The sequence below is a fragment of the Vicugna pacos genome, chromosome 5 (assembly GCF_048564905.1).
Source record: "Vicugna pacos chromosome 5, VicPac4, whole genome shotgun sequence".
NCBI classification, from domain to species: Eukaryota; Metazoa; Chordata; class Mammalia; order Artiodactyla; family Camelidae; genus Vicugna; species Vicugna pacos.
The window spans coordinates 68,156,431-68,261,666 of NC_132991.1; the positions used below are offsets into that span (position 1 = coordinate 68,156,431).

Consider the following 105,236-nt stretch of genomic DNA (forward strand, 5'->3'; position numbering starts at 1 on the left):
CCATTTTGTTAAGAAAAAGATGCATGGACACAAAATATGATAAAAACTACTTTTCCATAGACTTCTGAAGGTGCAAAAGACATTTACATTTTAATGTGAAAATAAGCTTTTTGGGTTTTTTTTGTTTTTTTTTTTTTACAAAAAAACCTCAAGGTTTAGCAAGGATCATTTATACACAGCTCGGCCCTATCAATTTTTTTTTGAAAGAATTGTGAAATTCTCAAGAAATACGAACAAAGGTCAGCATAAAATAAACTTAAGGTAATGAGCGTAATGCCTCCACTGAAGAACTGTTTGTAAGGCTCTCTCAAATAAGGCTGTGCTGCGCTCCTTCCAGTGCTGAAATACTGTTGTATTTTAGCTACGTACACCTTATGGAAAAAACCATTTGTACTGAGTGTAGGCTTTTTTTTTTTTAAGAAGGGTTAAAATGAAGATTACTTTCACTAGTAAAGGATGCACTTAATACACTCCTTCAAACAACACTTTGAATAGTATTTATCAAAACATACAGCACAATTAAGACAGTTGTAGAATTACCAGGCATTGGGTCAGGAATTCTGCTGTTAACTAGCTGTAACTGAAAAGACACATCTAACCTCATCAGTAAAATGAGATTGAACTAAAATTTCTGAAATCTCATCTAGCTCTAAAATTTCTGATTCTAAGTAAATAGTGTGAGAGAAATCACCTTAACACCAATCAGGAGTTTCTGGCCAAAGTTCAGAAGTGAACAGATGGTAAGTCATAGAGAGCCCCATTCTTTTTCTTTTCCAAGACTTGGCAGCCACCTGCTAATTGCTCCATCAAACCCTTTTCAAAGAGAGATGGCCTTCAGGACATGCCATGCATGGAAGAGAAAAGGCGGTTAAAAAAAAACAACAGTTCTTAATGGTGAAAGGTCACCTGCTAAAAGAAAATGGACACAGAAGGATAAAAGCAAACTGCTATCATTTTGATGCCTCAAATAGGAAAGGCTTCAGTAGTCACCTCCGATCGACATGAGACCGCTGAGGAGCGCGGCTGCGCTGCAGGGATCACCGTGAAGACGTGCCGCGCAGTCTGGCTGGGTGATCAGCAGCAGCAGGAGGGGAAAGGAAGGGAGGGATGAAAATATCTCACCCAGTGACTTTTAGGAACACAGCAAAAGGAGTGGGGCCATTGCCAACCCTAAGGTACAACTAGCAGGTACCCCTGAAGAAGACAAAGTAGCCAAATGATGGCAAATACTGAACAAGACATCTTAAAAGATTCACATGTATTCCAAACACAGGCTGAATCTCTCAAGTCTAGATTTTGACACATGGACACTTTCGGTTTTTAAGTTATTGCCTTGACCAAAAGGTCGACTACAAGAAGATGTATTTTCATCCACTGCTCTATGGCCTTTCAAATAGTAATACTTAAAGGGGGCAGAGGGGAATTGGGTGACTTAAGGGTTGAGTCTACTCCCCTTTTCCTTTAAAAAAATAAAGGAACAAGTCAAAAAGAAACACTCCAGGAGAGGGGAAAAAATCTCTCCCACTAGATTCCCTCTATCCTGATAAAGTGGTTGCTTTCTGGTCAGCAGATTTAGACCTAGATCATCTTTGCCACAAAATTACATAGGATGTAAGATTTCTGCATTCATTTGGAATTCCTATTACCAACCATCTTATAGTTTATAAAAAGATAAATGGGGGAAACTTACGATAAAACAAATATTACCCTCACAGACTATTAATAGCATGCAATCTATGAAATATTACATACATTAAAAGTCTCCAATGACTTTAGGCCTGGCCCATCATTACATAGCATCCTTCCAAAACAATATACAGAATTCAAAACTGTACAAAAATTTTAAATATGCAGAAAATCCAACAGGTTGTTGCTTTTAAAGCAAATCACACACATTAGTATTAAAACATGTAGGAAGAATCAGCTGACCTATGGATGCCCCCACTGCAGGTCTTCGGTAGGAAGGACTTCACTAATGTCCTCTCTGCTCCCCAATCCAGCAAGGGTCCAACAGGCAAGCTGACCACCAAACCTTTTTGCACAGTTGTCTTCTGGGCTTCTGTTGGTGTGAGCTGTGGGAACTATTTGTTGGATTTCAAAATACCCTCTGCCTTAGTAAGCAACTAAGCTTTCTCAGCCAAAAGCTATTTAAATAACTTTGAACATCTAGTTTCAAAACAGTTTTCCTAGTTCTACCCCAACACTAAGAAGAGTTGACCCTCTCCATGTGTGGTCTTGGTTGGGTCCATAATGAAGCTGAAGGCTCAGAGGACACTCGGGACCATTACTTTGAAGGAAGACGGAATAGAGTGTCAAGATAATCTAACAAAGCGTGAAGTGCCATGTGTCCTGGAGGCAAGATAATGAGAACTAAATTTAAAGTGTTGGAGAAATCTAAGCAAATTAGCTAACTTGCAGTGTGTGTGGGGAGGTGAGGGGGGAAACCTGCAACTTTAAAAGTCTTGATAAGGAAACGCTGTATCTTGAGTCTCAGTTAAATGGTGTGTTGGGATCACAGACTCCCAAGTGAAATACTAATGTCTGCCTACGTCATGGGAACTCCCTCACACCTACTACACCTGTTCGTTTCCTCCATCTGCACCACCTGTCCTGGGCCAGGCCCATGTCTGAGGTACGTGCAGCTACTGCTTCTCAGCTTTCGCCCACTGGGAAGTCACCTGGCAAAGGTGTCTCCTGGCCACGTCACTGGGACTGGGAAGAACCCATGGCGGCTCTGGCCTGTGAGCTGGCTCGTCACAATATTCACCTGCTGAGCAGCAAGGCCTCCTGGACTTTTTTCAGTATTTCTTATACTGAATACAGAAGAGATGACTAAAACCATCTGCCTTCCAAACTCCACTGGATTTGAAGCTATAATTGTGCAGATGGGGAAAAAAAAAACAAACTTGGATAAGTATTTGGCCTTATGCCACTTATCAACCACTATACTTAGTCAGAAATAAGGTTCAAATTTTTACCAAGAGCATCTACTTAAAAGGCCAATCATACAAAATCAGAAGAGTATTTATCTTCTAAGTTGTGAGTAAACAACTCGGCAGCGGCTGGTATTTGCCATTAATAACATTCAGAGAGCACAGTAGCAAGCCTTTTATTCCCAGTGACTCAAGAGATTTGAAAATAGCTATTTTCCCCAAAAAGAATGTTTTTCTAAATAGTGAAAGAAGTAAAGAAATAGTTGGTCTGACCTCTAAAATCCTCCTCAAAAGAGCACCTAAGGCAAGTGTTCAGGACGCCCCAAGCAGAGCGCTGCTGCAGCTCCATCTCCTCAGACCCCAGGCAGCCGCGTGTATGCCTTCACACGGCCGCCGCAGCCCGCGAAGCCAGGCCACGCACGTGGCGACACCGGCCATGGGTGGCAGTGCAGTCTCATGCAGCAGCAGCACATCAGAATCAAACCGGCAGGTGTTACCCAGCCTCAGAATGTCTGGAGACTCATTTCATCCTCCTCAATCTACAGACTGAGAAATATGAAGGGACGCAAGTCAACTCAGCATTAACTCACCTGGTGCACTCGAGTGCAAGAGAATGCAGGGTTTACAGTGTTGAAGAGGAAATAAGCCGTCTGAAACAACTATAAAAATGCTTATGTACGGTATTTAAATACTGGTTCCCTCCTCCTCAGACAAGTGGGAGAAAGTGTGGGGCTGGGGTACACACTAGGCCACGAGGCTAACCTTGCACACGGACGCTGAAGAACAGCCATTGCCACAGACTGCAGGAGGAGAAATCCCAAGAGTGTACAGTATTCCTGAGAAAAATCCCAGATTTTTTTTTTTCTGAAATCAGTCTTAACCTGATTTATTTTACATAGTTATGCTGTTATACCTCTGATACAGTCAGAAACGGTCACTTTATTTCAATCCAAACAGCTCAGGCATAGTAAAGTGATGGCAGAAAGATCCATTTGTTCAAACTCAGCTAGCTTATTTAATACTGAGGGATAAACCAAAAAAAAAAAAAAAGTAGGTTTTGTCCTTTGTATCCTTCATTCATTTCACTGGAGAGGAATCCCCAGGGCCTTTTGATAATCTGGGAAGACCTGGCTATTCCTGTGAGGGACACATGGCCCTGCTGAGCTTTACTCAGAATAATGCATGATGGACTCCACGTAATTGCCAGGAAAGAGCCCGGTCACTCCATTCATAACTCCCTCATACCAACCGTCGTCATTCTTCTTGATGACATAAATAATGGCTCCTTCCTGAAAGGACAGCTCATCTTCCTTGTCTTTTGTATAATCATAAATTGCCACAACTAGAGGGGGGAAAAAAAGGATATGAAAAAGAAGAATAACCTTCCTAGAAAGGCAGAACCAAATAAATGAATAGCCCTCTTTTCCTAACTTCCGCAGCACTTCAAACATAGTGATTTTCTAAACACAGACCAAAAACTAGTTTTTGTTTCTAATACCCAGTCCTCTATGATGGAGTCCCACCTTGGGGAGTTAGGTTCAAAACTGTATAAATGACGAAAAATCATATTTAGTTCAACTTACCCTTCCACAGTCAATGAAGAGATACACACAATTCCAGAATAGGGAAAGATGGCTAGTTCTTCAGTTGAGCTTGTGGTAAAGCACCATATTGTGCAAAAACACATATCTTTAAACATGAGAATTATACTAATGCAGTGTGATACACTAGGAGAGGCCAGTGAGAAAATGAGATAGACTAAGAATAGCAGAATTACATCTCCTTTCTCACACCTGCTAGAACCAGTGGCCAGTGCCTATTCACTAAGAATGGTGGCTGAATTCCCACAAGTTACATGTGTGAATGATGGTCTTTCAAAACACATCATGCATGATGCCTCCAATTTAACAAATCCACAATAACAGACTAAAAGTGGTAAGAAAACTGAGATACCTGTAAGCGCTCCTATGATTTTCATTACTTAAATAACTTGGTAACTGGGGGCCTTTCAATGATTTCTGGGACAATCTCTGGTTCCTAAGTTACTGCATCTTCCTCAACAGTTTGGTTAAATCGCGATACCCTTTAACTTGCTCAAATCCACTTGAAGATTTATCTTTTTTATAAAAAGATTCTCTGTACCTTTATTACACTGCTCAGAATTGATTATACCTTCATCTTCACATAAAATAAATAAACAGAAACCAAAACAGGGATTTTTGATATAATGCAACTTACTTTGTGTTTCTGGTCTGCTTTAATAAAAATTCAATGGCTTTCTTAAACTCTGAACACTTGCCATTCTAGTGATCTAGGATGCCAGAAAATACTTCAGAGAGACGTAGGAAGAATTTGGTGTATTTCTCAAAATATAACCAAACACTTAAACAAATATAATTGACATAAAAACTTAACTATAAATGTAAGAGAATACAAGATATGTAGAGTATTTCTAGTCAATCTAGTATTTTTTAGCTCATTTTTTGAACTGATAACATTCTTGATGCTTACAGAAATGCAAACCCACTGAAAAGTAATTTACAGGAAAACATTCCCAAGTCCTGTTAGTTCTACCTTCTAAATCTCTCAAATCCAAACACTTTTCCCCATCACCACAGTCACTGCCCTAATCAATGTAGCAGTCTTTATACTGGAATACACATTTTACTGGCTTACCTTAAGATTTTCTAAGCAGTATGAATGACATGATTTTTACAGAGTTTCCTTCTAGATCCTCAACTTGTATAAAGACTGCTTTCTAAATCTGACCTGCTTGTGATGATACCGTGAGTCATGCGCCAGTCATAAAAGTTCTCATTTCCTGTTTGTCCTTCACCTACTTAAGGATAGTACGCCACTGTATTTTTGTTAAGCACCAAACACCTTGGGTGCCAAGGGGACAATTCAAAACTGGTGTGGTATTAAGAAAGAGAATTACTCCACTGACTAACCCAACCATTCTGCAGGTTAGGTGGCTCCCATTTTTTTACTTTTAACAACAGTTAAAGTAGACTTTAATGGGGTTTCCAGATAACACATCATATAAAACATGATTTTTAAAGAAAGAACATTATTTGATTTTTGGCAAATAACTCTGAAAGAGTTAAAAGAACTGAGTGACAGTGCTTCATGAACAATACTTCTATTTGCCATCTACTTATTTATGTGAACAAGGTTTTCAGCACCACTGCCTCAGTTGAGGCCCTCATCTCTTTCTTAGAAAAACATCCAACCTGCTCTTTCCAACTCCTGTTTTTCTTTCGTTCTAAAGCATTCTACACTATTATCCAGTATCTTAACAAAATTAAAACGGTAAGTATGTGGGAACTTATCATTAACCTGTCCAAAATCTACAATTTCCCTCTACCACCATTTTTAAAAAAGAAAAACATTCCAAACACCTCAGCCTAGTATTCAAGACCTCCCATCATCATTTACAACGTCCTTCCCTTCCTGCTCTCCTAGCTCACCCACCCCTGCCTACAACCCCCACACCCCCCTGCACCCAACACCACTCACCATGCCCTTTCACTCAGGATCCCCTCTGCCTGGGTGACCCTTCCCAACTCTCTTCTCTGCTTGAGAAATTCATACTCATTCAAGGCACATCATACATGCCATGTCCTCCAAGCAGCCTTCTGGACTCCCCAGATAGTGCCCACAGTGAACGGCACTATCCATTTTTTGACAGTCATTAATGGAGCATCCATTCTGACTTTCAGAGGCAAAATGATGAGTCGGACAAGGCGCTGTCAGTCTTGTGAGGACAGAAATGCTATCTGATAAATTACCACACATTGTTTATACTTCTACCAAGAAGTTATGACACTGAGTTGAAGAACACAAGAACAGAATGTTTGATAGAAGGAAGGGATATAAAATGGGCACTGACAAGTAAGTCAGTGCTTGCCAGATCACTTAACGCTAGTAAACGGCAGAGCCAAGACTCAGTCCCAGGTTGGCCAGGGCTCAAGCTTAGGACAGTGTTAATAATGTGGGCTCGGGAGTTATGGCATCTAGTTCAAATCTCAGCTCTACCAATTATTAGTTTACAGAAGATACTTAACTTTCCTGAGCTGCTTTTCACTCAACTGTGTAATGGGAATTGTGATAGTGCTAGCACCTCAAAGTACTGTTATATTAAATAACACAACACAAATACACAGCCCAGGCCCCTGTATATGGCAGACATTCTATATAAATGTTAGCTTCTTTTCTTATCATTAATAACCATTGTGATACACTATCTTTCCTGTAACACAAACATTTTCTGTTATATTCTGTAACATAAATTATTTTGAACCTCAACTTCCTACTTTGCAAAATGGGAAGACTAACTGCCTTACATACATAGTAAGTCTTCTATTATGCCAGGCACATAATAAATAAATGAAAATATCTGTTCTCTACCCAAGTTAAATCAAAATATTTACACATACAGATTATCTCCACTTGACTAGTATGGGCAGTAATCAAGGGTTAAGATAAACTATCTGGTGGTTTTCAGCCTTGGAATTATCTGAGAAACTTTAAAGAATTCTGATGCCTGGGTCCCATGTCCACAGATTCTGATTTAAGAGGTCTCAAAGTGCAGACATATCAGATACTCCCTAGGTGACCCTAATATGTAAGCATGGTTGAGAACCATGTCCTAAGTCTAAGATAACAAAATAAGACACTAGGCTCTTGCCTTCACATTTATGCACATTGAAACAAAAAGCAATCATAAACTGAACACAGCTGGCTACTTTTGTTTTGCCAGAAGATTAAGGAGGAGCTTATGTGATTTTCAGGTTTTGAAAGATTTGAACTTAACAGAGATAAATCAAACTTTGAAACTATCTTAGGAAACAATTGAGGCACTTTGCTTTTAAATTTTAAAGAATTACTTGGACCAAAAACAAACTCTCTTACAAATCTTTCCAGATTTTTACAACATGTTCACTGAAGGGTAGACTTTTAACATGCAAATAAATCTTTTTTTGTGCTTTTTGCTTAAGGAATCACTGAGCTGGTTTTTTCAGCCCCTAAAAACTGTCATCATTTTGCCCAGGACAGTGTTACAATCAGCTAAGGAGTTTGTAAAACACGTCAATGCCCAAGGCCACACCCTAGTGTAGTACCCTGGGCTCTTTTCTTTTTCACCTTAAAAAAGAGCTTTATTAAGGTGTAATTTAGACACAAAACACAATCACAAATGTAGAATTCACCGAGTTTTGACAAATGCATGCACCTGTATACAGGCCAAATTAACTACCACCACAATCATTATATAGAACAATGCCTATCACCTCAAAGTCCCCTAGGGCCCTATGTAAATTCTCTCACCTGCCAGTATTCGTCCCCCAAAACCACTCATCTTCTGCAGTTCATTTAGATGGAATCATAAAGTATGAGTCTTTTGTGTCTGGATTCCTTCATTAGCATATGTTGGAAATCCCTCCGTACTACTGTTTACACCAGTAGTTTATTCCTTTTCATTGCTGAACAGTATTCCACTGAATGGATAGACAACCTACAATTAGCGTATCCATTCACCAGTTGAGACATGTGGGTTGTTTCTAGTTTTGGCTATTATGAATAAAGCAGCCATGAACAATCAAGTCTTTTTGTGAACATACACCTTCATTCCTCTTAAGTAAATGCATAGCAGCGCACTGCCAGATCAGGGGTAGGTGTATGTCTAACTTCATAAGAAACTGCCAACTGTTCTCCAAAGTGGCTGGAACATGCTGCATTCCTACCAGCAGTGCACCCTGGACCAGCTCCTGTTTCACCACTTTCTCCAACACTTAGTATTGTCAATGTTTTTAACTGTAGCCATTCCAGAGGGTGTTAGTGATATTTAGTTTGGTTCATGGTAACTTGAACATGGAAACTTGCATTTTCCTAATGACTAATAATGTTGAGCATCTTTTCATGTAATTATTTGCAATTCATGTATCTTTTTTGATGACATATATTCAAACTGTTTTTCTACAAGTTGTTTGTCTCCTGAGATACTTTGCAAATATTCTTCCCAAGCTACATGGCTTGCCTTGTCATTTTCTTAACACTGTTGTTAAAGAAGAAAAGTTTAATTTAATGAAATTCAATTTTTCAATTTTTTATTTTAAACTTCACGTTTTTTAATATGTGCTCTGTAAAAATTTTTTCCTAACCCCAAAACACAGATTTCCTATATTAGTTTTACATTCAGGTCTAAAATACATTTCGAGTCAATTTTTGTGAATGGTGAGGTAAGGGTAGAAGTTCATGTTTTGCATATGGATGTCCAGTTGTTAGAGCACTATCTGTTGAAAATACCATCTTTCCCCCATTGAATTACCTTGGCACTTTTGTCAAACAGTATGTGTGGATCATTTTCTGGACTCTATATTCCACTGATTCATATTTCCATAGTTTTACCACACTGTCCTGATTACTGGAACTTTACACTAGAACTGTGAAATCAGGTAGTTTAAATCCTCCAACATTAGTCTCCTTTTTCAAAATTGTTTTGACTACACTAGGTCTTTTGCATTTCCATATGACTTTTAGAATCCTCTTGTCAATTTCTGTGGGAATGACTGCTTGAATTTTTACTGAGATTGCCTTCAACGGAGATCAATTTGGGGAAAATAAATCTCTTAACAATAATGATCAAAGAACATAATATTTATTTATTTCAATTTGTTTAAGGCCTTTATTAATTTCTCTTTAATGTTTTATAGTTTTCATCATATAGGTCTTGCACATATTTTACTAAATTCATCCCTAAGTACCTCCTATTTTTGATGTTATTACAGAAGATTATTTTGTAAATTTCAACCTCCATTGTTTGATGCTAGTATATAAAAATGCATTTAACTTTGCACATCAACTTTGTAGCCTACCACCTTGCTAAGTTCACTTTTTCATTCTACCAGCTTTTTTGTAGACTCCTTAGGACTTTTTACATATAAGACAATACCTTCTGTGAATAAAGATTATTTAATATTGTCCCAAATATCTGTTGCTGTTTTTGGTTTTTTTTCTCTGTGCCTCGTTTTGGACAGTTTCTAATGTCGTACTGTCAAGGCTGCTGATCTTTACTTCTGAGTGTCACTTAAGATACTGTATCTTTCATTTCCAGAAATTCTATGTAAGTTTCTCTTTCTCCTTTTTAAAAAAATATCTTCTGCTTACCTCTCATGTTCTTGTTTTCCTTTACCTTCTCCGACATACGTGGCCCTTTTAATAGCTATACCCTTCTCTGGTAATTCCACCATCCTGGTCACTTCTGGGTTTGTTCCTCCTGACTGGCTTTTCTTTTAGTTACGGGCTATATTTTCCTACCTTTTTACATGCCTTGTAATTTCTGACTGGATGCTGGTCACTATGAATCTTACTTTTTAGTGCACTGGATTTTGTTGACTTCTTTGAACAGTGCTAGGTTTTATTCTGGAGCAACGTTAAGTTACTTAAAATCAGTTGGATGCTTTCAAAGCTTGCATTTAAGCGTTTGTTAGGGCAACCTTTGGTCTAGAGCTAATTTGGCCCTACAACTGAGGGAACACACTCTTGAGGCCTCTTCCCAATGCCTTGTGTATTACAAGGTCTTTCTACTGTCGCTGGTTGGGGAACATGAACTATTCCCAGGCCTGTTATTTCTAAGAATTCTTCTGCCTACTCTCTTCTGGTTCTTTCTCCAAACTCAGGTAGTTTCTTCACATACATGTACAGATCAGTACTCTGTCAAAGATTCAAGGGGACCCTCCCACAGACAGCCTGAACTCTGTCCTGTGTCTTCGTGTAGCTACCCATTCTCTGTGGCCTCCCAAAACTCTGGTCTCTATCTTCTCTACTTAGTGAGACCTCCAGGCTTATTTGGGTTCTACCTCCTTGCTCCGTGGCCTGGAAACTGCCTCTAGGTAGCAAGCAAGGACAATTAAAGGCTCACCTCGTTTGAGTTTCTTCTTTCTGGGGTCACAGTCCACCAATGCCTGTTATCCAATGTCTGAAAACCATTTTTTTTTATATTTTTTTCTGGTTCATTCCTAACTGTTTTAGGAGGGAGGGTGAATCTGATTACTGTTGCTTAAGCTTAGCCAGAAGTGGAAGGCACTATTTGTTAATGTAAGCTCTCCAGGTGATTCTAACGTGCAGTCAGTTTTGAAACCCAGTGAGTTTGTAGCTTCAACTTCCTCAACAGAAAACGTCCTTCAGGACAGCACACATTTTTTCTGAGCTGACTAGTCTTCATGACACTTGGAAGCCTGTGTCCCCAAAGTGCCATATCAGGGTAGCTAATATATTCAAAGAAACTTTCACCAAAAGAAATGCCAAATAACTACTTTGTAAAAAAAAAAAACCTGAGAGACCATTATTCTCTGGAAGAAAGTTTCATATGGAGATACTTAAACGGAAATATCTGATATAAGATGCCACAAAAGAATGCCTTAAAGCATGGGAACAGGAATAACATATTTTGGAAAAATCCTCCTCTTCCTGAGTCATTACAGGAAAACCCTATCTTTTTAAAATTTGTCCTACAGAAACCATTCATTAAAAAGCATGTTCAAATAGGAACAATAAACAATGAATAAAAATCACAGTCACAGAATTTTACTAGTGTGACTTTAAAAATCACGAACATTGTAAACAAAATTAATAAAAAATGTACAGGTTATATGGGCAAAACTTTACTGAATCAGTAAAAAATAAGTAAGATTCTCTTCAGTACCAGCAAGTGTCACGTCAATGGAGAGGTGCCTTCCCATCTCCCAGATCTCCCTCTGAAACCTACCCTTTTCCAAGTAAGACCTTGGAGCCCACGGTGGGTCCTCTTCAGCATAAGGATCACTATACTCAACCACGGCTGCTTCCTCCTCTTCATAATCTTCTGGGGGAGGCGGTGGTGGTGGGGATTCATCAAAGACTGGTTCTTCCACAGGTGGTGGTGGAGGTGGTGCATCTGAAACTAAGAATGTATCAAGCTGATAACAAAACTACACATTATGCAAAGTTCTGCATCTCCTATCCAAGTTTCTATGTTCGCAGAATATAAACCTAGACTTGAAAATAATAATCTTTCAAAAATTGAGTGAGCAAGAGAAATCTGCCCACCAACTATACTGTTCTGAATCTCCAAGCTTGGTCCAGTGCCAATGGATGCTGAATAAAGTTTAGCCAAAATGATTATTATTAACTGAGCCTCTGGACCCTGCTATACTGATACAAAACGCTTTTTCAAAGAAAGAGACTAATACAGTACAGTTTGGCTTCACATTATATCCGAGGAGGAGGGGTTATTAGAAATGTTAATAATTTGGACATTTATAACAAAATTTAATTTATAGCAAGTTAGAATGAGTTCCATGAATAGTCAAATTTTAATAATCTGCTATGTTCCTCTCAATGAATTTTTTAAAAATACTTTTTACCAAATTAGTGGGGTGGAAATCACAAACAACTCTGGGTAACTCATCAAGATATTTGTGTCTGTTTCATCTTTATATATACAGAATTTCAAGTAATTCAGACTAACTTTTGACCCAGAATTTCCTCAGGCTAAATATCCAAGAGTGATTTAAAATATTTAAACCATCTCCTTATAGAAATCTGCTTCCACAGTTCAGAGATCAGAATGTAGCAATGTCTAAAAGATCATCTCAAAAACTCAGGAAACTCCAAGCTTTCAAAATGCTTAGTAGTACCTATTTGAGCACAGCTCAACAAAGCAAACCGAATAAAGCTGCATTTATCAGTTGCCCAATTTTAATAAACAGCATTAATGCTTATTTATGGGGTATCAGTGCTGTTTCCACGAAGTTCTCTGAGCAATGCTGTTTATTTCCCTTTTTTTAAATCTAAGCCTACTGATTGAATCAAATGGATTTTAGAAGACTGCTGATGCCTGGTGAAGATCAGCCATATCAACATCATACTCTGCTGGTCTGGTGTTCCTCCCATCTGCCATGCCACTCTGTACTTACAACTTGTCTATTTTCTGAACCTCAAAATTTTATTTACTAAAAATAATTCTTTTATCCTAATAGGCTTTTTAATAAAGAAAAAATACAGATACGTGATTTTTGCATATACTTTATGACAAATTACATACGGTTGGGGTAAGAATCAATAATATATCCTATTTGCATTTATAAGGTAAGGAGATTAACTTTAAACAACTGCATAACAACAGAGATCCAAAAGAACTCTGTCTTTCAAAACAGTCACCTTGAGAAATTACACTACAAAATTACTCAAAGATGCTGCCATTGCTCTTTTTCACCTTTTCTTGTACCTACCTCAGAGGCAGTTTAGTAAGACTAACATAAGCTACTATTTTTTACCTAATACGTTCCAATTACGTGGCTAGCACTTTACAACACATTATTTCATTTAATCTTTACCTTTGGAGGTGGTGTTTTTAATCCTCATTTTATGGATGTGGGAACTGGCTTTCCAAGATTAAGTAGTCCTACAGTAAGTGGGAGAGCAGGAATCTGAACTCCAGTGTCTGTTATGTTAAAAGCTACACTATTATGGGATGAGATCAATTCAGTAACTTTAAAGTCATGTTTCATCATTCATTCAACAAACATCACCTGAAAGCCTACTAATGGCTAGTTACTACGCTCAGCACTGAGACTAGAGCAGTGAGCAAAAATCATGCAGACACAGAGAACCAGACTTTCATTTATAATTAAGTGCAGTAAGTGCTTTAAGTCATCATGGGAATCACAGCAGTAGACCAAATCTCCTCTGAGGGTCAGGAAAAAATTCCTGGAACTTGAAGGATGAGCAAGAGTTAATGGTCAGGGAAGCAGAATAGAGTGGGTGTAGATATTTCATGTCAGGTGTAAAGAAAAATAACAAACACAAAAGGTAAGAAAGCAGGGACCCTTCAAAGAGCTGACCGCAGTTCAGGAGAAAGAGGCATGAGGAAGCTGAAGAGTACTAAGCAGGAAGGGCCTTGCGACAGTCTGAACTCTTCCCAAAGAGCACTGGAGAGCCGGAGGGTTCAGAAGGATAACAGGATCAGAGCTGCACTGCTTAGCCCAGTGTAACTGGTTCCAGATAATTCCAGACTCTTCCAAACATCAAACTTAACAGAGTAAACATCTGCTACACAGAGTACCTTCAAAATAATGCACTTGAAAGTTATAAAGCTAATTGCAAAACATAGGTATATATCTTTCTAAGGTGAATGTTTCGAAAAAGACCACATTCACTTGAATGTATAAGTCCTGCTATGTCTGTAAAGTCAGCCACAGCTCACCTCATGTACAAAGTTTCTTATTTTCATACATTTTGTAGGTGAGAAAATGTATATGATCATGGAAAGAAATGAGAAAAGATCACCCTAAAAGGTAATCACACTGTGGCAAATACTGAAGGTGCTCATGGGGTACCTTCCAATAAACAGAAGCAAAATAGACTATTTTCAGAAATTAGCAAATAGAGATGCAAAGGCACCTGAAAGAGACACTGAGCCCTCAGGCCAGTAAGACTGGGTTATAACCAGTTACAACACAAGAAAGAAATGTGTTGATAAAAATGGGACATTTCAGTCAGCTATGGAAGCACAAAAAAGGAAGGACTGAAAGTGTCTGCTGTGTGTCAGATGCTTTTCTAAGTGCAGGGGAAACAGCCAGTGAACAAAACAAGCAAAACCCCCTGCTCTCACAGAGCTTACATTCTAGTATTGCCGATGCCCATTTCCAAAGAGGCAGGAGTCCTAACAACAGAGTGCAAATATTTCTATCCCCTTGGTGAGGCCGTCCCTGTTATGAGATGCGTGCATTGGGCTACTTCAGCCTGATGACATTTAAATTTTTCATTAACATTAACTCCCCTCGTTCAGATTTGACAGCCATCATGCAATCTCATGACTGTGCCAGGGATGCTATGTAGACTGCTCACAAGAAGAGAATTCATCTATCATACGATATGTTCACTGGTCTCTGTAACAGTAATTCCTCACTAAATACTGATACAGGCCTCCTGCTTTGTAGACATTAGTCTTTTGAGCTTTCTTAGTGCTTCCCTAGGGAAAAACTCAGTGTGTCAATAAAATTGGTCATCTGCTCCTGCATGGCTCAACACCAGACCACAGGCCAATGTAAATACACTGCCAATCTACAAGGCCTCCCGGGAGACAGACTGGCAATTTGTCCCAGAGGACGTACCATGGCATGGCCATTTTTATACCTCAAATCAGGACTAAAAGAAGATTCCCAGGACAGCCATAAAACCCTAAAACTCCAGTGACAGCCTACAAATTGTCTGAGCAATCCAGAGAAAAAGATGGGCTATCTGGTGATTAAAGAGCATCTCCTCAACTAGACGTACCCTTTCTTTTCACTTGTGCCTTATTTTGATACTCATTTGTCTTATCTTCACTATCGGATTTTAAGTTGTTTGAAAGCACAAAACTCCATCTTACTTATTTTATCATCCATACTAGCTGCTCATGTAGCCACCTGTTCATAATATTCAAATGTCTGAAGTATCAGTGAATGAATGACTATTCAGCCAATCATATATAAATGACATTTTATGCCTATAATCTGAACTACAGTGTAAAGAAGACATAAACTTACTATTTTCTTGGACTCTGGCCACAAATCCCATTAAAGGTAACTGAGGAGTTACCTGTAGGATGGAGGGAGGAGGAGGAGCAAGAGATACTGCAAAAACAAAAAAGTTGTGGAGGATAAGGGGTAAGGGCGAGTTACATTAAAGGAAAGGATAACACAATAAAACAAACATATAAGGAGGGAAACCACTATGCATAAACATTTTACAAGCTATTTAAGGATCATCTTTTGAGGGGTAACTCATTAACACACAAAACAAAGTATTAGGGGAGTTTCAAGGAAGTTCAAACAAATTACAACAGAAAGCATTCATTATATACAAATCTATTCTAATATATAATGACAAATAGATCTTTTTATATCAATAACATGTCTTCTCAAAGAAAGAATAACTTCAGATTACCATGAATAATTTGGTTTTCTGAATTTTACCTTGAAGGTTACAACTTTAAATGTCCACCAATACAAGGGAAAAAAACCCCATAACATGCCAACATTCTAATTTTACACTTTTCATCACTTCATTAAATGAGCAAAATTAATTGGTTCTTCAGTCATTAATTGAACAAATATTTACTGACTTCCCATTAAGTGGCAAGCTCTCTACTAGGGGACCAATATCAAAACAATTTTGAGAGTCAGGCCTGTGTCTTTACAGTTTTTCACAATCCTAATTCATACCACCAATGCCAGGTACATTTTCTCCCTCACCCTACAGAAAAATGCTGGCCTCATTCAAATCATCCTCCTCTCCCCCAAACGTGTCTTTCCATCTATCTCAAACACCTAGCACTAGTGAGCCTTCAACAAACGTTTATGTATGTAAATACACAAATAAGCCAGGTACATGCTAAACAACTTCCCAAGATTAATGCTACAGTGTTTCCTTCAGAATGGGTATACAGTACACAGTATGGTACGTAAAGAGAGAACACCTCTATTAGTTTCAAATCACAGCTAATTCTAATAAAACTACAAAGATGCCTCGAGATCACATTCTAGTTGAAACAGAAAACAAAATGATAACCTTAACCCAAGAATATTTGTAGCAATTCACTGCAGGTGGTGGTGGTGGTAGAAGGGGCGGGGTGATGGTATGGTGTCACGGTGATGGGGGAGAGGGGTTTAGGTTAGGATTGGAGTGGGGGCTACATAGAAATGACCTCTATGAGGTACTTGAAGAAAAGGAGGTCAACAAGCAGACAAGGGTTGAGAAAGACAAGTTGAGAACCAAGTGAGAGGCAAAGTATAACAATGTGTAACAGTTCACAGGACCAGAAATAGTTCCATACGGCTGGCATAAAATGCCCCTGAGAGAAAGTACAAAACCTGGGAAGGTGAGTGGGTGGATATGAAATAGGGAAGGAGCTTATATGTTAGGTGAAAGAGTGCTCAGTGGAAACATCTTGGACTTTAAAGCCATCTAGCATCAAATACCAGATTCACCATTTCCTTGCCATTGGAACAGCAAGTTATTTAACTTTTTCTGAGCCTAATCCATAAAAGTGATATGAAAGAGATTATACAACCTACTTTACAGGGAGACTGAAAATATTTTTTTTAACATATGCAGAAAGCATAACCCAGGGTCTGGCACACAAAAATGAAAGCACTAGAAACAAAAAGGAAAGGAGAGAACTTAGTAACAGTGTAGGAAAAAGAGTATCTGTAACTAAGGATTTAGCTAACATATGAGGGAGAAAACAGCTGAAGATATTCTTAGATTTCTGTCCCTCCTAACTATGAAGGTAGCAGTGCCATTAACCACCTTAACTTTGGTAGTATGGGGAATGAAATGGGCTGGTGAGTGGGAGAGTCAGAGAGAGATGATGACATGATAAATGAGATGTATAAAAGTGACTCAAGCATAAATGTGGGAGGCAGCTAGAAAGCTTGGGTTGAATCTGTGAGAAAAATCAAGTAGAGAGTAGTGATCAGCAGAGATAATGAGATAATAGTGGTGCCATGGGTAAGTGCAGGAAGAACAAACATACACAACATACAGACAAGAAAGAGGTCAACAGATAATCCTGAAGAATGTCTAAAATTTAAGGGACAGAGTCATAGAACCCTAGAAATTGGTACCTTCCTTTCAACGATATCTTTTGGTTAGGTTTTCCTGTAAAGTCATACTTCTCGGTAGTAAATCCTAAAACTGTGTGTCTGTCTCCCACACTCTCAGAGGCCTGGAACAACTGCTGATATGTTCACAATACCCTGTGTTTCCAAACTTGGGTTAAGAGGAAGACACAATGAACAGAGAAAGCAGCAGAGACAAAGCAGGTAAAACTGAGAAATAGCAGCAGACAGCAAAAGCACTTAGAAAAGTGGAGATGAGATATATGTTCGTATCTTATTAAGATGAAATGTTCCTCTTCTGTTAGCACCCATCCCAACCTCCTCTGTAATAGAAATAAAGGAAATTTCCCACTTCAGTCATTGTTTTCAATCCAAATTGAAAAAAAAGACCTCCTAGTATTCAGCTAAAACAGAAATGATTAGGTCCTTAACTTAAAAGTCTTTTTGTAGGTAGAGTTTATTACTTTTTAAATGAATATACAAGTTTTATTTCTTTTCTAGTTTTGAAAGTGAAAATCTGAAACCACAGTGGTTTTAAGAGGTTCACCAAGAGCAGCGCAGGTAAAAACCAATCCCGAATCTTTCTTAAACAGAATTACTTTATAACAAAACAAGCTAGATTATTCTCAAAGCCATTTCAAGGCATGTTCAAAAATTCAGTTCCAAATGGGGTTTACAAAGGCTGCCTCAAATTCTACATCTTTTGCCCAGGGCAAACTTTTAACTTGATGGTCCAAATTGATTTAGTTATCACAGAATTTTCTTTCTGGTCAGCAAGGTTTCATCAGAACTCCTGTGAACTAGAAGATTCTATTTTAGACTAGATTTATCATCCTTAGAGCTGAATTAAATGTGAACTATTTTAGGAGAATTTAAACAGGATTTTGACGTGACGAACTGTCTGCAATACTCAGTTCCAGTCCTACATATCTCATCAGAATACTGGTGTATAAAACAGGCAAGAGCAGAAAGTAACTCAACCTGTTTCCATCCCATTTAGCTAAGATAATTCCTCACATGACAGAAACTTTCCCTATAATCACCAAGGTCTCCCAACTTAGATTCAGTAACATTATGTTCACACTACACAATAATGAAGTTAATGTGAAGAGGGGATTCATTTATGTCCTGATCAAAGTGATCCTTCATTAATGTGTTTCTGAAATAATCTCATTAGAAATAATTATTGTGTCCCTAGGGCTTGGCACCAGACACCAGGTGTTCCGTATTTTAACTCCTATGTTAACAATGCCATTTCAAACTCAGACCCCACACACTAACAGTGCTGCCAGACTTAGATCTCACAGAAAACTCTGCTGAATTGACATTCACGTGGATCCCAGGCTGCTAGCTCACTTCTTCAAAAGCACAAATCCATGTTGAGCCTCCAATGGTAAAAATTATGCAAATAAAACACACATCTGGGATCATTTTGTATTAAATCAGGGAATTAGCAACTTGAGAAAGCACAACAAATTTTCTCATTTTAAATATGAAAAAAAGGGAACCATTTTAAGACCAGTGGGACTAATACAAGAGAGCTACATAATAATCTAAAGCAAATAAAATGAAGGTGCAATAGCCTTAAAATACTGGTTTATAAAACAGATCTTTTCAAAGAATGTAATTTGTTAAAAAAAATTTTTAGTTTAGAAAAAGCACTCTGATTATTAAGCTAACAAAGTTGTAGTCACTCTCTTTAATCAGTTACCAAATCTTGGAGAAAAAAGGCAGAACTTAATCAACAGAAGTACCTAAAAACAAACTAAATTGCCTCACACATTATGCTGATGGCTCAAAATTCTCAACTCATTTTATACCTCCCATAACTGTGAAAAACACTTTCATTAAAATCATTCCAAAGAGTAGACTGTTCTTCTACTTTAACATATACTTTCAAGTATGTTAAAATCAGATTTACAAAGTATTAAAATATGTATTTAAAATACATGTGCTTAAACAGCCTTCAGATAAATTCCACCAACAGGGTTCTCATAAGACCAATATTTTGTTATCTACATGTACACACACAGCATGAAATAGCTTTGTATATACTTTCTGAATATAATGTGCACTTGGTCCCAAGCTGTAACAATGAAGCATCATTTCAGCTCCACTATGTAATCAGTCCATGTTGGACACCATTCTTTCAAAACTCTATGCAAGGATGAGGAAGGGCATAAGGACCATAAGCAACAGCTATTTATAGATTTCCAAGAGGGTCGGGGGAGAGCTTATCTTCAGCAGAACTACAAAACAGGCCATATCTAACAAATTAAAATTTAAAAATGAATTACACATTTAGGTACAAAATAGCACCTGTACAAATATGGGTTTGGAACACCTGATTCAAAAGCAGAATGTACGAGAAGACATGTATATTTGTCAAAATGAAGCTCAAAATGATTTTAAAAGAATGGCACACTCCAAATCACTGTGATGAAAGACAGCAGAGAAAGAAGTATATTTCAGCTAAGGTAGACGGTAAGCACACTACAGTATACACTGGCTAGACTATAAATATGGCATTTAATTTACACGAAGGACCCGAAACAGTGAAGGCATCTGAGTAAAAGAACAAGGGATTCATTCCACATTCAGCAGTTACTGAGCACTATTCCCAGGACGTAACAGATGAAAAACTGACAAAGTCTCAGGTTCTTCTGCACTTTACGTTACAACACGAGCAACCTCCACCCCACCTCTCCTACCCTAGGGAGGGTGAGAGAAAGATTTTTTACATCTGAAGTAGGCAGGATAGTACAAAAGAAATAACATTGAACTTAGAGTCAGATGACCTAAGTTCAAATCCTAACTTGACTATCACCTCAGCCTGTTTCCTCACCTGTAAAATACAGATGAAAATAATCACGTGATTATAAGAAACAAATGAGATAAAAAAAAATACAAAAGCATTCTTTAAACTCCGTTTATGTGAGAGGAGGAACAAATTTCTTCTGCAAGACGTCAAAAGATGTAACAAGGTTTCACCAAAAAGTAGAAGAGCCAGTAGACAGATTTCAGCTCCATGCAGTTCAGGGCTTATCCAGGACGGAACAGGCCGTCCCCTTATATTAGAGGTGAGCATACACGGACTTGCTGGCTTTCGGCAAAAATCCAGGAAAACACAGTAAGTTGACACACCATGCCCACAGCAGTCACAGAGTATAATATTTGCTCTTACCCTCTCTGGGGAAGAAGCAAAACAAATGATTATGTTTAGTATTAAATATATGCCAGATTAGCTTTTCTGTATGCATGATGCTGCTGAAAGATAACTGTGACATCTGGGTCTATCTGTCCAAGTCCCAGTTTTCTCATCATAGGTTTGGCAGAAGAATTGAAAGAGACAGTATAACTGCCTAACACAAAACCACTTCAAAAATGTCATCTCCCTTTTCCTTTGCCACTTATAAACTCTATTCATGTGCAGTCAATTTTCATTATTTGCTATTCACAGAGCAAGGATATCTGATTAAAAAAGAAGATAATACTGTTCATCACAATATTAATTTTTAAAAAAAACAAATAATCACTAGCACATTCAAAAAGATTCTTTTCAGAAAAATTAAGTTCTACCATTTATACAGAAACCATGTGTTGATTTTTTTCAAAAAGAACCAGAAGATATAGTATTAGCAATCTTCTGTTCATTCTTCCACTCATTCAAATGGTACTAACCACCTACCATGAACTAGTCATTTGCAATTAAAGGTTTTTTTCTCTGTAATTGAATATTTTTAAGTAGATATATTCCATAGATTGCAAAAGAAAATCTAACCTGGGTTCTGGCTATAAAAAGGTCCTCCATTCATCTGATTCTGAAGGCTTGTTTGTGAAGCTATGGAAGGAGGGCGTCTGTAGGGCAAGGAGCCCCCTATTGTTGGGGGGGTGTGGCGAGTGGCAGGTCTATTCATGCTGTAGAACTGGACAGGATGACCTGGAAAAGAGACAAAACACAAATTTATCATTGAAAGAAAATTATCTCAGACAAGGAAATACTTTAGGTACAATTCCTGAGTCTTAAAAAGACTATTAAAAATAACAATGTTGAGCTAATTTAATTGCCATCTGACAAGTATTAATACAAAGTGCAATTGCTCAGTTGACATTATATCAAACTGCAAAAGCAGAAAAGTAGATAAATAAAATTATGATTAGGTTTGGAAAAGCTGTATCTAAATAGATTATTAATTAATATTATGATCTTATTCAATTGGTAATTTGACAGGGTTTCAAAAATAATCACAATTGAAATTTATGGCTCACTTCCTCCCCTAAAACATTGGCCATTAAACACTGAAAACTAAACTCAACAAGATAAGGATAAAGCAGAAGAAAAAATCTTTGACAGTCTTATGCCAAAATAATAACAATAATAATAACAGTGGTAAATTTAAGGCAGCAAAGCAATTTGGTTAAAGGAAATCATACAATATTTCAGCAAAAGGTCCAGTGACATAACTCCAAATCAAACACATCTTTGTTTAATCAAAAATACCTTCCTCTAAAGCTAGACTATTTTGTCCTAAAATTAGAGTTTAAGAAATTTACAATTATGAAAAAAAGCTGATAGAAGTAGGTCAAAATATATCTCATTTTTAGTATCATCCTGAACCTGTACATATGTATCAGCAATTTCATAACATCTTACTCTCTGAACATACTTCAATAGAGAATGCCAACTGAAGACACCCTTTTCCCAATCCATTCAATTGCCTAATACAATCCAGTTCCTAAATTTTATCTTCACTCCACTCCTACTTCAAATTATTAGACAGACGGACAGACCAAGTACTAGAGCACCCATGAGAGAGCAGGCAAGCAAAAGGGGGAAGGGGGGAGGGGAGGAGGGAGAAGAGTGAAGGAAAGAAGAGGGGGAGGAAAGAGACAGGTGAGGAGAAGAAAAGGGGAAGAGGGGAGAGTAAAGGAGAAAGGACAAGGGAAGAAGGGAGAGGAAGAGGCAGAAAAGAAAAGCACTTGACAATTCCTCATCTTTTCCATGACTATAAAATTTTACATGATTAAAATCGATCTTTCACGAACTCCTCAAATGTATCAAACTTGGATTCATATGGATACTCACATAAAGAATATTACAAAAGCACTCAAGAGCTGCTATAGGATTTAATCTTCATACATTTGATAGTATCAAAACCTAAAACTCAATTCTGTTGTATACAAATCTTTAGTCAAGCTTAAACATAATCCACTGTCAAGTCTATGTAACCATGATAAAAATGTAAAAAGCACATAAACTAATAAACTATTATTTAAAAGATATATTTTGTCATCTGAATCACCAGATACACATTATTGGCATTTTAGGAATTAATTTGTAACACACTAATACAAGCCTAGAACCACCAAGTTTAAAACTCTGATAATTAAGAGTATTATGAATTTTATATAGTCAGAGTCAGTCTAAAATCTCCCATGTTATAAGCCCTCAGCCATCCAAAGACATTACATAATACTCTATTCACACCATTAAGGGGGCATTTATTTTGCTTTGAGTTGAGGAACAAAACTATAGTTTAATTCTCATAACTATCATACTATTGTAACTATCATACAAGTTGTAAATTATCATAACTATCATTAACTATAAAAACTTTAGAAACTTCTAGAAGAAAACAGGACAAGTCTTTTTGACCTTGTGTAAATTTGTAAATATGACACCAAAAGCACGATCATAAAAGAAAAAAAAAAAGCAATGAACTGGATTTAATTGAAATGAAAAACTTCTGTTCTTTAGAAGATATTAAGAGAATGAAAAGATAAGTCACAAAATGGAAGATACTTGCAAATCACATAATTAATAAAAGGCTTGTACACAGAATATAAAAGAACAACCCTATTAAAAAGGTATGTGAGGGGAAGCAAAAACATTTGAACAGACATTTCACCAAAGATAAACAGATGGCAAATAAGCACATGAAAAGATGTACTACATAATTATTCATTGGGGAAACATCAATCAAAACCACAGGAGAAACTATTATACACCTATTAGAATGGCTAAATTTAAAAATTATGTGTGATGACAATACCACATGCTAACAAGTATGCAGAGCAACTGAAGTTTCACATACTGCTTGGTGGGTGTGCAAAATTTGTACAACCACTTTGGAAAACAATTTGGCAATTTCTTATAAAGTTAAGCATTCACCTACACAACCCCAGCAATCCTACTCCCCAGGTATTTACCCAAATGAAATGGAAGCCTACGCTCACACAGAAGTCTGCATGTGAATGTACTTGGCTGTTTTAAGTCATCATCACTCATTGATGGAAATAATCCAAATGTCTCTCAGTTGGGAAAGGGATAAAGAACCTGCGGTAAATACACTCAACAGAACACTACTCAGTAATAAAAGAGAACAAAATAATGAAACACGCAACAATGGATAAATCTCAAATGCACTGGGCCAAAAAGCCAAACCCAAAAGGCTACATTATATGTGCTTCCATTTACGATATTCTTACAATGGCAAAACATTAGAGACCAAAACAAAACAAACAAACCACAAACAACAAACCAGATCAAGAAGTTGCCAGGAGCTAAGAGTGAAACAGAAGGAGACTGACTACAAAGGGGGCATGGAGGAAATCTGAGGATGACAGGACTGTTTGTTCTACACCTTGAGCATAGTTGTGGTTATATCACTATATACATTCGTCAAAACTTGCAGAAATTCACACTGGAAAGGGTGAATTTTCCTGTATATAAATTATAAATTAATAAAAAGAAAAGTACTTTGTGATTCAAAGACACTACATAAAAGAGATTTATTGATATAAACTGTTAAACAGCATTTAACTTACTTTCTGTTAAAAAAAAGAACTATAATTATTTACTCATATAACAAATGTTTATTCACTGCAAACTAGGAACCAGCACATTTTAATTACTAAAATGCTGGCTCTACGTGGGAGTGATTTGTCCTTTCTGGGCCCACAACTAGCTCTAGTAAATAAAACTCAAGCAATTAAAAAATGCTTATCTGTGTTACCCTATTAGAATAATCAGCAACTGTACCATGACTGCCTCAGGAAATTCTACTCTTTGGTCACATGCCATTTTCTAGTTAGTACATTATTCTTCAAATTTCCGTTTTATACAAACTACAAACGGAACAAATTGTAAAGCCAGAGTTCCAGGTGAGAGGAAAGCCAGACGACTGGATCCGCCTGCCAAGGAACAGGCCCATACTCACCTGCAGGGGGAGTGGAGGAAACAACAGGGGGAGTTGGAGAAGTGAAGCCATCAGCCAGGGTCTGGGCACCCCCAGCGGCAGCGTCTGGGGCAGTGGAGGAAGGGACAGTAGCAGGAACAAGGGGGGAAGGGGCAGATGCAGAAGTAGCAGGAAGGGGAGGAGTACCAGCAGAGCCAGCAGGGGCTGAGGGGAAAGAGGAGTAAGAGGCAGCATTAATGAGGCAGTTCCAGTAGGCAGGATTAGAAAAGGCATTAGAGAACTTAATGGTAGATACTCAGTGCTTATCAACAACCAAAGAATAAATAGAAGAGAGTGTTAAAAAAAAAAAAAAAAAGAAGAAGCTTATGTTAAAGAATTATTAGGTTTGCAGCAAATAATTCAAGACACTAAGGGTAATGTACAGATTTCATTAAAACATTCCTTTTTATCTGAAGCCAAAACTCTGGAAGAAAAGTGCTCCCTTCATACTGTTATTTTTAACATAACATTCTGTAAATAGTATATGAACTGAAACTTAACACACTAGAAAATAACAGTATTCTGTTTTGAATTATACAAATCAGAACATAAGCATATATTCCAGACATAAATAACTTATCATATAAGGAATTAAGAAAAATACAAATCTCTTTTTCATGATTTTTTAAAAGGTATTATCTGTTACTATAAGTAAATTACATCTGTAATATTCCATCCTTGTATCTTTTGTGTCATGTTTTTAATACTAAATTTTAACCTTGTGTGTCCTCATATTAAACAAGTACATGTTTCTGTTTCAGAGCAAAGAGGGTAACATTTAAGAGACTATTAAGTTTCAAGAGTCCACTAATTTTAACTGTCAAAATTATATCTATCCAATTCTCTGTTACCAGTAAGATTCTCACACTGAGTCCCCACTGCGTCCAGAGGCGTGTACTGTCATAACACCAGCTGGAATTAAATATGTAACTCATTCCAAGGTGGTACCTGAAACCTCAAAGCACCAATTAAACCACAGCACCAAAGACATAAGCCAAGCAACAGGGAAGTATATAAACATAAACTTACAAATTGCTTGGTTAAAAATAACAAATGCATAAAGATTTCTCAACATTTATGGAGTCCTAAAGGAGAAAATTCCAGATTATGAAAATAATCTTACTGTATGTAATTGAGTTAGAAATTGAATTCAAATTCAGATAGGACAGATGAAGATGAAGCATAATTCATGTTTTACCTGGAAAGACACTGGGAGGAGAGGGTGTAGGAACAGCGATGGGAACTCCCACACTCCCGCTTCCGCTGTTCTCCCGGCTGCTGCTCCGGCTGCTGGGGTGGCTTCCTCCACTACTCCCGCTGCTGCTGCAGAAATGAGAGCCCCCAAAACATAAGGATCTAGAAAGTCATCACCAGCACTTTCCAAACTGTCTGAAATGAATACAGCTACAAAAAGATAATTCAAAACCCTCCACTTCAAATATGAATTTCTTAATAAAGTACGGGGAAAAGTTGAGTTCAAGAAACTTGTTTTGATCACCTTTTAATAAGCATGTATTTAGCAAGAAATTAAAAAGGAAAAAAGTCTCTGTAACTGATAAATGATGGGACTCAACACATAAAAACAGTATCACTTTCATTTATTCCAGTTTAATGGCTGTCTGAGTAAACTTCTTTTACAATAAAAAGTTTTCCTAAACAGATTATTTGATCAACTTTATTTGTAATGATATCATGATATACTACCCCATTATTGTGTGTAGTTTTTCATCTGTAAAGTTTCACCAAAAAACAACTTCAAATTTCCCATATCTGGTCCATAATTTTTTTTCAAGTCAATTATAACTATTAATCTTATAGAGAAGTTTGCACTTTGAGATGTCTGTTCTTTTTTAGCTTCCTAACTGCTCAGAGCTGTACCAGAACATGAGGAAAGAGAGATGGAATCAGATGAGATTTGGGGGAGGAGAGTGAGGAAAAGAACTTAGTGCTTGGAAAATGAGAGCGACTTAACTGAAGTTATCTGAACAAATTATGGTCCTAGGACCATCACATTTTGCGCTGAGGTAGAGAAAATACCTGTAAGTTCGATTTCTTTGATTCACAGAAGCTGTCCTCACAGGGCTCTGCTGCGAGGGAGCCATATTACGGGTTGGGCTAGGTACGTAATCATTTGGTACCACTGGAGGACGCACTGGCTCCAGTGTGCGATAGGGGGAGTGCCGCCTACAAAAAGAAGAGCGTATGTATTGTGTGATTAGCAAGTTTCGGCACAATAAATTCAGAGTTGCCAGTAGTGAAATACAATCTGTACTCAGAGATAGTAATGTGTGTTTTAATAAAACCCAGTTACCAATTTCAGTCCTCCCCTAAGTATCACTTCTCCACCATTAGGGTTTTGATGCATACTATTATTTTTTAAGTCTCCAACCTCATTTCCCTGTGATAATGTAATTTTGTTCACTTATTCTGAGAGCATGAAGATTCTCCTAGTGGGTAAGCCAGTGTTTCCCAAACTCTGTTAGATGAGTTCAAATTATTTTAGTACCATGTCAAAGTCTCCCAACTGCACTGCAGGAATGCACTAATTATCTTCCTCACCCCTCTCTCCCTAACCAAAAAAAAAAAAAAAAAAAAGGCGGGGAGTGGTAAATAAATCTAGAATTTGGCTCCACAGCCCCCCACTGATGATCAATAACAACCATAACAATTCATTTCCCTTTCTATACAGGAAATACATAGGAAAAAAACTATATCCACACACAGAAATACAAAATTTAATCTCATCTCCTTCCATTCTCACTTCACATCCTCCTTCAGCTTTCACCTTGATTGCTCTTACCTCTTACCTTCCTCAGAGTTCAACACTTAAAAGGGAGAGAAGAAAAAAAGAGACCACCTATATCTTTCTACTTTATTTACTCTGAGTTATAAAGTACAAAACAGACTGGATTTCATTAACATACTTCCCTCTTTTTTGCAAAAATTTTTTTAAGAAAAGAGAATGAGAAGAGCAAGAAAGGAAATATGATAAGAACTAAGATGCACACTGGAACATTAGTGATTATTAACTTAGTTCTCATCTTTAACTTTCAATTTCTTTATGACAATGATAAATACTCAACTGGCATGAAACTGATAACCCTGTAAATGAGATCCTGGTCTTTAAAAAAATAAAAACTGGATCTCAAGATGTGAAAATTAAAGAGCTTTCTTTTCCTAAAACGATGTTACTCATTTGACTTATGTATTTCTCAATAATTCACTACCCAAAAAGCTCCCAAGGTTCTTTTAAATACTGTTCTCCTGGGCCACCCAAGTTTTGGCTCATTGATTTGGCATGAAATCATGAGCTGTCAACTCTACTACCTTCTTGCATAAACAAATACACACGTTATTAAAAAATACGTAAGGGGCATGAGATGAGGTATTGGGTTAAAGAAGGAAAAAGGAATGTTAGGACCTTGGATTTAAAATGCTAAAAAGAAGTTCAGGTATCTCTGAAATTATCAAGTATACATAAAACACAATAAAATGGGAAACTGATTAATTTCCAAACATCTGACTTCCAGTTTTTCCCAGACAATAAAAATGTTCTATGTCAACCAAGAAAAAAAAATCCTTTGCTGATTGAGAACTATACCATGAAGGCAATGATAAAAACAAGGTAAAAAACTAAGGGCAGAGAACAAAACATGGTGGTTAGGCAAAGACTGAAAAAGCCAGGCTGTGACCATAAACTGTGTGGCAGTGCTCAGCCTCGCTGGTCTCCAAGGATCCTGCAGAGCCCTTGCTAATACACAACGAAAACAAATACTAGTACATGAGTAAATCTTCAAAATTTGAGAGCAACAGAAAATTTTATTTTACTACTGACTAGAGTGGGTTATTTTGCTAATAATCTTGATTCAAAACCTAACAAATCCAGTAGATACTGTATGTGACAAAAATGTAGACATTCCACAGGAAAATAAAACAAATACTTCTTTTTGACTTGGTCCTCTACTCTTAATCCTGCACAATTATATTCTACCACGTCATCTACCTCCTATCCTGAAGTGTAAATCTTATTTAATCTACTAGATTCTTTCCTCTCTAAGTAGATTTTCTTTGTCCACCCCAAATAAAACCATCCCAATTCCTGGCTGGAATTCATTTTTATTCTTTTGATTCCTACTGTCCTAACTATAATTCCTCTTTCAACATTATCTTCCTTTGCTTGATCAGGTTGTTTTTCTGTTTGGGGTTTTTTGGTGTTTTTGGTGAGGGGGCCAAAAAACAAGATTGCCAATTAAAAACTTTAAAATATATATTGCAAAGCCAATGATAGTCAGAGCATTTGTCTTTGTCTTATACATTTTTTAAAAATCCAATTCATAGTATAGTGACTCTGAAAAGTTGACAGAGGACAAATATTACCCCCTTTTACAGATGAAAAAACTGAATTGCTAAGAGGCTGACTATGCAAGACCACAGAGCGGGAGCAGAGCTGGACCACGATTTTAGTCACTTTTGGGCTACATTATGCCCACCTGATCACAAATCTTGATCATAATAAACCAAGTTTTTATACTGTGATGTTATGAAAGAAAAAAGTTAAGCTTTTCCATTAATCGACCATTTCTGCCAAAGTCAAATCCAGAGCCCAAGTCTACAGACCAAATGAAAGTGCAATATTCTCATAAAAACACAAGAATAAACAGAATTTTGTCATCTACATTGTGTTTTCTTCAGCAGACTAGTCTGAATAAGAAAAATCGACTATAATACAAAAGGCTAAGAACTTTCTGAAAACAGGAATTAGAGTGCAATTTATAATAAATTATGAACTTGGGCTAGGATTTTACCTCAAATTTAAAAATAGAAAAATGATTTCTAAACAAAATCTTTTTAAAGTGTAAAGCAGAGGAATGGAAACTATAAACAAGACAAAAAGACAGCCTACAGAATGGGAGAAAATATCTGCAAATGATGCAACCAACAAGAGCTTAATTCCCAAAATACACAAACAGTTCATACAACTTAAAATCAAAATCACAAACAACCCAGTTAAAAAATGGGCAGAAGACCTTAACAGACATTTCTCCAGAGAAGACATACAGATGGCCAGTAGGCACATGAAGGGATGCTCAGCATTGCTAACTATCAGAGAAATGTAAATTAAAACCACAGTGAGGTATCATCTCACATTGGTCAGAATGGCCATCATTTAAAAGTCTACAAATAATAAATGCTGGAGAGGGTGTGGATAAAAGCAAACCCTCCTACACTATTGGTGGAATGTAAACTGGTGCAGCCACTATGGAGGTTCCTTAAAAAACTAAAAACATAATAACCATATGATCCAACAATCTCAGTCCTATGCATATATCCAGAGGAAATTCTAATTCAAAAAGATACATGACTCTAACGTTCATAGTAGCACTATTTACAATAGCCAAGACATGGAAGTAACCTAAACGTCCACCGACAGATGAATGGATAAAGAAGATGTAGTATACACATACAATGGAATATTACTCAGTCATAAAAAAGAATGAAATAATGCCATTTGCAGCAACATGGATGGACCCAGAGATTATCATATTAAGTGAAGTCCAACAGAGAAAGATAAATATATGATAACACTTATATGTGGAATCTAAAAAAAAAGATAACACATGATCTTACTTACAAACCAGAAATTGACTCACAGACATAGAAAACAATCTGTTACCAAAGGAAAAGGGAGTTGGGAGGGATAAATTAGGAATTTGGGATTAACACATACATACTACTATATGTAAAATAGGTAAACAACAAGGACCTACTATATAGCACATACTGTATAAGACATTCAATATCTTATAATAACTTACAATGGAAGAGAATCTGAAAAATATACATATGTATAAATATATATAACTGAATCACTTTGCTGTACACCTGAAGCTAACACAAAATTATAAATCAACTTTACTTCATTAAAAAATTTTTTCTTAAAATGTGACAATGAGTGTGTGTATGTCCATGAATGACTGAAAAATTGTGCTGAACACTGGAATTTGACACAACATTGTAAAATGATTATAAATCAATAAAAAATGTTAAAAAAAATTTTTTTCTTAAACAGTAGCAGGAGGGAAATAAATAAAGAAAGAAATAGATGTGAAAAATTAAAAATAAAGTGTAAGGATGTTTCCCAGAAAAAGGGAAAGTTATACACACAAAAAAAGATAATCTGAGGAAGAAAATGTTCTCTTTTCAAGTATTTAAAAATAGTTTAAACATATGTAGTGTTTAGTTTTCACACAACACTACATGAAATTGTTTTCAATTATTACTTAGTTACATACTCACCCAAGTGTCCCTTTCCCTGACATGGGGGGACTGGGGGGTTTCTGAGTTGGAGGTGTTGTACGCGGTAGCCCACCCATCTTCATATTCTGGGTACTCACCTAAAAAAATTTTGAGGAAAACTCAATTTAACTCGTATGCAGTGAAATAAAGTGGCACTTTCGGGAAATAACATTATGCTATTTAACAAAGGAGGGGAAGGTTTAAGTAGGAAAAAAAATTAGAGGCCATGCATTTCATATGCAATTTCTATTCTACTATTATTCTACAGTTGTACTCAAAGGACTCTTCCTAACGTGAGGTTTTCAAATGATTAAAAACTTGTATGCAAAGACTTATTTGCCATTAGGCCATCACACCAACAGATCACTGGTTAGACTATTTCGTACTACATTCAACTGAAATGAAATAGGTTAACTACAGAAACTTTAGTTTTAATAAAGAGTAACTCAATCAGAAACAATAATGCCTTTAAGCAATTCCTTGTTTTTTAGATAGTAAGTATATCATAAAAAAAATCAAAAACATGTTTCTCAAATAAAATATGCAACTATAGTTTTGATCAATTTTAAGTAGAGAATATAAAATAAAGTTAAATCATATACAGAGAAAATTTTCATTTTTTAAAATTGTGGATCAGCCTTACAATTCAGATTTCTTTAATGTTCTCTTATGAAGGAATCACCTACCTGAAAACTGCCAGAAGTTAAGGCATGTTTCTAAACATCTGAGCCAGAAAGGCAGGGCTGAGATATCCCATTCAACTGTGAGCAGCACACTGGCCACTGGCAATGTCCAAATAGTTCCAGTGTGAAAAGACCCATTCAGGCCCCAAATGAAGATAAAGATGTAACACAGTCCTAAGTCAGAGCTAGGACATGATTCCTCACTATTCTATCCCAAATTGAAAATGCAAGTGTGGGAAAGTTGGGTGATCTGGAAACAATGGATGCCACCAAAAGAGTATGTCAGCACTTACATAGAAAGCCCTAGAAATCTGGATAGCTTGAAGATTAAGAGAAGTTATTCACAAATATAGTTTAAATGCAATCTCAAGTTGTCTGAGATTACCAATGGGTTGAAGTTAATAATGTTCATCATATAGGCTCATACTTAACTGTATTTTAAGCCCTTAATATTCTGGATCAAACACTTCAAAAAAAGATCTTAACTTTTCTAATAAGAATATGTCCAGAATATTCAAATCATACTTATAAAATGAAACTTCTGAAATCAGAATACATATCATCAAAATTTTAAAATATAAATTTTAAGAAAACAAATCATAATTACGTGCAGAGTACTGAGACTGTCAAAATTAACTCTGGCTTAAATGTAGTATTTAAAAATCCTAAAACACTACTTGTTATCTGAATAGGCAAGAAATGACATATCAAGAAACAAACTCTTCAAATGAATAGCCCAGTGAAAAAGTTGTGTGTGATGTTAAAACAATCTTTAATGACAAATGATACCTTTGAAATGTCAATATTTGTAAAGTTAAGCATTTATCTGTAATCCTTTTGTTATTGCTTTTAAACAATAAATATAAAAGAAACTAGTTATCAAGGAAGAATAAAGATTAACTTAACCTTGCTCTCCCCCTCATTAATAAACAGAGGGTACATTAATTGTATCTTAAAATGAAAATGCCAGAAGAGGTTTTTAAAAAGTTAACCCATATTTGGGGGAAATTTTAGGAGTAATATGACAAAATAACTAGTAGCTTTTAAAAAACTGTAAATCTTAATGTATGATACCAGAAGATTTTTTAAAGTAGTAACCAAAGTCCTTTAAGCTCAACCTTAAACAACATAAAATCCAAAGGTACTTTAAGTGATGAAGGAGAAGTAGGTGAGCCAAACACTGAACTACACCAATTTGCTAGAAACAGGAAGGAAAAAGGAGCAGGGATAGAAAAGGAGTAAAAGAGAATTTTATTCTATACATGGAACAGCTAAAATACTTGAAAATAGCTTTCCAACTTTGATTTGTTTAAGCTTTTGGTATGTAAGGTATTTTGTTTAAATTGCAGTATCTCCTCTGTAAGTCTTTTAATCTACCCCCAAATAATATAAAATAAATAATCTGTAAGTTAAAATCATTTCTGTACATAAAATCTGACACATTTTATGACTTACAGAATCAAATGATTGTGTGGTGTTATTTTTTTTTTTCGGTTAATGGGGTTTGCATGAGTAACTTAATTCACCTAAGTAACCAAACAGCTGCTGTGGAATGGCCAACTAGTCTGTAACTGCATACTTCACTGACACTGTACTACCTGTATATCAAGCTAAAACAGTTTTCAATATTTCTTCAAGGTAGCTCTCCCTGTGAAAAATGCTTCTGTGCTAAGTGAAGCAATGAATATGCCAAGCAGAATATAAATACTGCCATCAAATTTGAGGAAAAGGGAAGAGAGCAGGAATAACTGCCAAACAGAACTTAATTTATCATAGATAAACTCTGTATTAAAATTAAAGCTAAGAAACTGTATTTCAAATCTAAAATAATTTGGTAAAAAATTATTCACTGGATAGCCACCATGGTTCTAAAAACTACTTTGAGGGAAGTTACAGAGGGACACAACACCTCCTGAGAAGCAGCAAAACATAGGACTAAATTGTGCCTGTGGTGAAGGAGAAAGAGTGCGAGAGAGAGAGAGAGAGAGAGAGAGAGAGAGAGAGAGAGAGAGAGAGAGAGAGAGAGAGAGAGAGAGAGAGAGAGAGAGAGAGAGAGAGAGAGAGAGAACACACACCATAAACTCAGGACAAAGAAAACAAAGCAACACTGCACCCACTGCGTAACAGCAAATCCACATGAACCTTTAAAAAACAAGCAAACGTAGACAAAACTATTATTGACTACTGGTATGTAGTTAACGGTCCTGAATCGTGAATGGGAGAGCTCATTATACTTCTCAAAGTTTTATTTGTGAACTGGAATGAAAACTTTGGTGACTGACTCCAACAGTAATTCAATTAATGTGGTATTTTTGATTCCATAGAGAGGAAAGTCATCACTGGGAGCTAAGTGAAGCAGGTTTTTAGGCACACAGAGGAACAGCAGGAAAGGTCCCTTTTCTTTTTCCCTACCAGAAAGGAATCCTCAAAGCAAAAGAAATATTCATTTAGGTGACGAAGGTTAATGCATAACCACAGCTCACTTTCCCACTGGTCTGCAGACTAAGAAATGCAGACAATACTGAAGGCAAGAGCAGCTCCTTTATGACCAAAGCGGCCTGCTCTCCCAAGCTTTGTAGCTCTCTGTAACTAGCACCAACCAATAAGGCCAATTATTTTACCTTAACATTGTTTCTAAAGTGTTCCTACCTTTCCTGCTCTATCTCTTTTTGGTACATGCAATAACTCCTTGAACCTTGATATACAGTATCATGTACATCACACAGAATGTTCATTACAAATCTCAGTGCTTTCCAGTTCCCTGTGAACTTCGGTATTTCTTATAAAGCTGGCCGACCAGGTATCTCATACAGCATATCACCTCTGCTATGAAGAAATCTCCCACTGACAGATGACCTGCTGCAATGTAACAGTGGCAGACACATTGTAAAATGATACTCATGGTATAGCTCTTATTTAAAACACCTAACACCAGACTACTGGCACTAGAGTAAAAGAACATGAAAAATAAGACGACACAAGTCTCTAAAATAATTTCTCTACTTTTAAGGAACTTACAATATACTAGAATAACTAAGACTCATATATTTAAAACAAAAAGGAATGTCTACAAACTATATAGAAATCCCCAAAAAAGAAATATCAGTGTGAGAAAAAAATAGCTACAGAAGGTTTCACAGAAAAAAATGCATGAGCTGGAGTGTTAAGTTTTAAAAAGAGCAACATTTAAATGTCCTAAGAGAAGAGGAACAGTATGTATAGGCTGTGTCTGGATGCAGCATAGTAAGGATGGGCAGAAGCTGTGGTTAAGCACGTCCAGGCTTTCATTCAATGTCAAGAATCGTTCCCCATTAGTCCCATCCAGTGCATAATTTTCTGGCTTCCTAGAGATCTCTATCCCTCCCCTCAGAGGATATATACTCCTACGTCAATTCTTAGGGCTAACAGGAAAAGGACCAGGAGATCCTCTGCAGGAAACCAAAGCTGAAATCAGGAATTCATGTATGAATTCAAGAGACTTTTAATAAGAGTTAGAAAGACAAAAAGCCTAAGGCACCAAGAGTCCTAAAAAAAAAATCCAATATAGAGATAAGGGAATAAAAGATTAGGAGGCATGGGGGAAGAACAGATAAAGAAGAAAAGAGGAATAAAAGATGGACAAACTTCTGCTTGATTTTGAAAATAGTTTCTGACTAGCTTTTGCCAAGAAATAATTGGTGGCTCAAGACTGGAACTAACACGCAACAGGAGTCTCCCAAAGGTCGCTGTAATTATGGATTTTTTCTTTCAAGTGTTATGTCAAATAAATGCTTAAGAGTGAACCCTCAGCTGTACCTGAAAGCTGGAAATGTGAAGGGCAATTTATCATCCTTCTGTAGGGAATGACACATATTTGTTAAAGATCACACGCGAGTGAACAAGTTAGCCCCCTCTTTTTAATATAGAGTTAAAGATCAAAATCCCAAGCAAAATTTTCAAAAATGTTACATTCTTAATGTGTTAATTGTACAATACACCCTAATCCTTCATCATTAATTATTTAGAATCTGCTTGCACAATGTTCAACTGAAATAAACACTACACTAACAGATTAGAAATCTTTATTATTTTTGATTAATATAATTATTCAAAAAGTACTTAAGCTTAGCTTCATTAGTAACAACCTTACCACTTTCAACAGAAAAGTCTCAAATACATCAGTAACAAGGTCTTAAAACTTTGTTAACTATAAAGAGTGGGGAAGGGTACCCCAGTTTGAGACACATCCCACTTTTATATGGCCTTAGGTACATATTAAAATACTTTTAATATAGTATTCTATCCACTGGCTTTTTATGCCCTTTGTTATAAAAACATCACCACATTGTTTTCAAAGGTCTTATGAATTAAACTCTACAATTTCTCCCCAGTTGACTGAAGAAAAAACAATTAATCCAAATTTCAGATGAAAAGAACCATTAAACACAACCAGCGCATGCTGTATAAAAGGTTAAAAATTCAAGTTTTAAGTATGGTGGTCTCTTCTGAGTCAAATTCCATGTGTCTGGTCCCAAAGTATGTATTTGTTTAGAATCTGTCTAAAAGGCTTCAAAAGCCTGACAGGAATGGGAACAAAGACAGTTCATGAAGTGCTGAGGTGAAAATCAAGTATCAGGAGAACTTTAGGGCACCTTATATAATCCACTAGTCTCCAAAAAATCTCAGCTGGAAACCACTGAGCTAGTTTAATATTTGTAGTCCCTTTCAACTTAAACATCTTTTTCTTTAATTCCATTTTACCTTAAAATTTCAATTATTCCATCAATCACCCTTCTAAAATCACTAATTTTTTCACAAGCATAAGAAGAGTAATGATTTGCTATATTCTGAATATTTTTTTCACTCTGCACTGTTTTGGTTCAACCAAAATAATAACTATGTGTCACCAGTTTAGAGAGAAGACAGACATACTCACAAAGAAGAAAAGGAAGAAAGGAAAAACAGAGGATTGGCACATTCTAGCTTCTTATATGAACTCAGGGTACGCTTCTCACTCTGTCAACCCCATCCCAATGTAGCAGAAACAACTACATAGTGCCATAGCACCTAGGAATGGAGCTTTCCGGTGCAACGATCAAAGATGTTGAGGAATCTTATTCAAGTACAATGTTTCCCTGTTAGACCCTTCTTTCTAGGAACCTCTAACTTCCCACTCACTCTGGCCTATCCCTCGCCTGGAACAGATCCTGAACCCAGGAAGGTAAAGAAGGAATCACAGTATGGTTTGGAGAAATGAGTAGGGGATAGTAGCTTAGGCAAGCTGGTCTAAACTTTAAGGGAAAATAATTAATCCAAATTTCTGTGTTTTTCCTTCAGTTAATGTTTCCATGTACGTCTATCACTTTGGAGGTTGACACATCAGTAGCCAAAATTTGAATACAGACTTTACGGGAAAAGAGCCAAGGGAGCCACAAAGACTGCTTTTGGTCTAAATCTACCGACTTTACGCAAAAGGGGCCTCCTCCCAGACTCCACACACCGCACTCACCCAGACTGGCCTGGAGCCAACACCCCTGTAACACATCAAGCACATTTGCCTGGGCTCCTCTGCTCACATCTCTCTACCATGACCTGTTGGCCGTGGTTAGCAGCTAGTTAATTATTCAGATCCCAGCCATGTCTTCTTGCTATCGCTTTCTACACCGAAGACATGGCAAACAACAGAGTGCACAGTAAGAATATATATTAGAAAAGGAATTAGAGTTCAGCTAGGAAAAAATTAACAAAAAGGAAATGCACGCTCAGTTTGCTGACAATTTTAGTACCATTCTACCTGACAGCGAGGCGAGAATTCTACCACTGAACCACCAATGCAACCTCCTTTCTATCTGACAGACTTCTTGAAAATACTTGAATGTCTTTTCCCATTCATCCTTCAAAATATTAAAATGTTACTCAAATAACAGAAGGAGATATTATCTCTAATTCTTAACTTGTATTTTGTTAAACACTATCACGAGCTTTTGATGTTTTACATGTAATACTCAAATTGAAAACTCTTAAACTGAGTTTATAATGAAATATATCATTTAGATAGCAATTTGAATAAAAAGACTAATTTTATTTTTTTACAATAGACATGATACTGCAACTTAAAAAAAAACCGTAACACTGAATATTTTCCAATTTTCAATTTCTCTACACTTATCAAGAGTCAAGAGATAATGACATAGTGGCCACGAGGTGTATAATAAAGCACACCATTTATAGAATAAAAAGGCTATTACACAGGGGGAGGGTTAAATGTAGCACATTAGCAGCCCTCCAATCCATAATAAAATTTCTACACTTACACAAATCCAGTTAATTTTATTTCATGACATTTTATGATAGGGTAATTCACATTTCAGTTTCACAAAATGTATTAACATTACAAAATGACCCATTCATTCAACCAGTATTTACTCAGTGCCTAATGTGTGTCAGGCACTGTTCCAGACACACAGGATAGGGCAGTAAACAAAACTGACAAAAATATCTGCCCTCATGGAACATGATGACATACAAAGTTGCATGATAAAAATAAAATAAAATAAAATAAAGGGGAATTTGTTGGTTTTAAAAGGCCAAGTGCCAAATATCTCTTCACTCCCCATATGTAATATTCTACATAAGAACAAAGAATGGAAATCCAGCCCTGGAATCTCTTACCTTAAATCTAAGCAACCACTTAATGCATAAATGGAGCAAATAAAAGAGGTAAGGGAGAAAAGCATTGAAAGGTTAGTTGGAACTTCAGGATGTGAAGAGAAAGGAAAAAAACAAAAAACAAGTTAAGCATCCAGCATTAAAAAATGTTTCAGTAGATCATAGAAAGAGTGGTTAAAGCAGAATGTGTCATGAATAGGAGTTTTTTTGATGAAATTATATAAGATACTTTTATTCAAAAACTTAACTTTATTAAAGAGTTCTTCAAATTAGTGACCCCTAAAAACTAAAAGTCCAAACAACGAAAGGGACTACAGAGTCCCTAAAGAACATTTACTTGAGGATTAAATAAGAATGGGGGATCACCGTTTTATTATATAAATGGGCAAGTACAAATATGATGTTTTATATTCTAAGTGCCTTTTTGTCATTAGATTCTGGCAGAATCCTAAAATCTTCTATTAACAGTTATTAGCCTTGAATAAATCTAAAAAGATTTTCCCCAGTTAGAATAAAGTTGTTACTAATTATCCATCCAATTACACATCCTATTTTAACATGCTCTAATTAGTACAGTAGTCTAAATGCATTAGGTGTCCAGTATAAAATTAAATATCAAATTTCAAATAGTGCTTGTATCAAAATTAAGAGAAAAAAATTTTTAAATATTTACACCATACATTTTCTTTTACCTAGATCTACATTAAATTTAGATTTAACTGATTTCTAGACATACTTCTGTGGGGTATATTTTTAAAATTAAATTTGCTTCTATTAGACATAAATCTACTGCATGAACCGTAGAGTTTCACTTATAGGCATATATATACTTATTCAGCATCACATTTGAAAAGTCATTGTCTTTCAAATCACTGATGAGATGCAAACTTTAAATAACTTAATACTTAGCTGAAGCTCTGAATAATTTCTTAAGTATAAATACCAATTTAAATGAAATTTATATACTCCTCGGTTGTAATTATGGTACTTTATATATACATATATACATATATACATATATATATATATATATATATATATATAAATATATAACAGGCATTCAAATACATTTTAAAAAACAGCCAAAGTATACAATGGCTATATACTCAAAAGCTAATTACTACTAATTCACTGCTAGTTTTATCTATACTATTCTCACCCAAAATACTGAGATAAAATTGCTTTAGAAAAATTCCAAGTACATGTTTGTTTATACATGTTCTTTTTGAAAACTAATGCCAAGTTTGCTGACAAATTTTTGAGATAAAGTAAGCCCTTTAATAACATACTTAAAATTTTTATTAGTCATATTAAATCATTAAAAGATTAGAAAGATTGCGCCACATTTATTTACCAGCTCTATATGAGGTATTTTCGTAACTGATTAAGCAAATGCAATTCATTCAAAGATGACTGTTTAAAACTTGAGAACACAACACTAAGAAGAAGCAAGAAGGATAACTTATTTAGTGGTTAAGAAATCTTCATAACTACAGCTGGGCCAAGACTTGGTCCTCTAGGAAAGAAAAGATAAATGCTTAATTTTCTCAAGAGTTAATTCCATTATGGGCTATTATTTTTAAAAGCTTAACAACAATTATACTTACCTTTACTCCATGTCCAATATCATCTAGAATTGTATAGTCAATAGGTTTTCTAATATAACGAACTGGTCGTTCAAGGTTGGCTGGAGCAATAATCTTATGTGTCCTTGAAGTGTTTTTATTGGTAGTCAAAATACCAATTTCTCTTCTTGCAACTTTCTCTTTATGAATATCAACAGTCTACAAAATATAATACAAACACAACACAAAAATGTATAGCTCTAACATCCAGAAAAGTATAAATATAAATACTCAGGTTTAACATCATTACTCATATTCTTAACCACAGTTGCTAATTTCTCCTTTTGGGACCAATACTGACTTTCTCCATTTTTAGGCTAAAGCAAGGGCTAGCTCACCAAATCTGGCCCACTACCTGTTTTTTACAGCCCAAAAGCTAAAAGTGGTGTTTACATTTTTTAATGGCTGAAAAAGTCAAAAGGAACATAAGATATGGACATGAGAAAATTATATGAAATATGAATTTCAGTTTCCATACGAGTTATTGGAACACAGTCATTCTAATCATTCACATATTTTCACAACACAATGGCAGAGATGACCCACTGTAACAGACTCCATGGCCTGCAAAGCATAAAATATTTATTAGCTGGCCCTTTACAAAAAAGTTTGCCAATCTCTGGGTTAAAGCATGCTAATTTTTCCCCCTCCATTGAGATGTAGCCTGATTAAGAAAGCCCCAGTGATTAATCTGGTTACATCTAAAAACAACCTATTAGTATAATTTCTATTAATATTTAAACATCTTTTTATTAAAAAAAGGGAAGACGCCTAAAATATAAATACAATGTTAAAAATAAAAGTCTTTTTTTTTTTTTACAGGGAAACTTAAGTTTACTTAGGCAAAGCTGCTTATATTTTATCATGACACAAAGCCTGTAAAATATTTCATTATTTATTAAATGCTTAAAATAGGATATAATTTAGTACATAACAACAATGTGTTTTTATTCACAGTCTTCTATTTGCTAATAGGGGGTGATTTCTCCACAAACACAGGTAATTAATATACTGAAAAAGCATTTTTCCAACTAGAGGTTGCAACTTAGTGAGATGTGAACAGCAATTATTTTAAATGAAATAGAATAGAAGTATCAGATAACATACACATAGCAAGGCATTTTTCTTGAATATTTGTTATGTATACAAATACCTGCATTAAATTTTAACTGGATGCAATATAAAATGTTATAGAAAATGTTATTTTAATTTAAAGTGTAGTTTTAAAAGTCTAAAAAATACTTCACTAAAATTGTTCACATCTCCTAACCACCATTCCTGGCTCAAGCAGCAATTAATAAAACACTTTTGCTAATTCCTCCCCAAACCAACTTCAATCTCTCCTTTCCAAAAGAATAACCAGTAGTAACACAGAAATGGAAATAAAAGGTAAGTATCATGATATTATTAAATACCACTTTAAGAAATCTGAAGGCTAAAAGTTTATCCTTCTAAACTAAAGTAGGAAGGAAACTTGAAACAAAATTTGTAGCCTCCTGTTTCGAGATTTTAAATGCAACAGAATCTGTAAGTTCCTAACTAATAAATATCTAAATGAAGAATCAAATTGAATACTGGCCAAGTTAGTGACCTTAGCATTTTAAGTATTTCTTTTTAAGACAAAAATAGGCTTTGAACTTTTCTATGCATATTAGGTAAATTACAAAGTTACTTTCCTTTTCGACTGCTTGGAGAAGCTATAACAGAAAAAAGAAGTTTGCATATTAAGTGATAATATTGGAAATCAGTTATTTTTACCTTTAGAGAAATGGAAAGTAATCACATTTTATTTTTGAACAATTTTTAATGAGTCATTCTGAATTGTTAAATATAAGAGCTATGAAGATTTCATACTTATCCAGTATGCTTCAAAATAACAAGAAACCCCAAAATATGACATTTTTTAATATAATAGATCTTTGTCTTATCAATAAAAAAGAAAATTTATTAGAGACTGTAATCCTCTTTCAAGGATCCTCTAATCTGTTTTCATTCTACTTAGTTTTTAGAAATACAATTATTTTATTCAGAAATGAAAACATAAAAATTGACCGTATTTCAATAAAAAATAAAAATAAAAAAATTTTTTAGTTTTTTAAAAATATAAACCTAATCAACCATAATAGAATTCTAAGTTTAAGACAAACTAGGAAACTTCGATTTCAAATTTTCCTGCTAGAAATATTAATAAATCTCTGGAGAATGAAAAAGGGAGGTGGGCAAATTTCCACTTATTATTTGCATCAAAATAGTTATATTTTATAACAAGCACATATTTTTTAATTGTTTGAAAAAAACTGAGACTTTTTTAAAAAGCACTAAAACAATTTGATGGTACCATGGGACAGGAGGCACTTACAAATTACTTACATACACTCTTTATGTACACATAAACACAGCCCAAACCCATATAAGCTATTACAGTACGATAAAAGGAAGACCAATATAGCAAAAGAAAAAATCACAGAACTTTCATAAATAAGCCTAAATAAGGGACAGTTGCTATACACATGAAATTGGGCTCTTAGCTTCCCAGAGAAGGCAAAGTAGAAATAACGAGTTAGAAGGAAATATATACTCCTCCATTAGGAAAGTGACAATTTTCCCAGCACTAAACTCTTAAAGGAAATGGCTGAAGGAATTATGAGAAAAATGTTCTTTGTTGCTTCTTATATTAATTCTCATTTAAACTGAAGGCATATTTAACAATGTACGCCTACAGAAAGACAAAGTAGTTTGGTGATACGCTTCTAGCCATCTACTCTAAAAGAATGCTTAAATCTTAGAAAAACTAGAGCAAGTTTCTCAACAGCAACACTACTAACATTTTGGGCCAGTAATTCTTTGTTGAGGGGGGCTGTCCTGAGCACTGCAGGGTGTAGAGAAGCATCCAAGTAGACACCTGTAGTACTTCCTACCTCAAGGTTGCAACAACCAAAAATGTCTGACATTGCCAACTGTCCCCTTGGGGGTAAAACTCCCAATTGAGAACCAATACTACAGAAGAAGGACTGATCAATTTGTTACATTATTCACTCTTAAATATGAATTGTTTTCAAACTTTTAGAAGAGTTGACTCAAGATTAATGCCTCTAGTGACTGCCTAAGTATAGATATTTGGAGTCATTAATTTCTTTAAAATTATCTATAATAAAAGTAATATATGGCTAAGAAAATCAAAGGGTATAATTTGTATTCTTGTCATCCTAATTCCACAGTGGGTTGAACTGTAGGAGTTCCTATGGACAGAATCAAATATACCTTCAGAAAATAGCTATGATTTTACTGGAAGTCTGAGTAACAATGGAGAACAATAAATCTATTCCATAAATAAGGAGGAGAAAGTCTAGTCCAGAAGATTCTGAAGTTTTCAGAAATCACCTACTTCAAATTTTTCAAAGATTTCTCTTGTGGAAAGTACAATTATATTCAATTTTGATGAAAGCAATACAATGAATGCCCTCCATATACCTAACATCTGGCTTCGACGCTCATCAACTCAGAGCCAATGGTCAGTTTTAAAAGAACTTTTATAAAGCTCCTATAACATTTTAAAATATGACTTCTATGTTTTTCCTAAATCAAACGCATAGCTTTCAGTAATCACCATTGCCTTTGCCTTCACAACATTCTTCTCCATTACAATGCTAAGATCTGTTAAGTTAAATTTTGGAAGTACAAGTTCAACACTGATTTTTAGTTTGAATTTTAACAGTAAAAGTATTTCAAATTTATCCTGGATTTCTAAAGTTACTAGTTACATGACAATAAACTTAACTCTTATTTAGAAGAGGCCTCAATAACAGCACTCACCTGTGGCAAGTGAAAAATGCTTTTAGCTGGCAAAGACCAAAACTAACGCAAGTACACTGCTATTAATACTATTATTGTCTGCTACCTGTTAACCAAAAAACATACCAAGTAATATAGCTGCAACTGTGCAGGACTTCAACATCTGTTCTCCCACAGTTCCTTGTTAATTTGTTTCTCCATCCTTCTCACAGCTATTGCCAAGCTGCTCTCACATGCTGCAGGCTCCCCCCATGACACTTCAGCCACACAGCACCAAACCCAGGCTCCTCTAGGACACCTCATCACCTTGACTTCTAGCTCCTTTGCAAGCCTGAGCCCCACTCCCACACCTCCATCATGGATCCAAGCACACGCTCAGGCCACAGCAGATGACAGGAAGGTTCTGTACAAAGTATTTTGTTTTAGGATTATCCATGCACTGTTGTTTCCCATTACCACAGATAAATGAGAGTAGACTGTGCGGGATATCACTACCTCAGTTAGCTGCTCATCAGCGTGGGAAAACATCTGCAATCAAACAGTTACAATGGATTAACTCAACTAAGTTGGGTGTTTTTAACTTACTAATAAAAAATGGAGACATGTTTAAGGTTTCAAATAAGCATTTAATTATTTAAATTACAAATATGCTTTAAACTATCCATCTTTCATAAAACAAATTCGTTATTAACAAACTGAATGGGTAATTTTCAGTTATCATTTTTTATAAAATGATATTAACCATGTATGTGTAATTAATTAGGAACTGCATAAATCCAACTTTCTATGCATATTTACATACTGATAACCATTAGTGGGATTTCCTTAATTTAAAATTGAGAATTTTTAAACAAGTCTTTGAATATAAAGTTTTTAAACAAAAAATTACCCTGTATGGTGAGCTTCTCAGGGTTTAGACCTTCCACTGCCTTTCTGCAGATAACCCTTAAGAAGAATTACTTCCATTCCTATATTACTTTACTAGTATGCCTTTCTATCTCCTTTACTTGCTACCTGCTGACTACAACACCCAGCCCAGTAAGTTCTAGTCAGCTCTTGGGAGAGTGGGAGAAACACTAATTTTTAAGTTCTTTATGTTGCTTTTTGACCTCTCGATCTTCTTCTAAGCCATGATGAACTGAACACAGACAGTATTGATTGTTTTTAGTAGTTCAGAGAAGAATTTGTCTACAAATTCCTAAGAATTTTAATTTGAAAAATGTTCTACAAACCTTTTTTTTTTTTAACTTAACAGAAATGAACACAAAGCCATGGACATGGTAAACAGCATTCAGCCTTACACATAATGCCATGGTGACTTAAAAGTAGCTGTGTGCTGCTTATACAAGTATCCAATAAAATTAAATGTTTGCTCTGACAACTACATATTCTTGAAAAATATTTAACATTAATTTAACTCCATTCTCAGCTTCAAAATTAAAATTTTCATTTAGGTTTTTAAAATATGCTTTCAAAGAATTGACAGGATAACAGCAATAAAGCTAGAAGTAGAATTTCTTTAAAATTTAACATCCTTAATGTAGTTAAGCTTATCCACATCAAGAACCTATCCTAATACTGCTTTATGGGTATGGTGAGTGTGATGTAAATCAGTACACCACTTAACACTATACTGTCTCTTTAGCACACACAAAAAAGTGTCTAATACTAAATATTAACAATCAACTCTATCTTGTTTTTCCAAAGCATTTGGCATTGAAAGAATGGGTTATTACTTTGTTTTATTGAACTATTTCTTCCTGATACATAGTTGGTAGAGTCAATGGAATTCCCATCCTCAGATTCAAAATGAAAGTAATTTGGAAGTAGTTCAGTTATATCAGAATGATAGAGGGCTGAGATCAGTGGGGTACAGACTGAAGTAAATAGCAAAGCCAGCAGAATAGAAAGAAGAAAAAAAGCAAAAACAAATCAAGTTCATTTGTGAGAATCTTACAATTGAGAGAATTAAGAATTCAAAATGGAAGACAGCTCATAAATCACCTCACCAGTCTTATTTTACAGGTGAGAAAACTGAAGTTCAAATAAGTCAAACATCACACGTGTCATCAGAAGAGCCAGAGTAAAATCTAGATCCGGTCTCCTCCCCCTCCCAATCCTCTCCACTAAAATGGAGATAAGAGCTAGAGCACTAGGAGGCTGAAAAGTGGTAAGGTTCTTACCTTAGGAGACAGGAAACAGATACTGATGAGGAAAGAAAACGAATACCTCAGGTATCTAGTATTGACTGGTCCTGAATCACTCTACCAGACAATCCTTGACAAATCTTGACACCTACCATTCCAATATATATGTGATCTCATCTTTGACCTGACTGAACCTCCCCTCCATTTCTCTGCTTCTTCAATCCCATCTTTTCCCCAAATTCTGCCAACCTAGTGTTTTTTGCCCAAATTGGGGAAAAAAAAAAACTGGTCTCAAGACATCTTAAGAACCTTCTGACACCTTCTAAAAAATAATGTTTTTAACAAAGCATAATAATAAAATTTTTACCAAACGTTTGAAAACCAGTATTTTAGAGCAAGAGCTTAAAAACTACAGCCTACATGCCAAAACTGGCCCGCAGCCTGCTTTTTATGTGGCACACAAGTTAAGACTGCTTTTCACAATTTTAAACTGCTATTTAAAAACATCCAGCACAAAGAACAATGAGACTGAAACCACATGTGGCCCATAAAGCCTAAAGTACTGACTAGCCCTTTACAAAAAAGTTTGCTGATACTTGTTTTAGAATATTTAGTAAGTATTTGCTTTATAAGTAGAAAACATTTTCTCTTATTCCATAGAATATTTCATTAGAGAATCAGATTGACTTTTAAAGCAAAGGACTCTACCTGTACATTAAACATAACTGAAAAAAAATTCAATCCTTAAGGCAAATACTAAAAGATATGTAAACTGTTTAAAAATTTACTCTTATTTCTTAGAAATAGCCTCCATCAGCCCATTTCTTCTACTCAGCTCCTCATCCAACATACCAGGATATATTTTGTACAAACTTAACAGCTGTAGAGGTACAGATCACTTGCCTTTCAAAGTACTGCCCTCTAGACACTCAGCTTCAAATGAAGAAGGTTCAACATATTCCTGACAGCTCTGACTCAGTCCCCTATTATTTCTGACCTACCAATCTTTATCCATTCATCTCTCCCATTTTTTATTTATTCTATTAGAATAGTGTTAAAAGTTAGTATTAATTAGGCCATACTAATTAAACATAAATTTATGTGATACTCAAAAAGAAAATGGTCTCATTAACTGAACACATATACTTACAACTTTGAGTAAACTTAATTACATTCCTCCTTAAGGTTGCTACCCTTTTCTACCAAAGAACTCCAGAATTCTAATCAGAATACAGATGATTACTTTTCACTGGCATTTGCTTATCATCATCATCCACCCACACAATCTCTCCTACTTTCTCTTACTAATAAAAAGTTGTCCATTCTTTTTAGGAACTCTAATAAATTAATTTCTCTTCTGCATTTGTACTTTTCTTCTTAATTTATTTTTTGGGTTCTTTGCCAAGACTTCAAATACGCAGTAATTTTAAGACTCTCAAGTATAAACCTCAAAATCCTGTATCACATTAGCAATTTGTCAACATCCCTTCTTCTGAAGAAAACCAAGTTCATCTATTTCATCACTTGAAATGCCACCGATTATTTCCTCTAGGAAGTCCTTTCAGAATAAAAATTACATCTCACTCATTTAAACTCACCAATACTCTTTGTTTTTATTTTTATTTTTTTTTTTTAGTTTAAGACATAGCACTCCAACAAGCAATAAATTATATGATGTCTACAGAATTTTATATGGGGTGTGAAGAAACCCTCATAGTGTGAAATTCAGATTTAAGATTAAATAATACTAGATTTCAAGAAGTCCCTCTGAATGGTCTGATGAATATTCAAATAACAAAAATATAAGGGGTAGACCTTGTATATCTGATTCAATTATGTGAACTATATTTTATTTAATTATATATGTTAAACTTCAGACTTTGAAAAGTAATGGGTTCGTCAATTTCAGAAGAGTTCCAAATTTTCACAGATACGTGAAAAAATATAACATGCACATTTTAAAACTCTTTTTATCCCAGAACGGTTCTAATCATTTAGTTCTAAAAAGAGTTTTGAATACTACCAAGTTACTCAAATGACAAGAGAGCTAAAATAGAAAAGCTCCAAAGTTCTCATCAAAGAGAAGCAGGTAGATCAAAACCTTTTAATGTTTTAAAAAATGTATTTTGCAATTATAAATTGGTTTTTCACTGCTGTAACATTTTAAGTGGCCCCCAAATATAGGAATGGTCATGAAAACTATGACATATACATGCAACATTATTCAGCCACTGAAAATATTTATGAAGAGCTTATAACATCATGGGAAGATGTCTGTTTTAATAGTAAGTTAAAAGAACAGAACTCAACATTCTATATATAATATAATCCCAGCTAAATTTTTTAAATTATTTACAAGAAAGAAGTACTAGAAGGAAATACACCAAAACACTAACAGGAAAAATTTGAGTAGTGGGGAAAGGGTTTGTTTTTCTCTTTTTTCCTCTTTTTGTATATATTTATGACCATGATGTTTATAATGGGAAAAGTATAACATTAATTTTTTTAAGCTGTATACAAAGACAATCTTATAAGGTCACTTAGGTTAATCTTTCACATTACTGAGGTAACAGAAAATAACATTTAAATAAGTCATCAAGCTGTCATATTTATACTTTTTAAAAGATACAGAACTGTTAACATTTGGTAAAAGTTGAAAGAAATCAGACAGATTTTCTCCTCAGAGCTGACTATCTTAACTTGACAATTGAGTTTTAATGAAACCATTAAAGTTTACTTCTCTATCAAAATCACAGAGAAGATAATCACTTAGAAGAAAAAAATCAAAACACAACCTAATAACGAGTTTCTATTTTCCAAATCCTACATTTGAGTTAAGTCACATAATAGAGGCTGCCAGCATTACAGACTGTCTGCGTTTATTATGTGTTTCTCATAGGCAAAATAGGGAAATAGTGTGGTCTCACTTGTGAAATATGATTGATTGAAGACTCCATCCTTCGCAGTTGGGATGCCTGGATATCCAGCATCTGCAGGACATTGTTGGCCAAGGTATTTATCAGATAGGCAACACTCGCTAAGGACTGGGTAGTATAGGCTTTGGTTTCTTCCAGGGCTCGCTGCTTATCTGCTGACTAGGAAAGAAAACAAAGAATCATTACTTCAAAGATAATCCATTCTTTCCATCTAATCTTCAAAAATACTCATCAAAACCATTATGTTGCTGAACCTACACACACTAGTTTAAAATGTTCTGAAAACTAATTATCAGTATTCTTATCAACCCAACAACTAAATTACTGACTTTGTGTTCACTAATATTTTCACATTGAACAGATACTTCTTTGTACATAGGCAAATAAAATCCTGAAGCCATTGCTTAAAAAATGAGATCCAATAGATATTTTGAGCAATGGCAGCAAGTATATAGCTTCTCAAGGTCACTTACTGATTGGAAAGGTAGCACTGAATTTGAATCTATTTCTCGAGTACTTTTTTCCACTTTCTTGAGTCCTCTTTTCCTTCCACTCAAACATGTGAAATGTAGCTATAAAATAATGTCTGATTAAAGCAGTAATATCAAAATGATAATAATGATAAGTATAAATGATAAATTAAATAAAATGGTAATAATCATGATAAATAATGATAAATTAAGATTAAAAATAACAAAAGGACTCTTTCCTCCCAAGCACCTTAATTGTTATAACCCTATGGAACATACATTGCCATATATCATAAACCCCACATAAAAAAACAGTGAGTACACAGTAAAAAGTGGTTAACTGATTATTTCCAAGGTCACAAAACAAAGTACATATTCTATGCTGCTAACTGCTGAACACCATTTTCCTGCCCTAGTTCTATAGAAAGGCTCTGGTTCAGTAGAAAGTACACAGAAACCTTTTACCTTAACAGTCAGCTCTACTACTACAATGTGTCAACTTAAACAAGAGTCACAGTTCCTCATTCCATACCTACAAAGCAGAGGACATAAACCTCTGTATCAACCATTCTAAGTAACTGTGAACATCAAATAAGATAATGAATGTAAAATCACTTTCTAAACTATAAATCACTATATCTAACAACTGTTATTATCTCTTTGAGTAGTCATTATTGTTCAAAGTCCACTATGTCCCAGTCTCCCCTCTCCCACACAGCACAGGACTCAGAATCAACAATCCTAGATGTAAGTTTTTCCAGGGTGAGCAAAATTCTTTTCCAGAAGCAGTTAAAATAATCAATACTGCTTTAACTTGAAAAGAGTTAAGAATCACTGTATTAGCTTTTCATTCCTTTTCCATTCTAATCTTTAGTAATCTCAGTCTTATCAACACTAAAATTAGCAAGAGTTGAAACCAAATTTGGTTGGAGATAAATACTCTTAAAAATCACCATATAGACGTTCAGATTATGGTTGTGCACATGAGGACCTTGGAAGTCACCACTACATTTAAACAAGTAAAAAACTGAACAGACTTTTAAAAAAAATCAACTCCTCTCAAATTTACAGTAGAAAACAGTAAGTCAACAACAGTTGTCACATATTACTCTAAATCAGAGTATTTATTATAGAGACTAACCCAAAACTTAAAAACTTATTTGTCAGTATGCTTCAAAGGATCAAGGAGAGGGATGGATATCTGAATAGACAGAATTATTTTCAATGCATCCTTTTTATATAAACAGTATTTGAGATATTTTGAAAAAATTTTTATTAATATAATTCAACTCTCAAATCACTTCATGCCTATGCCTTTAGTCCCAGTGTATATGTAAAATCATGTGGCTGATTGTTGTTGCATCAAAGATACGAGAGGCCTATCTACTTTTGTATCTACTTTTCCATGGAAGATTAAGGACACTGTAATGTAAAAGTCATATAGAAAATCTAAATGGAGGTGCTGTTTGTGGTTGACTGATAACATTTATGTAAGTTACCATGAAGTAGTGTTCAGGGCATTATTCTTTTGCATTAAAATAGGAAAGAGGAACATTATGAATTTTATTTAAAAAATTATTATACCGATTGCTCTTTAAGGGAAAAAAACCTGGCAGTCCATTAAAATCCTGATGTATTTTCATAACAGCAATAGTTAGAAGTCATGAATATTAGTTGATATGGTTGAAATACAGAATTCACATGTATTAGAGAAATGTATAGCTAACTCTTCTCTGAACAGGCATAAATTTATAATATATCCACATTTACTAAATAACAAGCCTCAGCCTTGAAAATCATAAATAGCACAACTCTCAGACCATTATATTGGAAGAACAATAATGCTTCTTGATTGTCTATACTCTGTAGTTTGACAAGGGAACAAATGGAGGATTTTGAAGTGTATAATAGTATATGAACTTGATATATTTTACTTAATAAAATGGAATGGTTTTTAATGTGTTTAAAAAAAAAAAAAGAGAAAAGCTCTTCTTTGATCCCTAAAAGAGGAGAGGACAAGGGAAAGTTCACAGATGTTAAGATCATGTAGAATATCCAAAAGAACTGACTGAAAAACTCCTGGAACTAATACAAGATTATAGCAGCAGTGTAGGACACAAGGTTAATACAGAAAAGTCAGTTGTTTTCCTACACACCAGCAATGAGCAAGTGAAATTTGACATTACCAGTTTCAGATTTATAAATGTTAGTCACTATATTAAAATAGATTTTAAAAAATGTTTCTGCTGTATAGCAAAAGGAACTGTGTTCAATATTTTGTGATAACCTTTAATGGAAAAAATATGAAAACAAATATATGTATGTATATGCATGACTGGGACACTGTGCTGTACACCAGAAATTGACACACTGTAACTGACAGTACTTAAAAAAAAAAATCACAGTATCATTTACATTAGAACCCCCCAAAATGAAACACTTAGGTATAAATCTAACAGAATGTGTATAAGATCTATATGAGGAAAACCACAAAACTCTGATGAATGAAATCAAAGTAATAAATAAATGAAGAGACAGTCCATGTCCGTGGATAGAAAGCTGCAATACTGTCAAGATGTCAGTTATTCTTAACTTAAAATATAGATTCAATGATTCCCAAACAAATTCCAGGAAATTATTTTGTGGATACCAAGAAGCTGATTCTAAAATTTACAAGGAGAGGCAAAAGACCCAAAATAGTCAACACAATGTTGAAGGACAACAACAAAGTTGGGAGATTAACACTACTTGACTTCAAGATTCACTATAAAACCACAGCATTCAAGACAATGTGGTACTGGTGAAAGAATAAACAAAAAGATCAATGGAACAGAATAGAAAGCCCAGAAGCAGACCCATACAAATATAGTCAACTGACCTTTGACAAAGAAACAAAGGTTATATAATGGAGCAAAGACAGTCTTTTTAACAAATAGTGCTGAACAACTGGACATCCATACACAAAAAATGGATCTAGAAACAGACTTTATGCTCTTCACAAAAATTAATTCAAAATGGATCACAGTCCTCACAATCCAGAGCACTGACACCATCAAATGCTGGAGAGGATGTGGAACAACAGGAATTCTCATCCATTGCTAGTGGGAATGCAAAATGGTACAGCCACTTTGGAAGACAGTTTAGCTGCTTCCTACAAAACTAAGCATACTCTTTTAACATTTATTTGATCCAGCACTTACATTCCTTGGTATTTATTCAAAGGAGCTGGAAACCTTTGTCCACACAAAAACCTATACACAAATGTTTATAATAGCTTTATTCATAATTGCCAAAAACTTAAAAGCAACCATGATATCCTTCAGTAGGAGAATGGATAAATAAACTGTGGTTGTATCAAACAATGGAATACTATTTAGCACTAAAAAGAAATGAGTTATCGAACCGTGAAAAGACACAGAGGAAGCTTAAATGCAAATTACTAAGTGACCAATCTAAAAAGGCTACATAGTGTATGGTTTCAACTATGTGACATCCTTGAAGAGGCAAGACTGTGAAGGCTGTTAAAAGATCAGCGGTTCCAGAATTGGCAGAGGGGAAAATGAAATGGTAGTGCACAGCTGACTTTAGGGCAGTGAAATCCTCTGTATGATGATACCACAATGTTGGATTATGTCATTATATATAGAATATACAACACCAAGAGTGAACCTAAAGTAAACTATGGACTTTGGGTGATAACAATGTGTCAATGTAGGCTCACGAATTATAACAAATGTATCACTTTAGTGGGAGGATGTTGTAATCTCTGTACCTTCCTTTCTTGTGAACCTAAAATTTACAACTGTTGATACAAACAAAAGAGGTTAAAAATTATACTGCCATTAATTTGTTAGCTCACTCAAGATAACCCTTGCCTCCCTCTCTCTTCTATGTCTATTGGTATTTGCTAGTTACATTTTCATGTGTTTGTAGATCTTTTCATCTTTACGTAATATACTGAAACCCACTTCAACTTCTTCAAGAAAGGTTAGATAAAAGATTAGAAGATGAAGTTTCCTACACTTCTCTCATTGTCCCACCTCTGCTACCTCCGAATTTCTGTCAGCTATACCAATACTCTAAAAACATCAAACTTGGCAAAATAAATATTTCTCTCAGTCTCCATAACTAAATGTTCTGTACTATATCAATGAAATTATTTTAAAGGCTGAAAACCCCAAAACAACTGATAACAGGATCATGCAAATCTGAATGACTACGGAAATACACAGTATGACTGAAACCTGGAGAAGAAAATGTAATCCTATGACACAAAATCTAGGCTTTTAGATGAACCTATCTTGAACATTAAATTCAAACAAATTATCTTTTATTGCATTCCATTATTTGCTCAAAATTGTCATCCTTTCTTCCTTTCTTCCTTCCTTTTTCTTTTTTACTGTTCTCAGGATAGTAATGTGTTTCCAATGACCACCAAGCATACCCAGCTTCTTGAAGCTGCTATTACAGTAAACTTGCTTACTTCTTGAAGACATCCTGTCTAAAACTCTGGCTTCCTGTTCTACTTTTGAGTGACTGCTTCCTAGGCCTGCTGCACAGTAATCATTCTAAGAATTATTTTCATAATTATTTCTCTGTTAAAGTAGTGCGGCCTTGACTCTCATATCTTCCTCTTTGATGGGTCACTTTTTGGTTTTGCACATCCTCAAGGAATCTTTTATAGAGAGGAGAGAGGAACATTTTCTCAGGCTTTATGTGTCTACATGTCATTATTTTGTCTTTAAATGTGATCGATAACTTAACTGCATAGAATTCTATGTTCAACATTTTTCTCTCAGAACTTCAAAGGCATTGAAAATTGCATCACTAGTTCTAGCACCCATTACTTCTGAAAAAAATTTTGATGCATATCAGATTCTTATTCCTTTCCATATCGCCTCCTTCATTTTTTCCCTAGTCTGTAGATTCTTTCTGTAACCTCTTTTTATTACCAGTATTTAAAGACTTCAATAGTCTATGTACAATATGGGTATTTTTCTTGCATTTCAGTTTGATATTCTATGCTATCTTTCAATTAAAAAAACTAATGTCTTTCTCCAGCTCAGGAAAATTTCCTTCAGAAAATTAAAAAACTTATTTCCTCTCCTCTGTTCTCTCTCTTCTTTGATTCTGGGATTTCTCTTAGAAATTTAATTTCCTGAATCAATCTTTTATGTATCTGAATGTTTATATTACATTTTCTTCTCTTGCCTTTGCTCTGAATTCTGGATGATTTCTTCCATGAGTTTCTTTCCAGATAGATGTCTATTTAAAAATTTGGTCTATAGCTTTAAATCCAAATAAATCTTTCTTGTCCTTAGATTTAATAAATTTCTTAATTTATTAAAAACTTTAAAATTATACTACCATTAAAATTATATATTTATATAAAATTAGAATTATGCTTATAAATTATACCATAAATGGAAAGTTGAAAGAATTTAACATAGATACTCTAAAGTAACAAAATCTCAATCCTATTCTAGCTTACGTTTGTCAAAATTTTTCACACTAGAATAGCCTAAGCAGATTATTCAAGTAAGAGTCATGGATTTTAGGATTTTTAATGTATCAGATGGCATCTATTTAAGAATAACTATGAGTAATGCTAGATCACTGGTTTCCAAACAAAAGTTCATGTTATTCTCCAGGAACCAGAACTTCTCTTTCATAATTTATTTTTGTATGTTTTTAATTTCTACAGTAATCTACTTACAAAATTGTGTCAACTGAAAAAAAAAAAAGCACAACAAAAAGCTGAGAGTTTATGTTTAATTCAGGGACTTTACTGAAGACAGCCTCTCAGCTCTGAGGAACTATTCGAAGAGGTAAGAGAGGAAGCAGGATATATAGGAGTTTTTGATAAAAATTAAGATACACACACACACACACACACACACGCAGTTGAACATCAAAAGATTACTGCTAATCGCAAAAAACCGACATCTCAAGTTATTGATTTTAGTACTTTTCTATGTATAGGAAGATACAGAAGTCTGGGATCACTGAAATTATTCCTTTGATATGCGTCTTAAATATCTAGGGCCAGTATCCTGTTTTTCTCCATCCTGAATTCCCCTCAGGGTTCACTGGTCATGGAGTGGCTGCAGTAGCCGATGGCTTGGCAGTGGCAACATTTATTGTTTACTAGAATGGTAGGCAATATTCTTTATCCACGGTATAAAAATTAACAATAGTAACATTATATAATATGGATCCTCTGAAATTACCAAATAACTAACAAAGTGAATTCAGCTATGCTCTGGGGATCAACTGTGTTAGGCCCAAGTTATGCTACTTTAATTGAAGGGCAAGTTAATGTGATAAAAGAGACAAACTTAATATATAAATAATGTATTCACACCAAATGATGACCAAATATACATTACACTGTACTGTATAAACAAACTAAAGTTTTGGGGTTTTTTTTTCTTTTAACAGTTTTATTATGGTATGATTCCTGTACAGTAAACTACACGTATTTCAGATGTACAGTTTGATGAATTTTGATAGAGGTATACACCAATGAAACCACCACACAATCAAGACAGCTAACATTTCCATTATGTTCCAAGAGGTAGAAATTTTGAATTCCCAATTCATCCCTTCCCACTCCCTTTATCCCCTGGTAACCATAAGCTTGTTCTCTACGTCTGCAAGTTATGTCTTGTAGATAAGCTCGTTTGTGTCTTTTTTTTTTTTTAGATTCCATGTATAAGCGATATCATATGGTATTTTTCTTTCTCTTTCTGACTTACTTCACTTAGCATGACAATCTCCAGGTCCATCCATATTGCTGCAAATGGCATTATTTTATTCTTTTTTATGGCTGAGTAGTATTCCAAGTTTTTAAAAAGGGTTTGCAATTGCTTAAATAGCTTAAAAGAGGGAGACCTGAGTCATCCCAAGGAACCCTCACAGTACAGGTCCACAAGTATACTCCTCAAAAGAATCCGGAAATTGAACACCCATCTTCAAATTTCAAAGACAACTGAGTTTTGACAAGTATCATTGATGACATTACTGTTTCTCACTTAAATTTTTGTTAATTTAGTAATTTTGTTGTATTTATAAATTTATTTCAAATTTATAAATATTACATGAGCTTTTATCAAATGTGATTTATATCTAATTTTATGTTTGAACATTAAATAACATTAAAAAAATAAATTAAGTCAACACAGGTAGTAAGATTTTTTCTTTCTATTTAAAAGAGTTCTGTCCACTACTCAAGTCTAAGAGTTACTATGACAGTTTATACCTAAATGTGACAGTTTTTATCCAAATACAGTCCTGCAAACATTAAGACAACAGCCCCAGAAAACAGGTAGAATGAGAGACAAATATATTTTTGATCTTGGTCCCACAGCATTAAGATTTCATTCAATAAATCAGAAATACACAGATTTATGATACTCATTCTTGAACAAAATTCATAGATAGGTTGCCAATTATTTTCATTAACAGAAGAAACAAAAATCTGGTCACCATATACTCTATAAAATGAAAATGACAGAAGGAAATTCTGAAGATGAATGTTACCAATGAAAGAACTGTGTGGCCAAGTTTACAAAAAAAAAAATGTCAAGTTGTTATTCACTGTAACATGTGAGAAGTTACATATGAACAAGACACTGTGCTCAGAGCTGAAGAACTTAAAACATTGTACCTACTCCCAGGGATCTATTATAAGATTCAGTTAAATTACTAAAGTAAATTTTAAAAGGTGACTAAAAATAAACTATAGTGAAAGGATAACGAGATGGGCAGTATGAAGAAAATGGCAGGTTGAAAACAGAGTTAATGATGTCAAATGCCTTGACAGATTTTTAACCAAGAAGAAAAAAAGTTGAATTAACAACTATACATAGCTGATTCAGAAAAATAAAAGTAATTCCCATAGATTATATTTGTGTACATCTTTTTAATCAGCTAAAGCATTTCATAACAAGCATTAAGTAAATGTGTAAAAATCTTCAAGTAAAAATGTCAGGAACTTTCTACATCATTACTACTTAAAACTAATAACCAAAACAGGTCTATAAGGAGGATATGAGTAATTTTTATCATATGATAAATACCCTATACCCAACCTCTCTGTATAAATAACCACACATGTAATTTTTTTTAATTTGTGAAAAGCATATTCTCTGTTGGCTTCCAAGTTCTAAGTTATGAGATTGTAATACTGAAATCAGAACTTACACATAAATCTAAGTAATATTTTCTTAGTCATTAATTTTATCCCCAGCCTATTATGAAAGGGCATCTTTGGGAGAGAAGCTATCTTTATCATCTTCTCTATCAGATCCTCTGCCACTTGGAGTGTTAAAAAAAACACATTTTCAAATGTATGGCAGCTATCCCTAAAATCCTTCAATATAGCAATTTTAGAACTACTTCAGCATTTGATCAACAATATTCTGATACACCTGAGTCTGACACTTTATAATATTCTCTGGCTTTATCAGGCCACAGTTCCTCCTAAAGAAAAAAATTCCATTCCAAAGACTTCAATATTTTGTTTTAATGTAAGTTCCACTACATTTACAACTCTAAATTTACCTTAGAAAAATAATCAAATAAGAAAAAAACAAAAACAAGGATGTTCACTGACACAGCTAACAGTAAAAAAGAAAAAAAACCATGAGGCATTAAATAATACATTCATACATTACATTTATGCAATAACAAAAATAGTGTTGCTATGTATTACTGATATGGAAAAATATCTACAAAATAACTAATTGAAAAAGAGCTAGTTACACAACATTGTAAAATGATTACAAATGAATAAAAAATGTTAAAAAAAAAAAGAGCTGTTACAAAGCATCTTAACACAATCACCCCAATTCTGTAGGTGCCTGAGTATAAATGTAAGTACAAGAAAAAAGTCAGAAAAAATAAACCACAAAATGTTAACATTCCACTTTACTTGAAATTTATAGTTTAATCAGACTCAGGCTCTCAAAACAGACCTTGGTTTTTCACCTTTGTGCCACTGCCTATTTTCTTCACCTGTAACCCATTAACTTCACCAATAACCCATCCCTTACTTTGTCAAAGAAATCATCTCTGATAGTGATAATCATTTCTTACTGAAAATTTCCACAGCATTTTGCTATCAGATTTACAGCACATACTATATAGTATGTATATTTCATGGACCCAAACTCACACGCCCCCTAGTGGTGAGACACTGAGGTTGAGTATTATGCCTTACATATCTTCACATCACATTACACACAGGAGATACATATTATCTGTTCAGTGCATCCACAAAAAGTTTCCAGAGAATCAAAGTTACTTCTATCACCCAGTGGGCGGAGGAATGGGGAGGAAGAAGTGATATAAGGAATAGTTCTCTGATCTCCAGAAGCTATAGTACACACTCATACCTTACTGTGTACCCCTAATAAGAAAATTTAAATTTGTTTTTCAATTTGATGTTCTAGGATTCACACTGAGAAATACAAAGAATAAGAACCTTTCACCCTCTGGAGCAGCTCAAGACTGTGGTACTACTACCACTAAGTTACTACCATTACTTATTTTTCCTTTTCACTTCTACTAAATAAGACCATACATTTGGTAGAGATATAACTGTATATATAATAGGGAAAAGGCAGGAAGAGTATAACAGTATTTAGGGAGGATGAATGTTGATATGCAGGAGAGAATTCTCCTCTACAGATCACACCCTTGTGATCTGTCTCTTTCTCTTCTCCAGCAGTAAATTCCTCACTCAGTCTAGTCCAGGTACTACACTACCTGGAAAATGTGTAATTATTTTTGCTCTGGGTATAAACTATTACATTAGGAAAGCACAGGTACTTAGTTCTCATTCAATCAGTTATCTCAAGTATTAAACAATCTCTTTTAGACCTGCCATGATTAATTTAATCATTTCATTTCAATAAACCTTTACTAACTGAATGTATATTACATGACAGTCATTGTGCTATGTACTAGAATATGAAAATGAAACATTCTCTGCACTCAAGAAGAAGCTTTCAGTCCAATAGAGAGAAAGGCATATAAACAGAAAATGTCAATGCAGAATGGTCAGGGATATGAATGGCATCCAAGAAGGAACACTATCTTAGTTGTCCATCCAAATGAAGTCTCACAGAATGGAGTCAGTCCTGCCAAACAAGTGAGAGCAAACAGTCTGAAAAAAGGGCACAGAGGCATGAAAAAGATTCTAAAAATCTTTTTTAAAACATGTAAGTTTGACCACTTGTTGGAAGCAACAAAATGTCCTTCAACGGGTGAATGGATAAACAAATCGTGGTATATTATACAAAGGAATATTATTCAGCAATAAAAGGAAATGAGCTATTAAGCCATTAAAAAGATATAGAGGAACCATAAGTGCATATTGCTAAGTGAAAGAAGCCAATCTGAAAAGGCTACAAACTATATGATTCCAACTACATGACTTTCTGGAAAAGGGAAAATTATGGAGACAGGAAAAAGATCAGTGGTTGTTAGGAGTTTGAGGGAAGGGAAAGAGGGATAAATAGGTGGAGCCCAGGAGATTTTCAGGGCAGTGAAACTATTCCGAGTAATACCGTAACGGTAGATATATGTCACTATGCACTTGTTGAAACCCACGAATGTACAACATCCAGAGTAAACCCTAATGTAAACTGCAGACTTTAGTTAATAGTTACCAACATTGGTTCATAAGTTGCAATAATGTACCACACTCGTGCAAGATGTTAATAAAAGCGGCAACTTGGGAGGAGGGGTTTAGGGGTATATGTGAAGTCTGTACTTTCATTTTTCTGTAAAACTAAAACTGGTCTAAAATAAAAAACCAACAATCAATAGAGTTAAAGACATATAAATCTGTGTGTGTTTTAAAGAATATGTTTTAAATAAAAACACGAAGGTGGAACAAGGAAATTCATGGAAGAAAATTAAAGTAAGTAATAAATAAGAAAAAATCATTAGCCAAACTAGCAAAACATAGTTTCATTCCTAGTGTCTGGAATCAGTCATATATGGGCTTTGCCACTTACTAGCTGTGTCACCATGAGCAAGGAAGGTTTTAAACCTTTCTAATCATTTGTCTCTCAAAGTATAGTCTACTGACTAACATCAGTACTATCTAGAACCTCCTTCCATGAAATGCAGAACCCTGGGCCCAATCCTGGAATTACTAATTTAAAATCTGCATTTTAACAAGATTCCTAGGTGATTCATACATATGTTAATATTTGAGAAGTCTGTTTTCTTATCTCTAAGATGGAGATGAGATTTGTATTTAACTCAAAAGACTGTTAAAATTAAGTAAGGTAAAACACATAAATACTTAACCACCACCAAAAACTTGATACATGCTCACTGTTATTAGTATAGCAATTACTGAAGCAGAGTAAATTTTAAAATATAAATTTTTGCAGGTTAAATTAGCAAAGATTTTTTTAACATATTGATCAAGATTGGTTAGGATAAAATAAGACAGAATACCACCCACAACTGGTTACCATGTATCTGAGGTATAGTCTTTCTGGAAAGCAACCCAGCAACATATACCCAAATGTCTTTAAAATGTTCATAGTCTCTGACCCACTTCTGGGAAACTATGATAAAGAATTAAAGAGAAATGCAGACAAAAACTTTTGTTCACAGATGTTCTCTGCCCACTTACGTCTGTAACAGCAGGCTATGAACTTCACAGGTATAACTGTAAATTAACTGAATCTTTCCTCCAACCCATGCTATGTTGGGTCGGTCTCCTTTCCCTCTTCTGGACTGTATCACCAGCAGACTTTGTAGCTTGCCTAATAACCCAAGTATTAAAATAGTTTCATTTTCAAATACTAAAAAGTTCAATTCAGCCTATATCAGAATTTCAATTTTCCTCAAATTCCCCAGCTCTAGCCTAAACTGAAAATTCCACACATCTTCCATTACTCTTCTGCCTTGCTTTTCCCCTCTTCCTCTCCACCTCACTATGTTACTTCTAGTTCATTCGTCCAGGATCTGAAGAGCATGGCAGAGGAAAACAAGAAGAGCAATGAGAGGGAAAGTGCAAGGTCTTGCCTGATTACTGCATACCAATCTGGCGTCAGTGTTCTTTGTTAACAGCCAGTTTTGACCCTCTTTCTTGTGAAGCACTTTATGGGTTCCACAGAGACCTCCTTAACGTGGGTGATGCATTCTCCCGTGAACACTCCAGACTATCGTCTTACCTTAGAAGGCACAAACCACACAGCCTCTTTATGATAGCAACGCCTCTCCAAAGCAGGCAGTTTTCTTGGGCAAGATTCTTGTTAAGACCAGCTATCTTCTGCTCTACTTATTTAGACCACGGAGCAAGCGGGTATTTTTGCCCCTCCAAACTCTAGAAATACTAGGTCCCCCACTACAGCCTCCTCTCTTTGCTCCACTTGAGTGGAATTCAACCTTCAGATTTTTAGTCAGGCAACAATTTTCACACCCACATCATACTGGAGCCAGGACCCACCCAGATCTCTCTTCCTGTGCACAGCTCGAGCATTTCTACAGATCAGCAAAACAAAGGATGAACTCTCAGTTCTCCTTTTTAGCAGACAATCCCATTTCTATGACTGATTATCATAAGCCTCTCCTGATTTATGTGGAGATAAAGGAGAAGCACAGTACTTCTATGATGCTTTTGTAAGAAATCTTCATTCATTTACATACATATGTAAATGATGGATATGTATCCATATAAGTGTATATTCATGAATACACACGAAATAAGAAGATGAACAGCAGTCTCCTCTTCTGGCAGGTCCTATATGAGAAACCTCACACCCTTTATTAAAATATGGAGGTAATTGTTAAATACTGTCCTCATGTTTGAAGCCTCAACTATAACTCCAAGACAACAGAACAAGTCTCATTTAATATCCTGTTACACAAATAATTAGAAATCACATAAATGTCCAACAACAAAGTAAGAGTTAAATAAATCTGGCATAGCTATATCCTAAAATATTTAGCATTAAAAACTGCTTATGAACAATCTTTATAGTGTAAAGAATGGAAAACTATTTAAAATAAAGTAAAACCCAAAATAACACACCCATCACAACATGACTTTGATTATAATACAACTATCTCCAGGTAGTTGCAACATGGCCTTGAATTGTATGAAATATTTTTAAACTTCATGTAATTTTAAACTTTTTAAACTTTTAATGTTTAAACTTTATGTCATTATTAGTAAGGTTTCACTGTATCTGAACCATGTAAAATGTATGTATGTAATGTTATAGTACATGTATGTATATAAAATTATGTGTTACTTACTAATAAATAGAAGAAAATATATAATTACGTATTATATATTAGTCATTATTAGAAGGAAATAAATATTCCTAGTTTTATAAGTAATGAGACTACAGGTAAATTTTAATTTTATTCTTTATACTTTTCCATTTTCTGTTATATGTTCCTCTTTTAATTAAGAATACTTTTCAATAATCATCTTTCATACTTACATGAAAACAAGAACAATATCACATTTTGGATGCCACATTATCTGTATCTTCACATATATCTTTTAGTACAAAAGTTAGTCTTTGCCACAATTATGGAACTGGAATAGCTGGGATACTGTTACCACAATCAAGACCACAGGAATTGTGTCATTCAGTGTCCAGCATACAAATAAACTAGAAACATATTACCATGATGATGAACTGCAGAGCTCTTTTCTTTCTAAATTGATCTGACAAAAGCAGAACCCATTAGAAACATTTCCTCTGACCAACATTATTTTTAGCTACATCTCCTAAGGATTCATGAAGGACCACAGAGGAAGTAATAATTCTTCACTGGCCTCCTCAGTAACACAGTGGAATCACTCAAAATTTCTATACTTACTAATTTAGCACAGACATAGTTTTGTAAAAAGATACTCCCTCGCTCAATAAATGATGCTGCAATAACCGAGGACACAGTTCAATCAAGGTGAAGGGATAAGGAATGTCTATGTTAATGGCTCTTTTAAATTCCTGTATGTGCATGCAGCGGTCATTTTTTAAAGCAGTAATAAAAGACTGCCTCACTGAAATTAGGCTCATTCCTTGTCCGTTTTTACTGTCATGCAGCACAATAGGCTCTACCTTTCTGTTTGCTTTAGGGTTTTCATTCTGCTTTCCTTTGTATTTCAGCTCTGTCATATTCTATTCTATCTCCTGGCAGAAAAAAAAAAATCCTATCAGCAAACAGAATTATAGAGAATATTATCTCTTTCTCATTCAGTATCCATTACTGTTCTTCTGGTAACAGAACTCGGCATTCGGGTGGGGAATTCAGCTCCTGCCAGCTGACTTCCATCCTCCCTCCACCTCTCCTGTACCATAGGTATGGACACAAGATCCCAAGCTTACTGAAAGTACACCAATTCTTTGGACGTTGACTGATTTAGAGAAGAACACTGATTCAAGTCAAGCTGATAAGAGCCTCCTCCGGAACTTTTCTAGAAGGTTGGAAAGTATTATTTAGCAAGTGTTGCTGCAGTGGCCGTAGAACAAGTTCTGACCTCCCTTCAAGACACTATGCTTTAGGGAGCCCAGCTGACGGCAGCCACCAGGCACACCTTTAGAGATGGTGCTCATGCTGAGTCACACATCTCCTAAGAAATGTATTTTTCATGAATAATAAAGTATAGCTCATACCTGAAAGCAGTTACCCTGATTTGGGTCCTTTCTGGTCCTTTTCCTGGTTAGATCGTTCTTAGCATTCCTCGCCCCTCCTGCTGAACGGCTCCTTTGGCCTGTTCATACCTCCCTGTGCTGACCATTTCTGTCCTCCATCACCTACGGTGTTCTTCTCACCTCACATTTACAGCTCCTCATCTCTCTTAACCTAAACCAATAAATCGGTTTCCTCTCATCATATTCCATTTCCCTCTTCCAGCCTCTCAAATCATTTTTATCCTCCTATAAATCAGAATCATTGTCATTCATAATCTTCCATGGCAAACAAATCATTATTAAATCACTTAAAAGTTTTCTTAAAAATCCTAACATGAGATAAAGCAACTGTATAGAAAATTTACAAATGCCATAAAATTGCTTCAATTTCTGAATACCTAACTTTATATGCACCAGTACATGTACTATATAGTACAGTGCCAGTATATAAATATAAATATACCATATATTCTATATTGAGAATATAAGCTGTATACTGTTCTAACTATACAGGTGAAAATTTTTAATTCTTTCATATCAAGCAAAGTATGAATTTGGGACCTTTGTAGATTCTACAAAAGAGAGAAACTATGGGCAAAATTTTCTTAAATTTTTCAGTGGACAGAGCTTTAAAAGACCCAAAATATGAAGATGCCTATAAAATTAAGATGTCACTCATAGGAAGTCAAGTGAGATGTACTCAGTGAAAATTCATCTATCAGCTTGAGAATTAGAAGATAAAAAGGCAAATGAGTAAAGGAAAAGTTGAAAAAAAGAAAAAGAAAAAGAATAAGGTTTTTTCAAATTGGCTTTTTGTCACTTGAAGCCAACAAATTCTAAAACACTTCAAAGTGTTACTTTTAACAGCAGTAACATCTTTCCAAAGAAGACATACACATAGCCAATAGGCACATGAAAAGATGCATAACATCGCTAATCATCACAGAAATGCAAATCAAAACCACAATAAGATATCACCCCACATCTGTCAGAACAGCTATCATCAAAAAGACTACAATTAACAATGTTGGTGAGAATGTGGAGAAAAGGAGACCTTTGTGTACTGGGAATGTAAATTGGTGCTGCCACAGAGGAAAAGAATAGAGACATTTTAACAGAAAACAGAACTACAAAAAGGAAAAAAAAATTTAGGAACTCAATTCAAGAGGTCTAAATCTGACTAATAACACAAAAAGAGAAAACAAAGCAAAAACATCACATAATTTTCCAGAGTTAAAGAATGTAAGACTCCACTGAATGTACTCATCAAATGCTTAGTACAGTTAATGAAAAAAGACACAGCAAACAACATCATCATTAGGAATATATGATTCTACAAGCTTCCAGACAAGCAGGGAGAGAAAAAAATACATACAAAAAAAAATTAGTAAGCAAAATGGCACTTGGCTTCACAAAAGCAACACCAAAAGCTAATAGAAAATGAAGAAAACAGAACGCCTTCACAATCTGAGGGAAAATTATTTCCAACCTTTAATTCTATACTTAGTCAAACTACCAACCTAGTGAAGGTTAAGATTTTCAGCACACAAGGTATCAATGTTTTTTTTTTCAACTTTCCATGAATTCTTTCTCAGGAAACACTGGAGGATGTACATCCTCAAAACAGAAAGACAAGAAGTAGGAAGCATGGAATCCAGAAAATAGAATCTACATCACAGAGGCAAAGGAAAATCAAAGATGGATGGCAAAGGAAATTCCTAAGGTGACAGCTGTGTTTGATAATTCATACAATTCACATTGGAGAAGAATGGCAAAGGGCTCCAAGATATATGCCTCCTGAGAGGAGAAACGAAACTGATACTGGGAGACAATTCTCCATAGATCTTTTGCATTCTGTACATTACATGAGCAGAAGCACTAAGCACTGATTGCCTTTCTTCAACTATCTTTTCAAGTATGTTTGTACAGAAAACAGTCTTAGAAGATAAAGAAAAGGCTCTCTCTGGAGCAAAGGGCAGGGATGTTTACTGACATATAAAAGATTCAGGTTCCGTAAATACAAGGTTCCTCCCAATAATGCAATTCACTGCATGTGCAGGTATCACCTTGCTTTCCTCATATCATAGTAAGAATAGGGTTTTGGGGAACAAGTGCAGTGAAAGAAAATGCTGATACTCTGGCTAATGCTATTGCTGTGAGTAACAAACTCCTACATCTCTGACCCAGGAGTCTCATGTCTTCTGCACAGCAACCATAAACCTGTGGCTGGCTAACCCGTTAGGTCCCAGACAGGATTATATTTTAGACCATTCACAGTTCTTGACAACTGATAGAGCACTGATATATTTCAGTATGTTGAGGTAAGATTTATATACCCAGGAGAGAGTTTAGAGATGAATTAGAGATAGATACTTAAGCAACTAAACCAGCCAATAAATGAGGTAACTATTATCCCCACGGAAAACAAAAAATTTGCTTAGGGAAGGAAATAAAATCACAGTCCACTGTATGATTCAGCTGTGAATATTTACACAAATATAATGGACACTGAATAAATCTAAAATTACTAAAAGTATGAAAAGGTGGGAAGAACTGGGAATTTAAGATTTGCAAATATTAACCACTATACATAAAATAAGATTTAAAAATTACTTCTATATAGCACAGGGAACTATATTCAATATCTCACAGTAACCTATAATGAATAAGAATATGAAAAATAATATATGTATGTCCATGTATGACTGAAACATTATGCTGTACACCAGCATATGCTGACACATTGTAACTGACTATACTTTAATTTTGAAAAAAAAAAAAAGAAAGAAAGAAAAGATGGGAAGAAATATAAGAAAGCAAAGTCACCATTCCTCATAATAGAATTACTTAAAACTTTAAAAATAGCAATATGAACATGGACATATGAAGAAAAACATTAGAAAAAACATATAAGACTTCTTAGTGCCTCTAGACAGAGGTAAATCAAAGGGAAAGGGCATACTCTAGGGCTTTTAGGAGAGAACTGGACACTGAATGGAACTGAAATGTTGGAAATAATCAAATCTGTTTCAGTTCAACAATGCAATCACTAGGCACATGTGGCTATGGAGCACCTGAAGGGTACATAGTGGAAATGTAAAACTGACTTTTAAATTGAATTTCAATTAATTTAAATTTCAGTAACATATAAGATTGATATGCAAAATCAACTGAACTTTTATACAACAGCAGTAAATAATCCAAAAAATGAAACTAAGAAATCAACTCCATTTACAATAGGATCATAAACAAACAAACAAATAAATACTTAGAACTATCATTTTAAAAACAGAAAGGTAAGACTTAGACACTGAAAACTACAAAACATTATTAAAATAAAGAAGAATTAATTAAGTAGATAGCCATCCCATGTTCACTGATCAGAAGACTTAATATAATTAAGATGGCTCCCCAAATAAGATGACTCCCCAAGTTTATCTATAGATTCAACAAAATAACAATCATAATCTGAGCAGTCGTTTTGGCAGAAACTAACAAGGGATCCAAAAATTCATATGGAAATTTATGGGATGCAGAGTAGCTGAAATAATCTTAAAAAAGAACAAAATTGAAGGACATATGTCACAACTTCAAAACTACAAAAGTACAATAATCAAGACTCTGTGTGAGTGGTGTATGGACAGACATGAATCAATGGATTAGAACTGAAAGTCCAAGACATAAAACAACACATTTATGGGCAATTAATTTTTAAGAAAAGTGTAGAGGCAATTCAATGGGGAAAGAAAAATCATCTCAAGAAACAATTCTGAGACAAATATCCACATGCAAGGAATAAATTGGGACCCCTACTTCATAACATATCAAAAATTATCTCAAAATAGATCAAAGATCTAAATGTAAAAGTTAAAACTATAACTCCTAGGGGGAAATAAACGAGTAAATATTTGTGAACCTCGATTAGGCAGTATCTTCTGAGATATAACACCTAAAGCACACACAAAAAAGAAAAACTAGGTATGTTGGACTTCATTAAAATTAAAATCTTGTACATCAAAGGATACTACCAAGAAAAGAAAACTCATAGATGCAAGACAATACAGTCATCCCTCAATATGAGGAAGGGACTAGTTCCACAACTCCCTGCATATATCAAAACCACCTGATGCTCAGGTCCCTTATATAAAATGGCATAATATAGTCAGTCCTCCATATCAGTGGGTTCTGCATCCTTGAATTCTGTATCCCCAGGTTCAATCAATTTGATCAGCAATTGGTTGAATCTACAGATACAGAATCTGTGGATGGAGGGTGAATGTATTTGCAAATGATGCATCTGATAAGATACTCATATCAAAAATATATGAAGAATTCTTGCAATTAAAAAATGAGAAGTAAATTTCTAGTCAAGATGGTGGAGTAGTAGGACCGTGAGCTTGCTCCTCTCACAATTAAAACAAAAATACAACGAGTCGCCAGAAAACTATCAAAGAGACTGAAGCCTAGCAAAAAAGATCTTCTTCAACTGGAAACATAAAGAGGGAACCTAACCAGAGGAAGGGTGTGCTCGTGATATAACTGGGACCCATGACCCCTGAGTGGAGGACCCCAAACTGGAGAATAATTAAATTGCAGAGGCCCTCCCCTATAGGAGTAAGCGTTCTGGGCACCACGTCAGGTTCCCCAGTCAGGGTTCCATCACTGGGAAGAGACCCCAGAACAGCTGGTTTTAAAGGCCAGAGGGGCTTAACTGCAGGAACTCCAAAGGACTGGGAGAAACAGACTTTACTCTCTTGGAAAGAGTACACAGAAACTCACATGCTCCGGGACCAAGAACAGAGGCAGGGATTTCACAGGAACCTGGGACAGACCTGCCTGCTGGTTCTGAAAGGTCTCCTGGGGAGGTGGGGGACTGCTGTGGTCGACCTGGGACATAAAAGCTGGTGGTGAACGTTTGGGGAGTGTTCATCTACATGAGCTTTCCTGGAGGCTGACATCACACCTGGGTCATTAGTCCCAAGACCCACCTCCACCCAACACTTTGCAGGCTTAACGGCTGGGAAGTCTCAGGCCAAATAACATACTAGGTGGTAACATAGCTCCACTCATCACCAGACTCTTTCTTGGGTAGATTGCCTATTCCATGTAAATGGAAACCAAAAGAAAGCTGGGGTAGCAATATTTATATCAGACAAAATAGATTTTGAAATAAAGACTGTTATAAGAGACAAAGGACACTACATAAAGCTCAAGGGATTAATCTAAGAAGATATGACAACTGTAAATATATATGCAGCCAACATAGGAGCACCTCAATATATAAGGCAACTGTTAACAAACATAAAAGGAAAAATTGACAATAACACAATATACTGGGGGAACTTAACACCTCACTTACATTAATGGACAAATCATCCAGACACATAATCAATAAGGAAATATGCATTAGACCAGATGGACTTAACTGATACATACAGAACATCTGAAAGCAGCAGAATACATATTCTTCTCAAGTGTACATGGAACATTCCCCAGAATCAACCACATGCTAGCCCACAAGGCAAGCCTCAGTAAATTTAAGAAAACTGAAATCATATCTGGCATCTTTTCTGACCACAATACTATGAGATTAGAAATCAACTACAAGAAAAAAACTGGAAAAACCAAAAATCATGTGGAAGCTAAACAATATGTTATTAAATAACCAAGAGATCATTGAAGAAATCAAAGAGGAAATCAAGTTTTACTTCTGAGACAAATAAAAATGAAAACATGACAAACCAAAACCTCTGAGACACAGCAAAAGCAGTTCTAAGAGGGAAATTTATGGCAATACAAGCTTACCTCAGGAAACAAGAAAAATCTCAACTAAACAACCTAAACTTACACCTAAAGCAACTAGAGAAAGAAGAACAAACAAAACCCAAAGTCAGTAGAAGGAAAGAAATCATAAAGATTAGAGGAGAAATAAATGAAATAGAAACTAAAAATCAATAGAAAAGATCAATGAAACTAAAAGCCAGTTCTTTGAAAAGATAAACAAAATTGAAAAACCTTTAGTCAGATTTATCAAGAAAAAAAGAGAAAATGTTTGGGGGGGAAAAAAAAGAAAAGAAAAAAAAGGGAGAGAGTCCAAATTAATAAAATCAAAAATGAAGAAGGAGAAGTTACAAACAACACCACCAAAATACAAGGGATCATAACAGGCTACTATGAGCAACTATACGCCAACAAAAAGGACAACCTAGAAGAAATGGACAATTTCTTAGAAAGGTACAATTTGCCCAGACTGACCCAGAAATAGACAGAAAACATGAATAGATCAAGTACCAGTACTGAAATCGAATCAGTAATTAAAAAACTCCCAACAAACAAAAGTCCAGGACCAGATGGCTTCACAGGTAAATTCAACCAAACATTTAGAGAAGAGTTAACACCTCCTTCTGAAACCATTCCAAACAACTGTAGACAAAGAAACATTTCGGAACTCATTCTATGGGGTCACCATCACTCTGATACCAAAACTAGACAAAGACGGCACAAAAAAAGAAAATATAGATGCAAAAGTCCTCAAGAAAGTATTAGAAAATCAACTCCAACAATGCATTAAAATGATCATATACTATGATCAAGTGGGAAATGATCAAGGATTTTACAATATCCACAAATCAATTAATGTGATACACCACATTAACTAACATACTGAAGAATAAAAACCATATGGTCATCTCAATAGATGCAGAAAAAGCTTCTGATAAAATTCAACATCCATTTACAAAAAAAATTCTCCAGAAAGTGGGGATAGAGGGAACATACCTCAATGTAATAAAGGCCATATATATGACAAACCCACAGCTAATATCATACTTAATGGCAAAAAGCTTAAAGCATTTACTCTAACAAGACAGGGATGCCCACTCTTGCTACTTTTATTCAACATAGTTTTGGAAGTCCTAGTCATAGCAATCAGAGAAGAAAAATAAATAAAAGGAATCCAAATTGGAAAAGAAGTAAAACTGTCACTGTTTGCAGACAACATGATACTATATATAGAAAACCCTAATGAGACTACCAGAAAACTACTAGAGCTCATCAATGAATGTGGTAAAGCTGCAAGATACAAAATTAATATAAAGAAATCATGTGCATTTCTATACACTAACAATGAAATAGCAGAAAAAGAAATTAAAGAAACAATCCCATTTACCATCACATCAAAAAGAATAAAATACCTAGGAATAAACCTACCTAAGGAGGCAAAGGATCTGTACTCTGAAAACTCTAAGACACTGATGAAAGAAATTGAAGATGACACAAACAGATGGAAAGATATACCATGTTCTTAGATTGGAAGAATCAATATTGTTAAAATGGCCATACTACCCAAGGCAATACACAGATTCAAAGCAATCCCTATCAAATTACCAATGACATTTTTCACAGAACTGGAAAAAAAAAAACGATTAAAATTTGCATGGAAACACGAAAGACCCCGAACAAGCAAAACAATCTTGAGAAAGAAGAACAAAGTTGAAGGAATTATGTTCCCTGACTTCAGACTATACTACAAAGCCACAGTAATCAAAACAGTACAGTACTGACACAAAAACAGACACACAGATCAATGGAACAGGATAGAAAATCCAGAAATAAACCCATACCCTTATGGTCAATTAATCTATGACAAAGGAAGTAAGAATACACAAAGGAGAAAAGACAGTCTCTTCAATAAGTGGTACTGGAGAAACTACCTGTAAAAGAATGAAAGTAGAATATTCTACAATACCATATACAAAAATAAACTGAAAATGGATTAAAAAACTAAATGTTAAGACCACATACTATAAAACTCCTAAAGAAAAACATCAGCAGAACACTCTCTGACATAAATCAAAGCAATATATTTTTTGAATCAGCTCCTAGAGTAATGGAAACAAAAGCAAAAATAAACAAATGAGAATTAAACTTAAAAGCTTTTGTACAGCTAAGGATGCCATCAACAAAACTAAAGGACAACCTACAGAATGGGAGAAAATATTTGCAAATGATGCAACTGACAAGGGCTTAATTTCTGGAATATATAAACAGCTCATACAGCTTAATAAAATAAAAATAAAATAAAGCAACCCAATCAAAAAATGGGCATAAGACCTAAACAGACATCTTTCCAAAGAAGACATTCAGATAGCCAACAGACACATGAAAAGATGCTCAACATCGCTAATTGCTAGAGAAATGCAAATCAAAACTACAATGAAGTATCACACCTCACACCAGTCAGAATGGCCATCTCACTGAAAAGTCTACAAAAGATAAACGCTGGAGAGGGTGTGGAGAAAAGGGAACCCTCCTACACTGTTGGTGGGAATGTAGTTTGGTGTAGCCATTATGGAAAACAATATGAAGATTCTTTAAAAAATAGAAAATTGACTTACCATATGATCCAGCAATCCCATTCCTAGGCATATATCCAGAGGAAGCTCTAATTCAAAAAAATACATGCATCCCAATGTTCACAGCATTATTATTTACAATAGCCAAGACATGGAAAAAACCTAAATGTCCATCAACAGATAACCAGGTAAGATTTGTGATATTTATGTATACAACTGAATACTACTCAGTCATAAAAAATAAAATAATGCTATTTGCAGCAACATGATGGATCTGGAGATCATCATTCTAAATGAAGTAAGCCAGAAACAGAAAGAAAAATATCATAAATCACTCATATGTTGAATCTAAAAAAAGATACAAATGAACTCATTTACAAAACAGAAACAGACTCACAGATAAAGAGAACAAACTTATGGTTACTTGAGGAAAGAGGGTGGGAAGGGATAATTAGGAGTTCAAAATTTGCAGATACTAACTACTATGTATAAAATAGTTTAAAAAGTTTATAATGTATAACACAGAGAACTATATTCAATATCTTGTAGTAACCTATAATGAAAATGAACATGAATATGAATGTATGTATGTACATGTACAACTGAAATATTAATGTACAACTGAAATATTATACTGTACACCAGAAATTGACACATTGGAACCTGACTAGACTTCAATAAAAAAGAATGTAAGAAAGACAAACAATACAATTTTTAAATGTGCAAAGGATATGAATAGGTACTTCTCCAAAGAAGATACACAAATGGTCAATAAACACATGATAAGGTGCTCAGTATGATTTGTTGTTAGGAACATGTGTATCAGAACTACAGAAAGACCACTTCACACCCACTAAGATGGCTGTAATCAAAAAGGTAGTCAATAACAAGTATTGGCTGAGAAATCTAGAGAAACTAGAACTCTTGAATAATGCTAGTGGGAATATATAATGGTATAGCCAGCTTGAACAACAGTCTGGCAGTTTCACAAATGGTTAAATAGAGTTACCCTATGACCAAGTAATTTCATTCTCAGGCATATACCCAAAATAAATAAAAAATACATGCTGGTAGAAAAAGTTATACATACATGTTTATAATGTTATATGTTATACATGTTTTGGCAGCATTATTCATAATAGTCAAAATGTGTAAACAACTCAAAAGTCCATCAAATGATGAATGGACAAATAAAACATATATCCATTCAGCCATAAAAAGGAATGAAGCACTGATACGTAATGCAACATGGATGAATCTTAAAAACATGCTAAGTGAAAAAAATATAGATACAAACAGTCGCATAGTATATGACTCCATTTCCACGAAATGTCCAGAACAGGCCAAAAAAACCCGAAAAGTATATTGGTAGTTGCCTAGATCTAGGTAACTGGGAGGATAAGAGATGATAGCTAAAGCATACAGGGTTTCTTTTTAAGGTAATGAAAATGTTCTAAAAATTAATTGTACTTATGGTTGTATATATATGTGAAGATACTAAAAACCTCTGAGTTGTACACTTTAAGTGGGTAACTGAATGGTATGCGAGTTATCTCTATTAAAACTATTTTGAAAAAAGATGAAATGATGTACTGACACATTACAATAAAATAAATCTTGAAAACATTACATTAAATAAAAGAACCTAAACACAAAAAGTCACATACTGTACAATTCCATATACATGAAATGTCCAGAATAGGCAAATCCATGGAGACATAAAAGATTAATGTTGCCAGGAGACAGAGGTAGAGGGAGACGGGGAAGTGACTGATAAAAAGAGTACAGGCTTCTTTTCAGAGTGATGAATATGTTTTGGAATCAGACGGTGGTGATGGTTGCACAATCTTGTAAATACACTAAAAAACCACAAACTGTACACTTTAAATGGGTGGATTTTATGGTATATGAAATACATCTCAATTCAAAAAATTTAAATGGCCATAACTGGCCAGTGGCTACACTACTGGACAGCACAGCCATAGAGGGTGCCTAAATTCAAAGCAGCCTTTTATGAGCAAGAATAGACTTTTGCTTTAAGCCAACTGGGAAGTAGGGGCTGAGAAGGGAGGAGAAGCAGCCAAATTCAAGAGTAGCAAAAAAGTGCTAAACATTTGAACTGTAATTGCTTACAACTTTTGAATATAAATACAGATGAAAGTCCAAAAGCTGTGACCCAGGGATACATGACTTCAGAACAATGTTTAATCGCTTTGTGCATAAGCTTCTAGATTTCTAAGAAGAAAATGAACTACAACAGCATTTCCCAGACTATGCTGTGGTACTTAGCTATTGGGCATCAAAAAGCAGTTCTCAGGGCCACTATGTTTTGAGAAATATTACACATAGGTAAGTTAAATAGGTTTCTTTACTGCAAGGCTTCCCAGAACTTTTAAAAAGACATTGGTGTTTTGTAGGTTCAAAAAGGGGCACATTATGCAGTATCCACTTTATAACACCAATATTTTTACATATTATACAATGCTGGTTTGGGAAATAATGGACTATATGAGTACAATGGATCCAGTAATGAGTATAACAATTCTACTTATTTAATGCATTAAGAGTATACAGTTTCAAAGCTGTATGATTCTTAGAAACTTTTTTGCTCCATTTTTTGATTTTTATTTAATTTGCTTTGGCATAATGTTAAATTAGTAATTTATAAGAAAAAATAAATTACCTCTTTATAAATATTGATATGTTTCTCTAGGTTCTTAAAATTCTAGTCCTAAAGTTATAAAGGTACAAGCCAATATGTCAATACAATATTCAAAAAAGATCAAGAAGTAATCCATATTATGGAATACAACTATATGTACTTGACTAAAGCCTAAGTACATACAAATATTATATGGACATAATCTCTGTGACACTGATGTTAACTACTGATCTCTTCTACTCAGGATATCAACGTGGCTGGAACAGTGTTTGTCCTAGACAGAGTCTCCTCCTATTTTATTGCACTGATTCTGAAATTTTCCCTAAATTATAGTCCATTTTGGCATCTCAAGTGTATAAAACAAGTCACTTCTCTGTGAGATGCATTAGTACTGCAAAAAATTCAGTAGAGAGTTTTTTTTTTCCCTTCCTTAAACACACATTTCATTTTTATTGGAAGTGACCAACTGTGTAGCAGGCTTGGTGTGTTCAAAACCTGCACATTCCAAAGAAAGGACTGGCCCTTGGTCAACTCATGGGAGAAAAAAATAGAAATCTTTGGAATACCTTGCCTGAAGAGTATCTTTATACACCTGGGGCCTAGAGTGACATCAGATAGTTATGCTGACAATGTGATTTATGATAAACACCTATTTTGTTCACCAGGAGCCCTAGGATGTGATGTACCAGTTTGATCTCTCAGTGTGAGGCCCAGAACTAAGGTCAGTCACAAGTACACTCTATACCTGTATGACTGAGATCCAATCAAAACTGCATGCACCCAGACTTTGGTGAGCTTCCCTAGTTGGTAATACTTCATATATGTTGTCACACAGTATTGCCAGAAGAGCTATATATGCACTGTCACAGTTCCACTGGGAAGAAGAAAATTAGACATTTGCACCTGATTTCTTGTAGACTCCATCCATTCTATGCACCTTTTTCCTTTGCTAGTATTACTCTGTATACTTCTGTTGTAATAAATCATAATTGTAAATATAACAGCATATCTGAGTTCTGTGACTCCTTCCAGCAAAATGTCAAACCTTTAGGATGGTCGTGGGGAACCCTGACACACCAAATTGCTATGGCTTGACTGGAGACATTCTCCAGTTATAAGAACTTTTAGTGTATTCAAAATTCCAATAACTATGAAAACTCATTTTTATAGCTAAGCACCTGTTGCAGTAAGGCTATTGGTTGCCATTAGACCAATTAAAGGAATTCACAGATCCCTGAATAAGAAATACTTTTAGCAAAGTTTTTGTATCTCTATTTGAAACACTGAAGAACAAAAGAGATAACAAAGAAAGATGTTTTTATCCCAAATAAAAGATAACATAAAAGGGTCATATCTAAGACAATTTAGGCATCAAAATAAATAATGATAAAAATTGATTATAACCCACTGAACAAAATGGGCTGAAAGTTTAATGAAGAATAAAATATATGCATAGCATCAAAGTATCTTCCCACAAGGTACTTAGTATTTACAAAAAAAAATATTCCAAAGATAAACTTCACCAGTGGAGAAACCTGTCAGACACACTGGTAATCAAGTGATCAAAATGAGTATCATCAGTGACAGGACAAACTGAAATCAAGACCAACTTGGTAGGAAGCAAAAAAGATAACATGGCATCATTTCCGTGACATTCCTACCAAAAATATATGGCTTGAATCTAGTCGTGAGGAAACTACAATCTAGTAACTGAAAGGACACCATAGGAAAAAATAACTGCCTATAATCCTCAAAAGTGTTTGGTCATGAAGACCAAAGAAAGATAAGGAAACAAGGAACTGTTTCAGACTGAATGAAATTAAAAGTTGCGAAAAGTAAACACAACATTATTTCTGAACTGGATTCTTTTTTTTATAAAGATCACCATAGAAGAGTTGGTAAAACCTGAATGGGGATCTGAGAGTTCAATAGTGAAAGTATATCAATAGCATTTCCTGATTTTAATGGTTGTTTTGTGATTAAACAGAAAAATGGTCTTGTTTGTAGGAAATACACGTGAAAGTGTTTAGGAGTGATGGCATATCAGGTCAGCAGCCTATTTCCAAACAATTCAGAAAAAAATAGTTCTGTAGTTTTAATCTTTTTAATTAAAACTAAAAGAAATTCCTTTCTTCACCCTCATGGGATGATATTAAATTATTGTTGAATGAAAGAAAAAAAATTGAGAAGTTTCTGGTAATTTAAAGTTTCATCATGATTAAATTTTGGCTCTTAAATCAACTAACATAACTTTTAATTATTCTGTCAACACATAACTTACAATTAAAATTAAGCATATGGAAAAAAAATCTTCCATAGTCACTTTATCGTATAAAAGTCTTGTATATAAACTATGTATGTTTTCTACCATTACTTCTTAAACTAGTTACCTCCTGTGTGCTTCATATCAATTAAAATAATGACTGAGTTTTAAAGAACTTTTCATTTTTTTAAAGTGGAGACTGTTACTCACCAAGAATGAATGAACTTGAGAGTACTTGACTTCATTACATTTATTTTTACTTAATATTCAGTTGCTAACCCTTTTCTTGTTCAAATCAATTTTTTCATGTCAACATATGACCACTAGGTTACTGATCAAATTCTATATATCTTATGACGCATCTAAGTTGTAGAACTCTGAAAACATTACAAAATCAAATTCGCGTGATTTCTCCTGAATTAACTGTCAGGCTTTAGACAAACTGCCAGACCAAAAACTCATTAAACTCATTACCAAGATACAATAACTAAACCAGCAACTACAAATTTCCCAGTCTGAAACCTAAGAGTCATAATAGGTGTTATATTATACAAAGTTTGCTCAGAATAAACCTAAAGTATTTCCAAAGTATTGTCTCATTTCTCATATAATTTCTATTCCCGGCTCTCTAAAACAGGGGATTACTGTCTTATTTATGTGTGTTCTCTCAGCTGACCAGAAAGGTTGGCACAAGATGGAGGTCAATAAATGTCTGTCAAATTGAATTATCAGAAGGTAGTTCCCACTTCCCAGTGCACTTTTTCCTTGGGAGGTAATTTTACCATGCTACATAGGACATGCTACAGTTATTTCTGTATTGATCCTATTTCCACTATGCAATTATAAGATTAGAAGCATCTTGAGAACAGTAATCACAACTTATTGATTTCTTTTTAATTCTCTACACCACCAGAATCTCACACAAAAGAAGAGGTATTAGTTGAAAACGAGTACATCTTTGTTTTATGAACCAAACTTGAATAAACAGGACTCAGGATATCATCATTCCCATTTGCAGATGAAAAAAGCAAAAGAACAAAAAAAACAAAATGAATTACTAGATGTAGAACTACAGAACTGAAATTCAGATCTCAAAGTATTTGAATTAAAAAAAAAAAAGTTTTCCACTCAACTAGTATCTATTCTTTGGCCACAAACCAAACCTATAACTTTTTTGCCTTCTACATCTTGATGACTCATTACTCTCTGATGGACAAGCAGTGCCTACAAACAACAATAAAAGTACCTGATGCACAGCTTGAGGCAATTACTGTAGTTGAACTATGATTTATGTAGCAAAACCGCATTTGATACTAGAAAAAAAGATACTGCCTAAACAAAGGAAAACTATATAAGAAATTCAAGTTTAGTAAATTAAAAAACTGAATGATTGGATATTTAAAAATCCACTATAGCATATGAAGTAGAGCAGCAAAACCAAGGGCTCTAAGTACAAGATCTATCGAGTTAACTTTAAAAGCTAATACAGCAAGAGTAGGTGAAATTGTGAAGGAATGACACTTCACATTACATGCCTTCTTTCCTGCCAGAGGTTTACTATTTTATCCCTCCTCCCCCTAGAGTAAAGCAGTTCATCTTTCCCATTTCACAGGTTAATTTCACCTCCCTGAAAGGGAAAATATTCACTGAAAAAGGTAACAGAAAAATGGGAGAAGAAAAAAGAGCACAAGTTTACATCCCCTGAAGCTAAAAGTTGGGAGTGGGGAGGGGATTTAACTTAACCAAAGACAATAAAAAGGAGACTGAAGAGTCAAAGACTGTAAGAATTATTGAAGGGAAAAGTGTGCTGTATTTACGATTACACAACTCCAGTAATGGATAAACCTGAAATACAGCAGATTACCACTTCTCAATTTCTCTCTTTCTCAGAATTGATGTGTTTATTTCACTAGCAACAAGGTATCATACACACTGGTGACAGACATGCTTACCAGCCCCTTATTTCCCTAAGCAGAAATATTTTCCTCAAAGATACAACAAAGTATTTTTTGTTAGCACAAACCTAAAAAGGATGCCAAATACCAGAATAACACTTGGCAGACTTCTACAGTTTGTGCATGTATGTAACACTAATTTCTTAGTGGTTGGGAAAGAACTTATTATTCTGAAGTCTTATTTGGAAAATTCAATACAAAGTTATAAGCAAAATTATCAAAAGCAATGCCATCCTATGAAAAAACTTATAAAAATTATATTGTTAATTTTTCATTAGAGTATATATTTTTATTGAAGTACAGTTTCCAATATGTCAATTTCTGGTGTATAGCATATTACAGTCATGCATATACATATATTCCTTTTCATATTTTTATTATAGGTTACTGAAGACACTGAATACAGTTCCCTATGTTATACAGTAGGACTTCGTTGTTTACCTATTTTATATATAGTAGTTAGTATTTGCAAGTCTTGAACTCTCAATTTATCCCTTCCCACCCCCTTTCCCCCCTGGTAGCCATACTTCTGTGACTGTAAGTCTGTTTCTGGTTTGTAAATAAGTTCATTTATGTCCTTTTTTTAGAATCTACATATGAGTGATATATGGTATTTTTCTCTATCTGGCTTACTTCACTTGGTATGACAATCTCCAGGTCCACCCATGTTGCTGCAAATAGTACTATTTTATTCTTTTTTATAGCTGAGTAGTATTCCACTGTGTAACTATACCACAGTGTCTTTATCCAGTCATCTGTTGATGGACATTTAGGCTGCTTTCATGTCTTGGCTACTGTATACCTAGTGCTGCTATGAACATTGGGGTGCACGTATCTTTTCAAATTAGAGTTCCCTCTAGATAAATGCCCAGAAGTAGGATTGCTGGATCATATGGTAAGTCAATTATACATTTTTTAAGGAATCTCCATACTATTTTCCATTAATGGCTGCACCAAACTACATTCCCACCGACAGTGTCGGAGGGTTCCCTTTTATCCCACTCTCTCCAGCATTTATCTTTTGTAGGCTTTTCAATGAGATGGACATTCTGACTGTGTGAGGTGATTCTTCATTGTAGTTTTGATTTGGATTTCTCTGATAACCAGTGATATTGAGCAATTTTTCATGCGCTTATTAGCCATTTCTATGTCTTCATTGTTTAGGTCTTCTGTTCATTGTTTTATTGAGTTGTTTGTTTTTCTATTATTAAGTTGTATGAGCTGTTTATATAGTCCGGAAATTAAGCCCTTGTCAGTCACATCATTTGCAAATATTTTCTCTCATTCTGTGTGTTGTCTTTTTGCTTTGTTCATAGTTTCCTTTGTTGTGCAAAAGCTTTTAAGTTTAATTAGGTCCCATTTGTTTGTTTTTTGCTTGTATTTCTATTGCTGGGTAGACTGCCCTATGAGAACATTGCTAAGATTTATGTCCGAGAATGTTTTGCCTACATTTTCTTCTGGGAGGTTTATAGTGTCTTGTCTTATGTTTAAGTCTTTAAGCCACTTTACTTTTGTGTATGGTGTAAGGAAGTCTTCTAACTTCATTGATTTACATGCAGCTGTCCAGCTTTTCCAACACTACTTGCTAAAGAGATTCTTTTCTCCATTGTATATTCTTGCCTCCTTTGTTGAAGATTAATTGACTAAGTGTCTGGGTTTATTTCTGGGCTCTCTATTCTGTTCCATTGAGCCATTATGTCTGTTTTTGTGCCAACTCCACACTGTTTTGATTACTGTAGCTCTGTAGTATTGTCTGAAGTCTGGGTTATTCTTGCAGCTTCATTCTCTTTCTTCAGTATTGCTTTGGCAACTCTGGGTCTTTTGTGATTCCATATGAATTTTAGGATTATTTGTTCTAGTTCTGTGAAAAATGTCCTGGGTAATTTGATAGGGAGCACATTAAATCTGTAGATTGCTTTGGGGAGTATGGCCATTTTAACACTATTAATTCTTCCAATCCAAGAGCAGGAGATATCTTTCCATTTCTTTAACTTAGCTTTAATTTCCTAAGTCAATGTTTTGTAGTTCTCCACGTGTAAGTCTTTCACCTCCTTGGTCAGGTTTATTCCTAACTATTTTTTTTTTTTTGGATATGATTTTAAAAGGGATTGTTTCTTTACTTTCCTTTTCCGATATTTCATTGTTAGTGTAAAGAAGTGAAACTGATTGCTGCATGTTAATCTTGTAACCTGTTACCCTGTGGAATTCTTTTACCAGCTCCAGTAGTTTTTGTATGGAGCCTTTAGGGTTTTCTACATATAGTATCATGTCATCCCTATATAGTGACAATTTTATGTCTTTTCCAATTTGGATCCCTTTTACTTCTTTTTCTTGTCTGACTGCTATGGCTAGAACTTCCAATACTATGTTGAATAGAAGTGGTGAGAGTGGCCATCCTTGTCTTGTTCCAGATTTTAGCAGAAATGCTTTCAATTTTTCACCATTGAATATTATGTTGGTTGTGGGTTTGTCATAAGAAGCTTTTACTATGTTGAGATTATGTTCCCTCTATATGCACTTCAGTAAGCGTTTTTTATCATAAATGGGTGCTGAATTTTATCAAATGCTTTTTCTGCATCTATTGAGATGATCATGTGATTTTTGTCCTTTCTTTTGTTGATGAAGTGTATCACACTGATTTGCATATGCTGAACCATCCTTGTGTCCCTGGGGGTGAATTCAACTTGATTATGGTGTACAATCTTTCTTATGTGTTATCGGATTCTCTTTGCTAATATTTTATTGAGAATTTTTGACTCTGTGTTCATCAACCATATTGGCCTGTAATTTTTTTGGTAGTGTCTTTGTCTGGTTTTGATATCAGGGTGATGGTGACTTCATAGAATGCGTTTAGGAGTGTTCCCTCCTCTTCAGTCTTCTAAAAGCATCATATGAGTTCTTCTTTGTATGTTTGGTAGAATTCTCCAATGAAGCCATCTGATCCTGGACTTCTGTTTGCAGGAAAGTTTTTTACTGTTGATCCTATTTCAATTCTAGTCATTAGTCTGTTCAAATTATCTATTTCATCTTGATTCAATTTTGGGGACTGTATTTTTCTAAAAACTTGTACATTTCATCTAGGTTGTCCAATCTGTTGCTATACAGTGGTTCATAGTATTCTCTTATGGCTTTTTGTATTTCTGTGGTGTTTTCTGGCTGTAATTTCCCCATTTTTATTTCTTATTTTGTTTATTTGTGTCCTCTCTCGTTTCTACTTGGTGAGTCAGGCCAAAGGTTTGTCAATTTAATTTAGTCTTTAAAAAAACACAGCTCTTGGTTTGATTGGTTTTCTCTCTGTCTTTCATCTCTATTTTATTTATTTCCTCCCAGATGTTTATTATTTCTATCCTTCTGCTGATTTTAGGCTTTATTCTTCTTTTTCTAATTGTTTTAGATAGTAGGTTAGGTTGTTTATTTGAGATTGTTTTTGTTTTCTTAGGAAGGCCTGTATCACCATGAACTTCCCTCTTAGGCCTGCTTTTGCTGCATACCATAGATTCCATGGCTCAGAATATACTTTTACTACCTAAAAGCAATCACTGGCACAGTGGGTTTCTTTTTTTTTTTTCAATTATCACTACAGATTAAGTTTCCTGTCTATGAACAATATTCAAGACAGTCTTTACAGGTAATTGTGATATGGTAACTTTACACTGTTAGGTCATATTCTTTCTAAACAAAGCTTAAGCACAAAGCTTTATCATGAATGTAAGAAACACATGGAAAAGTATAAATCAACAGTAACACTTGACACTTCAAACCCTAGTAAACTAGAAACACCTCTAAAGCCTTACTTGGCTTTATTTATACCTGGATTAATGAAAAACAAAATATTAGCCTCTGAAATTAAAAACATAAGGCCACTATTTATTTTCTCCACAATCTGAAATAATTTGTAACTACAATTACAAATGCTGGAACAATTATTTATAGATTGATTTCCCTTTTCATATTTACATTTTTCCATCTACCAAAAAAGTATAATGAGGAAAATGTTAAAGCACAGATGACCATAAACATAAAAATTCCAGGCAGAGGTCCCAACAGGCTAAGTAAGACATCAAAGGTCTTTCAGCTGTCTTCCTCCACCTCATCCTGATAGATGGAAAGAAATCAAGTGATACAACACTCTAATTCAAAGGCAAAAGAGATACTAGAGTTTCAATAAGCAGTAGAACAAGCACAAGTTTAAATGCATGATGTATACCCCCAAACAACTAACAAATGTCTTAACAGTAAAAGATCAAGTATTAAAACATTTACAGGGCAAGTAAAAAGTAAAAGGCACAGCTCAATTAAATGGTGAGTACTGTTAAATATTCCTCTTACAGACCAGGGTGTATCAGTATGGATTCAGTTACAAGAGACACTGCCACATTTTTTACAGAATTTTTTTTAAAAATTCTAAAATTAATAGGAAATGACAAATGGCCCCAAATAGCCAAAGCAATCCTGAGAAAGAAGAACAAAGTTAAAGGCATCACACTTCCTGATTTCACACTTATTACAATGCTAGAGTAATCAAAACAGTATGATACTGGCATAAAAATAGACATACCAACGGAACATAAATTAGAGCCCAGAAATAAAACCTCACATAACCAGTAAACTTGTATTTGACTAAGGAGACAAGAATATTCAATAAGGAAAGGATAGTCTCTTCAATAAATGGTGCTGGGAAAAATGCATAATCACATGTAAAATAATAAAACTGGATCCCTAACTTGCACCACTCTCCAAAATTTACTCAAGATGAATTAAAGACTTAATCATAAGACCTGAAACCCCTGTAAAAAGAACTCTTAGAAGAAAATGCAAGGGAAAGATTTCCTTGACATTGGTCTTAGCAACTACGTTTTGGTTATGAAATCAAAAGTACAAGTTACAAAAGCAAAAACAAACAAGTGAAAATACATTGAAATAAAAAACTTCTACACAACAAAAGAAACCATCAACAAAGTGAAAAGACAACAGCCTATGCAATGGGAGAAAATACCTGCAAATCATGTATCTAATACGGCATTAATATTCAAAATATAAGGAAGATAAGGAAGTCATACAACTCAAGAGCAAAAAATCAAATAACTGAACTTAAAAAACAAGCAGAGGAAATGAATAAACATTTTTCCTAAGAAGACAAACAAAAGGCAAACAGGTACAGGAAAAGGTGCTCAACATCACTAATCATAAGGGAAGTACAAATCAAGACCAAAATAAGATCTCACTCCTCAGAGAATGGTTATCATCAAAAAGACAAGAGATAACTAGTGTGGGTGAGGATGTGGAGAAAAAGGAAAATATGTGTGTGCACTATTGGAGAGAATGTAAGCTGATACAGCCACTATGGAAAATAGGATAGTTTCCTCAAAAAATTAAATATAGAACTACCATATAATTCAGCAATTCCACTTCTGGATATATATCCAAAGGGAATAAAATCACTATCTCACAGAGATATCACAGCATTATTTACAATAGTCAAGATATGTAAACAACCTAATTATCTATCTATCAAAGAATAAAGAAGATGTAGTATTAATCAGCCAAGAGAAAGAAGGAAATCCAGCCATTTGGAACTACATGGATGGATCTGGAGGGCATTATGTTAAATGAAATACATCAGATAAAGACAAATACTGTATGATCTCACTTATATGTGTAATCTAAAAAAGCCAAACTGGTAGAAACAGAGAATGGTGGGTACTGGGGCCAGGGGTGGGGACTGGAGGAGACAGTCATCAAAATACAAACTTCCAACTATAAGATAAATAAGTTCTGAGGATCTAACGTACAGCACGGTGACTATAGTTAAAATAATGTATTACACACTTGAACGTTAAGAGAATAGACCTTAATGTCAGCCATTATATAAAAAAAGGTTTTTTTTTAAGTTTCTTCTGTGTAGCACAGGGAACTATGTTCAATATCTTGTATTAACCTTTAATTAAAAAAATGAAAACGAGTATATGTATGCATATGCATGGCTGTGACACTGTGCTGTACACTGGAAATTGACACATTGTAATAGAGTATATTTCAATTAGAAAAATTATTTTAAAGAGACTAGATCTTAAATATTTTCACCACACAAAAAAGAAGGTAACTGTGTGAGACAGAAATGTTTACTACTCCTATTATAATAATCAGTCACTATATATGTGTATCAAATCATCACATTGTATACCTCAAAGTTACGTTACATACCAATTATATCTCAATAAAGCTGGGAGAATAAACCAGTCCATATTCAGTCTGAGAAATTTATACAAGGCTTCTGAGTGTTTACCAAATAACAGCAAACATTAGAGGAATAAGCTTTAGATGTACATGTATCTAACACATTTATACCACAAACAAAACTGCTGACATTAAATTTGTATTACAAGTATCCTTAATTTCTCCTTCTGATATTTCACTGTTAGTATATACAAATGCCACAGATTTCTGTATATTAATTTTGTATTCAGCAACTTTACTAAATTCACTGATGAGCTCTAATAGTTTTCTGGTAGCATCGTTAAGATTTTCTATGTATCAAAAAATAAAACAGATCTTCTATGTATCAAGTCATCTGGGAACAGTGAACAGCTTTATGTCTTCCCTTCCTATACGGATTCCTTTTATTTATTTTTCTTCTCTGATTGTTGTGGCTAAGACTTCCAAAACTGTGTTGAATAAAAGTGGTGAGAGTGAGTATCCTTGTCTTGTTTCTCATTTTAGAGGGAAAGCTTTCAGCTTTGTAACAATGAATATGTCACCTGTGGGTTTGTCATATATTGGCCTTTATTATGTCGAGGTATGGTTCCTCTATGCCCACTTTCTGAAGAGTTCTTATCATAAATGGATGTTGAATTATATCAAAAGCTTTTTCTGCATCTTTTGAGATGATCATACAGTTTTTATTCTTCAATTTGTTAATGTGGTGTATCACACTGATTGACTTCAGAATACTGAAAAATCCTTGTATCCCTGGGATAAATCCCACTTGATCATGGCATATGATGATCCTTTTAATGTATCGTTGGAGTCAGTTTGCTGGTATGTGGTTGAGGATTTTTGCATCTATATTGATCAGTGATTTTTCTTTTTTTGACCAAACAGGTTTTTACTGAAAGACTGTAACACAAAAGCAAGCTGGGGAAAGGGGGTACAAGGAGGTGGGGGCCCTCCTGCAGAATCTACTCTGACTCCCATGAACACAAGGAGGGAGATAGGAACTCAGAAAGGAATTTTCTGTAGTTTTCTTTATTTGTTCTGTCTTTGGTTTGGGTATTAGGGTGATGGTGGCCTCGTACAATGAGTTCAGAAGTGTTTCTTCCTCTGCAATTTTTTGGAATAGTTTCAGAAGGATAGATGTTAACTCTTCTCTAAATGTTTGGTAGAATTCACCTGTGAAGCCATTTGGTCATGGACTTTTTTGTTTATTGGGGGCTTTTAAATTATCAGTTCAATTTCAGTACTGGTTGTTGGTCTGTCATATTTTTTATTTCTTCCTGGTTCAGTCTTGGGAAACTTTACCTTTCTAGAAATTGTCCATTTCTTCTAGGTTGTCCATTTTATTAGCTTATAGTTCCTCACAGTAGTCTCTTATAATCCTTTGTATTTCTGTACTGTCAGTTGTAACTTACCCTTTTTCATTTCTGATTTTATTGATTTTGGCCCTCTCCCTTTATTTTTGATGAGTCTGGCTAAAGGTTTATCAATTTTGTTTATTGTTCAAAGAATCAATTTTTAGTTTCATTAATCTTTTCTACTTTTTTTTTAGTCTCTATTTCATTTACTTCTCTGATTTTTATGATTTCTTTTCTTCTACTAACTTTGGGTTTTCTTTGTTCTTCCTTCTCTAGTTGCTTTTGGTGGAAAGTTAAGCTGTTTGAAATTTTTCTTATTTCCTGAGGTAAACTTGTATCGCTACAAATATCCCTCTTAGAACTGCTTCTGCTACAAGAAATTAAGGAACAATCCCATTTACCATCATATTAAAAAGAGTAAAATACCTAGGAATAAATCTACCTAAGGAGGCAAAAGACCTGTACTCCAAAAAATATTAAGATGCTAATGAAAGAAACTGGAGACATATATACCATGTTCTTGGACCTGAAGAATCAATATTGTTAAAATGACCATACTACCCAAGGCAATCTACAGATTCAATGCAATCCCTATCAAATTACCAATGGTATTTTTCACACAACTGAAACAAAAAATTGTTAAATTTGTATGGAAACACTAAAGACCCCAAGTAACAAAAACAATCTAGAGAAAGAAGAACACAGCTGGAGGAATCAGGCTCTCTGACTTCAGACTTTACTACAAAGCTACAGTAATGAAAACATCATGGTACTGGAACAGAAACAGACACATAAATCAATGGAACAAAATAGAAAGTGTGGAAATAGACTCATGTACTTATGGCCAATCTATCTACAACAAATGAGGCAAGAACATACAATGGACAAGAGACAGTCTCTTCAATAAGTAGTGCTGGGAAAACTGGACAGCTACATGTAAAAGAATAAAATTACAACATTCTCTAACACCATATACAAAAATAAACTCAAAGTGGGTTAAAAAACTAAATGTAAGACTATATACTATAAAACTCTTAGAGCAAAACATAGGCAGAACACTCTCTGACATAAATCAAAGCAGTATTGCTTTAGATCTGTCTCCTAGAGAAATGGAAATAAAAGCAAAAACAAACAAGTGGACCTAATTAAACTTAAGAAAAAACTTTTGCACAGCAAAGGAAACCATTAACAAAATGAAATAACCTACAGAATGGGAGAAAATATTTGCAAACAATGCAACAGACAAGGAATTAATTTCCAGAATATACAAACAGCTCATACAGCTTAATATCAAAACCACAGACAACCCAATCCAAAAATGAGCAGAAAACCTAAATAGACATTTCTCCAAAGACATACAGATGGCCAATAGGCACATGAAAAGATGCACAACATCACTAATTATTAGAGAAATGCAATCAAAACTACAGTGAGGTATCACCTCACACCAGTCAGAATGGCCATCATTAAAAAGTCTACAGGGGGGCGAGTATAGCTCAAGCAGTAGAGCGCATGCTTAGCATGCATGAGGTCCCAGGTTCAACCCCAGTATTTCCTCCAAGAATAAATAAATAAATAAATAAACCTAATTACCTCCCCCCACCAAAAAAAAAAAAGCCTACAAATAATAAATACTAAAGATGGTGTGGAGAAAAATGAACCCTCCTAGACTATTGGTGGGAATGTAAATTGGTGCAGCCACTATGGAGAACAGTATGGAGGTTCCTTAAAAAACTAAAAGGAATTTCCATATGATCCAGAGATCCCATTCCTGGGCCTATATCTATAGGAAATTCTAACTTGACAAGATACATGCACCCCAATGTTCAAAGCAGCATTATTTACAATAGTCAAGACATGGAAGCAACCTAAATGTTCACTAACAGATGAACGGATAAAGAAGATGTGGTATATACACAGATACAGTGGAAAATTACTCAGCCATAAAAGAGGAAGAAATAACACCATTTGCAGCACTATGGATGACCTACAGATTATGATATTAAGTGAATTAAGTTAGACAGAGAAAGACAAATATCATATATCATTTATATGTGGAATCTAGAAAAATGATACAAACGAACTTATTCACAAAACAGAAATAGACTTATACAGAAAACAAACTTATGGTTACCAAAGGGGAAAGTGGCAGGGGGAGGATAACATATCAATACACTATATATAAGCAGATAAACAATAAGGACCTACTGTATAGCATAGAAAACTATATTCAATACCTTGTGATAACCTACAATGGAAAAGAATATGAAAAAGAATACATATACATATAAATGTATATGTGAATCACTTTGCTGTATACCTGAAACTAACACATTGTAAATTAACTGTACTTCAGTAAGAAATGGTTAAACACTTACATATTTTTTACTTACACATATTAATTATACATATTAACACATTATAAACAGATGTATGGATGATAAAAACCTGGAAACACTATAAACTTACTATCAATAAATGTAAATTTATTCTTCTATGTATTAAACTAAGTGATTTAAATTCTTTTTGTGAGGTTGCCCTTCTCCTCTACATTTAGAATAAGAGATTTTAAGGGAAAAAAAAAGGAATCATTATTCAACCAGTATCTCCTGGCAGAAGACGTGTGGTACTACATATGGGAAAAGGCTGGCATCCCTTATTGGCTCTGCTATTCAATCTTGTTTTGTAGATTCTGGAAGTTCCTCACAATGCCTTTCCTTGTCTCTATTCAAAGTTTTCAACAGATAAGTGGATAAAGCCAAACAATGGTCAGCACGAACAACAAAAGAAAAGTAGGCCCATGTAATGTTTAGTTCAAATCCCACTAATTCAGAATTTACAACAGAGGCTCTTCATTGGAATTAAAATGGTAACAGAACTAGACTGTCAGCTCCATGACTTACCTCCCACTGGTTTCCCCGCATGGGCAGATGCTCAATAAATATTTTTTGAATGAACAAGAAAAAAATGTATAATAAAAATGTTAAATGGTATGAGTCATAAGTTCAATCATTTTACTCAACACAGCACAGGGGACATGGACAAAAAAGTGAATACAGTTTCTCTCTTTGCAAAAGTTTAGTTCAGCAAAGTCAGAACTAAGTTCCAGTTACCTAATTTTTAAAAATAGGAATACTGCTGTTGCTCTCTTCCCAAGAAGTTGTAGATCGGTTCAGACATTCGATAAGTGTTCACTACAGAATAAGTCCTGCATTAAGTGAAAGTAACTCAACTGAATTAACTCTAAAGCACCAGCCATGTGTGAAACAGTATTGTCAATTCTGTTGGTCATATCTGCATAAATATGCTGGGCAAATGAAACACCAACTTCATTTACCTGTACATAAATGTACCTCTTTAACTTCAGAAAAGTAATATATTGCACTGCTCTCAAACAGGTATTTTCTCCTGCTTACTAGAAGGACCTATTCATTTAACAAATACTTATTTAATGCCTGTTTTGTCCCAGGCACTGTTCCAGATACTTGCAATGAAAAAGAGACAAAACTCCCTGCCTACACAGCAATCACATGCCAGAAGAGGGAGATAAGCAAATAGATAAATACTCTATGTTAAATGGTAAGTAATATGAAGAAAAACAAAGCATGGAAAGAAAAGTACAAGCAAAGAGGAGTGTGAACAAAGAGCAGGAGTATGTTATAAGCTTACAGATTAACAGATACAAACTACTATACATAATACAGACAAGCAACAAGGGTTTACTGTATGGCACAGGGAACTAGAGTCTATATCTCACATTAACCTATAATGAACAATTATCTAAATATAGATACACATATATGTAAAACTGAATCACTTTGCTGTAAACCTTTAACACAGTTTTGTGAATCAACTGTACTTGAACTGAACATATATACAGAGAGAAAGAGACTAAGGCTAAGTCACTGTTAAATAAAAAAAGATGCAGTCACAGTAAATGCAAACTAAAAAGATCCCGAGTCAGAAGTATGCCTGGCATATTCAAGAAAAGGAGGCCAAAGTAGCTGGAGTAGAGTGAGCAAGGGAAGGGGAGAAGTATAACAGGAGATGATTCAAGATCAGAAGCTCGATCATTTGTGCCTTGTATGCAATTTTAAGGACTCTGGTTCTTACACTAAGTGAGATGTGAAGTCCCTGAGTGTTGTGATCAGAATAGTAACATGGTCTGATTTAGACTTTTAAAAGATCACTCTGGCTGCTGTTCTAAGACTAGCTGAAAGGCTAGATATAATCTAAGTGAGGGATGAAGGTGACTTGAACCAGGTTAGGAGCAGGAGAGGTGGTGAGTAGTAGTTAGATCTAGAAATGTGAAGACAGACCTAGTTGTTAGCCAATGCAAAAGAGAAGAATCAAAAACAGTACCAAGCAAGGTCTTTGCCTTAAGTATCAAGGAGGTCAGAGTTGTCATCTACTGATAAAGGAAGGACTATAAAAGAAGCTAAGAAGCTATGTTCAGATTCCATGGTAGGCCCTCTCAAGGATGACCACATCCTAATTCCTGGAACCCGTGGCGAAAGGGACTTTGCAGATGTAAAGCTAAGACCCTGAGATGGGAAGGTTATATGAGTGGACCCAATGTAATCATGAGGTCTTTACAGGGGGAAGGTAGAGAGTCAGAGTAGGCAATGAGACAACAGAAGCAGAGAGAGGGAGAGAGAAAGGCATGTGATGATGGAAGAAGAGGGACAGGAAGAGGTGTGAAAACAGAAGCAAAGGTCTGAGTGATGCCATTGCTGGCCTAGAAACTAAAGAGGGTCATGGGCTAAGGAATGTGGGCAGCCTCTAGAAGCTAGAGAAGGGAAGGAAACTGATTCTCCCCTAGAGCTTCCAGAAAGAACAGTTCTGTGGCCTATTTTAGACTCCTGACCTCCAGAACTATAAAATAGTAAGTTCCATTGTTTTAGGCCACTATTTTTGTGGTAATTTGTTATAGCAGCAATAGAAAATTAATGCAGGTACAACAGTGTGAATATTTAGAAAGTAAGAACTATATGTATTATCAGAATTTTTGTATTATAACAAAATCTCCTACCAAATTTGAAAATAACACCAGTAGGACTATAAGGTTGTATAGGCAAAAGGTATTGTGTCAAGTTAAACAAACATCTTAGCATTTATTTTTTAATTTTTTTCAGGCTCAAGTGTTGTTATTTTTCTCTTTTGTCCTTAGTTCATACTGCCCAAATATCCTAGATGGTTCATCATACTAGCCCCACTCCTAGACCATGTCCTTCCCAGAATAACTCAAAATAAATGTAGAACTGAGGTGTGAGCACCCACAGAAGAGTGTCCAAAGGCAGCCAGCCCTTGAGAAGATTTGGGGTGGGCAGTCAGCTGAATCACTCCCACTCCTTTAGCATCATGTGATTGTTGAGGTGGGGGTGGGGGGATGCTGGTTTTGCCCTTCTTTCCCCTGTGAGTGTGGAAACTAAAGATTCCCCTCAACCCCATCCTGCCCGTCTAGCCCCTTCATCACAGGGGGAGGATAATTTTCCCAAATTTTTCCCCCTCTGTTTTCCCTCAACACTTTAAATCAACTGTACTTCAATTAAAAAGCAAACAAACAAACAACCCATTTAAAATATGGGCAGAAGAACTGAACAGACATTTTTCCAAAAGAGGAAATGCAGATGGCCAACAGGAACATGAAAAGCTGCTCAACATCACTAATATCAGGGAAATGCAAATCAAAATCACAATGAGACACCATCTCACACCTGTCAGAAAGGCCATCGTCAAAAAGAACACCAGTAACAAATGTTGGCATGGATGTGGAGAAAAGGGAAGCCCCAGTACACTACTGGTGGGAATGTAAATTGGTGCAGCCACTATGAAAAACAGTATGGAGGTTTCTCAAAAAACCCCAAAACGGAACCACCATATGGCTCAGCAATTCCACTCCTGGGCATACACCTGAGAAAAACAAAAACATGAATTCAAAAAGATACATACACGCTGCTATTAAAGCAGCACAATTTAAAATTGCCAAGACATGGAAGCATCCCAAATGCACATCAATAGACAGCCAAAGAAGATATAGCACAGTGGAATACAATCACCCATAAAAAAGAAGGATATTTTGCCATTTGCAGCCCTTCATTTATTTTTTTTTTGCACTTCAAAAACCAGAATTTTGTAACTGTCATAAATATTTCTATTGCATCAAAAACAACAAAATATCTACAAATGAACTTAAGCTAGGAGGTTACCTAAACTCTGAAAATGTAAAACGCTGATGAAGGAAATTGAAGATGATACAAAGAAATGGAAAGATATCTTGTACTCCGAATTAGAAGAATCAACATTATCTAAATGGTCATACTACCCAAAGTAATCCACAAATCCAATGCAACTCCTGTCAAAATACAATATTTTTCACAGAACTAGAACAAACAATTCTAAAATATATATGGAACCATAAAAGACTCCGAATTGCCAAAGCAATCTTCTGTAGGTCTTTTTTTCTTTCTTTCTTCTTTTTGTTCTCTTTCCTTGTGGTCTGATGACTAGAGAAGTTCTTTTAATATTTGTTGTAAAGCTGGTTTGGTGGTGCTGAATTCTTTTAGCTTTTGTTTATCTGTGAAGCTTTTGATTTCTCCATCAAATCCGAACAGATAAGAGTATTCTTGGTTGTGAGGTTTTTCTTTCATCTTTTTAAATACATTGTGCCACTCCCTTCTGTAGTTTCTGCTGAAAAATCAGCTGATAACCTTATGGGAGTTCCCTTATATGTTACTTGTTGCTCTTCTCTTACTGATTTTAATATTTCCTCCTTATCCTTAATTTTTCTTAATTTGATCACTATGTGCCTTGGTGTGTTCCTCTGTGGAACTCTGCATTTCCTACACTTGGGTGACTGTTTCCTTTCCCAAGTTGGGGAAGATTCCAGTGATTACCTCTTCAAAACATTTCACAGGTCCGTTCTCTCTTTTCTCTTTCTGGGACCCTTATAATGAGAATATTAGTGCATTTCATGTTGTCCCAGAGTTCTCTTAAATTATCCTTTCTTTTCATTTTTTTTTTCTGTTCTGCAGTAGTGATTCCCACTAATCTGTCTTCTAGTTCACTGCTCCATTCTTCTGCCTCATTTAGTCTATTCTTGGTTCCTTCTAGTGTGTTATTCATTTCAGTAATTTTATTCTTTAACTCTGGGTATTTATATTTTCCAACTCTTTGCTAAAAACTTCGCTCCATGCATCTATACTCCTCTTGAGTTCTCTGAACATCTTCACCATTATTACTTTAAACTCTTTATCGGATAAATTGCCTATCTCCTCATCACTTATTTCCTCTTCAGGAATTTTACCTTGTGCCTTGGCCAGGAAGATATTCCTCTGCCACCTCATATTATCTGTCTTTGTATTTGTATTTTTAGCTAGGTTATTTACATTTCTCTACTGTGGAGAAGTGGCCCTCTGTGGGAGATGTCCTATACATCCAAGCAGTACACTCCTCTCTTGTCACCCAAGGGCCAGGGTCCAGCCAGTCCCGGCGTAGAGTCTGGTCTGTGTTTGTGGATTCCTTCTACAAGCTTCAGGATTGTTGTTTTCTTATTTCTGGAATCTGGCCCCCAGTGGATGAGGCTGGACTAGAGCCTTATGCAGGTTTCCTGGCAGCAGGAGTTGGTGCTGCCCACTGCTGGGTGAAGCTTGGTCCTGGACCTCTGGTGGGTAGGCCATGTCTAGGGCTATGTCTAGAGGTGGTTTGTGGCTCAGGAAGTCTGCTGATGGGTGGGGCTGTGTTACCACCCAGTATGTTGTCTGGCCTGAGGCTTCCTAGCCCTTAAGCCTACAGGCTATTGGGTAGGGCTAGGTCATGGTGCTAATGATCCAATCAATATGTCAGTCTCCAGGAAAGCTCATGTAGATGAACACTCCCAGAATCTTCACCACCAGCTTTTACATTCCCTGGGTGACCCACAGCCGTCCCCTGCCTCCCCGGAGATCCTCCAAAACCACCAAGTGGGTGTGGCCCAGGATCCTATGAAATCACTGTCTCTTCCCTCTAACCTGGTAAATGCAAGATTCTGTGCACATTTCCCAAAAGAATGCAGTCTCTGTTTCCCTCAGTCCCATGGGGTTCCTGGAGTTAAACCCCAATGGCTTTCAAAACCCAATGTCCTGGGGTCTCCTCCTCCTCCCAATGCCAGAACTCGAGGCTATGGAGCCTGATGTGGGGCTCAGAACTCTCATTCCTCTGCGACTTAATTATTCTTCAGCTTGTGGGTCACCCACCTGGGGGTATGGGGCCTGATTATATCATGAGCACACCCCTCCTACCATCCTGCTGTTGTTCCCTCTTTATGTTTCAAGTTGAAAATCTTTTTTGCTAGGTTCCAGTCTTTTTTTTCCCATGGTTGTTTAGCAGTCAGTTGTGGTTTTGGTGTAGTCACAAGGAGAGGAGAGCTCTTGGTCCTACTACTCTGCCATCTGGACTGGAAATCAACATCTTAGCATTTAAAATAAATTTCCTCATATATATAGTCCAAAATGGGAGCAACAGTAGTCATAAACTAAATGGTAATATTTGGTCACATAGGATCTGAAGACTTATCGCTGAACCTCTGAACTCTGCAGAATTTGTCACCCTGATAGATATTTACTCTAGGAGGCCTTTCCCATGTAAATCCCTCCATCTTGGCAAACTGCTGGAAATGCTGAAAGTTATAATGGTTATGCTGTAAGTCAACATATAACCATAAAATGGATATAACCATAAATTCACAAATGAGTAAGCTGATTTTCATATTTATCAAAAGAGGCCATGAGTTAAGAAAAAAAATTAAGAAGTATCAGTCTAAGCAATTACGTTTTGGAACAAAGTCCTTTAACCCAGGACATCCATAAGTAGTATGTCACTATTTCTAGAAAATTAAAATACAACTATCTGTGTGTCTGTGAATTACAACTTTACATAATGAATTTTAGTTGTGAAAGCTGTGAAATCCCGCTTAACTAGAAAAATTCAATCATAAAAGAGTTGCAGTTCAATAGGAAAAGTGAAATTAGTATGTAAGTCTAACACCACAGACACAAGCATCTTGGAACCTCAAATGCAGTCAAATCTTGTCCTATCAAAATCTTTTAAAATAAAAAAAGTAACTAGTTAAAGACATGCCCCAAAAGAGCAGTGTAAAAACATGACAAAAATAAAACATATAAGTCTTCAACATATATTAACAGTGACTGTAGTAACAGCAAACACTTACACACCATGTTTTACTGATTGTAGTATGAACTTTTTCTCATATTTTAATGTTACTGAAATTGAAATGGACTGTGTCAGTTAAGTGAAAGTATTTTAAGTGTTTCAGTGTTCACTAAGTGACACATAAAGTGGTACATCTTAAAAACTGATAGTCTTAAACCTTTAAAAATTGTGAATCACTATATTGTACACCTGTAACTTATGTAATATTGTATATCAACTATATTTCAATAAAAAAGTCTTAGATTTGATTAGACATGTATTGTTTTATCTGTCTTAACTCATTTCATCTGTGTACCCTATGAAATAGCCGCTATAACTGTACCACCTCAGAGATTAAGAAAACTGAGAGGTTAACTTCTCAGTCACATGGCCACTAAAATTAAAATTATATTTAATATACATTACAATAATTAACATAATACACATATTTTCAGTTTTTTATAACCATTTTAAGGATCTCAATAAGAAATTTGTTTTTTAAATAATAATGCTCTAAGTCTTTACAAGCAATCCTTCTGCATACACAAATACAGCATATAGTGGAGAGCATAAAGAGCAGCCAATATACAATATACACCTGTTTGACCAAGCTTGCTTATTGTAACAAATTTCTAGACGTTATTAAAAGTCTATTTCTTGTAAAAAAAAAAAAAGTGCTATAACTCAGAATGCACACTACTTCACTGGTCAAACTGCTTATAAGCACAAATTTTTAAAAAATCCATCTTGCAGTCAAACAATGTCATTCACCCTATCAAGACCAAAAATAAAATGAACACCTCAAAAGATACAGAAAAAAAATGACAAAATGTAACATCTATTCATGGTTTAAAAAATATTCTGAGCAAACTAAGAATAAGAGAGAACTTCTCTCAGTTGATAAAGGGCATCCACAAAAACCTACTACTAATAAAGGTGAAAGACTGACTTTTCCCTGAAACACTGTGAACAAATTAAGGATACAGGTTCTCGTCACTCGTATTCAACATTATATTAGAGGTTCTAGCCAGTGCCATAAGGCAAGAAAGGGAAATAAATGGAAAAAAGGTTAAAAAGGAAGAAATAAAACTATCTTTATTGACTGATCTTTATTTACTGTATTTACTGATTTAATGTCTACATTAAAAAAAGTCCCCAAGAATCTTCAAAAACAAAAAAAGCTACTATGTTTAATATGTAAATTTAGCAAGGTCACTGGATAAAAGATCAATATACAACAGCCAATCCTACTTCTATATACTAGTAATGAACACTTGGAAACAGAAATTTTAAAAATGTTCTATTTATTACAGCACAAAATCATTTAATAATTAGGGTCAAATGTAACAAAACATGTTCAAAATTTGTATTCTAATGAATAGAGAGAAATACCAAGTCCACAGATTGGAAGACTTAGTATTATAAAAGTGTCAATTTGCTGCAAAGTATCTACAGATTCAATGCAATTCCATTCAAAATCCCATCAAGTCTAAAGAAATTAACAAGCTGATTCTAAAACATATACTGAAAAAAGCAAAGGACTTACAACAGCCAAAACAAAACTGATAAAGAACAAAGTACAGATTCATACCACTTGATTTCAAGACTTACTATAAAGCTACAGTGTGGCATGGAAAGAGTATACATGCACAGATCAAAGGATCAAAGCGGAGTCCACAACAGAACCAAACACATATGGTCAACTGATTTTCACAAGATGCCAAGGGAATTCAATGGAGAAAGGAATCTTTTCCACAAGTGGTTCCTGAACAATTAGATAGCCATTTGCAAAACAAACAAAAACCCTTGACATACCTCATACCCAGTAGAAAATTAATTATAAATGGATCACTGACTTAACTATAAAACCTAAAATTACGAAGTATCCAGAGGAAAAAAAAATAGGAGAAAATATTTTTGACTGTAGGTTAGGCAAAGGTTTCTTAGCTACACCACCAAAAGCATTAACCAAAAAAGAAAAAACTGATATACTGGATTCCATCAAAATTTATTAACTTCTGCTCCATGAAAGACACTATTCAAATGAAAAGACAAGACACATAACGGGAGAAAATATTTGCAAAACACATTTCTAAAAAGTATTTGTATTGAGAATATGTAAGGAAATCACCAAAGTCAACAATTACAAAAGAGTTTAAAAAAAAGTTTAAAAAATGGACAAAAGATCTGGACACACACTTCACCAAAAGAGATATACAGATGATAAACAATCACATGAAAAAATGCTTAGCAACATTAGTTATCAGGAAAATGCAAAATAAAACCAAGGCAATATTACTAACATCTATCAGAACAGCTAAAAGTTAACAATCTGACAAAACCAAGGGCTGACAAAGATGAGAGCTACTGGAACTTTGCTGGTGGGGATGTAATATGGTACTATCATTTTGGAAAAGAAGTTCAGCAATTTCTATAAAGTTAAACATCCAGTCACCATATAACCCAGGAATCCCACTGTTAAATAATTAGTGTCCAGGCAAAAAGAAGGCAAGACCTGACAAATATGTTCAAGTCCTAACAAGCCCTTGTCAGATTCAGAAAGTCCGTATTTATATAGATTGAAAGGAATAGTAGCAAAAGCTGAGGCCCTTGTGCAGAGCAACCCCAAAACAAAAGGGGCCATATAATTAGAATATGGATGATATAACACTCTTTCTGAGGAGTCAATGCCATGCTACAGCTGGTTTTATAGCCTGCAGCTGTGCCCTAAAAGAAACCTCAAAGGAAACCTCATCTCATCAGAACCAAGAGGTGATGAGAAACTGTATCATGACAGCCTCCTTGGCAGATAAATGAGAGCCAAAAGGGATGTTATGGGCTCCTTACAAGGCTTCCATAATCTCATATTCCAAGATCACAAGGTGTTCTACCAAGACTCAGATCACCTGCAATTCAAGCTTTCCCTACATAGCCTACATGGATACATGTATCATCAGAGTGCCATGATGGAGCCAATTCCTTAGATTTATTCAAGTGAGATAAAGACCTATGTCCCATCAATACCTACTTGCAAATGTTTATACTATATTCATCACTGGCTAAGACTAGAAAATTTTACATTGTGGTGGTATTATAATTTGCATAGTATAATACAAATTGTCAAAATTTATACCTTAAAATTTATACCTTAAAAATGTGAACTGTATTATATATGTATTATACTTCAATAAACCTACCTTTGAAAGTAAAATGAAAAACAAAAAATTCGTGTTGTAAATGATTCAAGGTAAAGCTATTTTGAGGTCCAAAACTTCTACATCAAAGTATATATTACTTGTATAAGAAGAAATAAAAAGTAAAACTGTTTCCCACAAGGCAAAGGCTGCAGAGTAATGCTAAGAGAATATAAATGTTGCTTACAATTTCTAATAGGAAAAATTTGCAAGACAAATTGAGTTAATCACATCCAGTCTATAAAATAATTCAGTGCAATATCTAGTATATTCAAGTATGTATTTCTGACAATCAGTGACTTTTAATTAGTGTCAGTGTCTACTATATGTGCCACACCCTATGGCTAATGCAAGGATATTCGGGAAAAAAAAAAACTTCAAGTTATAAATCTATCCTCCAGAAGCTTTATATCCGGAGAAGGAACACCAAGCAAATAAAAGATTCAAAGTAGGTGTTGTACCACATGCTACTTCATGAAGCCCACCTATTAACAAGTTCCATAAAAATTCAACCATAAACTATCAAGTCTATAAATAATCTATAATTTTCAAGGTATTTGTTTATCCACCAACAGATCATATTTATACACACAGCCACTGAATACTATTAAAATCTCTTGCATTTTAAAAGGACAAAGTAATACCCAAAGATCTCACGCTTAAAAATATCTCTACTATCTTACACACAAGTAAATTCACTTTGTTATAAACGATTCTCTGGGAGAGGAAGAAGACCCTGAACAAAGTAAATCTATCACACATTTATGTATTAATTGTACCAAGGTAAGTTGACAAAGTGAAAGGAGAGTTTATTAATTGTTTGGGTAAAAAGCAATTTCGCACTAGGAATCCCTTCAAGGTAGGACAAAATAAGTGCAGTTGGAGTCCTTGGATCAATAAAGGGAATTATGAGACTAATTAAGTGCTTTGGAGAAGAAGGGGTATTAAGTGCACAGACAACAAAATTATTTTTTTAAAAATTTAGCAATTAAATTTTTATTTAAAATTTTAAAAATGTTTCATTTAAAAAAGAGTAAAGGACTTAGAATATAACTTAGCCTGTGTTTGCAATCTTGTCAAAGATATTCATAATGACTGGTTTATCAATGAAAATCCAATCACCAAACATCTCTGATGGGACTAGTTTTTTTTCTGGTTTTTTGGGGGGTTTTTTGAGGATAAATCTTGGTCAAATTCTGATGGGTTAAATCACCTCAATCTAGGGAAATTCAATCTCCCTAATTCAGCCTGATGTTTACCTACATGGTTCACTCCTCTCTGTGGAGGTTAAAAAACCTAAGTCACAGGGAAGGATGCAAACATTAGTCCTCAAATTTCTAGTTTTAAATGACCTCCTCTTTCTGCTTCTTCATTCTAAGTACTAAGATTCCTGTATCTGTGAGAACAAACAGAAGTCAAACACATAAATACAAACCTCCCTTCTGTCTTACCTATGACCATCCATAAAAAACAAAGACTAGCACCATTAAAAGTTTCTTTTTAAAGCAACGTATAAAAGTAATATAGAACATGAACGCATTTTCTAAAAATACTTGTCATTTAGTTGCGCCTATTAAAAAACTTCAAAGTATAAATACCAAATATATATTCAAAAAGACTGGGCAAATTCTTAATACCTATTTATATTTTCTAATAGTTTTTCAACAAAGAGCATGTATTCTAATGGTTTTTATAAAAATGTTAAATATTTATATTTTAGTAACTACTTTTTTATGAAATTGATTAGTTACAAGCCATGATTCTAATATCCCCTTTCCTGCAATTTTTCATGAATTCTAAGAGTATCTTTGTTGATAAAGCGAAAAAAGGAAAACTACTAATGACATCTCTATTATTCAAAAAAGAAATATTTCACATAAAACAGTTAGGTAAATTTTTAATTTCTCTTCTTCTGAGCAAAGCCATGTTATTGGATTATTTTGTTTGTAATCCAAACCATGGACAAATGAGATCTTATTATGTATCTATGTGAACTAACATTCACAAAAAGTAATAACTTTTTTTTAGTTAAAGTTCAGCTGATTTACAATATTGTGTTAGTTTCTGGTACACAGCATAGTGATCTTTTTTTATCTAACAAAAGGAAAGTGTTAATAAGTTGATTTTTCAGATTTACTTTAAGAAAGTAATTGATAATCTTATTTCACCTACCAAAACATTAAAGCAACTCACTTTATTATTAAATTCTTCATTAGTAAATATGTAGATTCCAAATTAATCAAAACATGTTTTAAAAATTCTGGACACTTTCTAGATTTGGCATCAACGTTTATATTAATAAATGAAGGGGGAAAAAACAGGTTTTACATGTATCTCCAAAAAGTCCTTAACAATTACTAAGTTCCTTTTTACAGGCAAGAAATAAAAACCAGGAAAACAGCAAATTGCAGTTATAACTTTTTATCACATTGTAGAAAAAGTTTTGACTATCTCTTTTAATAGAGGTTGAAATAAAATAATCTAAATTTTTACTAAAGATGATTTTTAAAATTTCTAATGTTAACTGCATTAGTAACCTGGAAAATTACTACTTACAATCCTGCTCTATCTGTTAAGTTTTGTGTGTGTTAACATAGGCAAAATCTGATCAGTCCTGATGCCGACAGATAATATATCAGAAGGAGATTTTTATACGATAGGAACAATTTAAACAGAGTATGACTGTTTTCAGAAGGACAGCACAATCATTTTCCTTCCTTTCCTCAGTTTTCACACTTAAAATTCACACTTAGAATATTCTTATTTAATTTTTTTATATTCCCATGCATAAAACCAGCTATTTAATAATATTGAACAAGCAACCTTACATACATTTGTTATCTATGATCAACAGATTTGTCTTCTGCTCTACTGTATTTCCACAAAATAAAATGAGTGAGTTAACCTGAGCCAGTGGTTAAGACATGATGCTTCAATAAGGCTAAACTGACCATGTGATCACTGATGCCACCAATTAACTTTCATCTATTGATGGGTCACAGGCAGTATCAAAACCCCTGCTTGTCAGATCATTGGGCACAAGAAAAGCCAGCCAAATGTGCAGCTGAGTCAGCACAAATCCACTATCACCATGTTCTATTTATCAACTTTAGTACAAACAAATCACGTAAGAGTTGTCATCTGGGGAGAAAATTATTATATTCCCACTGGATCCTAAAGCAGATGATAATCTAAGAGGTAAAATTTTAGATACTAATTTGAAGAAATAAGATTTTTAAAATCTAAATCCATTTCTATTAATCAGTATTTATACTTTGAATTTTAACATACCACATTAAATTCTGAGTCCCATTATTAAGGCAAGATGATGGCAGTAACATTCTTTTTTGAACTGAAAAAATGTATGAAATATATAAAAACCTGACAACTGCTTATCCCTTTAATCTCTCAGCTTTATTAACTCAGGCACTTTTATATAACAACTGCAATCTAAGAGGAATGATGCCATTAAATTACAATAAAAATTATTTTCCAAAGACAGACGAATCTGTTTTTTTTTTTAACATACTGGTAATAACCGCAACTCAATCACTTTTTCATTCGCAATTTCTCTTCTGATCTGTAACTCTTTCCCATAAATTGTTGCACAAGACAATGGAACTACTACTTCAATCCTTTTGATTTACCTCTTCCAGAGATTGTGAGTTCCCTGAAAATAGCATAGCTTCCGCTGGTCCTTCTTCCCACCTGCAGCCCATTAGAGTTTAAACTGACACACAATATGGTATTCAGCTGCTCACAAAGCAGCCTCTCCTACTAATTACAGTAAGAAATTCTGTAGACACTGGGTGTGCATCATCAACCCATGTCCTAGCGCCAGGCTATAGAAGACTTTCAAATATATTTAGTGAAAAACTGAGCAACTGAACCTTTGAATCTCTCCCAGCACACTCAGTATCAGCAAAGCACCCTACAAATACGGACAGTTGTATTTTTTGTATCAATCTTTGACTGAAGACACATTCTTTTCCTACTAGCCATACTTCCAACTGCCTCTTTGGAGGGAAAAGACTTGGATTGTCTGGTTCATTCTCCAATACAAATATTCCCTGTAAGAAATAACAGAGTTCAGCGTATGTCTAGTCAAGTAAAATCCCACAGTACCATCCCTGATTAACCATGCGGTCCTCACAAAATTAATGAACCTAAAAATTTTAACACCTATTTTCGTTTGTATGTTTTACACTAAGACTTGAAAATGCTTCCCAATACAGCTGATGTTAAGGATGCCTGGAGAGATGGGAGCAGGAAAAAAAGCCATGGTGAAGAAGTAATTTAACATACTTCTTCCATTTCCACCTTTATCACAAGAGAATTTAAATAGGAAGGGAAAAAAATGTAGAACCTGTGATTCAGAGTAAGCCATAAAGAAAACAAAAGATGCTGAACTCTCAAACTGTGCATTTTAAACTAACCTTTCAAAAAAATTTTAAAGAGGATTTATTTTTAATCCACCAGAATCTTTTGCTTGTTCCCGGAGCAGCTGGATTTCATCTCACCCAATATCCCCCGCCTCATACACACAAATACACATACACAGCACTACCACTCAGTCCGTGTGCCAAATGAACCATCACGGGAAAAATTAAACCATAAGGATCATACCCTAATTCTCTCTGAAAAACAGTCACAGATTTTTTTCCCGTGGGCAAATTACCTATTCTAACGGAACTGGCGGGGGCGTGGGGGGGCAGTTCATTATCATGCAGCTTCTTATTCTCCATAGGCAGAAAAATGGCAGTAACTTCCAACAAGAGACAACTACTCTTATGCTGTATCCCTGGCCAGAATCGGAAAACAAGCCAAACAAACAAACAAACCAAAAAACCGGTCTTTTGAGGCATTCACACGAACAGAAAACTGAAGCACTTTACTTTGCAGCAATATAACCCCTTAAAAATCCTCCAGAGCTTGGGGGAAGGGTGACCCATCAATCCCCCACACTCTTGCCAAATGGGGGAGCAGGAATCTGTCAAATAGAAAATGCCGCTCTCTGCCTCCTCCGCCATCCCGAAAATCGACGGGCACCGAGTGCGGGGGCGGCCAAGTGAAGGAGAAGCGGGAAGGCGGAGATAACCCCCCCCACACACACACACAGCGCAGCGAAGGCTGATTCATGGCTTTTTAAAAATGTTTTAAAGCTACAATTTTCTCCAACCGGGGAATTCTCACTCGTTCCCCTGCCCCTGCTCCCAACCTGCTCCTCATGGGTGCTCAGCTCGACCATGTCCCCGCCGCGGCCTCGGCCCCGCGCACCCTACGCCCCCAGGAGCGCGGCCCCCGGGCCCCCCACGCGCCGCTCACCACCAGAGGCCCGACGCGCCCAGGCCGCGAGATGGTCGCACCTGGATGTAGTTGTTCTCGCAGTAATCGGCCACCCGTTCCAGATTCGTGTAACTGTCGAAAAGGGCCCGGCGGCCCCCCGGGATTTCCTCCTCCAGCAGCATCTGCAGCTCCGCCATCTTCACATCCTTCTCCTCCTCATACAGACCGCAGAGGCAGCAGCGGCGGCAGCGCCAGGGAAACCCAAGACTGGGAGAGGAGGAGCCGCGGCGACGGCGGCGGCAACTCGGGAGGAGCGAGAAACACCCCCCGCGCGCGACAGGGGAGGGGGCAGCAGGAACGGAGGCGGGGCGCGAGCCGACGGACTCGGAGGACGGTCACCGCGGCGACGGCCGGCCCGGCGCGCGCACGCGCGCTCCCCTCCCTCCGCCCCCAGAGCCCGAAAAAGATTCCCACCCTGGGTCGCGCCGCCCGCCCCTCCCCCACTTCCGGCGTCTCCTAGCGACCGCGGGAGTGGGGGCCGGGATGCGTTCGGGAGTCGGGCGCGCGGTTAACCCTTCTGCCCCCGCAAGTTCCGTGGGCTCGAGAAGTGCTCCCGGCGGCCTTTGTTAGTCCGGCGTTAACGCCTACCCTGGTCTGCAGTCTGCCC

General features: G+C 35.2%; 1 protein-coding gene across 8 annotated transcripts; it reads right to left on the reverse strand.

The window, feature by feature from the left end:
* Window positions 1–3,803: 3,803 nt before the first annotated feature.
* ABI2 (abl interactor 2) lies at window positions 3,804–105,011 on the reverse strand. 8 transcript variants are annotated; one of them, XM_072961418.1, is made up of 12 exons: window positions 104,650–105,011; window positions 48,936–49,103; window positions 40,052–40,228; window positions 38,448–38,465; window positions 31,114–31,211; window positions 26,854–27,000; window positions 26,015–26,139; window positions 24,799–24,981; window positions 21,360–21,518; window positions 15,503–15,589; window positions 11,701–11,874; window positions 3,804–4,275 (listed from the first exon to the last, which is right to left on the reverse strand). In XM_072961418.1, exons 1-12 carry the CDS (start codon window positions 104,764–104,766, stop codon window positions 4,100–4,102), a joined length of 1,629 nt encoding a protein of 542 aa, XP_072817519.1. In that variant the 5' UTR covers window positions 104,767–105,011; the 3' UTR covers window positions 3,804–4,099. The 8 variants fall into 8 exon arrangements, with proteins under 8 accessions (XP_072817519.1, XP_072817521.1, XP_072817520.1 ...); XM_072961420.1 differs by lacking the exon at window positions 15,503–15,589; XM_072961419.1 differs by lacking the exon at window positions 38,448–38,465 and having other exon boundaries at window positions 104,650–105,009.
* Between the last annotated feature and the right edge of the window lie 225 nt (window positions 105,012–105,236).

Bases quoted from the DNA above. Each gene is read 5' to 3' on its own strand.
- ABI2 (XM_072961418.1), bottom strand. From the start codon at position 104,766: ATGGCGGAGCTGCAGATGCTGCTGGAGGAGGAAATCCCGGGGGGCCGC. The intron at 49,104-104,649 runs GTGCGACCATCT...TTTCTTTCCTAG, and splicing joins GCGAGAACAACTACATCCAG to TCAGCAGATAAGCAGCGAGC. The intron at 24,982-26,014 runs GTAAAACATGAA...CTTTCCCCTCAG, and splicing joins TCCTCCCAGTGTCTTTCCAG to CCCCTGCTGGCTCTGCTGGT.